Source organism: Anomaloglossus baeobatrachus, chromosome 7 (genome assembly GCF_048569485.1).
Source record: "Anomaloglossus baeobatrachus isolate aAnoBae1 chromosome 7, aAnoBae1.hap1, whole genome shotgun sequence".
NCBI classification, from domain to species: domain Eukaryota; kingdom Metazoa; phylum Chordata; class Amphibia; order Anura; family Aromobatidae; genus Anomaloglossus; species Anomaloglossus baeobatrachus.
The window spans coordinates 206,384,232-206,528,410 of record NC_134359.1 but is presented as its reverse complement, the minus strand read 5'-3'; the positions used below and the strand labels follow the sequence as shown (position 1 = coordinate 206,528,410).

At 45.7% G+C, this 144,179-nt stretch overlaps 1 protein-coding gene across 1 annotated transcript; it reads left to right on the top strand.

Moving 5' to 3' along the window:
• Positions 1–48,924: 48,924 nt before the first annotated feature.
• On the top strand, positions 48,925–143,249 carry LOC142245285 (ectonucleotide pyrophosphatase/phosphodiesterase family member 7-like). Its single transcript, XM_075317883.1, has 6 exons — positions 48,925–49,207; positions 78,140–78,285; positions 91,560–92,186; positions 112,582–112,846; positions 127,717–127,822; positions 139,889–143,249. The coding sequence occupies exons 1-6, from the start codon at positions 48,958–48,960 to the stop codon at positions 139,962–139,964; spliced, it is 1,470 nt and encodes a 489-aa protein (XP_075173998.1). The 5' UTR covers positions 48,925–48,957; the 3' UTR covers positions 139,965–143,249.
• The last annotated feature ends 930 nt before the right edge of the window (positions 143,250–144,179 follow it).

Here is a 144,179-nt window from a genome sequence, read left to right as displayed (position 1 = left end):
TGGGGTGGGTGTCTGTGTGGCCCAATTTTTGGAAAAAAGGGAGACTCCGCTTGGAGTAACCCTTGCTTGCTGTGTTTTTAAAAGAAGCCAAGATGAACAGAGCTGGGATCAGGAAAGACTTTGCTACCTACCCCGGTGTCATCCTGTGGACGGCTAAGAATAGCGTATTTTTGAATGTGCTTGATGCAAATCAAAACATCCTGTTTGCAACTAGGGCCCAAGTGCTGCCACTGATGGGGTGGGTGTCTGTGTGGCCCAATTTTTGGAAAAAAGGGAGACTCCGCTTGGAGTAACCCTTGCTTACATTGTTTTTAAAAGAAGCCAAGATGAACAAGTCATGGGTCAGCAAAGACTTTGCTACCTACCCCGGTGTCATCCTGGGGACGGCTAAGAATAGCGTATTTTTGAATGTGCTTGATGCAAATCAAAACATCCTGTTTGCAACTAGGGCCCAAGTGCTGCCACTGATGGGGTGGGTGTCTGTGTGGCCCAATTTTTGGAAAAAAGGGAGACTCCGCTTGGAGTAACCCTTGCTTACATTGTTTTTAAAAGAAGCCAAGATGAACAAGTCATGGGTCAGCAAAGACTTTGCTACCTACCCCAGTGTCATCCTGGGGACGGCTAAGAATAGCGTATTTTTGAATGTGCTTGATGCAAATCAAAACATCCTGTTTGCAACTAGGGCCCAAGTGCTGCCACTGATGGGGTGGGTGTCTGTGTGGCCCAATTTTTGGAAAAAAGGGAGACTCCGCTTGGAGTAACCCTTGCTTGCTGTGTTTTTAAAAGAAGCCAAGATGAACAGAGCTGGGATCAGGAAAGACTTTGCTACCTACCCCGGTGTCATCCTGTGGACGGCTAAGAATAGCGTATTTTTGAATGTGCTTGATGCAAATCAAAACATCCTGTTTGCAACTAGGGCCCAAGTGCTGCCACTGATGGGGTGGGTGTCTGTGTGGCCCAATTTTTGGAAAAAAGGGAGACTCCGCTTGGAGTAACCCTTGCTTGCTGTGTTTTTAAAAGAAGCCAAGATGAACAGAGCTGGGATCAGGAAAGACTTTGCTACCTACCCCGGTGTCATCCTGTGGACGGCTAAGAATAGCGTATTTTTGAATGTGCTTGATGCAAATCAAAACATCCTGTTTGCAACTAGGGCCCAAGTGCTGCCACTGATGGGGTGGGTGTCTGTGTGGCCCAATTTTTGGAAAAAAGGGAGACTCCGCTTGGAGTAACCCTTGCTTACATTGTTTTTAAAAGAAGCCAAGATGAACAAGTCATGGGTCAGCAAAGACTTTGCTACCTACCCCGGTGTCATCCTGGGGACGGCTAAGAATAGCGTATTTTTGAATGTGCTTGATGCAAATCAAAACATCCTGTTTGCAACTAGGGCCCAAGTGCTGCCACTGATGGGGTGGGTGTCTGTGTGGCCCAATTTTTGGAAAAAAGGGAGACTCCGCTTGGAGTAACCCTTGCTTGCTGTGTTTTTAAAAGAAGCCAAGATGAACAGAGCTGGGATCAGGAAAGACTTTGCTACCTACCCCGGTGTCATCCTGTGGACGGCTAAGAATAGCGTATTTTTGAATGTGCTTGATGCAAATCAAAACATCCTGTTTGCAACTAGGGCCCAAGTGCTGCCACTGATGGGGTGGGTGTCTGTGTGGCCCAATTTTTGGAAAAAAGGGAGACTCCGCTTGGAGTAACCCTTGCTTGCTGTGTTTTTAAAAGAAGCCAAGATGAACAGAGCTGGGATCAGGAAAGACTTTGCTACCTACCCCGGTGTCATCCTGGGGACGGTTAAGAATAGCGTATTTTTGAATGTGCTTGATGCAAATCTAGCTGTGAAGTGTACAACTGGGGCCCAAGTGCTGCCACTGAAGGGGTGGGTGTGTGTGGGGCCCAATTTTTGGAAAAAAGGGAGACTCCGCTTGGAGTAACCCTTGCTTGCTGTGTTTTTAAAAGAAGCCAAGATGAACAGAGCTGGGATCAGGAAAGACTTTGCTACCTACCCCGGTGTCATCCTGGGGACGGATAAGAATGGCGTATTTTTGAATGTGCTTGATGCAAATCTAGCTGTGAAGTGTACAACTGGGGCACAACTGCTGCCACTGAAGGGGTGGGTGTGTGGGGCCCAATTTTTGGAAAAAAGGGAGACTCCGCTTGGAGTCACCTTGCGGTGTTTTACATGACTTTAGAAGGGCGTGCCATGCCTATATCTGTGTGTCCTCCTCTTTTTCCTTGTCCAGCTGTTTTGTTTTCGCATGAGTACATGTCCTTGTCACTTTCCCATGTGTTTGTGTTGTGTTGTGAGTTGTTTGTCACCTTTTGGACACCTTTGAGGGTGTTTTCTAGGTGTTTTACTGTGTTTGTGATTGCCTGCCATTGTTTCCTATGGGCTCGAGTTCGGTTCGTCGAACGTTCGACGAGCCGAACTCGAGCCAGACCCCCCGTTCGGCGAACCGCCTCGAGCCGAACCGGGACCGGTTCGCTCATCTCTAATTCTGACAAAGTATCTTCCCTGCTCCTTTCATTAGATGTGGAAAAGGCCTTTGAAAGAATCCACTGGGGAATTTTACAAAAAAACTTTAACAAAACTTGACTTTAATGGCTCAATATTGAAAGGAATCTTGGCTTTATATACCATATTTTTTGGATTATAAGATGAACTTTTCCTTATAAAAATTTGAAAAGAAAATGAAGGGTGTGTCTTATAATCCGAGTGGAGAGGGGTCGCCGGAGCAATGCCACTAGCGCTGTGCTGGAACTGTGCTGTGCTTGGGCTACGGGCCAAGGGCGCTTTGTTGTGCTGGGGCTGTGAACGCTCTGCTGGGGCTGCAGGCCGAGAGCGCTGCGCTGGGCTGAAGCTGCGGGAGCCATCCTTAAAATTTTGGTGGTGCAGACTTCAAAGCAATGGCACCTGGAGTCGGCACATGTGCAGATGGGACTCTTGGCTCAAGATTTCATCTGCGCATGAAACACTTCCGGGCACAATTTTCCTTGAATCCATTTCCGGGAGAGCAATGGGCCTGAGGCGGCACATACACATATGAGATTTTAAGCCAAGAGCCTGCAGCCCCAGGACAGCACAGCGCCCTTGGCCTGCAGCCCCAGCACAGCGCAGCTCCAACATATCGCCCGCAACCCCACCACAAGCCCAGCAGCATTGCCCTATGCTACTGCCTCTGCCTTCTACGGCCCCACTCCACCATCGCTGCCGCCCACTCCTGGTGAGACACCACTGGATTGTAAGACTGACCCCCCTTTTTTATACCTTTTTTTTCTTCTAAATTTGGGGTGCATCTTATAATCTAGTGCGTCTTATAAACCAAAAAATACAGTAAAGCCTGCTTTACACGCTGCCATAAATCGTGCGATCGCATTTGTGATCGAACCCACCCCCATCGTTTGTGCGGCACGGGCAATTTGTTGCCCGTGTTGCACAATGTTGTAGCCCCCTATCACACGTACATACCTTCCAAATGACCTCGCTGTGGGCGGCGAACATCCACTTCCTGAAGGGGGAGGGACGTTCGGCGTCACAGCGACGTCACACAGTGGCCGGCCAATAGAAGCGGAGGGGCGGAGATGAGCGGGACGTAAACATCCCGCCCACCTCCTTCCTTCCACAATGCCGGCGGCCGCAGGTAAGCTGCAGTTCATCGTTCCCGGGGTGTCACACGGAGCGACGTGTGCTGCCTTGGGAACGATGAACAACTGGAGCACAGAAGGATGTTCGATATTTTGAAAATGAGCGATGTGTCAACGAGCAACAATTAGGTGAGTATTTTTGCTCATTCACACTCGCTCGTAGCTGTCACACGCTATGATACAGTTAGGTCCAGAAATATTTGGACAGTGACACAAGTTTTGTTATTTTAGCTGTTTACAAAAACATGTTCAGAAATACAATTATATATATAATATGGGCTGAAAGTGCACACTCCCAACTGCAATATGATAGTTTTCACATCCAAATCGGAGAAAGGGTTTAGGAATCATAGCTCTGTAATGCATAGCCTCCTCTTTTTCAAGGGACCAAAAGTAATTGGACAAGGGACTCTAAGGGCTGCAATTAACTCTGAAGGCATCTCCCTCGTTAACCTGTAATCAATGAAGTAATTAAAAGGTCTGGGGTTGATGACAGGTGTGTGGTTTTGCATTTGGAAGCTGTTGCTGTGACCAGACAACATGCGGTCTAAGGAACTCTCAATTGAGGTGAAGCAGAACATCCTGAGGCTGAAAAAAAAGAAAAAATCCATCAGAGAGATAGCAGACATGCTTGGAGTAGCAAAATCAACAGTCGGGTACATTCTGAGAAAAAAGGAATTGACTGGTGAGCTTGGGAACTCAAAAAGGCCTGGGCATCCACGGATGACAACAGTGGTGGATGATCGCCGCATACTTTCTTTGGTGAAGAAGAACCCATTCACAACATCAACTGAAGTCCAGAACACTCTCAGTGAAGTAAGTGTATCTGTCTCTAAGTCAACAGTAAAGAGAAGACTCCATGAAAGTAAATACAAAGGGTTCACATCTAGATGCAAACCATTCATCAATTCCACAAATAGACCGGCCAGAGTTAAATTTGCTGAAAAACACCTCATGAAGCCAGCTCAGTTCTGGAAAAGTATTCTATGGACAGATGAGACAAAGATCAACCTGTACCAGAATGATGGAGAGAAAAAAGTTTGGAGAAGAAAGGGAACGGCACATGATCCAAGGCACACCACATCCTCTGTAAAACATGGTGGAGGCAACGTGATCTCATGGGCATGCATGGCTTTCAATGGCACTGGGCCACTTGTGTTTATTGATGACATAACAGCAGACAAGAGTAGCCGGATGAATTCTGAAGTGTGCCGGGATATACTTTCAGCCCAGATTCAGCCAAATGCTGCAAAGTTGATCGGACGGCGCTTCATAGTACAGATGGACAATGACCCCAAGCATACAGCCAAAGCTACCCAGGAGTTCATGAGTGCAAAAAAGTGGAACATTCTGCAATGGCCAAGTCAATCACCAGATCTTAACCCAATTGAGCATGCATTTCACTTGCTCAAATCCAGACTTAAGATGGAAAGAGCCACAAACAAGCAAGACCTGAAGGCTGTGGCTGTAAAGGCCTGGCAAAGCATTAAGAAGGAGGAAACCCAGCGTTTGGTGATGTCCATGGGTTCCAGACTTAAGGCAGTGATTGCCTCCAAAGGATTCGCAACAAAATATTGAAAATAAAAATATTTTGTTTGGGTTTGGTTTATTTGTCCAATTACTTTTGACCTCCTAAAATGTGGAGTGTTTGTAAAGAAATGTGTACAATTCCTACAATTTCTATCAGATATTTTTGTTCAAACCTTCACATTAAACGTTACAATCTGCACTTGAATTCTGTTGTAGAGGTTTCATTTCAAATCCAATGTGGTGGCATCCAGAGCCCAACTCGCGAAAATTGTGTCACTGTCCAAATATTTCTGGACCTAACTGTATGTCAAATGATGCCGGATGTGCGTCACTTACGACGTGACCCCGATGACATATCATATTATATATCGTAGCGTGTAAAGCCCGCTTTATAATCTATCTGCTAGAGTGGTTTCTAACAATGACATATTGGATACTTTTTAAATTTCATAATGCAACCAGACAAGACTGCCCATTATCCCCTATTCTTTTTGCTTTAGTTATGGAGCCACTTGCTGAAGGAATAAGAAATAATACCATTATTAATGGGGTACCTATTAAAATTCGAAGTTACAAAATCAATTTATTTGCAGAAGATTTTACTCTTTTGGTGACGAATTCACTATCATTCCTGGGAGACATTTCTAAAGGAATCGAAGAATTCACAAAGGTCTTGGATTATAAGATAAATTTCTTTAAATCCAAAATATTAGACTTAAATATAGACAATGAGCTAAACAAATGATACATGATGAGTTTGAATACAAATGGGTATCTGGGCATCAAAGTTTCAAGAGATCTAAATAAATAGATAGAGGTTATCCTAGAAATTACTCTGAAAACTATATTTGAAGAATTATTGAAAATATCTAAACACAAATTTTCATGGCAGGGAACAATCATAACTCACAAAATGTTTGTACTACCCAGATTACTGTATGTCTTGTGATTCCTTTTTTAATTAGTAAGGATTGGATGTTTAAGTTTCAAGTTGTTACCCAAAATTGTTTCTTCATGGAGGAAGTAGATGAACTCTAGTATCACCTATGAGGAATAGCAATCCTAAAAGTTAAAAGAGATTCTTTAATGAGCCATGTCATATGACTTAGGGGCACTTTGCATGCTGCGACATCGCAGGCCGATGCTGCGATGCCGAGCGCGATAATCCCCGCCCCCGTCACAGCGGCGATATGCTTGTGATAACTGCCGTAGCGAACATTATCGCAACGGCAGCTTCACATGGACTCACCTGTCCTGCGACCGTTGCTCTGGCCGGCGACCCGCCTCCTTATTAAGGGGGCGGGTCGTATGGCGTCACTGCGACGTCACACGGCAGGCGGCCAATAGGAGCGGAGGGGCGGAGATGAGCGGGATGTAAACATCCCGCCCACCTCCTTCCTTCCGCATATCCTACGGAAGCCGCGGTGACGCCGGTAGGAGATGTTCCTCGCTCCTGCGGGTTCACACACAGCGATGTGTGCTGCCGCAGGAACGAGGAACAACATCGGACCGTCGCGTCAGCGTAATCATGGATTATGCCAACGCTGCACCGATGATACGATTACGACGCTTTTGCGCTCGTTAATCGTATCATCGAGCCTTTACACACTACGATGTCGCATGCGATGCCGGAAGTACGTCATTTTCAATTTGACCCCACCGACATCGCACCTGCGATGTCGTAGTGTGCAAAGCCCGCCTAAGGATTTATGACAGATCAGAACCTCAATTTATAGACACGGTGTTTTGAGGTAATTGCCCCTTGTCCGCAAGGAGAAGTTTTTCCCTTAAGCTCAGTTATGAGATTTGTGTGGAAAAATAAAAATCCACATATCGCTAACAAGAAACTTCACAAAAGGAAAATAAATGGAAGTGCCAAATATTATTTCCAACTGTTTAACATCCCTGATTAAACAGAGCTTTCAATGGATAATGCCTATTTGTTGAGATGGTCATTATTACATAAATCTTTTAATAAGAATATCTTGTTAAAAACCCTGATCTTCATTCACTTGTTTGACAATAATTTACCCACCCTTAGATCTCCGAGGTAAGAAGGCTGAAAAATGACCACCTTTGAACAAGAAACAAAAGATAAAACATCAAGACTGGGCCAAGAAATATCTTAAGACTGCTTTTTAAGGCTGGATCAGTAAAGGGGAGAGAGCTCCACTCCGACTCAGACGCCAGCAAGGTGGAGGTGAAGTACTGGTATGGGCTGGTATCATCAAAGATGAACTTGTGGGACCTTTTCGAGTTAAGGATGGAGTGAAGCTCAGCAGCTTGTCCTGTGTCATTTCGGAAAAGAAAACAGCAAACCTCCAAAACCGCTGTGGTGTGTGTCTGGAACCCACCCCTATGCGACCCAGGTGTTTTTTTAAGTTTGCCGCCATTGCACAGGAAGCCACGCCCCTAAACGTTCAATCTGGGGTGTCTTCGACAAACCTTTTTTCCCCTAAAGGAAGCGAAACGGGGTCTTCACTCCCAGACCTACTGCCAGTTTCTGGAAGACAACTTCTTAAAGCAGTAGTACAGGAAGAAGTCGGTATTGTTGAAGAACAACATGATTTTCATGCAGGACAATGCTCCGTCACATGCATCCAACTACTCCACAGTGTGGCTGGCCAGTAAAGGTCTAAAAGATAAAAAAAGAATGACATGGCCCCCTTGTTCACCTGATCTGAACCCCATAGAGAACCTGTGGTCCCTCATAAAATGTGATATCTACAGGGAGGGAAAATAGTACACCTCTCAGAACAGTGTCTGGGAGGCTGTGGTGGCTGCTGCACGCAATGTTGATCGTAAACAGATCAAGCAACTGACAAAATCTATGGTAGGCTGCTGAGTATCATCATGAAGAAAGGTGGCTATATTGGTCACTATTTTTTGGGTTTTGTTTTTGCATGTCAGAAATGTTTATTTCTAAATTTTGTGCAGTTATATTGGTTTACCTGGTGAAAATAAACAAGTGACATCTATATATATAATTGCCTTATTCTGTCTGTCTGTCTGTCTGTCTGTCTTGCTCCAAAATTGTGTCCTTACAGTGACAACCGTCGGATTGGCCTGGCCCTGCCCCTCCACACAGATTGGCCGCTCGGCTCGGCCCCGCCCCCCGCATGGATTAACCGTTTGGCCAGGCCCGCCCCCCGCACGCGATGCCCGCTAGGCCACGCCCCCCACACGCGATGCCTGCTGGCCCTGCCCCCCGCATGGATTAACTGTTTGGCCAGGCCCGCCCCCCGCACGCGATGCACGCTAGGCCACGCCCCCCGCACGTGATGCCCGCTAGGCCACGCCCCCCACACGCGATGCCCATTAGGCCACGCCCCCGCACGCGATGCCCGCTGGGCCACACCCCCACACGCGATGCCCGCTAGGCCACGCCCCCCGCACACGTTGGGCACCTGTACACCACCCCCCAGGACTACTCCTCCCATTATACTCCTCTTTCCCCAGACTACTCCTCCCATTATACTCCTATTATACTCCTCCTATTATACTCCTCTCTGAGGGGTTCGCAGCATGGGGGATGGAGCACGATGGGGAGTGCAGCATGGGGGGTGGACCACGATGGGGGGTGCCCAGAATGGGGGGATGAAACACGATGGGGGGTGCGCAGCATGGGGGATGGAGCACGATGGGGGGTGCAGCATGGGGGATAGAGCACGATAGGGGGTGCGCAGAATGGGGGATGGAGCACGATGGGGGGTGCGTAGCATGGGGGATGGAGCACGATGGGGGGTGCGTAGCATGGGGGATGGAGCACGATGGGGGGTGCATAGCATGGGGGATGGAGCACAATGGGGAGTGCAGCATGGGGGATGGAGTACGATGGGGGGGTGCAGCATGGGGGATGGAGCACGATGGGGAGTGCAGCGTGGAGGATGGAGCAAGATGGAGGGTGCCCAGAATGGGGGAATGAAACACGATGGGGGTGCGCAGCATGGGGGATGGAGCATGATGGGGGGGTGCGCAGCATGGGGGATGGAGCACGATGGGGGGTGCGCAGCATGGGGGATGGAGCACGATCGGGGGTGCGCAGCATGGGGGATGGAGCACAATGGGGAGTGCGCAGCATGGGGGATGGAGCACAATGGGGGGTGCGCAGCATGGGGGATGGAGCACGATGGGGGGTGTGCAGCATGGGGGATGGAGCACAATGGGGGGTGCACACCTCCCCCCAAAACACACACACACCGCCACGCACGCACCGCACAACACACCACACACACACTAGGAACCACAAACACCGCCCTACACAGACACCCACACACACAGACAATGCCACACACACACAACACCCGACACACAAACACCGCGGCACACACAAATATACGCACATACCGCACAACACACACACTGCACAAAACATACCTCCCCCAAAACACACACACGCATTCCACACCCACACAAACTGCGCAACACACACAGCACCACACACACAATGCTACAGACACACAGCGCTCCACAAACAACGCAACACACAAACAACACCGCTCTCATCCCCCGCCACACCCAGACAACACCCAGAACATTTACAGCGCACTACACAAACACTTGGAAACTACACACAACAACATCTATATATATAACAAAAATCATACATTAACTACACAATACGTAAATTCTAGAATACCCGATGCGTAGAATCGGACCACCTTCTAGTGGGAATATATTTGGTTTCTATTAAGTTGCCTAATAATTCTGCACAGTAATAGTTACTTGCAAAAACAGATATCCTCCTAAGATAGCCAAATCTAAAAAAAAACTCCACTCCAACTTCCAAAAATATTAAGCTTTGATATTTGAGTCTTTTGGGTTGATTGAGAATATAGTTGTTGATCAATAATAAAAAAAATCCTCTAAAATACAACTTGCCTAATTATTCTGCACACAGTGTACATATGCTTGACTAGTTACTAGGCCACACTGAATTTTATAGAGCTTATAACAAAATAGCAGGATAATGAAGAGCAATACAATTATTTACTGATCCTGAAAGGTTTCCTTAAGCCCTATTTAACAATAACATTAGTATTGTACTAGAAAATCACCTGACAGATTCCCTTTAAAAGCATTTTGATGTTATATAAGATTTCTTCCCTAATTCTTTCCCTTGCATTCATCTTCCCTCTTTTCCCTCTTAAGCAACTAATTGAAATGTTATTACTTGCTTTCTCCTGTTATAATTTAAATTCAATAAAAATGACTATAAAAAAAAAAAAAAAAGTGAGCTTATTTATTTTCAAAAGTGAAAAGGTGTCATAATCGATCAATTTGTTCTTTAAAATAATTAGCTAGATCATCAGCGCTAAAGTTGATCAGAACCAGCACTTTAGGACGTTAAAGGGAGTGAAAAGGAATGAAGTGTCGAATAGTAGTTTAGTATTTATAGTAGGTTGACAACCCTGTTCTGAATCCTGGGCAGAGTTGTCCTCAGATGTGACTTTGTGAAGGGGGTGGCATCTAATTAGCTCTAGGGTCACTAGAGGCTACAATTACACAGGGAGAGTATTTTTTTCTCTTGGAGTGAAATTGGAGGTGTAGAGTTGAGATGTTACATGTTGACATGCTGTTAGGTTGGCCTGTGTTTGAAGAATCACTACGAAGCTGTGTTGTGTGACTGCAGGAAGGTTGCTAATAGTAATGATTGAAGTTAAGGTCATCCAGTCTGCACAAATGTATGCCATTCCTGTGACAGGACTGGAAAAAGTACCTTAGGTTTGTTGTTCAGAGCGTTACGTGTTGCATATACTACTGTTTAAATATCGGAAGATATGGTTATATCTGTAAAAACCTGTTGCTGAGCCTATACTATTCAAGTGACTGTGCATCATACATAAGACCTGTTATGTCATTCTCTCTTGTCTACATAAAAGTAATGTTGTTCCTAAATTGTGCTGTAATCCTTAAAGAGGACCACATTTTTCATGTTGTCCTTGACAACAAAAAATTATGCTGCAGAGTGGAGTAAAATCTCCATAATAGAGATATTAGCAATCATTTGACATCTAATGAGTTAAATTCTGCTAATTTCAGTTGAAGCTGACCAATTATAGCCAGGCAGCAAAACCTGGAGAACGATGAACCTACCCCAATAATAGCATAGAGCAAATTTCTATGTATGAGATGTAATGATACAGATCTCATCACCTGATTTAATTTCCAGGATGATTAGAAAGTCCTGTGAGTAGAGCACAGATGACTAAGGGGTGCTTCACACACAGCGAGATCGCTGCTGAGATCGCTGCTGAGTCACGTTTTTTGTGACGCAGCAGTGACCTCATTAGTGATCTCGCTGTGTGTGACACTGAGCAGCGATCTGGCCCCTGCTGTGAGATCGCTGCTCGTTACACACAGCCCTGGTTCGTTTTTTTTATTGTTGCTCTCCCGCTGTGACGCACAGATCGCTGTGTGTGACAGCGAGAGAGCGACGAAATGAAGCGAGCAGAGAGCAGGAGCCAGCGTCTGGCAGTTGCAGTAAGCTGTAACCAGGGTAAACATCAGGTAACCAAGGTGGTTACCCAATATTTACCTTTGTTACCAGCCTCCGCCGCTCTCACGCTGCCAGTGCTGGCTCCCTGCTCTCTGCACATGTAGCTGCAGTACACATCGGGTTAATTAACCCGATGTGTACTGTAGCTAGGAGAGCAGGGAGCCAGTGCTAAGCAGTGTGCAAGGCTCCCTGCTCTCTGCACATGTAGAGACGTTATGATCGCTGCTGCGTCGCTGTGTTTGACAGCTAAGCAGCGATCATAACAACGACATACAAGGTCGCTGTTACGTCACAGAAAATGGTGACGTAACAGCGACGTCGTTGTCGCTGTCGCTATGTGTGAACCCAGCATAACACCTTTTGGTTAAAGGGAACCTTTCATGTGGAAAAATACTGTTAATCTTCAGATATGCAGGTTAATAGCATTCTAAACCTGTCATGCACTTGCACATCACCCAGCTACCGGGAGGAAAAAAACGTTATTACTCCTGGTAGCATTTGGGTTTTAATCAAGGAGGTAGCGACACTGCGGGTTCAGTCATTGCTCACCCCCCTCACTGGCTGATAGCTCCCCTGCATTATAGGTCTCCAATGAGGCCCTGTCTGCTGTCCAAGTCCTGATACAACTTCCCCCCCACCAAGGTTGCGGGCAGGAAGCCCAGTAACCAACACCACACATATAATATAGGCACAGACAAGGGTAAACAAACTCATGTACACAGCACTCAAACACAAAGGAGGGACAGTATGTTCACTAGTGAGTATCACAAAAGAGGTAGGAATTAAATACAGAACTGGAAAACTCACACACCACGCAGAACCGCAACTTGTAGATCACCATGCAACTGGATAACCACAGGAACCGAGGAAGCCAAAAGCTATATCTGGCAAACAGCCCCAGAATCCAGAACCTTATAAAGGCTGGGGATGGTGATCAACAGCCTGAGCTCCCAGCAGCTGATCACAGGCCAGCAGAAATTAATTCCCGCTGTACTGGAGAGCAGTGAAGCCAGAACTAGCTGACACCATGACAGGCCGTGCAACTAAAGAATCCCAAGCAATTTGTCGGACTCTGCAGTGTGAAGCCGCCATGACACCCAGCGAGTGCAACGCAAAACCCTGCTCGGCAGGGGCTCTTCAGATCCATGGTTGTCTTGACTGGTGGGGGGCCACAGCGGTCAGACTCAGAGTTATTCCCTATCCCATGGATAGGGATAACTTTTATACTTGAGAACACTCCTCCAACTCATTAAGTGCCAAATAGTTTGATTGCTATGTTAATATCCCTGCAATGGAAATGCGAAATGAAAAAAAAAAAATAAAAATTAATCCCGCTCTACAGCCATTTTTATATTAAGTATCCAGTTCAACATGAAACATTTGAAGAAAGATCCACTTTAAAGGTGCATGACACCAGAGAGAGAGTACACATGTCTGTCAACACATTCAAGTTTTTAAAGCACCAATCAACACTACAGATGAACTAATATTTTACAATTCCAATTCACCAGCCGAATTCTTAGCTGAATTTGCTCCAAAAAAATGTCACGTGCAGCCAAAATATTCAGGCAAATATCAATACGGAAAAGCTTATAATTGCTTGTAAAATACATCAGACTAGAAAAAAAGATCTTAGCTGAACTTCAAAAGCTTTTAATTCACAAGCGAGAGGGAGGACGTCGCTGATCATATAAGTCTACACTCTACAAGATAAAGAGGAACCCCCAATCATAAAAGTTTATACTGTACAGGGAAGAGAAAGTGGACCTTGATGGCCACAAGAGCTTAGCTCTACAGGAGACTTACAGAGTGACACTGGAGATTGAAAATGATTCTGTTATACAAACTGTACTCCCTGGGTAACTGCTGATCTGTGACGGCCCAAGTACTGACCACCACTGTACAAGGTATGATAATCCATTGGATGTCTCATCTGCAGAAAGTTATGGAAAGCCATGCGGCACTGCAGAATGACTTTAGTCTGCTCTCTGATGCTTCAGCAGTGTGAAAAATTGTATCGGTAAATTTGTTTTGGTGAACTGAGAATCAAATTGCAAGATGATCAAATTCACGTAAAACCGTGAACTTCAGGAAATTCAACTCAAACTCAATCCATTGCAAACCAATCCACTCATCTCTAATTAAGGCCTGTTTCAGATGTCAGTGATTCTGGTACGTATGTGGTTTTTTATTATACGTACCAGAATCTCTGACATACTCAGACCCATTATAAGCAATGGGTCTGCGCATACATCAGTGATTTTTCACTGAACGTGTCTCTGTGCAGCGTACACACATGTCCGTGATTGTCGTACGGAGAAAAGTCCGTTTTTTTCTGGCATCACTGATGTCCCACGGACCACACTATGGTGTGATCCGTGAATCACATACCAGAAAAAAATGTGCATTGAAAATAAAAAATATTTTCAACTCACCTTCTCCAGCGACGCTCTGTGCAGCCTCTGCTCTCTGCAGCTTCCTGGCCAGCTCATTATTGCATGCATATTCATGAATGCAGCCAGAGCTGACCTGGAAGTAGCTGCAGAGGTGAGAGACAGCGGGGGCCAGATGCTGCAGAGCCAGAGACTTCAGCACCACAGACACCAGGAGCGAGGACAGGTGAGTTACCTCCATGTGCATTCACAGAGTACGGATCACGTATCACGGATTGCACATGGAAAACCCCCGTGTGCCATGAATCACGGCACACGGAGGGACATATGCGTTTTTAACACGTCAGTGAAAAACGTCTGTGTTTTTCACTGACGTCTGAAACTGGCCTAACACAGCTAATTTTTATTACTACCGGGTCTGACAATAAGCTCATTTTTTAACAGCGCATTGCTATTACACACCAAAAAGGCAGTCCTAAAATCGTTACCCTTGATTATTTATCGAAGAGCAGGTAAAACGGCATTAACAATTGTAGTTAGGTACAGTGGAACCTTGGTTTAAGAGTAACTTGGTTTGAGAGTGTTTTGCAAAACAAGCAAAGTTTTTTAAAAATGTGTAACTTGGTTTAAGAGCAATGCAATAGGAGCAAATTCCCACCATGCACATGTCTGGTTCTGCCCTTTGACCACACTCTGACCCGCTCTGGCGGTAACTCTGTCCATATGTACTGTTTACTGTATACAGTATATCATTGCACAGTACAGTATATACTATATAGCATTTCTATCAATTTTTCATTTGTGGATATAGTATTGTACTTTCTTTTGGCTAAGTAGTGCAACACATTGCTTTTACTGTATCTCTCAAACACCAACAATTTTATTGAAAGCTAAAGTGCAGTTTAATTTGTTTTACATGTTTTTTACTGTACTGTACAGTAAAAATTATTACAGTATTAGTGTACTGTAATAATTTTATATGAATACAGTACATTATATTGTATTACTGTAATAGGTTTGTATAAATACTGTAAATATTTTTGGGTTGTGGAACAAATTGTCTGTGTTTCAAATATTTCCTATGGGAAACTTCTCTTTGATATAAGAGTAACTTGGTTTAAGAGCACACTGCTGGAACCAATTATGCTCGTAATCCAAGGTTCCACTGTATTTGGTAGATTAACTATTTTTGCTGAATGTAATGACTGCATGTCAGCAGGCTGGCCCAGAGATTACTATTGCATTTGGTGCCAGGGCGTCCAAGTTATGCATCTGCTTAAAAGATTAGAAGTTTAGTTATCTATTGCCAGATAATAAACTGATTTCAGCTGGATTTTCTCAGGAAAATAATTCAAAGGACTGATAGATAACGACTGATAAATCAGTATAAACAAATATAGTTATCATATCTATAACTCACCAACAAGCCAGAATTACAACATGCAAAGCCTAAAAGATATGTTACAATGCCAAAAGTAAACCTGTACTTCCTTAGGCCTCTTTTACACGTCCGTGAAAATCACGCACGTTTTTCACGGACGTGTCAAAGGTGCGTATTACTCTCGCTGTGCCATATGTATGGCACACGTGTGTTCTCCGTGTGTTATCCGTGATAACACACGGAGAACGGGAACTTTCTACTCACCTGTCCCTGGCGTCGCTGTCTGTGGTGCTGATCTCCGGTCCTGCCGATTCCCCGCTGCTGCAGCTTCCGGCCGCAGTGAAGTGAATATTCAATGAGCATAATGAGCGGCGGTCAGCAGCAAGTGACAGCAACGGCAGTGACTGCAGGGCAGGAGAAGGTGAGTAAAGGTTTGGTTTTTTTTCTCACAGACACATGTCTTCTCTCCGGTGCGTGTCACACAGAACACATCCGTGTGGTCCGTTTGCATTACATGTGACCCGTTTGTGTTCCGTGTGACACCCGTGATGCGATAGAGAAAATGGACATGTCGGCGAGAGAAACACATGGACACACGTAAGTACGGAATGGACACACGTAAGTACGGAACGGACACACGTTCCATGCACTAATACAAACCCATAGGAATACCTAGGTCTACATGTGTACGTGTTTCCAGTACGTGAGAAAACTGCCAAACATATACCAGAGGCACGTACATGTGAAAGAGGCCTTAGGAAAATTTGAAACATTTCAGTTGACATATTAAGCAGTTCAAGACCAGGCCTCTTAATACCGTTTCTGGCAAGAAACATTTTAAGATTTTATTCTTAAAAAAAAAAAAAAAAAAAGCTGTAAAAAAATGTTCTCATTCAGATACTCAAATGATGTTTGCATCTTCTTTTCTTTTCTATGTGATACATTTAGTTTTTATAACTACAAAGGAGCACTGAAGTGTATTTTAAATTCTGTCCCACCTTCATCATTGTTATGGAATGATATTTATATATCAGTCATGTTGTAAAGCCTGCTTTACACGTTTCAATTTATTTGTCGGATCACACCCGCCCCTATCGTTTGTGCGGCATGGGCAATTTCTTGCCCGTGTCGCACAATGCTGTAACCCCCCGTCACACGTACTTACCTTCCAAACGACCTCGCTGTGGGCAGCGAACATCCACTTCCTGAAGGGGAGGGACGTTCGGCGTCACAGCGACGTCACACAGTGGCTGGCCAATAGATGCGGAGGGGAGGAGATGAGCGGGATGTAAACATCCCGCCCACCTCCTTCCTTCAGCATTGCCGGCGGCCGCAGGTAAGCTGTGTTCATCGTTCCCGGGGTGTCACATGGAGCAATGTGTGCTGCCCCGGGTACGATGAACAAGAGGACGTGCAATTTTTAGAAAATGAGCGACGTGTCTGCGATGAACGAGAAGGTGAGTATTTCTGCTCGTTCATAGCTGTCACATGCTACGATATCACTAAGAATGCTGGATGTGCGTCACTTACAACATGACCCCGCCAACATCTCGTTAGATATATCGTAACGTGTAAAGCCCACTTTACAGTTTTTGGGGGGCTAGTAAAAGTGATCCAGATTTGCAACATCTATTTTTTTTTCTTGCCTTTTATTTATTTATTTATTTATTATTTACGGTATTTATTTTTCATACAAGACTTTTGAGGAGTAGTTCAACATTTAAATACTTTTTAACTAATATCCCTTGTACCTGGATTTTTGTTTTTCTTTTTTTGGTGACTGTTCACATTGTCATCAGGCCTTGTCCACAGGCTATTTACTTCATGCAGCATTTGCTTGGACCTGTCCCGCCCACAGCCATGACTCAGTCATGGGTACGGGATTGAAATAGACCAGGTGAGTGCTGCTAAGAGCAGTTCTACTATTCATATGTGAGGCCGTATGGCACATTTTATAAAAATATTTTAGTGTAGGACTGCCTCAGATGAGATTTGCCGTGACGTGGCGAGGCAGCTCAACAAATTTCAATTTTTTTGCCAAAAATCTCAAAATTTTTATAATAAGTACAGTTTGGAATTTTAGTGCTGAAGTGCACATTTAGTGCTGGCTTTTTGTTTTTCTTCATTGAATTGGTCGGTGGCTGACCCACACCATGCTATGCACCCCAATTTGGGATGTATTCCATCTGTCTAGATTTTGGCGGTTATGGACTGTTCACATTGTCATCAGGCCTTGTCCACAGGCTATTTACTTCATGCAGCATTTGCTTGGACCTGTTCCGCCCACAGCCATGACTCAGTCATGGGTACGGGATTGAAATAGACCAGGTGAGTGCTGCTAAGAGCAGTTCTACTATTCATATGTGAGGCCGTATGGCACATTTTATAAAAATATTTTAGTGTAGGACTGCCTCAGATGAGATTTGCCGTGACGTGGCGAGGCAGCTCAACAAATTTCAATTTTTTTGCCAAAAATCTCAAAATTTTTATAATAAGTACAGTTTGGAATTTTAGTGCTGAAGTGCATATTTAGTGCTGGCTTTTTGTTTTTCTTCATTGAATTGGTCGGTGGCTGACCCACACCATGCTATGCACCCCAATTTGGGATGTATTCCATCTGTCTAGATTTTGGCGGTTATGGACTGTTCACATTGTCATCAGGCCTTGTCCACAGGCTATTTACTTCATGCAGCATTTGCTTGGACCTGTTCCGCCCACAGCCATGACTCAGTCATGTGTACGGGATTGAAATAGACCAGGTGAGTGCTGCTAAGAGCAGTTCTACTATTCATATGTGAGGCCGTATGGCACATTTTATAAAAATATTTTAGTGTAGGACTGCCTCAGATGAGATTTGCCGTGACGTGGCGAGGCAGCTCAAGAAATTGCAATTTTTTTGCCAAAAATCTAAAAATTTTTATAATAAGTACAGTTTGGAATTTTAGTGCTGAAGTGCACATTTAGTGCTGGCTTTTTGTTTTTCTTCATTGAATTGGTCGGTGGCTGACCCCCACCATGCTATGCACCCCAATTTGGGATGTATTCCATCTGTCTAGATTTTGGCGGTTGGTGACTGTTCACATTGTCATCAGGCCTTGTCCACAGGCTATTTACTTCATGCAGCATTTGCTTGGACCTGTCCCGCCTACAGCCATGACTCAGTCATGGGTACGGGATTGAAATAGACCAGGTGAGTGCTGCTAAGAGCAGTTCTACTATTCATATGTGAGGCCGTATGGCACATTTTATAAAAATATTTTAGTGTAGGACTGCCTCAGATGAGATTTGCCGTGACGTGGCGAGGCAGCTCAAGAAATTGCAATTTTTTGCCAAAAATCTCAAAATTTTTATAATAAGAACAGTTTGGAACTTTAGTGCTGAAGTGCACATTTAGTGCTGGCTTTTTGTTTTTCTTCTGTACCTGGATTTGATGTAGCGTACCATGGAGCCTTAGGGTACTCGTCACCGGGCCAGTGATTCCTTGGGGTAGCTGTGACTGGCCTGACCCGGCTCTGTGACCCCGTTGGCTACATGTTAAACAAAAACAGCAAACGGACAAGTTTCCAATACAGATGAGGATGGAATGAGGGTGATGGGACCCTGGGAAGCGTGTCAGCGATTGCAGTGGTGACAGGGGTATCGGCCTCCTCCAGCGCCGACCCTTCCTGCGACTAGTCCTCTCCCAACGGCAGTACTGGATGGGGAATGGGAATGCTTCGCAGCGCCACCTGCGGTATGCAGCCAGGAATTAGCCGCCGCTGCACAGTCTCTCTCCGGGGCAGGTGTTATGTGCAGCCGGGATGGTGTCGGTCCCCACGGACGGAGCGAGGAACCCCGGGAGGTTGGTAAGAACGGGGGCGGCAGTCCACGGAAGCATCGGAGTGCAGGGAGGCGGCAGTTACTCACAGAGTTACCAGGTGCGGGTTCCAGTCACTTTATTTACTGGCTCAGGTGGTATCGCATCCCGGGTGCTGGTCCTTGCCATCAGAGACTCCGGTCGCTTCCCGGGCAGGTCAGTGGCTCGATCTGGTTTGGTAATCTGTGGCCTTTCTCTTCCATGCACAACTCTGTACTCTCCCCCGGTCCTGGCCCGTACAGGCCGGCAGCAGCCTGGGCGTCTCGTGGATCGGACCTCTGTCCCATCTCCCCAGGCTCCCTCTCTGCTGCCGCGCCGCGGCCTCCCGCACTAGGGCTCTGTACCTCTCCTGTGCTGAGTCCCGTGCTCTGGCGACTGCTCCCCTTTTAGTCCATGATTACAAATTCTATTTTTTAGAGATTTATTCAGTTTTGAAGTGACTTTAGGGGCTTATATATTGGAAAACCCCTGAAAATGACACCATTTTAAATATTGCACCCCTCAAATGATTCTAAGCTACTGTCAGGAAATTTGTTAACCCTTCAGGTGTTACAGAGTAATTAAGGCAAAAGGAAATGAAAAGTTACATTTTTAGACTGAAAAATTGCTTTACCTACATTTTTTTATTTTTGCAAGGGGGAAACAGAGAAAACTGAGCCCAAAATTGAATTAGATATATCTCTTAAACATTGCAATATTCTAATATATAGTTAAAGTTCACTGGGCACATGGCAGGGCTTGGAAACGATAACGCTCTATTTGTTTTTTTGGAACATAATTTTGGCTACAATAGATTGTGGACAGAATGTCACATTTACAGAGCCCCTGAGGTACCAAAACAGAAGAAACCTACAAAAGTGACACCATATTGGAAATGTAACCCCATAAACAATTAATCTAGGTGTGTTATTTTGCCAAGAAATGCATATTTTGTGCTAAAATTTTTACACCATATTCCTGCACCCAATCTATACCTCCTGGCAAAAAAAACCGCATCACTACCGCGTGAGGTATGATGCGGTAGTGATGTGATTTTTTTTTTTTGCCAGGAGATGGAGATTGTGTGCCGGAATATGGTGTAAAAATTTCAGCACCAAATCTAGAGCTTGGAAAGGAAGAAGCTCCATTTGTTTTTTGGAACATGAATTTGGCTGGAATAGATTGTGGACACAATGTCACATTTGCAGAGCCTCTGAGGTACCAAAACAGAAGAAACCTCCACAAATGACACCATATTAGAAAACTTAATCTAGGTGTGTGCTGACAGTAATATCATTCTGGCTGCCTATAGCAATTAGAGTGCAGGTTTCAGCATTAAAACTGCTGAGGTAAAGTGAAAGCTGAGCTCTGATTGGTTGCTTTGGACTGCTAGAACTGTCTGACTGTGAGGCAGTTTTCATAACTGAGATTTGAGATCCTTCAAGACACATATTTTCTGATATATATTCCTATAAGATCTCTGTAATCGCCTGGTATTTGCTGCTCAAATGACAAAGTCAGTATTTCACCTTTAAGTCTATCTCCCGAACCACTTCTTTCATACATGTCAACAACTCTTGAGTCCAAGAATTTTCTTCAACATGTTAGGAGATACAATTCATCTTTCCAGATGACATCCTTTGGTATGACGGCAGTAGTTAATAGCGCAGATATTATGTCAACTTTTAAAGTCCACGGCCAAATATATCACAAAATAGGTTCGATGCTTCCTGTAGCAAATGAAGACAGCCAAATTTTTCAAATTTACTTTTTGGGAGACACACAGATGCAAGCTGATTGACGTTGTGAAGGTGTACCTGAGACAAAAAAAACATTGTTTTGAATTTGGAAAGATTTTTCTATTAACACAATCAGTTTTTAACACTGCCTTAAGCGGGCTTTACACGCTACGACATCGCTACAGCGATCTCGTTGGGGTCACGGATTTTGTGACGCACATCCGGCCACTATAGTGATCTCGTTGTGTGTGACTCCAAGGAGTGATTTTGGATCTTTACAAAAACGTCCAAAATCGCTCCTCGTTGACATGGGGGTCACTTCTCAAATATCGCTGCTGCAGCGTGTACGATGTAGTTCGTCGCTCCTGCGGCAACACACATCGCGCCGTGTGATGCCGCAGGAGCGAGGAACCTCACCTTACCTGCCGCTGCCCGCAATGAGGAAGGAATGAGGTGGGCGGGATGTTACGTCCCGCTCATCTCCGCCCCTCCACTTTGATTGGGCGGCCGCTTAGTGACGTCTCTGTGACGCCGCACGGACCGCCCCCTTAGAAAGGAGGCAGTTCACCGGTCACAGCGACATCGAAGAGCAGGTATGTAGTGTGACGGGTACCGGGCAATGTTGTGCGCCACGGGCAGCGATTTGCCCGTGTCGCACAACCGATGGGGTCGGGTACCCATGCTAGCGATATCGGTACCGATATCGCAGCATGTAAAGTGGCCTTTAGAAAGAATGCCAAGTGACGAATATCAGGTTGTTACAAGAGTGACAAGACACTGGTTGTTGAGCACAAAAAAAAATCTAATTCTCCCAGTGTTAACGAAGGAGCTATTATCATGGTTGTACAAAACTTTCTAAGCTGAGATATATTTATTCAACGACGAAGCAAAAATCTACAACAAATTGAAGAAACACATAGATCATATGATGCCCCGCAATATCCTGTAATATTTTGGAATGGCTAAGATGGCTATCACTTTAGTCTAACACAGACTGATCCCAACATTCCTAGGCCAACCCATAAAAAAAATATCAGCTATAGACTTCTACCAAATAATGATCAGACATGGTTCATCAAACCTTATATTACAATGTTGGCAAGTTTTTCATCAATTTATAGTTGATATGCATGCCAAGGTGGACAGCGAGTGTGTTATGTACATATGTACATACGACTGAACCAACAAAACCTTTGAGTGGATGCATATTCTCATTTTAGAGATGCTGTTAATAATGATGGCAACATGGTGGACACTGGGCATATCGTTATTTTACCAACTACAGTTACAGAAAGTCCCAGACTTATGCACAAGTATGCTCAGGACACCATGATATATGTCTCATGGAAGTAATTACAAAGTGTCACATTGTCGGTGAAACTCGATGTTGGATTTATTCAAATGAGCGGCAAAAAGAGGTCTTCTGCATGCACACATACTGTTATGGCAGGACAAGTTACGCCCTGATTAAATTGACCGTGTTATTTTGGTTGAGTTTCCAAACCCAGAAGAGGACACAGTAGTTTTTTAATCTATTTATAAGATTATGATCCACAGGGTATGTGGGTCAGTTAATCAAAGATCGTCATGCATTAAGGAAGGAAAATGCACTAAAAACTATTCTCACAACTTGATTGAAGAAACACATTCAGGAGTTGATGGTTATTAGGGATTAGGGTTATTAGGGTTATTATTAGGGATGAGAGAACCTGAGATGTAAAGTTCAGGGTCTGTACAAGACACCTTATGTCCGGTGCTGAACCCTGAACACAGACTTTTTACTGTACATCCGCTTCCTGTTCTGGTTCGGCCTCTCTAATAATTTTTTTTAAAAAAGCTAAAAGGAAGCAAAATAGAGATTAAAGCAGGAGAACTATACTAACTTAGTCTCCTGCACAGCTGTCACACTGCTTCCGGGTCTGCTCATTAACTGTCATGCATAGTCACTGCTTCCCCCGCCCACCCTCTGTGACAGTGTCTGGGAATGGTTGCAGTCAGACTGCTCTCATGCCGACATCTGTGAATGGTTGTGCACTGTAAAAATAAATACATAATTGAAAAAAATGATGTAGGGTCCCCCGTATAGTGATACCCAGTGCAGATAAAGCATACGGCTACAGGATGCAGCTCCAGCTGTGCACGTTATCTTGGCGGTGGATCAAAATACAAGGGATTCCATGCAGCTTTTTTTGAATTATTTAAATAAATAATTTTAAAAAACGGCATGCGGCTCCCCTCCCTCAATTTTGATACCCAGCCAAGATAAAGCGGACAGCTGAAGGCTGGTATACTCAGGCTGGATAGGGCCATGGTTATTGACTCCTCCAACCTAAAAATAGCAGCCTGCAGCCACTCTGAAATTGTTGCATCCATTAGATGAGACAATTCCGGCACTTTACCCTGCCCATTTAACAGGCCCATCCTGACAGTCCTGCTGCGGTGGCAATAAGGATAATGTAAGGGGTTAATGACAGCTATGAATTGTCAAAAAACAACCTCTTTCTCCAATTCATTAACCCCCAAAATATCTTGCAGGACCAACGTAGTCCACACAAGGTGCCACAACAATCCCAACTGTGCTATATCCTGAGATCGCAGCACGGGGTCATGTGTCACCCAAGGGATACCGATCCAGCTTCAGGGACGCCACAGGGTTTCTTCAATGTGGTAAACAGGTATGTCAGTTTTGAATATATGTCGTGACTCCACTCACGGCTTACGGTCAGGGACGTGGATGACTGCCACTGCAGATTTTATCAGCGTCTGGGACTGATGGAGTCTGCAGTCAGATGTTGTAGTCTCCCGTGAATGAGGCAGGCCCCAAGGCTCGGGTGAGCAGAGTAGCAGGTCCCGGAATAACGTAACTGCTGATTATTCTGCAGCCATTTCACAGCACATGTGCGCTTCAAATCCCTGCAGAATGAATGCAGTATTTTTATGAAAAAAAAGCTGATTTCATGCTCTATGGTTGCTGCCCCCACCATAGGCAGAGTTGGAGCTGCTTCCAGAACGCAGAAATAATTGACATGCATATTTTATGAACGCACGGATTTGGGTCAAAATTTTAGCACCCAAATCGCTGCGTTCATAAAAGCATCGTGCGCACGTGTCATGCACAATCTACATAGATTGTGCAGGGGACGCAGGACACATGCATTTACACTGCAACGTGCGCATGAGCCCTAAAATGCATGTTGGTTTGATGCGTTTTTTTGCCAGGAGATGCAGATTTGGTGCAGAAATGCCTGCACTCAAATACTGAATGTGCACACATTGCCTAATCCGGTGATCCGGCATTGAGTTCAATGACTTCACCTGAGGTAACAGCTAGGGTTCCCCCGGTATCCTAGGTGTGACCTAAAGTGAACTGACCTGAGGTGAATTCATTGCACTCAGTAACGTCACCTCTGGTGAACTCATTGAACTCAATGCTGGATTACCGATTAGGCAATCTGTGCACATTGAGTATTTGGGTTCAGACATTTCTGAACCAAATCTGCACCTCCTGGCAAAAAAGCGCACCAAAACTGAATGTGTTTTAATTCAGTTTTGGTGCGTTATTTTGCCAGGAGAAGGTTGAACTAGATGGACCTAGGTCTTTTTTCAACCTATGTAACTATGAGATGCAGTATATGATATCTGCATCTTAGTACATAAACTACAAAATGTATTACATACTGCAATAACTAGTCATGTACAGACATTTATGCTATTATAAAATAACAGGAAACATTCTGTTATACCCTGCTTTGCACTACCACATTGTTCTATGCACAGCACTTAGCACCTAAATTGCATATGAATTAAAAGTTAAGAAAAAAGATATAAAGGTGCCAACGTATTCAACTTTCAAAGGCTTACATGCCTATATATACGGATTGGAAGGGTATGATCTCACTGACAGATTCCCATTAGTGCAGGTTCACATGACCGTACAGAAAATCATCCCGAAAAATGAAACAACTTTTTTCTCACTTGTCATCCGTGCGCAATCCGCATGCAGACCATATAACAACCATTTTTTTCCAGCAGCAGCTTTTAATCATTTGGAGGACTATTTAGTTTCCTATGTTATAGAATAGCAATGTATCCATAAAAATCGGATGCTATACTGTGGTAGCCGATATTTTTTTTCTGACACCTGTAGACTTGAATGGGATATTCAGAAGAAAATTGAGCATGCTGTGATTTTATTCACACACAGAAAATAAATCAGTCACCAGCACTGCACCATTAAATAACATTGGTCCCAGTGCTGTTTATTTTTTTCATGGACAACACTCAGACTGAAAATATGGTTGTGTGAATAAGCCCCTATACTGATATATCAGTAAGATCCAGAAAAATTATGTCCCCAACACACAAGTAAAAAAAATGATAAAGTGGATAAACCCTACAGGTATAATATCAGTTAACACCATTCACTTATGCTTAGTTTACGGAACAGCCAGGATCGTAATCAAATCGTGTCAGTTATTATAAGTCAATAATTATACTGTATGATAGCATTATCAAGCTGGAACAAGGAAAACATCCAATAATTGTAAAACTTTTTGTAGTTTGTTACGTAACATCAGCAGGTTTATAGAAAAAAAACATTATGGAGTAATAGTAATTATAGTACCAAAGAGGAGTAAATGACTATTGCGTATCTAGAAATGTGAACCAAACCTATTAGTTCTTTAGTTCTTCTTAAGGCCCCGTTACACAAGTTGATTTATCGTGCCATTGCATGTGCGATCGCACCCGCCCCATCATTTGTGCGTTACGGGCAATTTGTTGCCCGGGTCACACAAACTCGGTAACCCCCATCACACGTACTTACCTCCCGGAATGACGTCGCTGTGGGCGGCGAACATCCTCTTCCTGAAAGGGGAGGGACATTCGGCGTCACACAGTGGCCGGCCAATAGAAGCGGAGGGGTGGAGATGAGCGGGACATAACATCCCGCCCACCTCCTTCCTTCTGCATAGCCGGCGCGATGTAGGTAAGCTGTGTTCATCGTTCCCGGGGTGTCACACGGAGTGATGTGTGCTGCCACGGGAATGATGAACAACCGGCACAGAGAAGGTGGGACGATATTATTATGCCGCCCTCGTGCCAGCAGCCTGCCGCTGCTCGGGTCCAGGCCTTCTGGTGGATGGCTCGAGGGTCTCCGGACCCGGGGGATCCTGTAGACACTCCGAATGAAAAGGGGTTGAGGGGATGGTGGATGTAGGACGTAAATGTACGGGCTGGGCCGTACTAGGTTCGTGACGCCACCCACGGTATGTGGTGAGTTTGGACACCACCGCTGCAGTTACGGGGCACCCAGGGGAGATGTTGTGCAGCAAGTTGTTAACCCCTCCGTGGGCGGCGATGGTGGCCCCGGGACCCGTTGGGTGATTTGTTGGTGCAGGGAGATGGGCGACTGCAGGGTGCTGGTTTACTCACTATTGAAGGAAACACACGAGTCTCTGGTAAACCAAGGTGATGGTGGTTGGTGCCCGCAGCCGACTGCGTTCTGGTTCCCCCACCCGGCTTGTGGTCTCTGTCTTTCTCCTGCACCTTTGTGTCATTACACAAACCTTGGTTTACCAGAGACTCGTTGTGGACTCATTGTGGACTGCCTGTGCTTGAAACTTCAGGAGTCCGCTCCCGGCTGGATGTGGCCTAAGGAGCTCTTGCCGCAGACACTGACCCGTGGGATCTCTGAGCCCTGGCAGGGGCCTGTTATCCCCCTTGTTGGGCTGTTGTCTTCTATCGGGACTTTGGGTGGGACAGGACCTCTAGTCCTGGCCTCAATCAGTTAATTAACCAGTTCCAGTCGCTTCTGGACGTAGCTTCAGGGTCTAAGTACCACCTTTTGTGCTCTGGTTTCCGAGTCGGTTCTGCGGGTCGGTACCGGTGGGCCACTACCCTGTCCCGGTCCACCTCAGTTCCACCGAGCCGTCTTCCCGGCTCCTGCAGACAGAGACCGCCGTCTGACTCCTAGCCAGTGACACCAGGGCTCCTGCCCAGTTTGCTTCAGGCCTGACACAAAGGCCTGACCTTCACTCTCACTGAACTCTAAACTGAACTGTTTACTTTCCCGCCCCAGGCTGTCTAGACTCCTTGGTGGGCGTCTTCCAACCGCCTGGTTCCTCCCCCTGGTGTGTCCATCTAGCCCTGAGGGGGGTGACTAGGGTTTTGAGGTTGGCTGATGTCACCTTGTGAGGAAAGGTGTAGTACAGGGGCCTATCTGTGACTACCTGGCCTGGCCAGGGCGTCACACTCCCCCTTGGTTAAACACAGACCATCCGCGGGCTGTCCGACCACCACCGGTTTATTTTGTTTAACTGAAAAAGATAAAAGGAGGTAAAACATTTACAAGCATAATAACATATTTACATTCATGAAGATTTTGGTTTCTTCCCTTAACGGGAGGCATGTTACTTTAACGTTGCATAACATTTTTATTAACCGGGACGAGACCATGTCCTCTGTGTTGGGGCTCTATTGCATTGATCAATTCAGTAGCTAAATTTCTCTTGATTCATATGTTCATGGCAGTAATGCAGATTCCATTTTTCACATATTCACACTTGCATATAGCTATTGGATTTTTCAAGTCAGTATTCACACAGCAGTTTCTGCTATTTCATGTATTCCCCTTACATAGTCACTGGTGTGCATACCTTATCTCCCCATAGTGATGTTTTTTTAGGTTTTTGCACCCAGTTCGGACTTAGAATGGTGTTCCAAACGTTATTCCTATTTGTTAGTATTTTTTCGTTTGTGAACCCTCCCCAAACACACCTATTGCCAATCCATATCATACGCATAAATAGCCTGGGTCTCAGCTTCCCATACACGGTAAGTTTTTTAACTGCATGAGAGGACACACACAAGCTAGGGACCCCAACGTAGAGAAATACTTTGGCGTAGTGTTGGGGCTCTATTGCATTGATCAATTCAGTAGCTAAATTTCTCTTTATTCATATGTTCATGGCAGTAATGCAGATTCCATTTTTCACATATTCACACTTGCATATAGCTATTGGATTTTTCAAGTCAGTATTCACACAGCAGTTTCTGCTATTTCATGTATTCATAGAGATACAGCCAAGCACTAGTGTAAAATTGTGGTAACAATTAAAATATAACCTTTATTAGTTAATGGTTAAAAATATCAAACCCCACAACAAATACGGTTGTAAAAAACAACCAAGCAAAGTGGAGCAGATGTAAAGCTCATAATATCACCATGGAAGGACAAACCTCACACGGGGGGGGGGGGGGGGGGATGGAAAAACCTCCCACCGCGGTGATAAAGACACAGACAACCCTAACCAGGTTGTCAAATACACAAACTAAGTTATATACGCAAGACAGTATAGTCGTATAGACAAAAACTCGAAGGATATATAAAGAAAACTTTTGTTGTCCAATGTATGGAGGGGGGGCCAAAATATAACAGCCTCACAGTACCCCTCAATTGGCAACCATCTGACCTGATATGCTCTTAGACCTCCCGACGCGTTTCATAATATGCTTATTCCTCAGGGGACTATGGTCAAAAGAGAGCTGCAATAATAAACAAAAGGGTCAGGTTGCTATTCAAGTACAATTGTAGCAAAAGAGAACGTATATTGCAAAAATATCCACATGTTTTTACCTTCAGTAAAGCAGACCTCCAGCATGTTGTGTCTGGGCCTTGGCATACAGCACCAGACTTTCAAAAATCCCACCCTTAAATATCCTGTGGGTGTGTAGAGGAACGCCCTCCTAATCGCAATAGGGCTAATGATAATTATCCACCACATGTAGGGAGGCGTTCCTATGCTCAGGAAATAAACACCCCTGGAGTGTGTGGGCGGAGATATACTCCTATCGTGATTCCCATTCACAGCTCCCTCATACAAAGAATAGGGCTTTCCCCGCGATTACGTCACGGGAGCACCACCCACCTCGGACACACGCCGAAGTGGGCGTGGCCAAGGTTACATCCCACTTATTATTGCCCCAGCCAGCCACTTGTCACTAAGCGGCGTGAATATAAAGCGACCCATATCCGGTCGCACAGTGATTGCCTCATCATGACGCCGTGCAGTCACGTGTACGGTCCGCGTCATATCCGGTCACGCGGCCGCGCACGTGACCACATATGGTCGTACAGTAATTGCCTCATCATGACGCGGTGCAGTCACATGCACGGTCCGCGCCATATCCGGTCACGCGGCCGCGCACGTGACACGGTAACCATGGAGTCGCTAGGCGCACATCCGCTGGAGGTCACGTGCGCAAGCCGCGCAACATCCGGTCACGCGGTTATGCAGATGAGTGCACAACGAGCAGAGTGCAACCAGCGTGACAACCGGTCACATGGTCGCAAAACGCGATCCGGTAACCATGGGAACTCTGGATACACCACCAACGGCCAGGCAGCACGGTGTCCGATCACGTGACAGCGCACTTAGTTAGGTGACCATAAACAAAAATTGCGGTCACCTTAAGCCGTACAAGTACAATCAAGCCACATATCACATGTCGCCTTCAGTCATACAAGTACAGACTAATGACTGATGCCACATAATAGATCATACAGGGTATAGGCAAAGGCATAGGGGCCGAGGTGGAACCAAGGGGGGGGGGGGGGTTGTGAATGCTTTGTGACGTGGGGGGACATTAGCTGGCAAGCCTCAATATTATAAGGGCTGAAAAAGGTGCAGCCCCAAGCAAAAGGAAGGAAAACTATATACGTAAATTAAGGTAGTCCTACCAACAAAACCATTAAAGGTAGACATATGGACTGGATTAGGGCAGGCATCCACACAAGTACCGTGACCAAGGGCACGGGGAAAAAAACTAAGGAATGGAAAAAAGCAAAAACCAAAAAAAACGACACAATTAATAAAAGGAGCCCTGATTCCTAAAGTGATCCCTAAATTAACCCTAAGAAGCTCCTGCCTACCGACGGAGTGTAACAACACCTTAAGGTACCGGGTGCCCCCGTTCCACGGTGGCTGTCCCTAAAGGTCCCTCGCTGACCCTACCAAACTATAAAAAGCATCCAAAAGTAAGGATCTAATTAAGGCCTAATGGGGTCTGTGTCCTGAGAGTATGGATCCATCTGCATTCCCGTTGGAGAATCCTACGGTCCCAATCCCCACCCCGGGCCGGGTAATTAATGAGATCAATGCCCATAAATGTTAGGCCAGCGATGTTCCCATTGTGTACCATTTCAACATGTTTGGCCAACGGGGTGTCTCTTTTGTTGGCTATATCCCGAAGGTGTTCTCCAACACGCCTCCTGAACTCTCTACTTGTTTTGCCCACATATTCAAGACTGCAGCTACATCTTGCCTTGTATATTACGCCTCTCGAGCGACAGTTTATAAACGCTCTGATCTGAAAAGTCTCTCCCGTTACGGAGCTCGAGAAGCTTTTACCGGTCTGGATATGTGGGCAAGCGACACAGCCACTACATTTGTAACATCCTTTCAGGTCCGAATGTAACCAACTGATTTCTTTAGGACGCACAAAGTGGCTGTGTACGACCCTATCACCAATGGAGCGACCCCGCCGATAGGTGCATTTAGGAAGGGTTCCCACTATATCACCAATATCTACATCCATCTTCAGGATGGCCCAGTGTCGCTCGAGGATCCTGCGTACTTCTGTGGAGCAGTTATTAAAAGTGGTGATAAAGCGGAACTTGCCATCCATTGTCTCCTCCTTCTTTGATGAAGGAACTAATAGACTTGTCCTATCTCTTGATAGTGCCGTCTGAAAAGCCTGGGAAAGGACCTGATTGGGATAACCTCTTTCCCTAAAACGGCTACGTAAATCCTCCGCTTGGTGAGAGAAATTTGAGGGGGTCGAACAGTTCCTATGTGCCCGCAGGTATTGGCCCTTCGGGATGCCTGCCCTAAGGGGTCTAGGGTGGTTACTTTCCCAGCGCAGGAGCGAATTTGATGAAGTGGGCTTGCGAAAAGTACTTGTGGCAAGGGTGCCATCCGCCTGTTTTGTAACCAGGATATCAAGAAAAGAGAGCTCCCTTTCATTGCTCTCTGCCGTAAAATGAAGACCAAGGGGGTTCTGATTGATGTCTGAGACAAACTGCGCAAAAGTCTCCTTCGTCCCCCGCCACAGCACGAAAACATCGTCTATGTAGCGGGTCCATAGGACGATATTATTCAAATCATAACTGGAACCCTCCCCAAAAATCAGGTTTTCTTCCCACCAACCCAGGAGCAGATTGGCGTAAGATGGTGCACATGGACAACCCATGGCGGTGCCCCTGAGTTGGTGGAAGAAAAACCCGTCAAATAAAAAGAAATTCCTGGTGAGACAAAACTCAAGCAATCTGAGAAGCCAATCATTATGTTTGAAAAATTGACAACCCCGACCCTTCAAGAAATATTCCACTGCTCTCAGTCCATCCTTATGTACAATAGAGGAGTATAATGCCTCTACATCTATTGAACATAGGATGGTATACTCATCCAATTCCACATCTTCGATTTTCCTCAGAAAATCCGTGGAGTCCAAAGTGAATGAGTTAAGGGCCCCCACAAAAGGTTTAAGAATCTGATCAAGGTACGTGCCAATGTTCTGACAAAGGCCTCCCACCCCAGACACAATTGGTCTGCCTTTAAGGGGGGAGAGGCCTTTGTGAACCTTAGGAAGGCAATAGAAAGTGGCCAAGGTGGGATGTGCAGGAAGCAGAAATTCATACTCATTTTTATCTATGAGTTTGTCCCTCAAGCCCTCAGATAAAATTATCTTGAGTTCAGATTTAAAATCCTTGAGGGGATTACTCGGAAGTTTCTTATAATTATTTGCATCCTGAAGAATAGAAAGACACATCTCCTTATAATGTGCCACGTCCTGTACCACAATATTGCCCCCCTTATCTGAACTTTTTATGATGATTGAGCGATCATGTTCAAGGGTCTGGAGGGCCAACATTTCAGATTTGGTCAGATTAAACCTCTTATGTCTCTTTTCTCGAGCCAGAGATTCAAAGTCCCTTGAGACCTGCTCAACGAAGACATCAATGGTCGACTGGTCGAATAAGTTAGGAGGCATACGGCTGCTCTTGTTTTTCAAAGTGGTGAAAGGACCTTCCCCACCAAGGTTCGGATCAGGGTCCGATAGATGATACAGCAGTCGTATGTCCCCCAATAAGGTTTCAGGAACCCCCAGCTCCTTGCTGGCACGTTTCTCTTCTTTTACAAAATGTTTATGCCATTTAAGCTTCCTGGCAAAAAGATGTAAATCTTTTATGCCATCAAAGAGCTGGAAGTCTGAGGTGGGGACAAAAGAAAGACCCTTACTCAGCACACACATTTCTTCAATGGTTAGGGTGCGTGAAGAGAGATTCAAAACCTGTGGCTGTCTGTTTGATTGGGTGCTCGAGATTGACTTCTCAGATAGTACCTCTGATCTAAAAAACGAACTCCTGAGTTCTCATTATGAAAACCTCTACCCCTTCCTCTTCCCCCTCGGCCACGCTGTCTCCCTCTGGAGTTCTTGTTACGTTTTTCGTTGTCCGAGGCCTCGGTGTCTGTGGATGAGAAATCTGTCTCAGGACCTGCAGGGGTATTCCTAGATGTAGAAAATAGGTAGGCCCTCCTATCCTTAAACTCCTGCAGGTCTCGTACAAAGTATCTGTGTTTGCGCTCTTTTAGGTGGTACTGGAACCTTTCTAATTGTCCCTGTAAAGACGTCTCTTTTGAGGCAAAATCTGGTTCGCTTGAGAACTTCTTAGTAATCTCAATTTGTTCCCTCAGATGTACTGAAAGAGCAGACAGAGTTATCTTCTCCTCCTCTAGAAGAAGTTTCATAAACTGTATGGAACTATTGGTCGCTTCCCTTTCCCATTTATCGAGGAGGGTGGAATTCTTGTATCTCAGGCCTGGGAGAAGAGAAATTCGAAGATGGCGGGGAACTATGTCGGCTTTGATGTAGCTTTCAAAACTTTGAACCTCCCACCAGGAGGTGATCTGGTTTTTATAGACTCTAGTGAGTTCCTTAAATGCAGCCGTATATGTGGGAGTGTATTTAGGTTGTGAAAAGCTTTTTTCAGAAAATATTTCCTTAGCTTCCTGAGCCCAACTGCCAGTGTCAAGGCCAGTCGTGAGGAAACCTGCCATTCCAATAATAATGGATAGTTTCAAGAAATGTCATATGCTTCACAATAGATATAGATACAGCCAAGCACTAGTGTAAAATTGTGGTAACAATTAAAATATAACCTTTATTAGTTAATGGTTAAAAATATCAAACCACACAACAAATACGGTTGTAAAAAACAACCAAGCAAAGTGGAGCAGATGTAAAGCTCATAATATCACCATGGAAGGACAAACCTCACACGGAAGGGGGGGGGATGGAAAAACTTTTGTTGTCCAATGTATGGAGGGGGGGGCAAAATATAACAGCCTCACAGTACCCCTCAATTGGCAACCATCTGACCTGATATGCTCTTAGACCTCCCGACGCGTTTCATAATATGCTTATTCCTCAGAGGGCTATGGTCAAAAGAGAGCTGCAATAATAAACAAAAGGGTCAGGTTGCTATTCAAGTACAATTGTAGCAAAAGAGAACGTATATTGCAAAAATATCCACATGTTTTTACCTTCAGTAAAGCAGACCTCCAGCATTTTGTGTCTGGGCCTTGGCATACAACACCAGACTTTCAAAAATCCCACCCTTAAATATCCTGTGGGTGTGTAGAGGAACGCCCTCCTAATCGCAATAGGGCTAATGATAATTATCCACCACATGTAGGGAGGCGTTCCTATGCTCAGGAAATAAACACCCCTGGAGTGTGTGGGCGGAGATATACTCCTATCGTGATTCCCATTCATAGCTCCCTCATACAAAGAATAGGGCTTTCCCCGCGATTACGTCACGGGAGCACCACCCACCTCGGACACACGCCGAAGTGGGCGTGGCCAAGGTTACATCCCACTTATTATTGCCCCAGCCAGCCACTTGTCACTAAGCGGCGTGAATATAAAGCGACCCATATCCGGTCGCACAGTGATTGCCTCATCATGACGCCGTGCAGTCACGTGTACGGTCCGCGTCATATCCGGTCACGCGGCCGCGCACGTGACACGGTAACCATGGAGGCGCTAGGCGCACATCCGCCGGAGGTCACGTGCGCAAGCCGCGCAACATCCGGTCACGCGGTTATGCAGATGAGTGCACAACGAGCAGAGTGCAACCAGCGTGACATCCGGTCACATGGTCGCAAAACGCGATCCGGTAACCATGGGAACGCTGGATACACCACCAACGGCCAGGCAGCACGGTGTCCGATCACGTGACAGCGCACTTAGTTAGGTGACCATAAACAAAAATTGCGGTCACCTTAAGCCGTACAAGTACAATCAAGCCACATATCACATGTCGCCTTCATGTCGGGGGGGGGGTGTTTGTGAATGTTCTTTTCCCCGTGCCCTTGGTCACGGTTCTTGTGTGGATGCCTGCCCTAATCCAGTCTATATGTCTACCTTTAATGGTTTTGTTGGTAGGACTACCTTAATTTACGTATATAGTTTTCCTTCCTTTTGCTTGGGGCTGCACCTTTTTCAGCCCTTATAATATTGAGGCTTGCCAGCTAATGTCCCCCCACGTCACAAAACATTCACAAACCCCCCCTTGGTTCCACCTCGGCCCCTATGCCTTTGCCTATACCCTGTATGATCTATTATGTGGCATCAGTCATTAGTCTGTACTTGTATGACTGAAGGCGACATGTGATATGTGGCTTGATTGTACTTGTACGGCTTAAGGTGACCGCAATTTTTGTTTATGGTTACCTAACTAAGTGCGCTGTCACGTGATCGGACATCGTGCTGCCTGGCCGTTGGTGGTGTATCCAGCATTCCCATGGTTACCGGATCGCGTTTTGCGACCATGTGACCGGATGTCACGCTGGTTGCACTCTGCTCGTGCACTCATCTGCATAACCGCGTGACCGGATGTTGCGCGGCTTGCGCACGTGACCTCCAGCGGATGTGCGCCTAGCGCCTCCATGGTTACCGTGTCACGTGCGCGGCCGCGTGACCGGATATGGCGCGGACCGTGCATGTGACTGCACCGCGTCATGATGAGGCAATTACTGTACGACCATATGTGGTCACGTGCGCGGCCGCGTGACCGGATATGACGCGGACCGTACACGTGACTGCACGGCGTCATGATGAGGCAATCACTGTGCGACCGGATATGGGTCGCTTTATATTCACGCCGCTTAGTGACAAGTGGCTGGCTGGGGCAATAATAAGTGGGATGTAACCTTGGCCACGCCCACTTCGGCGTGTGTCCGAGGTGGGTGGTGCTCCCGTGACGTAATCGCGGGGAAGCCCTATTCTTTGTATGAGGGAGCTGTGAATGGGAATCACGATAGGAGTATATCTCCGCCCACACACTCCAGGGGTGTTTATTTCCTGAGCATAGGAACGCCTCCCTACATGTGGTGGATAATTATCATTAGCCCTATTGCGATTAGGAGGGCGTTCCTCTACCCACCCACAGGATATTTAAGGGTGGGATTTTTGAAAGTCTGGTGCTGTATGCCAAGGCCCAGACACAACATGCTGGAGGTCTGTTTTACTGAAGGTAAAAACATGTGGATATTTTTGCAATATACGTTCTCTTTTGCTACAATTGTACTTGAATAGCAACCTGACCCTTTTGTTTATTATTGCAGCTCTCTTTTGACCATAGTCCACTGAGGAATAAGCATATTATGAAACGCGTCGGGAGGTCTAAGAGCATATCAGGTCAGATGGTTGCCAATTGAGGGGTACTGTGAGGCTGTTATATTTTGCCCCCCCCCTCCATACATTGGACAACAAAAGTTTTCTTTATATATCCTTCGAGTTTTTGTCTATACGACTATACTGTCTTGCGTATATAACTTAGTTTGTGTATTTGACAACCTGGTTAGGGTTGTCTGTGTCTTTATCACCGCGGTGGGAGGTTTTTCCATCCCCCCCCCCTTCCGTGTGAGGTTTGTCCTTCCATGGTGATATTATGAGCTTTACATCTGCTCCACTTTGCTTGGTTGTTTTTTACAACCGTATTTGTTGTGTGGTTTGATATTTTTAACCATTAACTAATAAAGGTTATATTTTAATTGTTACCACAATTTTACACTAGTGCTTGGCTGTATCTATATCTATTGTGAAGCATATGACATTTCTTGAAACTATTTCATGTATTCCCCTTACATAGTCACTGGTGTGCATACCTTATCTCCCCATAGTGATGTTTTTTTAGGTTTTTGCACCCAGTTCGGACTTAGAATGGTGTTCCAAACGTTATTCCTATTTCTCCGGAGACTGTGGCACGATGAAAAGGGTGGTCTAGGTATAAAACATTTAACTTTACTGCTGGTACAGCTTCCTCTGGCAAAAGTCCCACAGGCCACCACAGGGCAGCACGGGTTCCCAATGCCACCACCATTCACGGGTGACACTGTCCATAAAGATCCCGTCTTCCACTGCCTGCAGTGCGGGTACAATTGCTCCTCCAAACCGGACTCTGTAAACGGGAACTGTCCTCACTCCAACTCAACTTCTTGTCGTCCTTCACCAGGGGCTCCGACCTCTGATGGCGCCCTCTGGGGCTCCAACCGCAGTGGCATTCAACAAGTCGGACAAGATCCTCCTTTCCTTCCACCCCATGTGCTGGATGGCGTCTCCTGGGGAACTTGGAGACGTTCAACAAAGGTCGGGAGTCAGTATGACAGGAGCTGGTTCTTAACTTAAAATGTTTCAACTTTAAACTTTAAAACTTGCGGGGGTGCTCATTTAAAACGGACCATTCTCAGGGCACGCACCGGCAAAGTGCCCTAGCTGTCTGCAGTATCCACAGATTGGTATTAATATACCCCCAGCGGCAGTCGGGGCTTCATCCTCCGAGATGGACTCCGTATCACCCTCGGAGCCGCTGTCATCCGTCTCCCAGCTAGGTGCCATTTCCGTTGCAGCTGGGCGGACTGCCAGAGCCGACATCCTTCCTGTGGCAGGCGGGTCACCGCCAGCTGCTACACGGGGAGTCACTAAAAGAGTCTCGGGGTCCTACACTCCTGCAACCGGAGCGAGAGCCGCTACATTCCCGTTGTCAGGCGCATCTGCAGGCGCCACCGCTCCAGCGGCCGGCGTCACTCTGCCGTCGGGGTTAGGCGCAGACATCTTCCTGCTTCTCTTCCTTGGTCTTTTCTTGGCACTCCTCTTTCAGGCCGGTAAGTTTTGTTTTCCGACTTCCGTCCTCACTTTCCAGCTGTGTTCCCAGGGGGCGGGGCTTTGGCTTTCGCGCCCTTTCGGGGAAGAAGAGTCTGGGCGGGAATTTTCGCGCCAAAAGATGGCGGCAAGATGGCAGTTTCTGGAATTTTTGCAACTGATCACCGCTGACTTCAACACAAGGCGCACTTCCACAAGGTAAGTGGATGGGTAAGTATCCTGTTCGTGACGCCAAGTTTCGGGGTGTGCCTGCCGCTGCTCGGGTCCGGGCCTTCCGGTGGATGGCTCGAGGGTCTCCGGACCCGGGGGATCCCGCGGACACTCCGAATGAAAAGGGGTTGAGGGGATGGTGGATGTAGGATGTATATGTACGGGCTGGGCTGTACTAGGTTCGTGACGCCACCCACGGTATGTGGTGAGTTTGGACACCACTGCTGCAGTTACGGGGCACCCGGGGGAGATGTTGTGCAGCAAGTTGTTAACCCCTCCGTGGGCAGGGATTGTGGCCTCGGGAGATGGGCAACCGCAGGGTGCTGGTGTACTCACTATTGAAGGAAACACATGAGTCTCTGGTAAACCAAGGTGATGGTGGTCGGTGCCTGCAGCTGGCTGCGTTCTGGTTCCCGCACCCAGCTGGTGGTCTCTGTCATTCTCCTGCACCTTTGTGTAATGGTGGATTGCCTGTGCTTGCAACTTCAGGAGTCCGCTCCCAGGCTGGATGTGGCCTAAGGAGCTTTTGCCCGCAGATGCTGACCCGTGGGATCTCTGAGCCCTGGTGGTGGCCTGTTATCCCACTCGTTGGGCTGTTGTCTTCTATCGGGACTTTGGTTGGGACAGGACCTCTAGTCCTGGCCTCAATCAGTTAATTAACCAGTTCCAGTCACTTCTGGACCTAGTTTCAGGGTCTGAGTACCCCCTGTGTGCTCCAGTTTCCGAGTCGGTTCCCCGGGTCGGTACCAGCGGGCCACTACCCTGTCCAGGTCCACCTCGGTTCCACCGAGCCATCTTCCCGGCTCCTGCAGACAGAGACCGCCGTCTGCCTCCTAGCCAGTGGCACCAGGGCTCCTACCCTGACACCTGTCAGTTTGCTTCAGGCCTGACACACAGGCCTGACCTCCACTCTCACTGAACTCTAAACTGAACTGTTTACTTTCCCGCCCCAGGCTGTCTAGACTCCTTGGTGGGTGTCTTCCAACTGCGTGGTTCCGCCCCCTAGTGTGTCCATCTAGCCCTGAGGGAGGTGACTAGGGTTTTGAGGTTGGCTGATGTCACCTTGTGAGGGAAAGGGGTAGTGCAGGGGTCTATCTGTGACTATCTGGCCCGGGCAGGGCGTCACATTATGAAAATGAATGACGTGTCAACGAGCAACGATAAGGTGAGTATTTTTGCTCGTTCACAGTCGCTCAGTGGTGTCACACGGTACGATATCTCTAACGATGCCGGATATGAGTCACAAACTCCGTGACCCCGACGACATATCGTTAGATATATCGTCCCATGTAACGGGGCCTTTAGATCTGTTATTCTGTCATATTCTTACACTCATTTCATTACATTGTGTTTACTTAAGATTTTATAACTAAATTGTTTTAGTGGTTTGCAGGTGTAGATAATTAAAGTCTTGGCTGACAATCATCTTAATCCCTAGTTTTCATTTTCAATGCAAAGATTTTACTCCCGTTTTGAAATCCTACCAAAAATAAATTGAAAGAGGGTTTCAGATCGTATAAAGTGATGACATATTTATGGAATGTGCTATTACTACAGATGAGTCAAAAGATTTGGTAAAAACTGAATAAAGGTCAAGTGGTTTAAAATTTGCTGGACTCTGTGAAATTGAAAAATGTGTAATTTAATTTGCCTGAATGTCTAAAAAACAAAAGTATTTCTGACTGGACAGAACCAACACTGCCCAGAGCTTCTGGTCATGAGTGACTACGGCATGCCGACGGGTGTCAGAGGTAGATGTCGCAGGAACAGGTCGAAACGGAAATGTCGCAAAAACACAGGCACAGTTAGATTGAAGAGGAAGAAGCAGACAAATCCTTGCTTCAGCATTTCATCTAGGTAGACCTGATGATCCTGCAAGATTCTTCAGGTGAATGTGTCACGTGATCTGGATGTCTTGTCTGATCCTTCTGATACTACCTAGACTGGCAGCACACACCAGTTCGGTATCACAGGAGCAGCAGGCAAGGATGTGACAGGCAAGTGTAATGATTTGTGTGAGGATATCATACTGTGTACAAGAAAAAACATCAACTTTCCAATATAGGAAATATGCCATATTGGATGCGGTGTAGGGAGTCTCCAGTCCAGGTCCTGGGAACTGGAAAGTATGGATAATGATAGAATTCCAGCATTTACAAATAGGATGAGATTAAAACATTACTTTTAATTGAAACATTAAAACCAGGGAAAAATGTATAAAACCACAATGAATGGAAAAAGAAAAAAGAGAAAGACACCAGGTCTATGCATGTCGAGCAGCAGTCCTGACTAAGGGGTACTTTGCACATTGCGACATCGCTAGCATCGGCTAGCGATGCCAAGCGCGATAGTATCCGCCCCGTCGCACATGCGATATCTTTTGATAGCTGCTGTAGCGAACATTATCGCTGCGGCAGCTTCACACGCACTTACTTGCCCTGCGATGTTGCTCTGGCCAGCAACCCGCCTCTTTCCTAAGGGGGCAGGTCATGCGGCGTCACAGTGACGTCACATGGCAGGCGGCCAATAGAAGCGGAGGGGCGGAGATGAACGGGACGTAAACATCCCGCCCACCTCCTTCCTTTCGCATAGCCGGTGGAGGCAGGTAAGGAGATGTTCCTCGCTCCTGCAGCTTCACACACAGCGATGTGTGCTGCCACAGGAACGAGGAACAACATCGTATCTCCTATTGGTGCGACATTATGAAAATGACCGACGCTACACAGATCACCGATTTTCGATGCTTTTGCGATCGTTTATCGGCACATCTAGGCTTTACACGTTGCGACGTCGTTACTGGCGCCGGATGTGCGTCACTTTCGATTTGACCCCGACGATATCGCAGTAGCGATGTCGCAGCGTGCAAAGTACCCCTAAGAGCTATGGGCATCATACTTTGTGTAGAGAAATGTACTGTTGATGCATCATAATGTGTGTGGAAATGTATTGTGGGAGCATCATATTGTGTGATGGAGTCTGTGGGAGCATCATACTTTGTTAGGAAATTTACTATGGGGGCAGCATGTTGCGTGACGGGGGCTGTGGAGGCATCATACTATGTGTGTGAATGTACGGGGGCATAATACTCTGTGGGTAAGTATATTATGGGAACATCATACTGTGTAGGGGGAGCTGTAAGGCATTATACTGTGTGTGTAGAAGAATGTATTGCAGCATATTGTGTGAGGGAGACTTGGTGCTACCAATTATGTGGGGGAACATACTATGGGGTTATCATACTGTGTGGGAGGAAGCTGTGGGGGTGTCATATGTGGGTGACTCTGTAGCACCCAGGGGGCAGGGGTCATCAGGCACACAGTATCTCGTACTTGAATTATCATCACTGGGCTGGTGTGATGACTTGGAATGTCGTGGTGGCCTGCCTGGCTTCATGCCCCGAGGTGTACACCAATAAGGAAAGTTGATGATGGGGTAGCAGTAGGTTGAATGTTGTGACGCCACCTGTGGTATGGGGCCAGGGATTTAGCCGCCGCTGCTGTCGCTCTCCTCCAGTGCGGTTGGTAGTAGCAGCCAGAGATGGTATCGCTCCCTGCAGGTGGAGTGGGACCCAAGAAGTATGATGAGAGGAATAGTGATGGCGTTTGGCCCCAAGGCGCTGGGTGGCAGTGCCGGTAATAAAGAGTCCAAACCAGTTGCTGCGGTTTCAGGTGGTTTACTCAGTCTTTGGTGTCGCTCGCCGGGTAATACCGGTGACTTGGTGTGATGGGCTCTGTCGAACCCGAATCCTTTCAGAGGTCAGTCCGGTGAAGTGCTCGGTGAGTCCCTTCCTCTTTGCGCCTTGTGTGTTTGATCCCCGTGGCTATTTGTGGACCCCAGTTCATCTCGAGTAGTACTCTTGTCCCTATTAGCAGGTACCATGGCTCCACACTGGGGCCTGGTGCTGTCCAAGGCCTCGGATCCTATCTTGGTACTGTGCTTTCGGGGTTTTGTGGCCAGGGAAGCTTGAAATCTCCCTGTTCTGGCAGATTCTGGAAAACCAACTTGGAGAATGATCTTCCCTAGGGTCTTGCACCCCGTGTGGGCCGGTTCCTAGGGATCAGTGACACTCTCCCTTTGGCAACCGCGTGAACTCCTCTGCTTCACCGGAGCACCTGTGAGGCACGTCTGCTCCTTTTCTCTCCTGCTGGAGAACTCCCCCTAACTGTCTTGTTGGCTCCTAACTCCCCCTAAGTGGCTGCCCCTTCCCGGGTTCCTGTCACAAGTGGGTGGTGCCCCCCATGTTTGTAAGTGCGGCACCATACTGTGTAAGGCCCCCTTCACACGTCTGTGAAAAACACGCACGTGTGTTACGGGCCGTTTTTCGGGTCCGTGTCCCGTTTTTGTGTCCGTTTTTATGGTCCGTGTGGCACCTGTGTGAATTGCGTATGCTAGCCGTGTTTGTGTGCAGAACGTCCGTGTGTGCGTGTGGAATTAACGTGTATGTGTACGTGGAATGTCCGTGTGGAATGTCCGTGTGTGTGATGCACAATGTCGTTTATAAATGTCGGCTGACAGCAGACAGAGTTGCGCGATGAGAATGAACTCGGGTGAACTTCACCCGACTTCATCCTCATACTGCGGCTCTGTCTGTGTTGAGTACTGATTAGCGGTCACCTGTGAAGGATTCACCGGTGACCGCTAATCCCCCGAGTGACTGAAGTTTCCCCCCCTCTCTCATACTCACCGTTCCTCGATCCCCGGCGCGGCCCTGCACGGCATTCACACTGCTGCGGCGGCTTTTACTATTTTGAAAAAGCCGGCCGCTCATTAAACAATCTCCTATTCCCTGCTTTCCCCGCCCACCGGCGCCTATGATTGGTTGCAGTGAGACACGCCCCCATGCTGAGTGACAGGTGTCACACTGCACCCAATCACAGCAGCCGGTGGGCGTGTCTATACTGTGCAGTAAAATAAATAAATAAATAATTAAAAAAAACGGCGTGCGGTCCCCCCCAATTTTAATGCCAGCCAGATAAAGCCATACGGCTGAAGGCTGGTATTCTCAGGATGGGGAGCTCCACGTTATGGGGAGCCCCCCACCCTAACAATATCAGTCAGCAGCCGCCCAGAATTGCCGCATACATTATATGCGACAGTTCTGGGGCTGTACCCGGCTCTTCCCGATTTGCCCTGGTGCTTTGGCAAATCGGGGTAATAAGGAGTTATTGGCAGCCCATAGCTGCCAATAAGTCCTAGATTAATCATGTCAGGCGTCTATGAGACACCCTCCATGATTAATCTGTAAATTACAGTAAATAAACACACACACCCCTGAAAAATCCTTTATTAGAAATAAAAAACACACACATATACCCTGGTTCACCACTTTAATCAGCCCCAAAAAGCCCTCCATGTCCGGCGTACTCCAGGATGGTCCAGCGTCGCATCCAGCGCTGCTGCATGGAGGTGACAGGAGCTGCAGAAGACACCGCCGCTCCGGTCACCTCCACGCAGCTAATGAAGACAGCCGTGCGATCAGCTGAGCTGTCACTGAGGTTACCCGCTGTCACTGGATCCAGCGGTGGATGCAGCGGTGGCCGCGGGTAACCTCAGTGACAGCTCAGCTGATCGCGCTACTCACCTCCGCTCCGGTCAGCTCCAGTCAGCAACTGAGGTGAGTAGCGCGATCAGCTGAGCTGTCACTGAGGTTACCCGCGGCCACCGCTGCATCCACCGCTGGATCCAGTGACAGCGGGTAACCTCAGTGACAGCTCAGCTGATCGCGCGGCTGTCTTCATTAGCTGCGTGGAGGTGACCGGAGCGGCGGTGTATTCTGCAGCTCCGGTCACCTCCATGCAGCAGCGCTGGATGCGACGCTGGACCATCCTGGAGTACGCCGGACATGGAAGGCTTTTTGGGGCTGATTAAAGTGGTGAACCAGGGTATATGTGTGTGTTTTTTATTTCTAATAAAGGATTTTTCTGGTGTGTGTGTGTTTATTTACTGTAATTTACAGATTAATCATGGAGGGTGTCTCATAGACGCCTGACATGATTAATCTAGGACTTATTGGCAGCTATGGGCTGCCAATAACTCCTTATTACCCCGATTTGCCAAAGCACCAGGGCAAATCGGGAAGAGCCGGGTACAGCCCCAGAACTGTCGCATATAATGTATGCGGCAATTCTGGGCGGCTGCTGACTGATATTGTTAGGGTGGGGGGCTCCCCATAACGTGGAGCTCCCCATCCTGAGAATACCAGCCTTCAGCCGTATGGCTTTATCTGGCTGGCATTAAAATTGGGGGGGACCGCACGCCGTTTTTTTTTATTATTTATTTATTTATTTTACTGCACAGTATAGACACGCCCACCGGCTGCTGTGATTGGGTGCAGTGTGACACCTGTCACTCAGCGTGGGGGCGTGTCTCACTGCAACCAATCATAGGCGCCGGTGGGCGGGGAAAGCAGGGAATAGGAGATTGTTTAATGAGCGGCCGGCTTTTTCAAAATAGTAAAAGCCGCCGCAGCAGTGTGAATGCCGTGCAGCGCTGCGCCGGAGATCGGGGAACGGTAAGTATGAGAGAGGGGGGGAAACTGACCGACAGACTGTGAGAGAGGGACAGACAGACAGAGAGACCGACAGAGAGACAGAGAGACCGACCGACGGACTCAGGGAGATTGACCGACATACACAGAAATAGAAAGAATAGCCGACATCACTAGAAATAAAAACACCAAACGGACACGGACTATAGGTAGATGCATACGTGTTTACTAACGTGTGTGCACATACCCATAGACTTTCATTGTGTCCACGTGTGCGTGCTCCGTGCAGATAACAGACATGCATCCGTGCAAAACGCAAACACATACGGATCACGGACACGCACACACGGACATAATGAAATAACGGACGTGTGACCACAATCATAGATTAACATTGGTGCGCGTTTGGCCGTGTCTCCGGTATATACGGAAACGGACCAAACACGCACGTGTATCACGGACGTGTGAAGGGGGCCTAAGAGGAATTGTGCTGTATTGGGGACATTATAGCATGTGTGAAGGAAAGTGGTGTGTGGTGGAGACATAAATCTGTGGAGAGGGTCTGCGGAGACATCATATTGTGTCTGGAGAAATGTACTGTGGAGGGTATTATACTGTGTATGCAGGAATGTACTGAATGTACAATGGAGACATCATACTGTGGGGGAGATTATCTACTGCCAGGAGAAATCATACTGTATGCTGGGGGAATTTACTTTGGCAGGCAACAATTTGTGTTTGGGGGACATGTTAGGTATCATACTATGTGTGGGGGGATGCACTTGGAGGCTTCATACTTGGTCAGTTCTTTTTGGAAAGGATAAATAATTGGGATTGGAATGGGGAAAAAAATTAAGTATCTTGTAGTAAAAGATTTATTGTAAAAGAAAAAGTGGCAATGATAATGAATGGAGTAATCTAAATGACCCACAAAAAAAACATACCACAGCTAAGAATGTGGAAGCTGCAAGCAGAAGTACCACCACTGGTACCAGCCATTAGGGCAGTAGTAGTACTAACAGCGGATCACAATCGTCCTCTGACAAAAATATTAGTGGAGAGGAAGTGGAGGATGTTATGGAATATATGACCCATAATTCATCTCAGTAACATCATCAGGAGGATGATGTTACCGCTAACCCTAAAGCAGGGTTTACACGCAGCGACATCGCTAACAAGATGTCATTGGGGTCACGGAATTCGTGACGCACATCCGGCCTCGTTAGCGACGTGGTTGCGTGTGAAACGTACGAACAACTGCTAATGATCAAAAATACTCACCTTATCGTTGATCGTTGTCCAGTCGTTGTAATCCCGATTATCGTTGCTGTTGCAGGACGCAGGTTGTTCATCGTTCCTGCGGCAGCACACATCGCTATGTGTGACACCGCAGGAACGAGGAACATCACCGTACCTGCGGCCGCCCGCAATGAGGAAGGAAGGAGGTGGGCGGGATGTTCCGCCCGCTCATCTCCGCCCCTCCGCTTCTATTGGGCGGCCACTTAGTGACAAAACTGTGATGCCGCACGAACCGCCCCCTTAAAAAGTAGGCGGTTCGCCGGCCACAGCGACGTCGCTAGGCAGGTAAGTATGTGTGACGGGGACTAACGATGTTGTGCACCACGGGCAGCGATTTGCCCATGATGCACAACCGGGGTCGCTGCATGTAAGGGGGCCTGAACACCGTCAGTTTGAGTCAGTGTTCTTCCAGTTCTATGTACATGTATCTAAGGTGCGGTAATTCTTTTCCACATTGCCGGCCAACAAATCTTTTGTAGTGTGCAAGCTATGTAGGAGTAAAGTAAGCTTTGGATGTTCTGACTCAAATAGACTAGGTATTATGGTTCTAATAAAATATTAAATTATTTAACCAACAAGATAAACACCATAACTGCACTTTTCAGTCACTGCACTTCCCTCCAAAATGCAATAGAAAGTAATCAAAATGTCATATGTACGACCTCAAATGGTATAATGAAAAAGCACAGCTCAACACAAAAAAGAAGACCTCATATATCCATTAAGGGTCTAAGAAACTGGCAACAGAAAGAAATTTGTAGAATCATATGTGCAAGTTATTTGTACTATACAACAAATGCTGTAAAAATAAAATCCAATCCATTTTATCACTATTTTACCCCACTTGAAAATTGTATCTATTTTTTTAACACATGATACAATTAGGTCCAGAAATATTTGGACAGTGACACAATTTTCGCGAGTTGGGCTCTGCATGCCACCACATTGGATTTGAAATGAAATCTCTACAACAGAATTCAAGTGCAGATTGTAATGTTTAATTTGAAGGTTTGAAAAAAAATATCTGATAGAAATTGTAGGAATTGTACACATTTCTTTACAAACACTCCACATTTTAGGAGGTCATAAGTAATTGGACAAATAAACCAAACCCAAACAAAATATTTTTATTTTCAATATTTTGTTGCGAATCCTTTGGAGGCAATCACTGCCTTAAGTCTGGAACCCATGGACATCACCAAACGCTGGGTTTCCTCCTTCTTAATGCTTTGCCAGGCCTTTACAGCCGCAGCCTTCAGGTCTTGCTTGTTTGTGGGTCTTTCCGTCTTAAGTCTGGATTTGAGCAAGTGAAATGCATGCTCAATTGGGTTAAGATCTGGTGATTGACTTGGCCATTGCAGAATGTTCCACTTTTTTGCACTCATGAACTCCTGGGTAGCTTTGGCTGTATGCTTGAGGTCATTGTCCATCTGTACTATGAAGCACCGTCCGATCAACTTTGCGGCATTTGGCTGAATCTGGGCTGAAAGTATATCCCGGTACACTTCAGAATTCATCCGGCTACTCTTGTCTGCTGTTATGTCATCAATAAACACAAGTGACCCAGTGCCATTGAAAGCCATGCATGCCCATGCCATCACGTTGCCTCCACCATGTTTTACAGAGGATGTGGTGTGCCTTGGATCATGTGCCATTCCCTTTCTTCTCCAAACTTTTTTCTTCCCATCATTCTGGTACAGGTTGATCTTTGTCTCATCTGTCCATAGAATACTTTTCCAGAACTGAGCTGGCTTCATGAGGTGTTTTTCAGCAAATTTAACTCTGGCCTGTCTATTTTTGGAATTGATGAATGGTTTGCATCTAGATGTGAACCCTTTGTATTTACTTTCATGGAGTCTTCTCTTTACAGTTGACTTAGAGACAGATACACCTACTTCACTGAGCATGTTCTGGACTTCAGTTGATGTTGTGAACGGGTTCTTCTTCACCAAAGAAAGTATGTGGCGATCATCCACCACTGTTGTCATCCGTGGACGCCCAGGCCTTTTTGAGTTCCCAAGCTCACCAGTCAATTCCTTTTTTCTCAGAATGTACCCAACTGTTGATTTTGCTACTCCAAGCATGTCTGCTATCTCTCTGATGGATTTTTTCTTTTTTTTCAGCCTCAGGATGTTCACCTCAATTGAGAGTTCCTTAGACCGCATGCTGTCTGGTCACAGCAACAGCTTCCAAATGCAAAACCACACACCTGTAATCAACCCCAGACCTTTTAACTACTTCATTGATTACAGGTTAACGAGGGAGACGCCTTCAGAGTTAATTGCAGCCCTTAGAGTCCCTTGTCCAATTACTTTTGGTCCCTTAAAAAAGAGGAGGCTATGCATTACAGAGCTATGATTCCTAAACCCTTTCTCCGATTTGGATGTGAAAACTCTCATATTGCAGCTGGGAGTGTGCACTTTCAGCCCATATTATATATATAATTGTATTTCTGAACATGTTTTTGTAAACAGCCAAAATAACAAAACTTGTGTCACTGTCCAAATATTTCTGGACCTAACTGTATGATAAAATAATTGATATTATTTAAATATAGCCCTCATATGGCTAGGTTTATTGAAAAATAAAAAAGTTATGACTCTTAAAAGAAGAGGTTGAAAAAAATGAAAGCACAAAAAAACAAAAATTGCCAAATTGCCAGTCAATTTGTTGAACGTGCCACACAAATGATTAATCCCCGTCACACATACTTACCCCTCCATACAACTTCGATGTGGGCGGCGAACATCCACTTCCTGGAGTGGGAGGGACGTTCAGCGTCACATCGACGTCACGTGGCAGCCAGCCAATAGAAGCGGAGGGGCGGAGATGAGTGGGACGTAAACATCCCGCCCACCTCTTTCCTTCCACATTGCCGGCTGGAGCCGCGGGAGGCAGATAAGATCTGTTCAATGTTCCCAGGGTGTCACACACTGCGATGTGTGCTGCCTCGGGAACATTGAACAACCCGACGTGCAATTCGTCAGGATTCAACGACGTGTATGCGATGAACGTTTTAACATTCAATCACAATCGCACATACCTGTCACACACTACAATGTACCTTACAATGCCGGATGTGCGTCACTTACGACGTGACCCCGCCGACACATTGTAAGATACATTGTAGCGTGTAAAGCGGGCTTTAACTAATCAATCATTGGTATTCATTGGTGCTCCAGAGTCCCGGCTAATTCGGCCACCTGAACGGTCAAGTGCTCTACACGACTATGTGACTACCAAGGCCAGTGACTTAGCACAGAAGCCACATGACGTTTTTGCATCACTGGTGAGTAGAGGGCTGGAGTGGTGGGGAACTGAATATGTAACGCCATTTGATTTTTAGTATTATCACTATTATTATAGCTGTTACTTTGTTATGTTTAAATCCCGGACAACATTTTAAACTAATTTTGTAATATTTTGAGCCTGATTGACAAGCATGGTCATTAGTAGAATTATTACTACTTCAGGAAATTTAGTTTGCAGGAACTATTGTTGGTGTGACTTTTTACTGGTGCTTTACAGTGTGCTATCATGTAGATAAGCAATACAAGAAAAATAATAACTTGAAGGTAACATTCTTGAGCAGGTTTTCCCATAATTCCTAGTTATGTGAGCTTTGTCCTGATAAGTGATTGATAAGAAATGGACATACAGATCCCTGAGTGACAGTCAGCAGATCCCAACATTAGCTTACCGTCAATCTATCACCATGCAAACCCATAAGACTGTAATATTATTTTTTGTTTTATTCACTGTCATTTTCTGTAAGCCACTCCTGAGGAATGGAAAAGCAAAGCATAAACTACTGGTGATCTCCTTTGATGGCTTTCGATGGAATTATGATCAAGATGTTGATACACCACTCTTGGACTACTTGGCAGAAATAGGAGTAAAAGCAAAATACGTCAGCCCACCTTTTGTAACAATGACATCCCCCTCTCACTTCACCACCATCACTGGTAAGTTCCACAATTTAATACACAGATTTTTAATTTTCTTGAGCTTCATAAAATGTTCATCAATTGGTGTTTTAGTATAATAAACAGTACATCCATAGGCCTTTACATCTGTCAATCCAAATAGTTAATAATATTTATAGCGAAAGATTAATAACAGCTACATTTTGCAGATTTCATCATTTTACCAAATTAGTATGAAAATACTGTATTAAATAACACACACCTTATTCGTAAGTAGTGATGAGCGGCCGAGTGGAAATTCAGGTTCTCCGAATCAGCACAAACTAAATGAAAAGTCGGATTCAGGAAGTGGACTTGTCACCAAACATGACCCCGAACAACGAACCCCATACAAGTCCATGGGCTATAAAATGGCGGTAGTAAGCACTAGGGGGCTGCAAATGGAAGATAATTAGTAGTAAGCGCAGGATAAGTTATACATACCATGTTTCCCGCTGTTTCCAGGAGAATCAGGCTGCAGTCAGACTCTTTTCTGGGCCCGCTTATTAATGTTCATCAATATTCAATGCGTCTCCTGCCCACCTTTTTTTCCAGTGTCTGTGATTGGTTGCAGACTGCTATATACGACCCCAACCTGTGTCCAATTCTGTGATTGGTTGCAGTCAGTTTGCTGTATAGTAGTGTAAAAAGATGGAAATAAATAATTTAAAAAAATTATGTAAGCTCCTTCCCTATTTTAATAGCCAGCACGAATAAAACAACAGCTGCAGGCTTCAGCCCCCACCTGTGAGCTTTACTGTGGCTGGATATCAAAATAGAGTGGGGAAAAAGTGTAGGTTCTCCCTCATTTTTGTTATCCAGCCACGGTAAAGCACACAGGTGGAAATTGGTATCAGGATGAGAGGAGCCATGGATATTGGCCCCCAGTCTAAAAATGCCAGCCCACAGATGCCCAGATTTGTCACATCCATTAAATGCAACAATTCTGGTGCTTTATTTTGGTAATATAAAGGGTTAATGACAGCTGTGATTTGTCAGCTGTCATCAAGCCCTAGATTAGTAATGAGGAGGGGTCTTTGGGACCTTCCCCATTACTAATCCTTTAAATGAAAAGTAATACAACTCAAATACCGAAAAAATCTTTTATATGACATAAAATAGAAACACCCTCTTAAGCACCCTCTTATACCTCTTTATTAACCTGAAAAACACCCTTGCAGACCTGACTTTTTGATGCGATTTTGATGCGTTTTTCTTACCAGGATATGCAGATTTGGTGCAGCAATGTTTGCAACCAAATACTCATGGAGTTCAATTACTTTACTTGAGGTGAGGTCACTGAGTTCAATGAGTTTACCTCAGGTCAGTTCTGTGGTCACAGCTGTGGTACCGTTGGAACTTCCAGCTGTGACCTTAGATGAACTCAGTGATGTCACCACTCACAGCTGTGGGTTTTAGTCAGTGTGTCCCTAATAGTAGCAATAAGCGGTCACGTTTTCTAATGTGACAACATACTGCAACCTCATATGTAGCAGAGCTGGGATCATCCTGGGACCTCGTGTGGATTACGTCAGACATTCATGGGTGTTTTGGGGTTAATAAATGGGTAAAAGTGGACTTTTTTTAAAAAAAACAAAGGATTTTTCTCTGTGTTTGTGTTTATTTTTTTTTACTTATAGGATTAGTAATAGGGGGTATCATAGACCCCTACCCATTATTACTCCAGGGCTTTATGACAGCTGACAAATCACAGCTGTTTATAAACCCCTATATTACTTCAGTTGTCCCAGCACCAAGGCAATCAGGATGAGCAGGGTAAAACGTCGGAATTGTCGCAACTATTGGATGCGACAAATCTGGGCTGCTGCTGGCTACTATTTTTAGGCTGGAGAGGGCTCAATAAAAATAAGCCTCTTCAAGCTGAGAATACCAGCTCACAACTGTTGTCTTTATCTTGGCTGGGTATCAAAATTCAGTGGGACTGCATGCCAGATTTTCAAATTATTTATTTAAATAATTAAACAAAAATTGCATGGTGTTCCTCTTATTTTGATATACAGTCAAGATATCGCACATGGATGGGAGCTGCAGCCTGTAACCATATGCTTTATCTGCGCTCGCTATCAGTATACTGGGCACCCTATGTCATTTATTAATATACTTATTTTTACTCCGGCAGACACCCTCTGTGAGGGCCACCAATCTGAGATGCTGGCATGCCAGCATTCTTACTGCAGCCAATCACAGGCGCTCTCACTGATGGTGGGTGGGGGAAGCAGGAATATGCATGAGGTTTAATGAGTGGACCTGGAGGCAGTGTTACAACAGCACCGCAGAGACTGGTAAGTATGCCCTGCTTTAATCATTTTGTTTCCTTTTTTTTACAGTGATTTCCCTGGTCAATCACAACCATGCCAATACTTGGTATCGCTGCGATGGCTCTGCAAGTGCCTATAGCCTAAAAGCTTTCTGTTTAGTTGCTCTGTAACATTTCAACAAGCTTTATTCGGGTAACAAATCCAAACAGGAATCGGACATACAGTCAAAAGTCTTTGTTTAGGGCTTAGCACCGAAGCGAAGGTAATCAGTACGGACCCCGAACTTTACAGTTCGGGTTCGCTCATCATTATTAGAAAGTGGTGATCGCCTACTTGCTTCCCAGTCTGTAGAGAGTCAAAGAGAGTTCAGAGATTGCTTTAATCAATGATACCAGTATATAACAAAGACAGCTATACTGCATGATGTAACAATATATAAAGACAATGTATTCTGAGTGCAGGTGCTATCCGTGTTATAATTGCACACTAAAGCGGGCTTTACTCGCTACGATATATCAAACGATATGTTGTCGGGGTCACGTCGTAAGTGACGCACATCCGGCGCCGTTTGACATATCGTAGCGTGTGACAGCTATGAGCGTCTGTTAACGAGCAAAAATACTCACCTTATACTCCCCTAACGTCGCTCATTTTCTAAATCGCATGTCCTTCTCTGCGCCGGTTGTTCATCGTTCCCGGGGCAGCACACATCGCTACGTGTGACACTCCGGGAACGATGAACTGCAGCTTATCTGTGTCCCGCTGGCAATGCGAAAGGAAGGAGGTGGGCGGGATGTTTACGTCCTGCTCATCTCCGCCCCTCCGCTACTATTGGCTGGCAGCTGTGTGACGTCGTGGTGACGCTGAACGTCCCTTCCCCTTCAGGAAGAGGATGTTCGCTGCCCACAGCGAGGTCGTTTGGAAGGTAAGTACGTGTAACGGGGGTTTACGACTTTGTGCAATACGGGCAACAAATTGCACATATCGCACAAACGATGGGGGCGGGTGCGATCGCAAATACGATCGCACGAGAAATTGACGCATGTAAAGCAGCCTTAACAGTAAACTGACCAATATTATTCAATAGGGTTGTTCAGATAACAGTTTTTCCCAAGGATTGAGTGTGCTTGTGAATGAAATAAATGCATGCTCTAGTTTCTTTCTTATTTGGTCTAATATATGCAAATTTCCTCTTGTAAACTTTTTTAAACTTATGTATAAAAACAGATGTAATAAACTAGCATAGGGATGACACACGAGTGGCATATGGAGGGAAATCATCTAATGTTTCTAGATAAAAATCATACCCTTATTTGGAATTAGCCTAAGATACAGAGAACTGCAAAGCCAGATTTTGTGTTTATAATTGCATTACTCGTGCAATCCCTTCTCAATTACAATATTCCCCTACATAGAATAAAGACACCATATACTCACCTATGGTGCTGGCACCGTTCCAGTGATGTTTGTGACAGGACTCCCGGCACTCGTGTGAAATTATCGTCATATCAGCATTGCAGCCAATCAGAGTCCGTTTCACTCTCACTTCCTGTGAACAAAACTGACAACCTAAAGAAATGAAAGCTCCTGCTGCTCTCTGACTTTCTTAAGATGACAGTTTTGTCTACAGGAAGTGAGAGTGAAGCATCTGCTAATTGTCTACAGGGTTCAGAGGACATACAGTATTAACATCACAGGAGACCCATCAATGACGTTGCTGGTACAGGGCTGATACCGGAGGTGAGTATAAGGCATCTTTATTCATCATCGTGGAATATTGTAATTCGTAACAGGTTGACCAAGTAGTGGGCAACCCCTTCAATTAACTGGGTTATTCCCAGGATAGTAAGTTTTTTCTATTCACAGCAATCCCAAGAACAGGGCTCTAGAACCTAGGAAATTGCCTCCACAAACTCTGTCTTGTATGGTGAAGAGATACACATAATTGATATGTAGTGCACCTGAACCCATCAGGGCACTACAAGGTACTGCATCCTGTCAAACATGCAGGACCTACCCCCAGGGACCTGGAAGACCAGTGCCGGTAACAGGAAAACACATTATAATCCCAGTTTTTCCCCCATCCACAGACCAGTGACAGACTAGAGTTAGACGCAATGGATGGCCACCCAGGGGTGGAGCTGATCCAGTCCACTAGACGACAACCAGGTGGGAGGGGACAGACAGACTGACAGACAGTTAGTAAGTGGAGGTGAAAGGAGACGGACGTAACTGCACTGACATGGGAGTGTAACGGTGACCTGAGGGCCCAGGCGTGTGGTTGCCGGTGGAATACGGTGGAGTACTCCCGGAACCAGAGCACCGATGGGGTACAGAGCCCTGGGTCAGGCAACCGCTCCAGGCAGACTTGATAAAATCTGCACAGTGAGGGGACCATCCAGGACCTCACTGACCTTAGAAGTCCGGGGGTACCAGTAGTAATGTGAAAACCAGGGACCGGAACCAAACACCGACCCTATTGAGAGACTAACAGGAGGGGACCCCAAGATGCTCCAAGCCACGAGGACCCACCAACTTGAGAAAGGTGCAGGGGAAAGATGTCACAAGGTCACCAAACGGTATTGGGACCAAGGGAACCAGTGGTGAAGACCAGCCGTCCTCCAGGTCCCAGCTATCCACCTGCTGTGAGTAAAGACAACCAGTTACACTGCAATCCCTTGTGTGGCCTACCTTCTTTCCATGCCTAACTCCATCATCTATCCCCTGGGGCCCTGGCCCTACTTGCAGAGGGCCCAACATCTAGGCTGCCACCAACACCAGCCCCAGTAGGGAGAATGTGCAGAGATGGTTCCATCACCATAACCATAACCTGCAAGTGGCGTCACGACATAGACTTTATTAACTACTCCCCTGTACATAACCCCCTTTTTAAAGCGACCACCAGGGTCACGGAACCGGGCAGCAGCCACCCAGTGACACATCCCAGTAACACAGCGCCCGGGACTGAGTACCCCATAGCACTGGGGCGAGTCAGACATCTGCTTCATTAATTGCACTGTAGTCATGATGTCACTGATGTAGCCTGTGAAATAAAAGTGTAGCAACAGCAGAGTCAGCTCTGGAATAGAGAGAAGTAACAGCTCAGCTCTTATTTTTATTTTAACCTACCACTGTAAGAAACGTATTCCCAGAAAATCCCATATGCAGCACATAAGTTGTAAAATTTCTGCTACTTAAAGGTCATTCATTCATTCATCTGAATTGGGTGTATGTGCAGCACATGCATGGAAAGGGCTGAACAAGTTGCTGTGTATGAATATACCTAAATATGTTTTTTCTTGTATCAATAAAATGTCATTTACTAGTGAAAATCATAGTGAACTACTTGGTTAATCCTTCTGATTACTAGCAGTTCGGTAAGTTGGGGCGGTTCTCCTGACTCGAGCATGACAGCTTCATATATTTTTGTTATTATAGGAGGATAAGGCTGCACATCAAACTTAGATAATAGTATAATGCCTCAAGCATATGGAGAAATATTGGAATATACAATGAAAAATGCTACTTGCTAATTTAAACATGTGAATAATGAAATGCATACCTGCCATGAATATTAGGAAAAAGGAGATATTTAGCAATCACATTGATCAATGTAACTGAGCCCCAAGACCTCGTCAAGGTATATCTCTATATTGGGGTCCATAGCTCTGTGACCCTAACTGTGTGTCATCTCATTGCAATTAAAAACCGCTATGGGTGGAGAGGGGTAACTAAGGACTTTCTTATATAGGAGATGGAAAAAACATGGCCGAAAGGGGCGGAGCTGTGTTCACATTCAGAAAAAAAACTACATATAACTGAATAGGATAACTGAAGTGAGCACTAATATATATATATATATATATATATATATGAGTGCAAGCCAAAACTTACATACTATAGGAGGATAAGGCTGCACATCAAACTTAGATAATAGTATAATGCTTCAAGCATATGGAAAAATATTGGAATATACAATGAAAAATGCTACTTGCTAATTTGAACATGTGAATAATGAAATGCATACCTGCCATGAATATTAGGAAAAAGGATATATTTAGCAATCGCATTGATCAATGTAACTGAGCCCCAAGACCTCGTCAAGGTATATCTCTATATTGGGGTCCCTAGCGGTTTTTAATTGCAATGAGATGACACACAGTTAGGGTCACAGAGCTAGGGACCCCAATATAGAGATATACCTTGACGAGGTCTTGGGGCTCAGTTACATTGATCAATGCGATTGCTAAATATCTCCTTTTTCCTAATATTCATGGCAGGTATGCATTTCATTATTCACATGTTCAAATTAGCAAGTAGCATTTTTCATTGTATATTCCAATATTTTTCCATATGCTTGAGGCATTATACTATTATCTAAGTTTTATGTGCAGCCTTATCCTCCTATAGTATGTAAGTTTTGGCTTGCACTCATATATATATATATATATATTAGTGCTCACTTCAGTTATCCTATTCAGTTATATGTAGTTTTTTTTCTGAATGTGAACACAGCTCCGCCCCTTTCGGCCATGTTTTTTCCATCTCCTATATAAGAAAGTCCTTAGTTACCCCTCTCCACCCACAGCGGTTTTTAATTGCAATGAGATGACACACAGTTAGGGTCACAGAGCTAGGGACCCCAATATAGAGATATACCTTGACGAGGTCTTGGGGCTCAGTTACATTGATCAATGCGATTGCTAAATATCTCCTTTTTCCTAATATTCATGGCAGGTATGCATTTCATTATTCACATGTTCAAATTAGCAAGTAGCATTTTTCATTGTATATTCCAATATTTTTCCATATGCTTGAGGCATTATACTATTATCTAAGTTTTATGTGCAGCCTTATCCTCCTATAGTATGTAAGTTTTGGCTTGCACTCATATATATATATATATATATATTAGTGCTCACTTCAGTTATCCTATTCAGTTATATGTAGTTTTTTTTCTGAATGTGAACACAGCTCCGCCCCTTTCGGCCATGTTTTTTCCATCTCCTATATAAGAAAGTCCTTAGTTACCCCTCTCCACCCACAGCGGTTTTTAATTGCAATGAGATGACACACAGTTAGGGTCACAGAGCTAGGGACCCCAATATAGAGATATACCTTGACGAGGTCTTGGGGCTCAGTTACATTGATCAATGCGATTGCTAAATATCTCCTTTTTCCTAATATTCATGGCAGGTATGCATTTCATTATTCACATGTTCAAATTAGCAAGTAGCATTTTTCATTGTATATTCCAATATTTTTCCATATGCTTGAGGCATTATACTATTATCTAAGTTTGATGTGCAGCCTTATTCTCCTATAGTATGTAAGTTTTGGCTTGCACTCATATATATATATATATTAGTGCTCACTTCAGTTATCCTATTCAGTCATATATTTTTGTTAACTTGTTTTTCTCGGGAGGGAGACGCACAACCAGTCCGTGCATTGAGATCCATCATCGCACCGAATTACATGTGAAAGAGCTCTTACTCTCATTCTATTGGTCGGTGACACAGCTCTTGCTCTCACCCTAATGGTCAGCACATAGCTGATATGAATATGCTTAGTTGGTAATTGTAGTGAACTATAATAAACCTGCCTATGTCACAAATCAAAAAAATATCACGTGTAAATGGTGTACCAAATCCACACTGAATCATACTTTGCAACCTCAAGTGAAAATGACCGATCGTGATGCCAAAGATTTCCCTCATAGCCATATCCCTCCCCACGCTGTGCCTCTTACACTCTCGATATGCCTCTAACATGCTCCCTTGATGCACATTTACCTAATAACTAGAGATGAGCGAACCGGTCTCGGTTCGGCTCGAGGTCGGTTCGCCGAACGGAGGTCCCGTTCGAGTTCGGCTCGTCGAACGTTCGACGAACCGAACTCGAACTGCATAGGAAACTATGGCAGGCAATCACAAACACAGAAAAACACCTAGAAAACACCCTCAAAGGTGTCCAAAAGGTGACAAACAACTCACAACACATGGGAAAGTGACAAGGACATATACTCATGCGAAAACAAAACAGCTGGACAAGGAAAAAGAGGAGGACACACAGATATATGAGTATATGCAAGGAAACATCGATTCCATTAATGTGCAACTTGAGCCCTGCTCATTTTAGGCTTCCAATCTGGATAAATTGCCTGAGCTCGCCACGTACGCCTTGGGGATCTTGTCGTGTCCTGCAGCCAGCGTTCTCTCGGAACCTGTCTTCAGTGCTGCTGGGGGTCTGCTGGCAGATAAGCACACGTGTCTGTCCACTGACAATGTGGACATGGCTCTCAAAGGACTTTTCTTCCCCTGGGTCAGCCAGGGGAGGCAAAAGGCACGGGTATTTTTGAGAGTGCTTCATGCAAAGCATCTTTTTCATCTTGAAAATTGGGTCAACTGATGCCAGTCAAGTGGGGTGTGTGTGGCCCATTTAGTGGAAACGAGGGAGACTGTGGTTGGAGTCCCCTCGCTGTGTCTCTAAAAGAACCAAGATGAACAAGTCATGGCTCTCAGAGGACTTTTCTTCCCCTGGGTCAGCCAGGGGACGGGAAAGGCACGCGTATTTTTGAGAGTGCTTCATGCAAAGCATCTTTTTCTTTTTCAAAAGGGGACTCAACCGATGCCAGTCAAGTGGGGTGTGTGTGGCCCAGTTAGTGGAAACGAGGGAGACTGTGGTTGGAGTCCCCTCGCTGTGTTTCTAAAAGAACCAAGATGAACAAGTCATGGCTCTCAGAGTACTTTTCTTCCCCTGGGTCAGCCAGGGGACGGGAAAGGTACGCGTATTTTTGAGAGTGCTTCATGCAAAGCATCTTTTTCATCTTGAAGATTGGGTCAACTGATGCCAGTCAAGTGGGGTGTGTGTGGCCCATTTAGTGGAAACGAGGGAGACTGTGGTTGGAGTCCCCTCGCTGTGTCTCTAAAAGAACCAAGATGAACAAGTCATGGCTCTCAGAGGACTTTTCTTCCCCTGGGTCAGCCAGGGGACGGGAAAGGCACGCGTATTTTTGAGAGTGCTTCATGCAAAGCATCTTTTTCATCTTGAAAATTGGGTCAACTGATGCCAGTCAAGTGGGGTGTGTGTGGCCCATTTAGTGGAAACGAGGGAGACTGTGGTTGGAGTCCCCTCGCTGTGTCTCTAAAAGAACCAAGATGAACAAGTCATGGCTCTCAGCGGACTTTTCTTCCCCTGGGTCAGCCAGGGGACGGGAAAGGCACGCGTATTTTTAAGAGTGCTTCATGCAAAGCATCTTTTTCTTTTTCAAAAGGGGGCTCAACCGATGCCAGTCAAGTGGGGTGTGTGTGGCCCAGTTAGTGGAAACGAGGGAGACTGTGGTTGGAGTCCCCTCGCTGTGTTTCTAAAAGAACCAAGATGAACAAGTCATGGCTCTCAGAGTACTTTTCTTCCCCTGGGTCAGCCAGGGGACGGGAAAGGCACGCGTATTTTTGAGAGTGCTTCATGCAAAGCATCTTTTTCATCTTGAAAATTGGGTCAACTGATGCCAGTCAAGTGGGGTGTGTGTGGCCCATTTAGTGGAAACGAGGGAGACTGTGGTTGGAGTCCCCTCGCTGTGTCTCTAAAAGAACCAAGATGAACAAGTCATGGCTCTCAGCGGAATTTTCTTCCCCTGGGTCAGCCAGGGGACGGGAAAGGCACGCGTATTTTTGAGAGTGCTTCATGCAAAGCATCTTTTTCTTTTTCAAAAGGGGGCTCAACCGATGCCAGTCAAGTGGGGTGTGTGTGGCCCAGTTAGTGGAAACGAGGGAGACTGTGGTTGGAGTCCCCTCGCTGTGTTTCTAAAAGAACCAAGATGAACAAGTCATGGCTCTCAGAGTACTTTTCTTCCCCTGGGTCAGCCAGGGGACGGGAAAGGCACGCGTATTTTTGAGAGTGCTTCATGCAAAGCATCTTTTTCTTTTTCAAAAGGGGGCTCCACCGATGCCAGGCAAGTGGGGTGTGTGTGGCCCAGTTAGTGGAAACGAGGGAGACTGTGGTTGGAGTCCCCTCGCTGTGTTTCTAAAAGAACCAAGATGAACAAGTCATGGCTCTCAGAGGACTTTTCTTCCCCTGGGTCAGCCAGGGGACGGGAAAGGCACGCGTATTTTTGAGAGTGCTTCATGCAAAGCATCTTTTTCATCTTTAAAATTGGGTCAACTGATGCCAGTCAAGTGGGGTGTGTGTGGCCCATTTAGTGGAAACGAGGGAGACTGTGGTTGGAGTCCCCTCGCTGTGTTTCTAAAAGAACCAAGATGAACAAGTCATGGCTCTCAGAGTACTTTTCTTCCCCTGGGTCAGCCAGGGGACGGGAAAGGCACGCGTATTTTTGAAAGTGCTTCATGCAAAGCATCTTTTTCTTTTTCAAAAGGGGGCTCCACCGATGCCAGGCAAGTGGGGTGTGTGTGGCCCAGTTAGTGGAAACGAGGGAGACTGTGGTTGGAGTCCCCTCGCTGTGTTTCTAAAAGAACCAAGATGAACAAGTCATGGCTCTCAGAGGACTTTTCTTCCCCTGGGTCAGCCACGGGACGGGAAAGGCACGCGTATTTTTGAGAGTGCTTCATGCAAAGCATCTTTTTCATCTTGAAAATTGGGTCAACTGATGCCAGTCAAGTGGGGTGTGTGTGGCCGATTTAGTGGAAACGAGGGAGACTGTGGTTGGAGTCCCCTCGCTGTGTTTCTAAAAGAACCAAGATGAACAAGTCATGGCTCTCAGAGGACTTTTCTTCCCCTGGGTCAGCCAGGGGACGGGAAAGGCACGCGTATTTTTGAGAGTGCTTCATGCAAAGCATCTTTTTCTTTTTCAAAAGGGGACTCAACCGATGCCAGTCAAGTGGGGTGTGTGTGGCCCAGTTAGAGGAAACGAGGGAGACTGTGGTTGGAGTCCCCTCGCTGTGTTTCTAAAAGAACCAAGATGAACAAGTCATAACTCTCAGAGTACTTTTCTTCCCCTGGGTCAGCCAGGGGACGGGAAAGGCACGCGTATTTTTGAGAGTGCTTCATGCAAAGCATCTTTTTCATCTTGAAAATTGGGTCAACTGATGCCAGTCAAGTGGGGTGTGTGTGGCCCATTTAGTGGAAACGAGGGAGACTGTGGTTGGAGTCCCCTCGCTGTGTCTCTAAAAGAACCAAGATGAACAAGTCATGGCTCTCAGAGGACTTTTCTTCCCCTGGGTCAGCCAGGGGACGGGAAAGGCACGCGTATTTTTGAGAGTGCTTCATGCAAAGCATCTTTTTCTTTTTCAAAAGGGGACTCAACCGATGCCAGTCAAGTGGGGTGTGTGTGGCCCAGTTAGTGGAAACGAGGGAGACTGTGGTTGGAGTCCCCTCGCTGTGTTTCTAAAAGAACCAAGATGAACAAGTCATGGCTCTCAGAGTACTTTTCTTCCCCTGGGTCAGCCAGGGGACGGGAAAGGCACGCGTATTTTTGAGAGTGCTTCATGCAAAGCATCTTTTTCTTTTTCAAAAGGGGGCTCCACCGATGCCAGGCAAGTGGGGTGTGTGTGGCCCAGTTAGTGGAAACGAGGGAGACTGTGGTTGGAGTCCCCTCGCTGTGTTTCTAAAAGAACCAAGATGAACAAGTCATGGCTCTCAGAGGACTTTTCTTCCCCTGGGTCAGCCAGGGGACGGGAAAGGCACGCGTATTTTTGAGAGTGCTTCATGCAAAGCATCTTTTTCATCTTTAAAATTGGGTCAACTGATGCCAGTCAAGTGGGGTGTGTGTGGCCCATTTAGTGGAAACGAGGGAGACTGTGGTTGGAGTCCCCTCGCTGTGTTTCTAAAAGAACCAAGATGAACAAGTCATGGCTCTCAGAGTACTTTTCTTCCCCTGGGTCAGCCAGGGGACGGGAAAGGCACGCGTATTTTTGAAAGTGCTTCATGCAAAGCATCTTTTTCTTTTTCAAAAGGGGGCTCCACCGATGCCAGGCAAGTGGGGTGTGTGTGGCCCAGTTAGTGGAAACGAGGGAGACTGTGGTTGGAGTCCCCTCGCTGTGTTTCTAAAAGAACCAAGATGAACAAGTCATGGCTCTCAGAGGACTTTTCTTCCCCTGGGTCAGCCACGGGACGGGAAAGGCACGCGTATTTTTGAGAGTGCTTCATGCAAAGCATCTTTTTCATCTTGAAAATTGGGTCAACTGATGCCAGTCAAGTGGGGTGTGTGTGGCCGATTTAGTGGAAACGAGGGAGACTGTGGTTGGAGTCCCCTCGCTGTGTTTCTAAAAGAACCAAGATGAACAAGTCATGGCTCTCAGAGGACTTTTCTTCCCCTGGGTCAGCCAGGGGACGGGAAAGGCACGCGTATTTTTGAGAGTGCTTCATGCAAAGCATCTTTTTCTTTTTCAAAAGGGGACTCAACCGATGCCAGTCAAGTGGGGTGTGTGTGGCCCAGTTAGAGGAAACGAGGGAGACTGTGGTTGGAGTCCCCTCGCTGTGTTTCTAAAAGAACCAAGATGAACAAGTCATAACTCTCAGAGTACTTTTCTTCCCCTGGGTCAGCCAGGGGACGGGAAAGGCACGCGTATTTTTGAGAGTGCTTCATGCAAAGCATCTTTTTCATCTTGAAAATTGGGTCAACTGATGCCAGTCAAGTGGGGTGTGTGTGGCCCATTTAGTGGAAACGAGGGAGACTGTGGTTGGAGTCCCCTCGCTGTGTCTCTAAAAGAACCAAGATGAACAAGTCATGGCTCTCAGAGGACTTTTCTTCCCCTGGGTCAGCCAGGGGACGGGAAAGGCACGCGTATTTTTGAGAGTGCTTCATGCAAAGCATCTTTTTCATCTTGAAAATTGGGTCAACTGATGCCAGTCAAGTGGGGTGTGTGTGGCCCATTTAGTGGAAACGAGGGAGACTGTGGTTGGAGTCCCCTCGCTGTGTTTCTAAAAGAACCAAGATGAACAAGTCATGGCTCTCAGAGTACTTTTCTTCCCCTGGGTCAGCCAGGGGACGGGAAAGGCACGCGTATTTTTGAGAGTGCTTCATGCAAAGCATCTTTTTCTTTTTCAAAAGGGGGCTCCACCGATGCCAGGCAAGTGGGGTGTGTGTGGCCCAGTTAGTGGAAACGAGGGAGACTGTGGTTGGAGTCCCCTCGCTGTGTTTCTAAAAGAACAAAGATGAACAAGTCATGGCTCTCAGAGTACTTTTGTTCCCCTGGGTCAGCCAGGGGACGGGAAAGGCACGCGTATTTTTGAGAGTGGTTCATGCAAAGCATCTTTTTCTTTTTCAAAAGGGGGCTCAACCGATGCCAGTCAAGTGGGGTGTGTGTGGCCCAGTTAGTGGAAACGAGGGAGACTGTGGTTGGAGTCCCCTCGCTGTGTTTCTAAAAGAACCAAGATGAACAAGTCATGGCTCTCAGAGTACTTTTCTTCCCCTGGGTCAGCCAGGGGACGGGAAAGGTACGCGTATTTTTGAGAGTGCTTCATGCAAAGCATCTTTTTCATCTTGAAAATTGGGTCAACTGATGCCAGTCAAGTGGGGTGTGTGTGGCCCATTTAGTGGAAACGAGGGAGACTGTGGTTGGAGTCCCCTCGCTGTGTCTCTAAAAGAACCAAGATGAACAAGTCATGGCTCTCAGAGGACTTTTCTTCCCCTGGGTCAGCCAGGGGACGGGAAAGGCACGCGTATTTTTGAGAGTGCTTCATGCAAAGCATCTTTTTCATCTTGAAAATTGGGTCAACTGATGCCAGTCAAGTGGGGTGTGTGTGGCCCATTTAGTGGAAACGAGGGAGACTGTGGTTGGAGTCCCCTCGCTGTGTCTCTAAAAGAACCAAGATGAACAAGTCATGGCTCTCAGCGGACTTTTCTTCCCCTGGGTCAGCCAGGGGACGGGAAAGGCACGCGTATTTTTAAGAGTGCTTCATGCAAAGCATCTTTTTCTTTTTCAAAAGGGGGCTCAACCGATGCCAGTCAAGTGGGGTGTGTGTGGCCCAGTTAGTGGAAACGAGGGAGACTGTGGTTGGAGTCCCCTCGCTGTGTTTCTAAAAGAACCAAGATGAACAAGTCATGGCTCTCAGAGTACTTTTCTTCCCCTGGGTCAGCCAGGGGACGGGAAAGGCACGCGTATTTTTGAGAGTGCTTCATGCAAAGCATCTTTTTCATCTTGAAAATTGGGTCAACTGATGCCAGTCAAGTGGGGTGTGTGTGGCCCATTTAGTGGAAACGAGGGAGACTGTGGTTGGAGTCCCCTCGCTGTGTCTCTAAAAGAACCAAGATGAACAAGTCATGGCTCTCAGCGGAATTTTCTTCCCCTGGGTCAGCCAGGGGACGGGAAAGGCACGCGTATTTTTGAGAGTGCTTCATGCAAAGCATCTTTTTCTTTTTCAAAAGGGGGCTCAACCGATGCCAGTCAAGTGGGGTGTGTGTGGCCCAGTTAGTGGAAACGAGGGAGACTGTGGTTGGAGTCCCCTCGCTGTGTTTCTAAAAGAACCAAGATGAACAAGTCATGGCTCTCAGAGTACTTTTCTTCCCCTGGGTCAGCCAGGGGACGGGAAAGGCACGCGTATTTTTGAGAGTGGTTCATGCAAAGCATCTTTTTCTTTTTCAAAAGGGGGCTCCACCGATGCCAGGCAAGTGGGGTGTGTGTGGCCCAGTTAGTGGAAACGAGGGAGACTGTGGTTGGAGTCCCCTCGCTGTGTTTCTAAAAGAACCAAGATGAACAAGTCATGGCTCTCAGAGGACATTTCTTCCCCTGGGTCAGCCAGGGGACGGGAAAGGCACGCGTATTTTTGAGAGTGCTTCATGCAAAGCATCTTTTTCATCTTTAAAATTGGGTCAACTGATGCCAGTCAAGTGGGGTGTGTGTGGCCCATTTAGTGGAAACGAGGGAGACTGTGGTTGGAGTCCCCTCGCTGTGTTTCTAAAAGAACCAAGATGAACAAGTCATGGCTCTCAGAGGACTTTTCTTCCCCTGGGTCAGCCAGGGGACGGGAAAGGCACGCGTATTTTTGAGAGTGCTTCATGCAAAGCATCTTTTTCTTTTTCAAAAGGGGACTCAACCGATGCCAGTCAAGTGGGGTGTGTGTGGCCCAGTTAGAGGAAACGAGGGAGACTGTGGTTGGAGTCCCCTCGCTGTGTTTCTAAAAGAACCAAGATGAACAAGTCATGGCTCTCAGAGTACTTTTCTTCCCCTGGGTCAGCCAGGGGACGGGAAAGGCACGCGTATTTTTGAGAGTGCTTCATGCAAAGCATCTTTTTCTTTTTCAAAAGGGGGCTCCACCGATGCCAGGCAAGTGGGGTGTGTGTGGCCAAGTTAGTGGAAACGAGGGAGACTGTGGTTGGAGTCCCCTCGCTGTGTTTCTAAAAGAACCAAGATGAACAAGTCATGGCTCTCAGAGGACTTTTCTTCCCCTGGGTCAGCCACGGGACGGGAAAGGCACGCGTATTTTTGAGAGTGCTTCATGCAAAGCATCTTTTTCATCTTGAAAATTGGGTCAACTGATGCCAGTCAAGTGGGGTGTGTGTGGCCCATTTAGTGGAAACGAGGGAGACTGTGGTTGGAGTCCCCTCGCTGTGATTCTAAAAGAACCAAGATGAACAAGTCATGGCTCTCAGAGGACTTTTCTTCCCCTGGGTCAGCCAGGGGACGGGAAAGGCACGCGTATTTTTGAGAGTGCTTCATGCAAAGCATCTTTTTCTTTTTCAAAAGGGGACTCAACCGATGCCAGTCAAGTTGGGTGTGTGTGGCCCAGTTAGAGGAAACGAGGGAGACTGTGGTTGGAGTCCCCTCGCTGTGTTTCTAAAAGAACCAAGATGAACAAGTCATAACTCTCAGAGTACTTTTCTTCCCCTGGGTCAGCCAGGGGACGGGAAAGGCACGCGTATTTTTGAGAGTGCTTCATGCAAAGCATCTTTTTCATCTTGAAAATTGGGTCAACTGATGCCAGTCAAGTGGGGTGTGTGTGGCCCATTTAGTGGAAACGAGGGAGACTGTGGTTGGAGTCCCCTCGCTGTGTTTCTAAAAGAACCAAGATGAACAAGTCATGGCTCTCAGAGTACTTTTCTTCCCCTGGGTCAGCCAGGGGACGGGAAAGGCACGCGTATTTTTGAGAGTGGTTCATGCAAAGCATCTTTTTCTTTTTCAAAAGGGGGCTCAACCGATGCCAGTCAAGTGGGGTGTGTGTGGCCCAGTTAGTGGAAACGAGGGAGACTGTGGTTGGAGTCCCCTCGCTGTGTTTCTAAAAGAACCAAGATGAACAAGTCATGGCTCTCAGAGTACTTTTCTTCCCCTGGGTCAGCCAGGGGACGGGAAAGGCACGCGTATTTTTGAGAGTGCTTCATGCAAAGCATCTTTTTCATCTTGAAAATTGGGTCAACTGATGCCAGTCAAGTGGGGTGTGTGTGGCCCATTTAGTGGAAACGAGGGAGACTGTGGTTGGAGTCCCCTCGCTGTGTTTCTAAAAGAACCAAGATGAACAAGTCATGGCTCTCAGAGGACTTTTCTTCCCCTGGGTCAGCCAGGGGACGGGAAAGGCACGCGTATTTTTGAGAGTGCTTCATGCAAAGCATCTTTTTCTTTTTCAAAAGGGGACTCAACCGATGCCAGTCAAGTTGGGTGTGTGTGGCCCAGTTAGAGGAAACGAGGGAGACTGTGGTTGGAGTCCCCTCGCTGTGTTTCTAAAAGAACCAAGATGAACAAGTCATAACTCTCAGAGTACTTTTCTTCCCCTGGGTCAGCCAGGGGACGGGAAAGGCACGCGTATTTTTGAGAGTGCTTCATGCAAAGCATCTTTTTCATCTTGAAAATTGGGTCAACTGATGCCAGTCAAGTGGGGTGTGTGTGGCCCATTTAGTGGAAACGAGGGAGACTGTGGTTGGAGTCCCCTCGCTGTGTCTCTAAAAGAACCAAGATGAACAAGTCATGGCTCTCAGCGGACTTTTCTTCCCCTGGGTCAGCCAGGGGACGGGAAAGGCACGCGTATTTTTGAGAGTGCTTCATGCAAAGCATCTTTTTCTTTTTCAAAAGGGGGCTCAACCGATGCCAGTCAAGTGGGGTGTGTGTGGCCCAGTTAGTGGAAACGAGGGAGACTGTGGTTGGAGTTCCCTCGCTGTGTTTCTAAAAGAACCAAGATGAACAAGTCATGGCTCTCAGAGTACTTTTCTTCCCCTGGGTCAGCCAGGGGACGGGAAAGGCACGCGTATTTTTGAGAGTGCTTCATGCAAAGCATCTTTTTCATCTTGAAAATTGGGTCAACTGATGCCAGTCAAGTGGGGTGTGTGTGGCCCATTTAGTGGAAACGAGGGAGACTGTGGTTGGAGTCCCCTCGCTGTGTTTCTAAAAGAACCAAGATGAACAAGTCATGGCTCTCAGAGTACTTTTCTTCCCCTGGGTCAGCCAGGGGACGGGAAAGGCACGCGTATTTTTGAGAGTGCTTCATGCAAAGCATCTTTTTCTTTTTCAAAAGGGGGCTCCACCGATGCCAGGCAAGTGGGGTGTGTGTGGCCCAGTTAGTGGAAACGAGGGAGACTGTGGTTGGAGTCCCCTCGCTGTGTTTCTAAAAGAACAAAGATGAACAAGTCATGGCTCTCAGAGTACTTTTCTTCCCCTGGGTCAGCCAGGGGACGGGAAAGGCACGCGTATTTTTGAGAGTGGTTCATGCAAAGCATCTTTTTCTTTTTCAAAAGGGGGCTCAACCGATGCCAGTCAAGTGGGGTGTGTGTGGCCCAGTTAGTGGAAACGAGGGAGACTGTGGTTGGAGTCCCCTCGCTGTGTTTCTAAAAGAACCAAGATGAACAAGTCATGGCTCTCAGAGTACTTTTCTTCCCCTTGGTCAGCCAGGGGACGGGAAAGGCACGCGTATTTTTGAGAGTGCTTCATGCAAAGCATCTTTTTCATCTTGAAAATTGGGTCAACTGATGCCAGTCAAGTGGGGTGTGTGTGGCCCATTTAGTGGAAACGAGGGAGACTGTGGTTGGAGTCCCCTCGCTGTGTTTTACATGCTTTTAGAAGGGCATGACATGGCTTGGAGGTTGACTTTCAGCATCTGCAAACTGTTGGCTACCAAAATGCTGCCTTTCCAACACCTGTGGTTATAGACAATGAGGAACATACTGATGAAGATGAGACGCAGATACCCGATTGGGATGACAACTTAAATATTCGGTCAGGGCAAGAAGAGGCTCGGTCTGAGGGGGAGGGGAGTGCAAACACAACAATTGATGATGAAGTTCTAGATCCCACCTACTGTCAACCCACAGTCAGACACTCGAGGAGGTCAACAGAGGCGGTGGAGGAGGATGCAACCGACGACGAAGTTACCTTGCGCCTTCCTGAACACAGTCGGAGCACTGGTAGCACGTCTACAACTGCATCCTCAGCCACCACTCTGCCTCTGAGCATTATTCGGGATGGATCAACAGGTCGCATGGCCTCTAAGCCTTGCCTAGCCTGGTCCTTTTTTGACATAGAAAAAGATCGCCCAAATTATGTGATCTGTAAAATTTGTCATGGTTCTCTTAGTAGAGGTCAAAACCTCAGCAGTTTGACAACTTCTTCCATGAATCGTCACATGAATAAATATCATATGGCCTGGTGGGAAGCTCACCGTGCTGCAATGCGGCCTAGCGGAGCGAACCATCCACCGCCTGCCCCTTCCAGTGCATCCGCGCGCTCGTCATCTTCTAGGACTGTGGGGACAGCTGTCACACCTGTTTTTCCACCCACAACTTCCACCACTGTAACCGCAACAGGCAGTTTGCTTGATAGGTCATCAGTTGGTTTGGAAGGGGAAACAAGTGATTGTGTACAGCTCTCTCAAACATCGATAGCACCAACGTTGGATGAAGGCAACATCATGTCTCCGCCTGAACTTTCCTCACAAACCTGCATTTTTCCAGGGACACCCTACTCAACACCGTCTACACACAGCAGCCAGATCTCTGTCCCTCAGATGTGGTCAAATAAAGGGCCACTTCCTGCGACCCATGACAAAGCTAAGAGGTTGAATCTATCCCTCTGTAAGCTGTTGGCTACCGAAATGCTGCTTTTCCGCCTAGTGGACACACAGGATTTTAGAGACCTTATGTCTGTCGCTGTGCCCCAGTACCAGATGCCCAATCACCACTGCTTCTCCAAGAAAAGCATGCCCGCGCTACACCAGCATGTCGCACACAACATCACCACTTCCTTGAGAAACTCTGTGTGCGACAGGGTGCATTTCAACACAGATACTTGGACCAGTAAGCATAGACAGGGTCATTACATGTCACTGACTGGGCACTGGCAAACTAGGGTGAGAGATGGAGAAGGGTCTGCTGTACAAGTCTTGCGGTCCCCACGAGTTGTTTCAATCCTTTTTCTGTATGTAGAAGTTAATACACTGCTTCTGCCTCTTCAACCTCGTGTGGGTCCTCCACCTTGGCGCAAACCCTGTGTGGTCAGGCCACCCTTCCTTGTAACTGCGCACAAGGACTACCACACACCTCCTTACTATGCTGGCAGCAGAGCTCAATGCCATCAGGCGGTCAAAGTTTTACTTTGAAATGTATGGGAAATGTGAGTCACACCGCTGAGAAGTTGTGGACGGTTAGCTCTGGATACCGAGTTTCATCAATGGTTGTCTCCACTCAACCAGCAGCCAGGGAAGGCCGGGTGCGACAATGATGCAAACATGGGTGCGGCCCTTCGCTGTGACAATGTGACACACATGCCTTGTGTGGTTCACGTGTTGAAACTGGTTGTCCAGCAATTTTTAAAGCACTATCCTGGCCCACATGGCCTTCTGCAGAGAGCACGGTGTAACGCCTTCCTTGATCCACACACTCAGATAGGCTGTTAATGATAGGCTAGAGGGAAGCCACTCACCAAGCAGGACCCCTAGAACCCTGAAACCCTTTAACCCCTATACAGGGATTAGGAATTGCACATGGCCCAAGGTGATTAATACCTGTGGAAGGCTGCAGTTCCAGAGAATAGTAGTCAGGCAGGGTCAAAACATTAATTGAGGAACAGGAACAGAATGGGACGGCCAGGACTTAATCAGAAAACAAGCAGAGGTGAAATGCAAATCGGCCAACAAGGTACATAAACAGCAAGCAGGAAAAGTAGTCAGGTAACAAGCACACAAAATCATAAAACTGAACTGGGGGTAAAATTAACCAGAGGTTCATAGCTATGTCTGGCAGTGGTCTGCAGACAGGATGTGCATAAAAAAGGGTGTGGTGTCTTCCCATTGGTTGTAGCTGAATGATGGTATTTCATCTGTGAGATACCCACCAGCTACATTCAGCCAGAGATTCTGCATCTGTCAAGGTAATGCAGCCCAGTGGGTGAGCATAACCTGCGTCCACCTGCGCCGCTGGCATCGACTCCTCTCCCATCATCAGCACTATGCATGAAAGGAACACGTTGTCACCTGGCGACCGGAGTACAAATTGACGGAGCAGACTCCGTTGGTGACTTAACAGCCGTGTGCGGCAATGATGCAAACCTGGCTGCGGGCCATCATCAGGGCAATGTGACACACGTGCCTTGTATGGCTCACGTGTTGAACCTAATTCTCCAGCAATTTTTAAAACACCATCCCGGCCTACATTGTCTTGTGCAGCGGGCACGCTCGCTATGTGCTCACTTCCATCGTGCGCACACAGCAGCTCAACAACTTTCGTCGCTACAGAAGTCTTTAGGTCTGGTGGTTAAACGCCTGAAATGCGATGTGCCCACACGCAGGAATTTGAATCTGCACATGTTGCAGCGTTTGTGGCAGCACCGCCGAACCCTGCTGCAATACGTTATGACATATAGCCTGGGATAACTTGATCCAGAGGTGGTGCAGATTACGCTGCTGGAGTGGTGTCAGATCAAGGACCTATGCACCCTGCTACACAGTTTTGAAATGTCGACGAAGATGTTTAGCACTGGCAATGTCATTCTCAGCGTAACAATTCTGGTCATCTACATGATGGAGCACACTGTAATTATTATTCGGAGTCAGGTGTTGGGACAAGAGGAAGGGGAGGAAGTACAGGAGGAGTCATATGCGGAAGGGATAACAAGATCTACGAGGTCCAGATGGTCAGCGGCACCTATGCGGCAGTCATGGTGAGGGAGAGGGATTAACAAGGGCGCATAGTATCAGCAAAAAGTGTTGAGGAAGGTGCAGGAGCCCATGAAGAAATGGAGGACGAACTGGCGATGGGCATGGAAGACTCAGCAGATGAGTGAGAGCTTGCTCACATTTCTGTTGTGCGAGGTTGTGGGGAGAGGGCAGAGGAAGGAGGCACGATTCTCACCTCTCTGCCACCAACACACCAAGGACTTGGTCCTCCTGGATGCACAAGACACATGAGCGGCTTCTTGCTGCACTACCTACAACATGACCCTCGGATTGTACGAATTCAAAGTAATCCAGAATACTGGGTTGCCACACTGTTACATCCCCGGTACAAGACAAAATTTGGCAAAATAATTCTTGCCATAGAAATGGACGCACGTATACAGGAGTATCTGCAGAATGTGGTACGCAATCTTAGATCTACTTTTCCACTAAACACCAGTGCTGCACAGAGTGAATCTCAACGCTTTGTCATGGATAGGAGGAAATGGTCTTTTACTTGTCCACACCTGAGGGACCGAGGGCTGTCTGCTGTGCTGAGATGGCATCGAGTACGGTGTCCCTGCAGAGTTGCACTTTTGGTCATATACCAAATGAGTTGAAAAAGGACAGATGCTGGTGGAAAGGGGAACAGGTGTGTTGGAAAGGGGAAAAAAGTTTTGGTCCGTGGATTTGGTGGTTAAGCAACAGTAACATTTGCTGAAGAAACACCATCTGTTACAGTGGGACTGGCAGATTTGGATAAAGTGGTATATACTATGTTACCGCTATATAACGAAAATTAATAAGAAAAGAAAGAGAAAGGTATATATCCCCATCAGCAGTCAGTGTCCACCGTGCTCCCAGTTGGAAAAGGAGAGGTTTGCAACTGGAAGGTTTGGTGGAGGATACAGAGCTGTGTGGCTATGAAACTAATAGTAGCCTGAACCGAGTTAGACGCCATTCGGATCTGGAGACTGTGAGCCCTGTTAGCGTCACAGGGTCCACATGCCCACCCAGCCCAGGAACTCCCTGTTAACAACACAGGGGCCATTGAGTACGCTGACCGTGTGCGTAGGGGCACACCTGTGGACAGCAGGCGCATCAGCAGCAGCAGGCCTGTTAATGCCACTGGGCTGCACAAGCAGGACTGGTAGGACAGGAGCTGGTCTTAACCGTTCTGCGTTACCAACTGTGGTGGTGACCTGCATCGACACCCTATCCTTGCCTACCTCTGGCCTAAAGCCGCAATGGGTTCAACACATGGAGGTGTGCTCTTTTGGAGCATAATAGAAGACTGCGCACCTCCTTGTTGGCTCCAGCCCCTTTTATAACCTGGGTCCGCCCCAAACCAGGGTGAACCACAATGCACCTCCTGGAGACAAAAGCAGAGTGACACGTCATGAGTGGCATAACTAGCGTCCTATTTGGAACCGCAACTTCAATGATGACCTCATGGCTGCCATGACCCAAACACCTCACCAGTCATCGTCTGACCATCAATAATGCGGTGACAAGTCATAGGGGTGGCCCTCTGCAAGCCATTTGGGAGGACACCTGATGCCCTGTGGTCTATATGTGCCCCCCCACATCAGGGGCAGGGCCAAAGAGTTCATTACCGGACCTAGTCTCTGATGCAGTAAGTGCCTGAGCATGCTCAGTAGCATGAAATACAGTATCTGAAAAAAGACTATCAGCTTTAGCATGGTGTCTAGGCACAAAACAGGACTTAGACCCGGCACGTAATGCAAGCACCTGTGCAAAGAGGGTTTTCACACTAAGTGTGGGAGCATGCGCTGTATCCCGAAATGAAGACTTAGCGTCAGGAATAACACAGTCAGGCTGAGCATACTCACTAGGCGAAACACTGTAATTATGCTGCAGCTGGGGTAAATCGGCACACGCATGCGCACTAGCTGCCTCTCCACACTTAGACGTGGAGGGGAAATTGCTCTTGGAGATGCTGTCTATGAACAGAAGGAAAAGCTAAAGGAAGCATGACTTTCTATCCCTCCGAATTATCAAATGCAGCAATGAATTCCATGAGTTTGCTATAACATTAGCGTAGCAAAATGTGCATGAGGGTGTCATGTAGAGGTGCTATAAATAGCTTGTCACCAGTGGGGCACTAATGGAATACAACAGCCAGTTCTATGATGCCACTAAATGGCAGTATTTTTTGTTATCATTATAGCTTATTAAAAACAGAGCAGGAGGGTGTCATGCAGAGGTGCTAGAAATAGCTTGGCACCAGTGGGGCACTAATGGAATACAACAGCCAGTTCTATGATGCCACTAAATGGCAGTATTTTTTGCTATCATTATAGCTTATTAAAAACAGAGCAGGAGGGTGTCATGCAGAGGTGCTGCACATAGATTTGCACTAGTTTGACTACACAAAAGTACAATAGCCACGTTTAGGATGCCACTAGGTACACTGACTGTTTGCTAGTATAATGGCTTAGTTAAAAAAAGTTGGAGTGTGCAATGCAGGCAGACGTGCTGCAAATATCTTTACAATACTGTGAATAGACAAAAGTACAATAGCCACGTTTAGGATGCCACTAGGTACACTGACTGTTTGCTAGTATAATGGCTTAGTTAAAAAAAGTTGGAGTGTGCAATGCAGGCAGACGTGCTGCAAATATCTTTACAATACTGTGAATAGACAAAAGTACAATAGCCACGTTTAGGATGCCACTAGGTACACTGACTGTTTGCTAGTATAATGGCTTAGTTAAAAAAAGTTTGAGTGTGCAATGCAGGCAGACGTGCTGCAAATATCTTTACAATAGTGTGAATAGACAAAAGTACAATAGCCACGTTTAGGATGCCACTAGGTACACTGACTGTTTGCTAGTATAATGGCTTAGTTAAAAAAAGTTTGAGTGTGCAATGCAGGCAGACGTGCTGCAAATATCTTTGCACTAGTTTGACTACACAAAAGTACAATAGCCACGTTTAGGATGCCACTAGGTACACTGACTGTTTGCTAGTATAATGGCTTAGTTAAAAAAAGTTGGAGTGTGCAATGCAGGCAGAGGTGCTGCAAATATCTTTACAATACTGTGAATAGACAAAAGTACAATAGCCACGTTTAGGATGCCACTAGGTACACTGACTGTTTGCTAGTATAATGGCTTAGTTAAAAAAAGTTGGAGTGTGCAATGCAGGCAGACGTGCTGCAAATATCTTTACAATACTGTGAGTAGACAAAAGTACAATAGCCACGTTTAGGATGCCACTAGTTACACTGACTGTTTGCTAGTATAATGGCTTAGTTAAAAAAGTTGGAGTGTGCAATGCAGGCAGACGTGCTGCAAATATCTTTACAATACTGTGAATAGACAAAAGTACAATAGCCACGTTTAGGATGCCACTAGGTACACTGACTGTTTGCTAGTATAATGGCTTAGTTAAAAAAAGTTTGACTGTGCAATGCAGGCAGACGTGCTGCAAATATCTTTACAATACTGTGAATAGACAAAAGTACAATAGCCACGTTTAGGATGCCACTAGGTACACTGACTGTTTGCTAGTATAATGGCTTAGTTAAAAAAAGTTTGAGTGTGCAATGCAGGCAGACGTGCTGCAAATATCTTTACAATACTGTGAATAGACAAAAGTACAATAGCCACGTTTAGGATGCCACTAGGTACACTGACTGTTTGCTAGCATAATGGCTTAGTTAAAAAAAGTTTGAGTGTGCAATGCAGGCAGACGTGCTGCAAATATCTTTACAATAGTGTGAATAGACAAAAGTACAAGAGCCACGTTTAGGATACAACTAGGTACACTGACTGTTTGCTAGTATAATGGCTTAGTTAAAAAAAGTTTGAGTGTGCAATGCAGGCAGACGTGCTGCAAATATCTTTCCACTAGTTTGACTACACAAAAGTACAATAGCCACGTTTAGGATGCCACTAGGTACACTGACTGTTTGCTAGTATAATGGCTTAGTTAAAAAAAGTTGGAGTGTGCAATGCAGGCAGACGTGCTGCAAATATCTTTACAATACTGTGAATAGACAAAAGTACAATAGCCACGTTTAGGATGCCACTAGGTACACTGTGTGTTTGCTAGTATAATGGCTTAGTTATAATGAGTTGGAGTGTGCAATGCAGGCAGACGTGCTCTGCAAATGTCTTTGCACTAGTGGGACTATAGCAAAGTCCAATAGCCACGTTTAGGATGCCACTAGGTACACTGAGTGTTTGCTAGTATAATGGCTTAGTTATAATGAGTTGGAGTGTGCAGAGGACAGGAGGGTACAGTGGCAGGATTGTGGGGCTCTGGGTAGAGGAATGGAAGCCTGCCTTTCTATTCCCTCCTAATGGGGAAATGCAGCGACGAAATCCCTGACCTTGGCTACACAGACGCTGTCTCTGTTTTCAGGACCTGTCACCTATGGCTCTGACCCTGCCGGTTTCAGCCCTTAAAAGGACTGATAGAAAGTGCCATCCCTATGCTGTCTAACGCTGTGTATGGAGCGCATACAGCTGTATCGGCGATAGGACTCAGGAGGACGGAGCTGCGACAGTGATGTCTGACACCAAAGACGCAGAAGAGATAATGGCGTCCTGGAGGAAAATGTCCGATTTTATAATGCAGGGACATGTGACATGGACATCCTATCACACATGCCGTTGCTTCTCTGGATAAAAGTCCACTTAGCTGTGTGTGTGTCTGGGATTGGCTGACATGCTGGCCCGCCCCACTACACGCGCGCGCTTAGGGAAGGAAGACAAGGAAAAAAAAAAAAAAATGGCAATCGCCATTATAGAAACAGCAGTGATCTGAAGGCGCTGTTCACGCACACTATACACTGAAATGTCATAATAGTGTGATTCACAGAGTGACTTACACTATTACAGCGGAAGCCAAGCTAGGAATTAGCTGTTTTTTTGCTGCTAGAACCGTTCTCGAAAGTTTCTAGAACTATCGAGCTTTTGCAAAAAGCTCGAGTTCTAGTTCGATCTAGAACAGGCCCCAAAATCACTCGAGCCTATAACTGGAGAACCTCGAACCACGAACCGCGCTCAACTCTACTAATAACAGTGACTCCCTACAAGAAATTTTCCAATAACACTGTTTCTAGTTAAGGATTTCTATGGCATGTTGAGAATTTTGCTTATTTTTGTTGAAGTCCAAGAGGTCCATTTTTTCTTTCTGTAAGACCCTTCTAAGACATTCCTGGTAAGTTGGGAAGTATAGATATTTGAGCACTACATAGAGCATAGGCGCTGCAACTCTCATTAGTCTGCAATGTAAACATGGAAAGTGAGCTGAATTGTTTTATGGATATTTTAGGGGATTGTTTTAGACTACTTTAAAACATTAAAATAAAGTCTGCATACCCCCCTTGATTTACCACAGCTCTTATTCTGGCACTCACCTACTAGTCTTTGGTGCCTTATTTTATACAGACGGGAGGGGAAAGTGAGGATGCGGGACCAGGCGGATGACTGCTGCCATTTCGCGCGGAAGGTCGTGCACCTGTTTCCCACATCCTTCCCTTTTCCTCCCATCTGGATGAAATATAGGACTGTTTTTACTAAAATGGGGAGTGCCTACCATTTTTTCTTTGTTTTTGACTATACAACTTTGGGTTGAGCACCCCCACATGTCCTCAGTTTCCATTCCAGCATCTCTTTGTATCTGATATAATGGCCACAAGTTTGGGTCTCTAGTACTGAACATCCACTTCATGTTGTATATGTCGCGGGCGGAGGGGTCGGGAACGCCGCTCGCCTTGGGGATCGCTGGCGCTCGGGTCTGGTGCTTCTGCTCCTCGGTGGCTCGAGCACGAGGCCAGAGCCAGGGCTCGAGCAGTGCCTCCTCGCCCACGAGTGAAAAGGGGGGAAGGTTTGGTGGTGGGATGTCGGTTTTGACGCCACCCACGGGTTGTGGTGAAGATGGGCACCACCGCTGCTGGTGACGGGGATCCCGGGAGCGATGGTAGGGAGCAGCTGGGATGTTGTTTTCCCCCTCCGTGGGTAGGGGTTGGTGGTCTTGGGGCTCGGTGGTATGATGGGGAGGCAGGGTTGGTGAGGTGCAGGGTAGCAGGGACAGCACAGAGATGCACAAAGTCTCCGGTAAATCAAACGGTTGGATGGACGGGTCCCGCAGCCGGCTGCTGTGTCTCTCCCCGGACAGGTGAGGCGGCTGTCTTTCCCTGCACCTTTGTGTACTGTCTTGACTACGATGGGTCCCCAACGGTAGTCCGCTCCCCGGTGTATGGATGCCGGAGGAGCCCGTTTTGCCCGCAGGCGCTGGCCCTTGTGTCTCTAGCCTGTGGCGGTGGCTGTATACCCTAACGGTGCGGACGGTTGCCTTCTAACGGGTCTTTGGTTGTTAGGAAACCCCTGGGGTTCCTGTCACACTCGGATTTGACTGTTGACGGTGGCTCCAAGCCTAGTCGTGGTCCGATGGCCCTGCCTGTGTGTGCTAGCTTCACTTCGCTCCCCGGTCGGTACCGGCGGGCCACCAACCGACCCCGGTCCTACGGTTCCGCGTTGATCCACCATCCCTGTAGACGGCCACCACCGTCTGCCAACCTTGTTGTCAGTGCCTGGGCCACAAACCCAGACACTCCACTTCACTCCTCTCACTTCAACCTCCTGGACTAAACTGCTCCTTTTCCCGCCTCCAGGCCTGTGAACTCCTCGGTGGGTGGGGCCAACCGCCTGGCTCCTCCCCACCTGGTATGGACATCAGACCCTGGAGGGAGGCAACAAGGATTTTGTTTCTGACTAATGTTACTGTCCGGGGGTGGGGGTGTGTGTGTGTTTTGTCTGTGGCTACCTGGCTAGTCCAGGGCGCCACATATAGTGTTTGGTTCCTGGTTCTCCCTATATTATGGTGGCCAGTATGTATCACAGAAGTGGTGTAATCCTGGATGTCCATTCTGGGAATTGTAATGCCACGAGACTCATTAGGGTGTTTATATGGATAGCTGGAGAGACAAGGTGGGTCTGCCTATCCACATATCTCTGCTCATGGGTGTGTCTCATGTGTCAAAATGGAGACTGATTGTTTGACACATGGTCAGTGGGTGGAGGCCTCTATGCCTTCAGGAAGGAACCTCATGTAGAGGGGTGTGTATGATGACCAAGGTCAGTGAGTGGAAAGGAAATAGGATTTTAGGATTTTTAAGGATTAAAAAAATCTATATAACATGGAACACCCCTTTAATATGAGCTGCATTAAAAAATGCTTTCATAAACAAAACCAATCAGACCATATTTCCTAGTAAACACCGGCCCCATATCTGTCTCCTAGTTTTTCATTCAGTTTCCTGCTGCTACCAAATAACCTCGGGCAGATGTATTCAGCGTTCTCCACATTAAATCTGCTGATCACACTGCAGATAATTTCTTTTGTTGAATTTGTTATTCGTGAAATTCATAATTGGTAATTCCCCCAAAGCAAATTACACATTTCCATTACAGTAAATTATATCCCAATGCAATTTCCAAGCTTTAAAAATATAATACTATTTAATTATGTTCTATGTAGAACTGTGCAACCACCTACTTGTTTTGCCTATTTTTTTTTTCTCTCTTTTTCTGTTTCCGAAACTTTCCTTTTGGATCATCATCTAACCTGGATTTTACGACTTTTTCAGGCCGCTGGATTGAAGATCATGGTGTTATCCACAATATGATGTTTAATACTGAAACCCTTCAGAAGTTTACTTTCAAAGTAACCCAAAATATGTCAGAATGGTGGGACAATGGAGTGCTTCCACTGTGGATCACGGCACAGAATCAGGTGACATAAAACACTTTATATACTGTATATTCTAAATGTGAATGGGAATCTGTCACTTATAAATTGCATTTCAAACTAAGTATACAAGTATGTAAGGAGCTTGACATTCATACTATAGATTTTAATTCTTTAGTTGGACAGAAAAACGATTTTGTTTTCTATTTACATAAGATCTATTTGGTGCACCGATGGTGTGGCTACGGGCCAAGTGAACCGTTTTGCCTCCAGAATCAACACATGCCTTCCCATAGCTTGACAGTACTTGCCCTACATGGCTGCACTGACTCTGTAGGAATTGAGCTCTTATTGTCATGATTCATGTCTGGTTCAGCCACTGCTAAGCCTTTGCAGGTATTCTATCCTAGAGTTACAGGTCATGGGAGGGGTTAATTCCATTCTGCCTCGTTCTGGAGGACAGGCTGCTATCCTGGCGCTGCTGTTCTGGAACATCGCCAGTAATAGTTCCTGCTTTGCAGCGCGCATGCCTGGCTCCCGTGAGTTAACCTTGATCTGTCCTGCCTCCCTGCTACAGAGAACAAAGCAAGTAATTTCTCGACTCTGCTCTCTCCTTCAAGCCACACATTCAAGCACTCTTCACCTCCTGCTGACTTAAACTCAAAAATATTTCCCAGATTCGTGCATTCCTTAACCGAAAATCTGCAAAAACACTAGTGCAAGCCCTCATTATCTCTCACCTGGACTACTGCAACCTCCAGCTCTGTGGCCTCCTTTCTAATACTCTTGCACCCCTACAATCTATCCTAAGCTATGCTGCCTGACTAATCCATCTGTCTCCATGCTACTCCCTGACTTTTCCTGTCTGTCAATCCCTTCACTGGCTCCCAATTTCCCAACGACTCTAGTCCTAACCATGACATACAAAGCGATCCATAACCTGTCTCCTCCTTACATCTGTGACCAAGTTTAATGATACCTCCACGTAACCTCCAATCCTCACAAAATCACCTTCTCTCCTGCCCCCTTACCTCCTCTTCCCACAATCACATCCAAGATTTCTCCCGTGCATCTCCCATACTCTGGAACTCTCTGCCCCAAGACATCAGACTCTCACCTACCTTTGAAAGCTTCAAAAGAAACCTGAAAATTCACCCTTTCTGAAAAGCTTACAACCTGCATTAACCCACAGTCCATTATAGCAGCACATGACCATCTCTACCCTAATCTACTGTACCCTTACCTATCCCGTGTAGTCTGTGAGCCCTCTCACCTCCTGTACCTGTCTGTGCCCTGTATTGTTCAAGACTATTGTACTTTGTCTCTATTATGTATACCCCTTTCACATGTAAAGCGCCATGGAATAAATGGCGCAATAATAATAATAATAATAACAATAATAATAATAATAATAAAAAATACTAATGATCGATTCTATTTTTGTCTGGTGGAGAACTGAAACCAGCCAATTGTCTTACAGTCACAAAAAGGATAGTGAGAATATTTGGGAATTCATACATTAATATTTATACTCATACTCTCTAAAACATAGCTATAAAACAGCAAATTTTATCAGTATCATGTCATATATGCTCTGATGACCTACATTTCTATTTATTACCTTATTGATGCTGATTGTACATGTCAGCATATACGAGGCACACATACAGTATATCTGAAATATGAATACACTGGAATCTGTCTCAGAGCTCTGTGCTTACATACTGTGTAGAATAGTCTTGCTATAAATAAGGTTCTTAAAGACATAAAATTCTCTATTCATCAGAAGTAACAAATGATCTGGGTTAATATTGAAACATTGAAACATAGAGTCTATACATTTACACAAGTTTATGACTTAAAGGCAATAACATTTCTGAAACCAGCCTAAAATGTTATCAAATGAAAAGTGTCAAACTTGTTGCAAACAATCAACTTAAACAGTTTTTCGTGGCCAGGCCCTCCGACTAAAATGTCACAGTAACACACTGGTTTGCACTTTCATCCCATATACAATGATCTGGATTCACAGAAGAAGCCCCTGGGTTGTATCCACTGAGTAGCTGCTGGCCAGTGGAGCAAATGGATAATAGAATGATTCTCGATCAGTACCAGAGAGATTCAAAGTCGAAGTCTAGGTCAAAGGAATAGCCAGGGTCAAATCGAGAAAGTCAGTCAGAAATATGAGGCAAAAGAGCTGTGAAACAGTCCACTCAGCAGAAAGGAAAACTCTCCTCCCACACCTCCTACACAGGTAATGAGGTTTGGCAGTGAGGCATACATGTCACCATGAAAAGGATGCGAGACTATTCTCTCAAGAGAGGAGACAGATAAAGTACAGGCTGTGCAGTGAGTCCACCATGCAGCAATAATGTCACTGCAGCCTCCTCCACTTTCAACGGTGCCTGTGGAGTCAGAGGGGCAGCACCAGGACTAGTGTAAAAATACTGGTAAATAAATAATATCTCCCTTACTGATATCCTGCTTGATATTATTGAACCTTACCAAATAAGATGATCAAAGTACTCTGACAATCTCTGGGTTGATACGGTGGGCACATGGCTAGATGGCACATAGAGTTTTTGTACTTGCCTGTGTTGGTGTTAGTGGGTGAGGTGTTATTTCCTGATGCCCCAACATGCTACATGAAATAATTGGTCCTAATTGGTCCTAGGCTTGGGTGTGTGGACCTGTGTAGTGTGGACCATAGGTCCGTGCAGGTCACATGTTGCAGATTGCTTCTGCTGACCATGACCGGATGACGACTCATTCAAAAAGACCACCAGTTCAGTTCAAACGATAAAACTTTACTCAACAATTTTTCCTTAACATTACATAGCTAGATAGCATAGATAGCTGACACATTATTTCCAGGACGTTTCCGTTGTACAGAGCATATTCAGTCACACTTTCAGTTCCATCTGGGTTGTTCCTATTTTTACTGGTGGTGGGAGTCCCAGCACAAACCAGCCTTGCAACACACTCCAATTTGTTACAGTCACTTTACCTTTCCACAGTTCTACATGTATTCTCCAGTAGAAGAAGGGGTCTGGGGGTTTGATGATATGGTCAGAGTTGAACTTATAGTTCTCATATAGTTAAAGAAGCTTCACTTGGAAAAGTCAACTCAGTTCTTGCAGTTGTCGGTCTTGACCTTTGAGCTGTAAGCTACTTGAGGCTTTTCTGCTAGAAAACCATTCTCCGGACCCCTCTGGTGGAAGTTCGGCCTCTAGTCTCAACGTAATCCTGAACTCTGTGTCTTGGTCAACACTTCAAGGCCATGCTATCTTGATTTGGATCTCCTTTCTCCTTCTCTTGCCTCAGGTCCCCCATTGTATGCAGCCTTAACAACATCTTCACTAACTTCTAAGAGGAAACTGTCTCTTTCCCTATGAATTAAGATACAATTTATATTTCAACATATAGTCTTGCTGTATATTACATCACAATTCCCATATCACATAATTTATAAAGACGCAGGACACAATTCAATTGGCATCACATTAATGCCATTGGTGTCTTCAGGTAAAGGAATGCACTACAAATATATCAAAAAGACTGAGTCGCACATCCACCAGGTGTGAACAGGTGCTAGCTGAAAAAACAATATACAGTGGTACCTCGCTTAACGAGTAACCCACTTAACGAGAATTTCGCTTAACAAGCAAAGCTTTCTGTAAATTTGTAACCCGCTTTACGAGAAAGATTTGCTGTACAAGCGAAGTCCTCACCTCAGACACTTCCGGTTCCATACATCCACCACACTCTGACCCGCACTTGCAGTCCACATAAACACACACATGTACACACAAACACACACGCATCATGCACACACATACAGTATTATGCTCAGCTTACCTTCCGTTCCACCGCCGGCCTCATGGTTCTTGTAGTTCCCGGGTACATCACGACATCCTCGCGGTGAACTACAAGACCCGGAGGCCCGTGATGGAACAGAAGGTAAGGTGAGCATATAATATAACATAATATGTGTACCTTCCGTTTCATCGCCGGCCTCCTGGGTCCTGTAGTTCGCCGCTGCGCTCCAGTACACACTGTGTATCGGCATCCATAGCAACGAGGGAGGAACTTCCTGTCAGCGCTACTGAAAGGCAGCGCACTGGCCTATCAGAGGCAATCGGCTCTGCCTCTGACGTCAGCGCTCTGGCCGGGAAGTTCCTCCCTCGTCGTTATGGTAACACGATACACAGCCCGGCCCCGTACCAGAGAACAGCAAGTCCCAGGAGACCGGCGATGGAACGGAAGGTAAATTGAGCATATAATATGTGCGTGTATGTGCATGCTTGTGTGTTTGTGTGTGTTTTCACGTGTGTGGAATGACAGAATAGGGGACCAGAATGGGAAATTTAACACGTTGTGGAACAAATCGTTTACATTGCCATTATTTCCTATGGAAAATTTTGCTTTGCCTAACGAGTAACTTGGTTAACAAGCACAGTCCCAGAACGGATTGTTCTCGTTAAGCAAGGTTCCACTGTAACTACAAAAATACATACAGCTGCACTCTAGAATGCTAACATTGAATAAGGGAACTCTAGTATTGCATTACTGCTATAGGGATATTTGAAAAAAAGAGATACTTAGCTTGTAGTGATGAGCGAGTACTAAAAAGCTTGGGTGCTCGAGGCTCGGACCGAGCATCCCAAGATACTCGTGTACTCGGCCCGAGCACCGAGCCCAATGTTATCCTATGGGAGACCCGAGTATTTTTGTGAAATGACCCCCGGCAGCATGTAGAAACCCTAAAAATGGCACAAAAGTCTCAGAAGAGTGCTCAAATGACATGGCAACAGCATGGGGAAGACCCCTTGAAGCATTTATCACTCAAAAGTCACAGCTGTGAACAATTTTGTCCACGTTTTACGCCATTTTTACGGACTCACCAGAAAACCTTCCAAAATGACACCAAAATGAATTTTCATGGCGGAAATGTTAAGGGCACATACCCAATAGTGAGATAGAGCTAATGTATGTTACTTTTTGCGATTAATACATGAAAGATTTTACGTAAAACATTGTGTGGCACTCCGATGTCCCTGAGAAGAGACGTACATAAAGGCCTCTGAGTCTAATGTGCCCATTTTGAGGAAGTGAGTCTTTGTAGTATTTTCCTTTGCCAGGGCAGTCCAAAATTGGGAGGTTCACCAATGCCCCTGCATACAGACGTGCATGAGGGCCTGTAAACCTGAAGTGCCCATTGTAAGGAAGTGGGTCTATTGTAGTATAGCCCTTAGGCAGGGCAGCCAAAAATTGGGAGGCTCCACGTTGTCCCTGCATACAGACGTGCATGAGGGCCTGTAAACCTGAAGTGCCCATTGTAAGGAAGTGGGTCTATTGTAGTATAGCCCTTAGGCAGGGCAGCCAAAAATTGGGAGGCTCCACGTTGTCCCTGGATAGAGACCTGTTAGGTTCTTAGTGCCTCCGTGCTTGCATTTAAAAACCGCACGTGTGTGCCTGTTGGTGGCAGCTTTCCGCTGCACTTGTGTGCGTTTTGCAAAAACTTGGATATAACGCACAAGTCTAGTGAATACACATCAGCACAGCATTGCAAAATGCGCAAGGGCGTTGTCAACGAACAAGGAAGTGGACGTGATGGTGGTGCAGGCAGAGACCGAGGTCGTGTGCAAGCTCTAATTTCGCCACAACAAAGGGCCACATCTAGTCGCTCGCACGTCCTGTCCCAAATTCTTGGGGACCGCAGCAGTACACCGCTCTTGAACCAAGACCAGTGTCAACAGGTTGTTAGTTAGATAGCGGATAATGCTTCCAGTCAGATTGGCACCACCACAAACACTTTGTCTTCCACACGGTCAAGTGTCAGTAGCCGTGATACTGCACCGCACATTTCAGAATCTGATCCTCCTTTCTACCACCAGGTCGAGTACACGTCCACGGACATTACTGATCCCACACTTGGACACTCGGAAGAGCTGTTCGTTCACGTTTCCATTCACACATTCTGGCCTCTCGCCAGCTCATGTTGAAGTGGGTCATGAGGAGATCGTATGTACAGATGCCCAAATATTTGAGCAGCCACGTTCTCACGAAGTTGGCAACGTGTCTCAACAAGGCGTGGACGATGATCAGACACAATTGTCAGGAAGTCAGGAGGAGGAGCAGGGTGCGGAAGAGGAAGACGACGTGGTGGATGATCCAGTAACTGACCCAACCTGGCAGGAGGATATGCAGAGCGAGGACAGCAGTGCACAGGGGGAGGGAGGCGTAGCATCCCAACAGGCAGTAAGAAGCAGGGTTGTGGCCCCAGGCAGACGTCAGGCAACTGTTCCCCGGAACAACACGACACAAGGTGCCTGTACAAATGTTAGGTCTTCCCGAGTCTGGCAGTTTTTTAAGTTGGCTCCAGATGATTCTAAAAAGGCCATTTGCAACACCTGCCGTGCCAGCATCAGCAGGGGTACCAAAACTAGCAGCCTGACCACCACCAGCATGATCAGGCACATGTCAGCCAAGCACCCGACTTTGTGGGATGTACAACAGAGTCGAGGAGCAGTGCTTGCTGATGTCACTGCTACGTCTTCGCTTGGTGTGCATGCGAGCCAATCCCCTGTCCATGCTGCCCGCGAACAAGCCTCCTCCGGCCCTGCACCTGCAGTTGCCGACGCAGAAATAACACCATCATCAAGCACGTCCTTGGCCCAGCGCAGCGTTCAGTTATCCATTCAGCAAACCTTTGAACGCAGGCGCAAATACACTGCCAACGCCCCACATGCCACACTTCTAAATGCTAACATTTCGCGACTGCTTGCGCTGGAAATGTTGCCTTTTAGGCTGGTTGAGACAGAAGCATTCCGCGACCTGATGGTGGCAGCTGTCCCACGTTACTCGGTCCCCAGCCGCCACTATTTCTCCCGGTGTGCCGTCCCCGCATTGCATAACCACGTGTCACAAAACATCACATGTGCCCTGAACAACGCTGTTTCAGCCAAAGTCCACCTAACCACAGACACGTGGACAAGTGCATGTGGACAAGGCCGCTACATCTCGTTGACGTCACACTGGGTTAATATTGTGGAAGCTGGGACCCAGTCTGAGCGAGGGATGGAACACGTCCTTCACACACCAAGTTTTGCAGGCCCTACCTCAGTCAGGGTTTCACCCACACTCTACAGCTCCGGAATGTCATGCTCCTCAGCCTCCTCCTCCTCCTGCGCATCCTCATCCACTTTACCCTCCACACCAGTCCCAAGCTGGAAGTGTCGCGGGCGGAGGAGGGGACGCTGCGCTCTCCCACTGCTCGGGTCCGGCTGCCGCTGCTCTACGGCTGCTGCTGCTCGTTGGCTCGAGCGATGGCCGGATCCCGGGGACTCGAGCGGCGCTCATCGCCCGTGAGTGAAAAGGGGTCGTTTGGGTTTTGGGGATATTGTCCGTGACGCCACCCACGGTTGTGGTGATTGTGTGGACACCACCGCTGCTCTGGACGGGGATCCCGGGAGCCTGTGACAGGGAGCAGCTTTGTTGTTATTTCTCCCCTCCGTGGGTAGGGGGGTTGGTTGTCCCGGGGCCCGGTGATGGGGTAGAGATGGATGACAGGCGGGTTGCGGGGCCTGATGAGGTGCAGGGTGGCAGGGGCAGCGCTGTGCCGCACGGCACGGAGGTACTCACTCAGCCCAATGATGATGACACAGTTCACGGTAAAACAAGTGGCTGGATGGACGGGTCCCTCGGACGGCTGCGGTTGTTCCTCCCTGCAGGTTAGTGATGACTGTCTCTCCCTGCACCTAAGTTCAGTGTTGGTAGTGATGGTTTCCCACCGGTAACCCGCTCCCCGACCTGGATATGGGCCGGAGGAGCCCCTTTTGCCCACAGGCGCTGGCCCTGGGAGACGGTTGCCCTTGGCGGTGGCGGTGTCTCCCCTTCACGGTTGGACGGTTGCCTTCTATCGGGACTTGGCTGTTTGGAAACCCTGAGGTCCCCTTCACTAACGGATTTGGCAAATTCACAGCGACACCAAGCCTTGCCGGGATCCGAAAGGCCCCTGCCAATGGTGCTGGCTTCTCTTTGTATACCGGTCCGGTACGGCCGGGTCACCACCCGTCCACGGTCCTTACGGCAGACTCCAATCGGCCTCCACTGCAGATGGTCACCACATCCTGCCAACCTTGCTGTCCTGTCCGGGCCACACACCCGGACCAACTTCAGGCTCTTTGCTGTCACTTTTCTCCTCTCTACTACTTTCCTCCTTCCATTTCCTTAGCTTAACTCTCACTGCCTGTGTTTTCCCTCCTCCTTGGTGGGTGGAGACCAACCGCCTGGCTCCACCCCCTGGTGTGGACAACAGCCCCTGGGGAAGGCAACAAGGATTTTGTGTTTTGACTATGATATGCCTGCAGGGAGTGTGGGGTGTGTAAGTGTTGTGCTCTGTGGCCCCTGGCTTGTCCAGGGCGACACAGAAGCACTGCAGCACTGCCTCGGCTAAGCGGCAACAGGCTGTGCTGAAGCTAATCTGCATAGGTGACAAACCCCACAATGCAGAAGAGGTGTGGACAGCTCTGAAATAGCAGGCAGATCACTGGCTCACACCTCTGAACCTAAAGCCAGGAAAGGTTGTGTGTGACAATGGCCGGAACCTGGTGGCGGCTTTGAGGCGAGGCCAGCTGACACATGTTCCATGCGTGGCCCATGTGCTCAACCTCGTGGTTCAGCGGTTTCTAAAGTCATACCCAGAGCTGTCTGATCTGCTGGTAAACGTTCGCCGCCTGTCTGCACATTTTCGAAAGTCACCTACTGCTTCAGCCGGCCTTGCCGGCTTTCAGCGCCATTTGCATCTTCCGGCTCACAGACTGGTGTGTGATGTCCCCACGCGTTGGAATTCAACTCTGCACATGTTGGTCAGGATATGTGAGCAGAAGAGGGCAGTTGTTGAGTACCTGCATCACCTAAGCTGTCGGGAAATGGGTCAAACTCCACACATAACACCTGAGGAGTGGAGATGGATGTCCGACCTATGTACCATCCGCCAAAACTTTGAGGACTCCACCAAGATGGTGAGCGGCGATGACGACATTATTAGTGTCACCATACCGCTTCTCTGCCTTCTAAAATGGTATCTGCTCAAAAAACAACCATGATGCATTGCAGGCGGAGCGCGATGAGTTTGAGCAAGAAACAGTAGTGGGTGTGGGTGATAACACACAGCCCAGCCTCGTCTCATCACAACGTGCAGTGGAGGACTATGACGAGGAGGAGGATGAAGACATGGAGCAACTCTCTGGCCAAATTGAGGATATGACATGCAGTCATATCCTCGGTTCAGTGTGGCTGGCCAGAGGACAGGGTAGATGATGAGGAGGAGGAGGAGGAGGAGGACAGCATGTTCAGTCATCGTGTTGGTCAGGATACTGAAGTGATGGCTGTTAAGAGTCTGACACACATGGCTGACTTTATGGTAAGCTGCCTGTCTCGTGACCCTCGCGTTAAGAACATCTTGGCCGACAATCATTACTGGTTGGTAACACTGTTAGACCCACGCTAAAAGGAGAACTTTATGTCTCTTATTCCCGAGGCGGAGAGGTCAGGAAAAATGCAGCAGTTCCAGAAGGCCATAGTCACGGAAGTAGGCAAAGCATTCCCCTCACAAAACGCTAGCGGCATAGGTCAGGAATCAGTGGACAACCAATGCGTACAGCCGAGAGGGGCACAAGTCCAATCCGCCAGAGGTAGGGGAACAGTCTTTAAGATGTGGGACAGTTTTCTCAGCCCCTCACATACCACAGCCCCTGAGGTGCGGGGTAGTGCCACAAGAAATCCTAAGTTTGCCCAGATGCTCAAGGAGTACCTTGCAGATCGAACAACTGTACTCCGACATTCCTCTGTGCCTTACAATTATTGGGTATCCAAGGTGGACACGTGGCATGAATTGGCTCTCTACGCCTTGGAAGTCCTGGCCTGCCCTGCCGCTAGCGTTTTGTCAGAGCGTGTTTTTAGTGCCGCAGGTGGAATCATTACAGATAAACGCACCTTCCTGTCAACTGTAAATGCTGACAGGCTGACTCTGATCAAGATGAACAAGAGTTGGATTGGGCCAGACTTCACCACACCACCAGCAAATGAGAGCGGAATTTAAAGTTTGTAACGGGAATTTGCCATGTACCTCCACTCACCCATGGTAACACACTTCTGGACTTTGGCTAATTGCTGGACTGCTCCTCCTTCTCCTCATGCGCCATCATGATGACCGTTACAATAGTTAGGCCGTTGTTTCAGGTATACCCCCAGTGGTAAATTTTTTCGCCCATTCTTTCAGAATGGGCATTACAACGACAGGTGACCCGCTCCTTTGCAATGGGAACAATGTTTTGAGGCCCTCATGCACATCTCTATCCAGGGACAATATGGAGCCGTACGCTGCCACCGACAGGCACACACGTGCGGTTTTTAAATGCAAGCACGGACGCAATAAGAACCTAACAGGTTTTTAGGAGCGACAATAACTGAGAAGTCTGACACTATCAGCCACTGCTGACTGACGTGTATTATACACTACACTTGTGCGTTATATAATAGTTTGGTAAAAACGAACACAAGTGCACCTGTACGCTGCCACCGACAGGCACACACGTGCGGTTTTTAAATGCAAGCACGGACGCAATAAGAACCTAACAGGTTTTTAGGAGCGACAATTACTGAGAAGTCTGACACTATCAGCCACTGCTGACTGACGTGTATTATACACTACACTTGTGCATTATATAATAGTTTGTGAAAAATGCACACAAGTGCACCTGTACGCTGCCACCGACAGGCACACACGTGCAGTTTTTAAATGCAAGCACGGACGCAATAAGAACCTAACAGGTTTTTAGGAGCGACAATTACTGAGAAGTTTGACACTATCAGACACTGCTGACTGACGTGTATTATACACTACACTTGTGCGTTATATAATAGTTTGTGAAAAATGCACACAAGTGCACCTGTACGCTGCCACCGACAGGCACACACGTGCGGTTTTTAAATGCAAGCACGGACGCAATAAGAACCTAACAGGTTTTTAGGAGCGACAATTACTGAGAAGTCTGACACTATCAGCCACTGCTGACTGACGTGTATTATACACTACACTTGTGCGTTATATAATAGTTTGGTAAAAACGCACACAAGTGCACCTGTACGCTGCCACCGACAGGCACACACGTGCGGTTTTTAAATGCAAGCACGGACGCAATAAGAACCTAACAGGTTTTTAGGAGCGACAATTACTGAGAAGTCTGACACTAGCAGACACTGCCGACTGACGTGTATTATACACTACACTTGTGCGTTATATAATAGTTTGTGAAAAATTCACACAAGTGCACCTGTACGCTGCCACCGACAGGCACACACGTGCGGTTTTTAAATGCAAGCACGGACGCAATAAGAACCTAACAGGTTTTTAGGAGCGACAATTACTGAGAAGTCTGACACTATCAGCCACTGCTGTCTGGCGTGTATTATACACTACACTTGTGCGTTATATAATAGTTTGGTAAAAACGCACACAAGTGCACCTGTACGCTGCCACCGACAGGCACACACGTGCGGTTTTTAAATGCAAGCACGGACGCACTAAGAACCTAACAGGTTTTTAGGAGCGACAATTACTGAGAAGTCTGACACTATCTGGACTGTTTTAGACTGTGTACACCAGCCCCAGATATGATGAAGGCTGGTATACGGTCACCACTAGGAATGGCTATATACCCTGCCTGCCTGCCTGTATACTGCTACAATAGTCCTGACAAGGACTCTTCTGGTCACTAGCCTGTATTCCGACCTGGCTATACCCTGCCTGTATACAGCAACAATAGTCCTGAGAAGGACTCTGCTACTGTACTCCGACCTGGCTATACCCTGCCTGCCTGTATACAACTAGAATAGTCCTGAGAAGGACTTTTGGTCACACTGTTTGCAGCCCTGCTACGGAAATAGCTATAAAGGGCCGCAAACCTTTCCCTGAAGCAGCGACACTCTCCCTGCACTGACTGTCTGGATGGCTGTGAGCAGAGCACAGCGCGCCCGCCGGTATAAAGGCTCGGTCACACTGTGCGGGCCGGCCAATCACTGCAATTCCACAACTAACAGGGCTGTGGCATTGCAGTGGTCTGCCAGCCAATCCCTGCATGAGGGCTGGCTCTCAAAAGAGCGCCAACATGCAGGGATGAAGACCACGAGTACAGCACGAGTATCGCGAGATTACTCGGTCCCCGCCGAGTAGCCCAAGTACAGTGATACTCGTGCGAGTACCGAGTAGTAACAAGCATGCTCGCTCATCACTATTAGCTTGTATTGACCAATGCATGTGAGCCCAATGACCAACAACAAGGTGATCTCTTGTATACTGGGACCCTAACTTGAAATGCCTCTATCTGGGCTAAAATTCAATGTTAGCATTCTAGAGGGCTGCTTTATGTATTTTTGTAGTTGTATTGTGTTTTTCAGCTAGCACCTGTTCACTCTTGTTGGATGTGTGGGTCAGTCTTTTTGATATATTTGTATGTTGTAATATTTTGTAATATTTATTATTATTATTATTATTATTATTATTATTGGTGTGTTTCTTTCTGACTGAGCACTTCGCCCTATAACCAGGCTGTGTACAGCTTACTTTATAGCTGGATCCTTTCTGCCCAGACATGTAGCTATCATGCTTTTTCTTTTTCTTGCCATAGGTGCTGGCACACTCATCCTCCCAGCCACCCAGCAGTAGCTTCTGTGCCTCCGGTCCTTGCCGCCGACTCCCAGGGCCTGGGCACACCATTCAGGTCTCATGGCAGCACTCTTACTGAGCATTACACTTACCCTACAGTCTAATAACCACATATAGTACTGCTCTGCAATTTACATTACACAACAAAATCTTTACATTACATCAAAATTCACATATCACATTATTTATAATGACACAGGATACGGTCCGGATTCTGGTACCCATATAAGTCTATGGAAACCAATAAGGGGATTACGAATGGTTATGGAAGAGATAGGGGGATAGGAGCAAGCGTGGTGTACTCACCCATGCTCCATGTCATAGCGGGAGCTGCTTCCATGATATCATGCATATGAAATGAGCGGCACAGGGAGGCAGCAGGAGCAGCGTACAGCCGGGCCGTAGCCTGGGTAACTATGAAGCTCTTGCTTCATTCTTATTTTCTTTATTCTTCCTTTATTTTTTTATTTTCTCAAGTGCCAGATCCGGATCAAACACCCGGAATCCCAGGCCCGGCATCGGGCAACTTTGAAATACTTAAGGCTGAAGGAAGAGTTCTTGACTTTATCCAATTTTTTTGTCATTTTAGGGCTTCAAAGCTGGCTCTTTTCACTACCCAGGAGGAAATGCTAACTACAGTGGTAAAACAGTTAATATAGCACTGGCAGAAACACCTGACCACCCAGACGGTGACGAGAATGAGTGGAGAGAGAACATAGATATTGTCATGAAATGGTTCAATGATGATGGTTTGGACTTTGTTACCCTCTACTATGGAGAACCTGATAAAAGCGGACACATATTTGGCCCAGAAACTGAACAGAGAAAAACAATTATTAAACAAATAGATAGAACTATTGGATATCTGTTAGAAGCAATTGAAAAAAACAAGCTTAAAGATAAATTGAACGTGATTATTACATCCGACCATGGCATGACCACCGTGAAAAAAGAGCCTGCTGTAAAGGAAATTCAGCTGTCAAATTACATTTCCTTCCAAGACTTGGTTAAGTTTGATATTCTAGACTATGGTGGCTTTGGAATGATTGTTCCAAAAGAAGGAAAGGAAGAAGAACTTTATCAGAAACTTATAACTGCACACAATAATTTGAAGGTATATAAGAAGAAGGAATTTCCTGACCGTCTTCATTATTCAAAACATGAGAGGATTTTGCCCATTTTGCTTTATGGAGATCTGGGCTACAGTGTAAACGGAGTAAGTATGTTCAACTAAATACATTTTTGCCTATGGTGTTTTGATGGTTGTATACTTGATTTTAAACACGTTAAAATACAAGTAGATCAAATACAGTATAGTAGACAGATGCAATTTATGGTCATGTAATGGATGTAAGGAAAAGTGACCATACATACAAGAGGGAAGTCGACTAGACTTGATATTGTGGGGAATAAGATGGGACTGTTTAATTTCAACATTTTGGTCTAAAAGAAAGCTAAGTGCTAGGGAAAATAATAAAATTGCATTTACTCAACTTCCACAAGTCCAGCGATGCCTCTTCTCTGCTGCCAATGGCCTTTGTTCACAAGCTTCATTTCTTATGTTACAACTACAGCGCACATGACTGATGTAGCTAATCACTGGGCTCAGCAGCTTGTGCCATTACATCACCACTGAGCCCCTTTATGAGAGCCATAAATATTCAACTATTTAGACAGCACAAGCCACTGAGTCAATTGATTGGCTGCAGAAAGCATTTGAACTATACAAGTGTACCTGTGTACCTGTCAGCAAAAGGGAGGCATTGCGGACCTGCAGAGAGTACCTGATTTTCTTGTTTTCCTCTAGAATGTCAATACACATTAAAAAATACCTTTAAGTTAACTGAATGTGATATGCCTAGAAAAACAGTTTTACTGGTTTACCTCGGCAAAATTTTCCAATATCAAATACTATTTTAATAATTGCAATGTATATGCTATAATTGGATATCTCGGATCCAATTTTTTTTCTTGCACATCCATAGATGAATCTCATCCAAAACATGGAAGAGACTAATGCATATTTCAAATAATTTACGAAGACATTCATTCTATGTGAAGGAACTGTCACCAGAATTGCCCGATTGAATAACATTGGTGTGCGTGCTGTCCGTGTGAGGGCAGTTTTTTCACAAACAGCTGAATATACAGACAATATTAGGGGCCAGTGAAGAGGTAATTGGCCACTGGGATTGTGTGACATAACAATATCCTGAGAGCCCCAGGGCTTTTGCACATAACATTTTTTACAGGATGCAGCCAGGCCCCTTAATGTAGGCCTTGTATACTGGAGTCTCCGTCCCTGTATGGTGCACTTAGATAGTACTGGGCAGCACACCTAGTCGAATATTATGGGCGTGACTAATAGGCTGCTAAACATTTACTGTGCAACTACATAGGTGAACGGCACCCTATACAAACATTTGTGTGCAATTTTATCATCCAGCAATCGCCCCCTCCATTGATTGGAAGTGTGTGAGTGATTTGGTTCTTTTGCACCTGTGATGCCTCCGCCTCTTTGGGGGTCTTGCTGCATCTTGCTAGTGCATTAGTTCCTTGGCCTGGGCAGGTTATAACTGCAACCCTCTATTTGCTTTAAGTAATGCTTAGTTTTTGGAGGAGATTTTTATCCCTCTTTTTTTTGCTTTTTTATTTATATATCAGTGTAGGGACCCACAAGCATGAGGATCCGTGACGTGGGTTGTGGGCAACCATATTCTGGACAAAATACCATCTAATACGTCATATATATTTTATATATATTTTTTAGCACATACCATTTTATACAGGATGCAGCCAGACCCCTTAATGTAGGCCTTGTATACTGCAGTCCCCATCCCTGTATGGTGCACTTAGATAGTACTGGGCAGCCAGCCTAGTCGAATAGTATGGCCGTAACTAATAGGCTGCTAGCCAGATACTGTGCACCTACATGTGTGAATGGCCCCCTATAAAAGCCATTTGTGTGCAATTTTATCATCCAGCAATCGCCTCCTCAATGATTGGAAGTGTGTGACTGATTTGCTTCTTTTGCACTTGTGATGCCTCCACCTTATTGGGGGTCTTGCTGCATCCTGCTAGTGCATTAGTTCCTTGGCCTGGGCAGGTTAAAACTGCTACACTCTATTTGCTGTAAGTAATGACATAACAATGTATATGGTAGGTATTCAAATTGCCTCTTCAGGGAGGAAGGGGACAACTCTAGTGCCACCTATTAGAAGTAGTAATCCTAAAAGTCAAAAGTGACCCTATAATGAGTCTTTTTATATGACCTAGGATTTATGCCAGATCAGAACCTCAATTTGAAGACACAGTGTTTCGGGATGATTGTCCCTCATCAGTGCAAAGTATGAGTTCTGATCTGACTGTATGAGAAGCTATAGTGGGGTCTAAGGGGAAAATGTTTCTCCTTGTGGAGACTGTGTCTAACGTAGCAATATGTCTGCTGCGTTACAAACGATGAACAATATTTTGAAACTAAACGACGTGCCAATGATCAACGATTTTCACCCTATTTGCGATCGTTCGGAGTTGCACGTAGGTGTCACACTCAACGACGTCGCTAATGATGACGGAAGTGCGTCATGAAAACCGTGACCCCGACGACATATAGTCAGATAAATCGTAGCGTGTAAAGCGGCCTTTATAGCTGCAATGCTCCTCTAGGAAATATTCAAATTGTAGGTAGTATTCTTTTACAAGGGGGAAACATATTGATTGAGAAGGGGTTGTCTGAGTAGTGGACAACCCCTTTTTTTGGTCTGTGTGGGACAGACCATACATTTAACCAAATTAGAGTAATAAATCTAGAAAATAAAGTAAAAATAACCCCCCCAACAACCATTGCAATAAATCATAGCCTAAAATAAACTTGTATTACATTAAATTTTGACAGTGATAAACGCTAATAAAATTATTTTTTTCAACTTTTTTCAAACATAAAGCTGAAAAATTTTAACCATAGAAAAAATGTAAAAAAATTATAAAACAGATAGAAATATTAATAATAATAATAATAATAATAATAACAATAACAAAATAATCCTGCATTAGTAATTAAAAAAAGGTGTTAAAATCACAAGGATAGCCCAACATATAGAAAAAGGTACAGTTGTTATACAAACACTGAAGAGTCAATATATTCGGCACAATGGGGATAATTTTTCCCTTATTATCATAGTCACTTTAATGGCTCCACATAGCAAGATCACTTTGATTAAAAAAGGATGATAAAATTGTATCTTAGCCTTAGTTGCATAATTTTGCAATTAGTCTAAAGGAAGTACAAATGTGTCTATTATACATTAACAATTCATGAACTTGCAAAAAAAAAACTCAGTCTACAGCAAACAGATGGGGGAATTAATAAAATGCCACAGAACAGACAAAGACTGCTTATTGTCAGCGGAAGACAAGTTATTCAGGAACATAAACTTATTCTATTAGACGTGAGATGTACAGTTCTACTTCAGCAGTCAGCACAACTCTTCTGATATTGTAGAAAGCAAATTAACTCACTAAAGACTTCCATTACAATCCACTGCTATTTGGTAAATGGGACAATTATTTTTCTACATCATATAATAACATTTTATTATCTCTTCTATCCTAATTTGAAACCAATCGCATTCAGAAAAAGAGGAATCATAGCTTAATTGTAAGTAACTTAAAACTACATGAATATACAGTATATGTTAATCCCAAAAAGTGAAAGCGTAGAATTAACCCGGTTTATAAGAAAGTAAACTTATATACCAAGATTCTTTACAAACTTATAAATCAGACTTCGATTTTGGAAATTGTACATTATCTCTTGGCACCAAGTTTCTGGTTTTGGAGAAATTTGGATGAAAATTGGTTTTCTTTTCTATACAGCATATCAACTTTTCAGCGAGCGTGTCACCATTTTTTCATTCCAATAAGGAAACAAGCCAGGGCTTCAGGTTGCTTTACCCCTTTACGCTCTGACAGTTTTTGTGCTTTCACTTTTTCCTCCCCTTCTTCCAAGAGCGATAACCTTTTTATTTTTCCATTAATATAGCCATATGAGGGCTTATTGTTTGTAGGAGTTGTACTTTTGAATGACACCATTAATCTTGCCATATAATGTAATTGAAAACCAAAAAAAAAATCCAAGTGCAGTGAAATTGCAAAAAAGTGCAATGTTTTGGGGGCTTTTTACTTACCATGTTCTTACCATTACCAAAATAGAAGCATAAATGGACGTCATAGCAGGGCAACAACTACAATATATATGAAACCAGAGAAAAAAAAAGTCTTAAAATTTGCCCATATATCTTCACATCTCCAGGTCAACAATGACACAAACAGCACCAACATTTATAACAATAAATTTTATTGAGTATCAAAAAAGAGGGTGCAGGGAAATGGAAAAGGTGCAGAATACAAAAGTACACAGGACATACGAATTAGGCTGGTGAAAAAATTCCACACACCTACCCAGCCATTAAAACCTTTCAAAGCTCAAGTATATTGCTGCCAAAAATATAATTATATGTAAAAATATTATATTTAATTATATATAAAAATATTATATTTAATTATATATAAAAATTTATATTAATAAAAATATAAATAATAGCACCACAGACAGAGGAAAATTCTCCCATACGGTCTCACTATAGGATTCCAAAAAGGCATATTATTTAATTAACTTCCTAGGGACTTGACTAGAGGAAAGTCCAATGTTGTGGTATATAAAAAATAAAAAGTGCAGCATATACATGAAAAGAGCTTACCTAGTGGTTACCAGGATGCAGGGGTAGGTGTGGGAAGGAGTCCCAACACGTGTTTCGCGTGTTACCGCTTCCTCGGGGTACCCAGATACCAAAGATGTATAGTTTTTTTTATTTAAGTTTTGAAAAAAATTCAGAAGTTTGCAAAAAAGAAAAAATTTGCTTTTGGCATCACTTTCCGAGACCCGTAACAGTTAATTTTTTTGAATCTGAGACTAAGTGATAGGTTATTTTTGCGCCCTGAGCTGACATTTTTGCTGATACCATTTTTGGGTAGATCCGATGTTTTAATTGTCTTTTACGGTATTTTATTGCATTGTTGCAGTGACCAAAAATCTATAATTCTGGCTTTTTTTTTACATTTTTTTTTACGCTATTTATTAATTTATTTTATATTTTAATATATTAGACATTTCTGAATGCAGCAATACCAAATATAGGGTTTTTTTGTTTTATTTTCAATAGGGCATAAGGAGGGTGAGTTGTAAAAAAAAAAAAAAAAAAAATAATAAATAAAAAAAAAAAAAAATAAAAAATATTTGAAATATTTTATTGTATTTGCTAGTCCCCTAAGGGGAATGAATCTGCACTATTGCTTGTGCTCTACAGAGCAGGGCATCAGCATCAGCACTGCTCTGTATACAGTGAGGGAAATAGGTATTTGATACCTTGACAATTTTGCATGTATTCCTGTAATTTTTGTCGTAGAAATGACCAAAATTGTCAAAACAACAGGGGTTAAAAAGTTAATAGATGTAGAATATAGTAAAACCAAGCATGATAATCACAATTGCGGAAAATAAATCCAGCCAGGCTAAATGCAGTACATGCAACACCAAAAAAGAAAAGCTAAAGCAAATAGCTGGAATAAAATGTAAATTAAATTAAAAGGCTAAGGTACAGGAATAGTGAATAAAGGTCAACAGAACACAGCATGAGAAGAGATTAAGATTGCAACTGTACATAGGCTTAAAGTAGCCCCATGCCTCTAACACCAAAGGGTAGGCTAAGTTAATTACACATGTCAATCATATACCCCTGATGCTATAGAGACATAGGATAGAGCTAAAGTGCAGTAATAAAGTAATTTAATGCTAACAATAAGGTGTCAATGATTGAAACAATAAAGAGTTCAACATACTAAGTGGCATCTCTTCCTGCCGTGCTGGCGGCAAGTTCTCTACGCACGTTTCGGTTACAGTGCCTTAGTCAGGGCTATTATCGTAGGTACACTTCAACTGTGACAGACAGGATAAAAAAATCCAGAAAATCACATTGTATAATTTTTAAATAATGAATTTGTATTTTATTGCATGAAATAAGTATTTGCTATAATAGAAAAACAGAACTTGTTATTTGGTACAGAAACCTTTGTTTGCAATTTCAGAAGTCCGATGTTTCCTGTAGTTCTTAACCAAGTTTGCACACACTGCAGCAGGGATTTTGGCCAACCCCTCCCTACAGATCTCCTTCAGATCTTTCAGACTTCAGGGCTGTTGCTGGCCAATATTGAGTTTCAACTCCATCCAAAGATTTTCTATTGGGTTCAGGACTGGAGACTGGCAAGGCCACTCCAGGACCTTGAAATGCTTCTTACAGAGCCACTCCTTAGCTGCCCTGACTAATTGTTTTGGGTCATTGTCATGTTAGAAGACCCAGCCTTGACCCATCTTCAATACTCTTACTGAGGGAAGGAGTTTGTTGGCCAAAATCTTGCCTTACATGACCTCATTCATCCTACTTTCAATATGGTGCAGTTGTCCTGTCTCCTTTGCAGAAAAGCACCCCAAAGTATGAAGTTTCCACACCTATGCTTCATGGTTGGGACGGTGCTCTTGGGATTGTACTCATCCTTCTTCTTCCTAGAAACATGGCGAGGAGAGTTGATACTAAAAAGTTCTATTTTTCTCTCATCTGACCACAAGACATTCTCCCATTCCTGCTCTAGATCATCCAGATCATCACTGGCAAACTTCAGACAGGCCTGGATATGTGCTGGCATGAGCAGCTGGACCTTGCATGCCCTGCAGAATTTTAATCCATGATGGCATAGAATGTTACTAATGGTAAGCTTTGAGACTGTGGTCCCTTTGGCTCTTTTCAGGTCATTGACAAGGTCATTCTATGTAGTTCTGGGCTGATTCCTGAACTTTCTCAGAATCATCCTTGTGACGTGAGGCGAGATATTGCATTGAGCCCCAGACAAAGTAAGATTGACAGTCATCTTGTATTTCTTCCATTTTCTAATAATTGCACCAACACTTGTAGCCTTCTCACCAACCTGCTTGCCTATTGTCCTATAGCCCATCCCAGACTTGTGCAGGTCTACAATTTTGACCCTTGTGTCCTTAGACAGCTATTTGGTCTTGGTAATAGTGGAGAGGTTGGAGTGTGATTGATTAGGTGTGTTGACAAATGTCTTTTATACAGGTAACGAGTTCAAACAGGTGAAATTATTATAGGTAATGAGGGCAGAGTAGGAGCTTCTTAAAGAAAAAATAACAGGTCTGTGAGAGCCAGAATTCTTGCTGGTTGGTTGATAGATGATCAAATACTTATTTCATGCAATAAAATACAAATTAATTATTTAAAAATCATGAAATGGATTTTGGTGGGATTCTGTCTGTCACAGCTGAAGTGTACCTACAATAAAAATCATAGACTGTTCCATTCTTTGTAGATGAGAAAACTTGCAAAACTGTCAAGGTATTAAATACTTTTTTCTCTCACTGTATACAGAGCAGTGCTGATAGTGATGCACTGCTCTGTACAACACAAGTGATAGGAAAATTGAAGGTTCATTCTCCTAAGGGGACTAGCAAATACAATAAAAAGTTAAAAAAAATGTAAATATGAAAGCCCCCCTACAAAAATTCAAATCACCCCCCTTTTGCCTTGTTGTATCAAATACTAATTTTCCCCACAGTAGCTGAAATCATGAGCTCCTATGATCCCCAGCTTGCAGTCGGTGTTCACAGGAGGTCATAATGACAGACAAAGAGGTCATCAGTTGACCCTTGGCTGTCATGACAATTCATCATTCCCCCGTGATGATGTCATGGGTGCTCCGATGGGAACGGGGCATAACGCGCTTCCCACTTGCGTGTGTTAAATCCCGCTGTCGGAAATTGATAGACTGATTTATCTGGTTAACAGCCACGGTGGATCTCAGACCTTAGAGGCAAATGTTGGCTGATTAGATCATCTTTTATGTTCAGTGAAAGATGCAGGGACACAATACATGACATAAATATATGTCATATGTCATGAAGTGTTTAAAAAAAAATCAATATTCATCCTCACATTCCTTTGTAAAGTCCTATTTAAGTGCTCACCCAGTCCCTGCAAGTATCCGCTTCCTACTCCCATTCTCGATACAAAGGAAATAGGCTGACATGCCAATCATTGGCTACAACTGTGGCACTCTTCAGCCAGTTAATGAGTTATTGGAATGGCAGCTGTGTCGATTTCCATTGTGTTGAAAATAAGACTGAAACCAGAAATTAGTCACGTCTTGGTGAGCACTATAGTTCATATTTTTAAAAACTCTTTCCCCTTTTTATTGTATTTACTAGTCCCTTTAGGCGACTTGAAGCTGTGGGCATCTGATCAATTGTGCTATACAGAGCATCGCACTGCTCTGTATAGCAGAAATCATGATCTCCTATGAATGCCGGCATTCATAGGAAGTTCGTCATGATAGTCCCAGGGGTCATTAGCTGACTCATGACTGTCATGACAACCCAACAGCACCCCACAATCATGTCATGGGGCCACCAAAGGGCGTGGGGAATGATTCGCTCCCTGCCAGTGCGTGTTAAATCCAGCTGTCAGAGAGTGACTGGGATTTAACTGGTTAACAGCCACGGTCTGATCTCCGATCCAACCGTGGCTATTAGAGGCACATGTCGGCTGACATGTGTGAGCCCACATCAAAGCAAGGGACACGAACATTGACGTAAATATACATCAAGAATTGTGAAGGGGTTAATGTTATATAATAACTTAATTATTTGTTGCAGACCACGTTCTTGGCGAGTATAGGTTTTTAAGTTTTTGTTGCACAATATCAGGCAGTTCAGCAACAATTTACATTCCATGTATAGCCCATTTAAAGGTTTCAAATCTGAAAATGTACATTATCAGTTGTAAGGCATATTATTTTTCTATGACTCCCTCAGATGTTTTATTAAGGTATCTGAATATATCCAGAAATTTGAAGACTATTTAGGTATAAAAACATATTTTAAAAATCAACAGTTCTCTTATCAAATTTACAATTAATACGAATCTTATCACTAAAGAGAACCTGTCTTCAGGGTTATGAATATTAAACTAAAGGTATACCCATAATGGTGCTGTTATACTAATTTAGTACACAGATTCAGTGAAGAATCCTGCAGCATGGTTTCTTTAACATCATCTTTAGAAGTTTTAGTCTCCATGCATTAGGGTGCAACTGTGGGTAGGGTCTTCAGCTCTGCCAAAGCCCTTACACCTGCGTCTGGTGTCTTTATCTTCTTCCTGATTTAAATTTTAGGATGCCACCATTTTAGTCATGTGCAGCACCCACTAATCTCTGGCAGCCTTCAGGAAAATGGCAACAGTGCAAGCGCATATACAGATTTAGATATTGGCTCAGTGTGAAGCTGAGATCTCAATCTGTGTCATTTTAATGAAACCACTTAGAGGTCATTCTGCACCTGCCTTGCTACCGCCGCCATTTTACTTAAGCCCACCACGACTTCACTCTGCGCAAGCACCGTCAATATTATTTTTATGAATGCATTTTCCTGAGAGTGGAAAACCCCTTTAAGTAAGCCATTTATTTTACTAAGCAGAATGGTGAGTTAGTGGTTAGCGCTCTTGACTTGCAACATTGGGGTTCTGAGGTCACATTTGACCACGGAGAACATCTGCATGGTTTGTATGGATTATCCTTGGGAACTTCCCAACTTCACACTCCCAAAGCCATTCTGAGAAATTAGAAGATAAGGACATTAGGGGAGGAATACTCCAAAAAACCATCACAAAAATGAGGGTGGATCCAGACTTTTCTGGAATCCAACCCAAATAGCACAAACTCATAAGCTTATTTAGAAAAAGAGAAAACGAGTTTTTAAAGTGCAAAAAGATAACAAGTTTTTATTAAACACAGGTGGGGAGAATCCAAACAGTCATTAAAAACATGTAAAAACATAAATGGCGGTTGTCCCCTACATTAGGGCATGGTACATAAATTTGATTGTTGATACATACAACATATAGACGGCACGTGCTTGATGGTGCAAAAAGGACACCTAGGTGTTAGTACATACAGGCCACAAAGAAAAACAGTAACAGCACATCATTGGACAAAATTATTGAAAAATTCCATGATTGTCGCAAGACCACAGAGTGTATCTAAATAGGTATAACAAGCTTATGTGTGCAAAGGCACTGAAAAAATATACTGCCCAGAGCACTCTCAGGTCATGCTGCCGATAAAGTACATAGCACTGTGAAGTTTGTAGCCATGATAAGGTTTCAAAGACCCCAGTCAGAGCCCGCACACATCAGGCACAATGCAACAAGAGCCCATTACCAGTCCAACCACGTAAGGGGGAAAGGTCCGCCAGTCACTGCAGCCTCAGGAAGACCTACGTACGTTTCGATATTGCTTGTATTAAATCTTCATCAGGGAGGAGGCAAGAGGTGCACACACTCCCCTGTCGCTGGCTTTTAAATATGCCACAGTGATTGCCGCGGACCCGGAAGTCTCGTTCGCGGCAATCACACCTGGCGCCGGACGAAAGAACGCGAGATGACGGCCGTCACGTCATCTTCGCGCATGCGCGGGAGCGGGGACGCGTCACCAAGGCTCCCGCGCATGCGCGCGACGTATAGACGGCCCCAGCTATGCGTCCACGAGCGGCACCAGATGCGATCGCGGCTATGCGTCCACGAGCGGCACCAGATGCGATCGCAGCTATGCGTCCACGAGCGGCACCAGAAAAGTCTGGATCCACCCTCATTTTTGTGATGGTTTTTTGGAGTATTCCTCCCCTAATCATATTTATTCTGTTTACTACAGATATATCTCCAGCCGCCATGACCTTTCGGGCCAGGGATAGCACCTGGCAGTTACAGTTGGACGACGTTCTAAAGACCGGTGGGGTCACAGGTGACGTGAGCAATGGCATTCAGTCTGATGAGGTGATCATGACCAAATATAAAGAGTTACTTAAGAAGCGCACCAGACTTTGGTGGAACAAAGCGTTTTTGGGGAAGTATCTAGAGAAAGATTTAGTGCCCAGGGGTCTCCGGGTGCAGGTTTTCCCCTCCTTCCCATTGGAGGATGAAGCCTTTAAAACTAAATGGGAAGAACTTGCTCAAACATGCTCTCGGGGTTTCCTGGGCTTGCTGTGGGACCATAACTCCACCTCATTGGTCTCAATTGAAGCGGAATTAGAGGCACTGGAGAAAAGCCTGACGGAAACCTGCACACCAACTGTCGTCACCCGCTTTTACGCCGAGATCGATAAAGAGTTAGAGAAATGGGAGCAGGAAATTAGGACCTTCAAACTAAAGAAATTGAATAGGGATATTCAGGACTATACCCTACGGAGGGCATATAGATGGAGAAATAATACAATCAGAGGACGCACGGGGGACATTGCTAACAAGAACCCCCGCTTAAGATCTTCATCATTAGCGTCCACGACCTCAGCAGGTGGTTCCTCCTCCGGGGCCTCAGTGAGCTCCATGGACCTTGGAGATTCTGTTGGGGCACGAGTTAAAAATCGAAACCGGCCACCAGTGACATATAATAAGAACAAACGTCAAGGGAACAAACTCCAGGTACTTAATCTATCTCAACGGGTGCTCACTGGGGCTCAGGTGGAGGTCCTCTCACGTGGTCTGTCCTTTTCTCCCTCTAATGCTTTCCACTTATTCTCAACTTTGAAGGACCTAAACCTGTTCTCACGAAAACTAATTCTCAAAAAACTCTTTTATAAGCGGAATGACGGGTCCGACAGTGTGGCGGAACGTGAGGCTATACGTAACCTTGAGGATCTACTCCAGGAACAGGAGATCCCGACAACAGGTATGTTCCCAGATGCTCTTCTACCCAAGTCAACTAAGTTTCCCCCATTGTCTATCAGCCCTGCAATTGATATTTTTACTAAAATGGTGAGTGAGGACCTGAAAAATATCCCGACTTATCGGAAAAAGGATAATTTGACTCACTCCCAAAGGAAGGCTCTGATCGAGCTGCAGGGTTTTCATGATATTGTGATAAAACCTGCTGACAAAGGGGGTAACATTGTGGTGCTGTCTTGTGCTAAGTATGAACAGGAGGTTCTTAGACAGCTTCGGGATAAGAGCACCTATAGAAAATTATCCTCCAATCCTTTGACTGTTTTTTCCACTGAGCTTACCGCGATACTTCGTAGGGCTCTGGATACCGGCCTGATCAACAAGAAAATGTTTGACGGGCTGTGTAAAAAATATCCTAAAGTCCCTACATTTTACATACTGCCTAAAGTCCATAAGGATGCCGTCAACCCGCCTGGTCGTCCGATTGTGTCGGGCATAGAGGGTTTATGTGATCCTATTTGTCGATTTATAGACTACCATTTAAAAACCTTGGTTGAAACGTTACCCTCTTATGTCCGGGACACTACGGACGTCCTCAGGCGCATTGACGGCATTTCTTTGGAAGAGGATATGATCCTTGTCACAGCCGACGTCGAGAGCCTATACACGTGTATTTCTCATATGGATGGAATACGAGCTGTCCGCTTCTTCCTCGAGATGTCCGGTCGGAATGGTGAATTGAGTGAGTTGATTATCGAGTTGCTTGAGTTTGTGCTGTCACACAACTTCTTCATCTTTAAAGACATCTATTATTTACAGCAACGCGGCACTGCGATGGGTGCGGCTTGTGCGCCTTCGTACGCAGGCCTCTTTCTGGGTTACTGGGAGAGGCAGGTTTTTGCGGACGAGGGCCCCGGGCTTAGCACCCATGTGCAGTGTTGGCTTAGATACATAGACGATGTGTTGTTTGTGTGGCAGGGCACAGCGGAGCAGCTAGATCTATTTATGAAACAGCTAAATATCAATGATCTCAATATTAAACTCACTTATAAAAGTAGCAGACATAGGATAGACTTCCTTGACATCTTGATTGAGGTGGATCAGAGGGGAGTGATCCAGACGGACGTCTTTCGCAAGACGACTTCCGTCAATGCTCTGCTACATGCTACATCTGATCATAATCCATCTACAATTCGTGCCATTCCCACCGGACAATATCTGAGGATGAGGCGAATTTGCTCCTCTAATGACAGCTTTGAGGCCCAGTCGGCTGATCTCAGGGAACGTTTCCGTGAGAGGGGATACAGTGGTAGGAGCATTAGGGCGGGTTACAACCGGGCCAAAACCACCCCCCGACTGCAACTACTCACTGGTGCCCCGAAGAAACCAGCGGAACGTGATACCGCGGTGCGGTTCATTGGAACACACAGTCAGGAATGGGAGACTATACGCCGGATTTTGAAAAAACATTGGCCGGTTTTAATGACCGACCCTATTCTGGCTAGTGTACTTACTCAGAATCCCCTTATGACATCTAGGAGAGCAAGGAATTTGAGGGACATACTGGTCCAGAGCCACTATGTTCCACCTCGAGTTAACCATTTTGGTTCTCATGGTCCTTTACAGGGCTGTTTTCCCTGTGGCCATTGTGTTGCATGCTGCAATGTCCTTCGTAGTCAAACATTTTGTTCATCTGATGGACAGAAAACATATAATATCAAACACTACATCACGTGTGCAACCACACATGTGGTGTACTTTGCAACATGTACATGCCCCCTGACCTATGTGGGACTCACTTCCAGAGAACTCCGCATTAGGGTCAGGGAGCATGTGAGGGACATTGCTGCGGCCAAAACGGAGGTGGACCTCACAATACTCAAAACACTGCCCAGACATTTCAGATCACATCACTCCTGTGACCCCTCAAAATTGAAGATAAGGGGGATTGATGTGGTAACTGGAGGGATCAGGGGCGGTGATCTTAAAAAACGTTTGGCGCAGTGTGAGACCAAGTGGATAGTGACCCTGGACACACTGGCCCCTAAGGGCTTAAACGAATCAGTGAGTTATGCCCCTTTTTTGTAGTGTTGATATCTCCTTGACTCTGCATAGTCTTCCTCCTTGCAAAACACTTAATTTGGTATTTCTGTGTCATTATGGTCTTTGTGATCACCTTTCTATATATATAATGGACCACATATATATATATGTACATTTTGTGCTCCATTTCGGGTCTATGCCCGTTGCTCATTCTGAATTGCCATTTGCTCCTTCACCTGTATCCTTTGTCCCTTTTATTTATGTTTTTAACTGTTTTTAATCTGCCTCAACTTTTGTGCATCCCACCCTACTGTTCTGGCTTATTTATTGATTTATGCATGTTCCTTTATAGGATCTAGAAAATGACTATATGCCCGCTGTCTGAGATCCACCATCTCTCCCAAACCACATGAACAACTAAAGATGGACTTTCCTATGCGATTCATTGTCATCTTATTGTTAAAAGCTATTATGTTATCTTATATTATGGAGAGATTTGTATACATTTGCCGTGGTATCCGGTTGTCTCGGTGCGATCGCATCTGGTGCCGCTCGTGGACGCATAGCTGGGGCCGTCTATACGTCGCGCGCATGCGCGGGAGCCTTGGTGACGCGTCCCCGCTCCCGCGCATGCGCGAAGATGACGTGACGGCCGTCATCTCGCGTTCTTTCGTCCGGCGCCAGGTGTGATTGCCGCGAACGAGACTTCCGGGTCCGCGGCAATCACTGTGGCATATTTAAAAGCCAGCGACAGGGGAGTGTGTGCACCTCTTGCCTCCTCCCTGATGAAGATTTAATACAAGCAATATCGAAACGTACGTAGGTCTTCCTGAGGCTGCAGTGACTGGCGGACCTTTCCCCCTTACGTGGTTGGACTGGTAATGGGCTCTTGTTGCATTGTGCCTGATGTGTGCGGGCTCTGACTGGGGTCTTTGAAACCTTATCATGGCTACAAACTTCACAGTGCTATGTACTTTATCGGCAGCATGACCTGAGAGTGCTCTGGGCAGTATATTTTTTCAGTGCCTTTGCACACATAAGCTTGTTATACCTATTTAGATACACTCTGTGGTCTTGCGACAATCATGGAATTTTTCAATAATTTTGTCCAATGATGTGCTGTTACTGTTTTTCTTTGTGGCCTGTATGTACTAACACCTAGGTGTCCTTTTTGCACCATCAAGCACGTGCCGTCTATATGTTGTATGTATCAACAATCAAATTTATGTACCATGCCCTAATGTAGGGGACAACCGCCATTTATGTTTTTACATGTTTTTAATGACTGTTTGGATTCTCCCCACCTGTGTTTAATAAAAACTTGTTATCTTTTTGCACTTTAAAAACTCGTTTTCTCTTTTTCTAAATAAGATAAGGACATTGTATGGAAGGTACTGTATAAGCAAGCATAGTAACATATAAACGGGAAATGGGTATGAAGGCACCTCTGTACAATGCTTGTCTCCCACTGAAACAACTTAGACGGCATATTAAAAGCCATCCATATCAGAGCTTTAGGTGATCCTGTCAGTATCAGTGAACTGTTAGGCTAAGGACACATGGCGAGTGGAATGCGATAAAAAATCGCATTCCACCCGGATCCATGTTACTCTATGGGACCACCCCCATGAGCGAGACCGAGAAAACAATCGCAGCATGCTGTGGGTGGAATCTGATTTGTTTTCTCTCGCACCCATACAAGTCTATGGGTGCGAGAGCAACATCGCACTGCACTTGCATTACACTGGTGTAATGCGAGTGCAGTGTGAGAATCGCATCCAGCTGACAATGAAGGAGTGGGGGACATTACTCCCTCCCTCTCCTCTGCAGCGACCACCCCCCTCCTCCAAGGCTGTGCTGGGATCACAGGATCGCATCACAGTGGCATGACACTCGGCTAACACTCCAGCAGAGCGGGAACCGAGTGTCATGCGATTCACTCGCATTAATGCCCATGTGTCCTCAGCCTCATCTTGCGCATGGCCACCATAAAACAACAATATTTTAAGAGTGTTTAAACAAAGTCCACAAACATTATTTTTAAGACTGTCTAACTACCTTTGAAAAACCAAAGAAAAGAGTCAGTAACACTACCTTCATGCAAAGAACAATATTTTATTAAGCAATTATATAACAAACACGATTAAAAAAGTTCAAGGTGTGCTGGTAAGGATACAAACAGTAGTGGAACATGCACACCATTGCTGGCTATAAATACATTAGGCAAGACAGCCTATAGCTGGGACTATGTGTCATGAATAATAATTTATAATAAAGAAGCACTCAATGGTTAACCAGAAAGATACATACAGTGCAACGTAGTGCAGAGATGTAGTTACTATTAGGCAGACAGTCAGTAAATGATCCCTATTAAGTGGAGCAAATCGCTCACAGGATGAATGAAAGGAGTGAAAAAACACCACTTTCACTCCTGCCCAGACTGGTAACCAAAAGAGGCTTGAATTTACACAAAGTTAGGATGACACATACCCATAGTCGCCAGGTCAGAAAAGGAGGTGCAGTTCCACAGACCCCAGATTTGGGAGCGGGAGGTATTCCGGGGTAGCGCCCACGCCTCCTCCATGGTGGCGGGATGGTTCCGGTACATAGACGATGTACTTATGGTGTGGCACGGGACCATCCCAGAGCTGCAGGACTTTATGTCTGAATTGAACTGCAATAGCTTCAATATCAAATTGACGTATAGGTATGATACATCGTCTATTGACTTCCTGGACATCCGTCTGTCGGTTCAGGACAACGGCAGAATTGAGACGGATGTCTTTCGGAAGGAGACCTCCGTCAACTCTCTCCTCCATGCATCCTCAGCGCACCTGTCTTCCACCATCAGGGCAGTCCCAAGAGGACAATTTCTGAGGATGCGACGCATATGCTCCTCGGACCCTTCTTTTGAACATCAGGCAATGGATCTGAGAAGGAGATTTCTAGAAAGGGGATATAGTAAGCGTTCAATTAACGATGGCTATAAGCGTGCTAAGAAATGCCAACGTAGTGACCTCCTGAACCCTAACTTTAAAGGGAGGATGGGTGAGGAATCAAATCCACCAGTCCGTTTTATATCCACATTTAATCATCAGTGGAATCAGATGAGGACGATTATGTCACGTCACTGGTCTATCCTCACAACTGAACCCTCATTGGCTATGTCTTTGCCATCTGAACCCTTAATGACAGCCCGCAGGGGTAAGAACTTAAGGGATTTACTCGTGAGGAGTCACTACGTGGTAAAGCAGCCCTGCATTCCTGGTGTGGGGAAACCTCGGTGGGGCTGTTTTCCATGTGGCGATTGTATGGGGTGTAGGAACATCATCCGGGCCACCACCTTCACGTCATCAGATGGAAAACGTGAGTTTAAGATCAATAAGTTCATTTCGTGCAAATCAACTTATGTAATATATTATGCCACATGTGATTGTGGCCTGATATATATTGGTCTGACCTCACGTGAGCTGCGGGTCCGTACACACGAGCACGTGAGGGACATTATTGCAGCACGCGATGTTGAAGATGTAACAACGTTGAAAACCCTGCCCCGGCATTTCTACAGTTTCCACGACTGCAATCCTAAATTTTTGAAAATCAGAGGTATTGATTGCCTACACGGAGGCATCCGTGGAGGCGATTTACAACGGCGGTTAGCCCAGATGGAGTGCCGCTGGATTGTGCTCGTGGGATCTGTTGCTCCAAATGGCCTCAATGAAAAGCTCACTTTTGCCCCCTTCTTATGAATTTTTATAAAGATTTTTACTAAGTTTTTATGGATTTTCATAAATTGTTCCCTTTAGTTTAGTCTTGACTTTTTGTCTTGTCTCGTCCTTTCTTTAATATATATATGTAAGATCTCACTGTCCCAAACTTAGGGTGTTCTTTCAGTATTTATTTCACTAGGGATATGCTGAGTCTCTCCTTTCCACAATTTTAATTTTGTGTCATTTTCTGTTTTTTAACGATTTTAGTGCTGTGATTATCCATCAATGGATTCTTTTCCCCTGCATATGACTCCGCCTATGATTCTTTGGATGATGGAATAACAACATTTTTCCTGTGGGACCATCTAGAAATGTCAGCCGTTTGCCTGGACGCATACTATCAGTGCAATATTATGTATCTTGTATTTTGTCTTTTGTAGTTATATGCACTTTCAGGCATGATGACGTACTGCACTTCGTTTTGTATATATGTGCACCGATTCATGTAATTTGTGTCCAGGACTTGGACTTTGGCTGACACTATATGCTCCCCAGTTTTGACCTTCCCATCATGGCGTCGGTCTGTATCTGTGATGGGTACGACCTTCCCATGATGGCTGCTGTGGGATTCATCTCCTATCGCTGGTGACGCTGTGCGCATGCGCGCTTGGCCAGCGTCGCCTTGTTGCTGCAGATGCCTCCTCTTGGTAACGGGCCGGATGTGACGTCTGAAGGGGTTTTCCCTCCCGGACCCAGATACTGGAGTGCTGACGCAGCTTCCGGGCGACTCGCTGCGGCTGACCGCGCATGCGCCGCTATATGCGTCGCCATTGCGCGCAACCTGTAACAGCTGATATGTGGGTATTTATACCCTGGGAATGACACTATTCTTTGCGACCCCCATTGTGAAGAAGCCCTCGCGAAACGCGTCAGGGGTCTGTGGAACTGCACCTCCTTTGCTGACCTGGCGACTATGGGTATGTGTCATCCTAACTTTGTGTAAATTCAAGCCTCTTTTGGTTACCAGTCTGGGCAGGAGTGAAAGTGGTGTTTTTTCACTCCTTTCATTCATCCTGTGAGCAATTTGCTCCACTTAATAGGGATCATTTACTGACTGTCTGCCTAATAGTAACTACATCTCTGCACTACGTTGCACTGTATGTATCTTTCTGGTTAACCATTGAGTGCTTCTTTATTATAAATTATTATTCATGACACATAGTCCCAGCTATAGGCTGTCTTGCCTAATGTATTTATAGCCAGCAATGGTGTGCATGTTCCACTACTGTTTGTATCCTTACCAGCACACCTTGAACTTTTTTAATCGTGTTTGTTATATAATTGTTTAATAAAATATTGTTCTTTGCATGAAGGTAGTGTTACTGACTCTTTTCTTTGGTTTTTCAATTGTATATATGGAGTCACTACCAGGGATTTTGTATCCTTTATGTCCTTTATAGGGGTTATGGTGATCATTGGTGACCACCAAAAATCTCCCCCACTTGGTTATGTTCAGATGTTGTTTATGTCTAACTACCTTGTATATTACAAGACAATCCTCTAACTATAAGAAAAAAATCCCTCATACATGCTATATCAAATGCAGTTTATCAGGTGTGCCAACTATTAAGATATGATCCACCATGCATGTCCACCGGGAAACATGCCATGGCTTTAAGGGTTTAATAGACCTCTGGCCAAAAACGATCTATGGTTATTATTTATTAATTCAACTTAGTCCTAGTTCTCAAAAATGTAAATGGGCTTTCTCACAAACATAACCCTTTTCTGAGATGGCCCATTTTCTGCAGATCTTCTTGAGTCCTCTCACTCACTGTATGGATAATCAGCAATTATAGCCCAAATGCAGCATCTTCTAGATATAGATATGCATTTCTTACTAATTACTTACCAGATGACAAAGCATAACTGAAGGGGAAACTAGGAAATTTACCCCACTGCAATGTGTTATACAGTTGTCACGGCCATCTCTCTGTTACTAGAGACTTGTTACAGGATCTGGGCCAGAGTCTCTCTTTGCTAACTGAGACTCCTCACATTAAGCATATTCCCTTTCATTCAGTGCATAAATGGTTAATGTCAATATTGCTTTCCAGCAGCTTCTGACTCCTGGCCTCAGGTGTTTCCAGTTGGGGACCACTCCCTTCCCCTTTATATGTGGTCACATCTCCCAGTAGAGGGGGATGGTTATTCTGTATCCAGTCTGAAGCTTGGCCTGAAGGTGGAAGGAGCTGCTGAGCCCGTGTTGCAGTGTGGCGGTGTAGGCTGCAGTCTTTGTGTCAGACTGCAGCTGTGAACCTCGGCTTATCCTTTTGTTGTTTCCTCTGTCACACCTTCTCCTTCATGTTGTTATAGTGCAATGGTGGAGCTAGTTTCCCATACCTACTAACTCACTAGCCAGGGTTTATTGCAGGGTCTCTCAGGGCTTCCAGTTCCTGCTCAGTGACAGGTGAAGAACCTGTATAGGGACTGGCTAGGAGTGCAGGATACAGTTCCAGGTAAGTGGAGGAGGCGTCAATCTTCCATCTCACTAGCGCTAGGGCCTACTGTTGTTAAAGTGTCCCTGGTGTATCCCTTGTTTGTCGGGGTGAATCCCATGTTTGTTGTGTGTCATGCCTGCATGCCAGACCTTCCCCAAGTCATTGTTGGACAACACTGCTTACAAATCCTTTTGATTAAGCTCAAATATTTAGATACAAGGGAGGGCAGAACACTGAACCCTTTGCCCCAGGTGATTGATAGCCTGGCTACAGCTCTGCACATAGTATATTCTTATATAGCAGCAATCCATTTGAGTTGGGGGGGAGGGGTACCAAGAGAGCATGGTACAAATGGACAGAGATTTAAGGGACCAGCTGGTTATTTTAATACAGTTTGACAATATCCATTGGACTTACATTATATCTGCATTTCCATAGATAATGTTTGTATTGTATCTACTCCCCAATTGTCATGTCTATCTGCCCCATTTTTTATAACACTCTTACTATTTTCTTTTCAGCGATATATATTTTATGTTAATAAGGGAGATCATGGATTTGACAACAATGAAATGGACATGAAGATGATATTTCGCGCCTTTGGGCCCGATTTTAAAAAGAATTACGTTTCAGAACCGTTTGACAGCATTCACATATACCCCCTTATGTGCAAACTATTGGGAGTCACTCCGGAGCCACACAACGGCTCTATTGCAGTTACTCAAGATATGATTTCAAGTGCGGATCAAACAGAAGAGTCGGGGGAGACCGATGACAATAAATATAGTAAGTAACATCAAGCATGGCTTACTCAATAGTCATCTTAGGTATAATCAAGAATAAGGGGCACTGTTCCCTCCTCCATTAGCATTGCAGTATCTGATTGATTTATTCTATTTCAGAGTAAAGGGGGCTTTACACGCAGCGACATCACTAGCGATATCGCTTGTGAAAGCACCCGCCCCCGTCCTTTGTGTGTCATGGGCAAATCACTGCCCGTGGCGAACAATATCGCTAACACCCGTCACACGTACTTATCTTCCAAGCGACATCCTGTGGATGGCGAACAACTTCCTCGTTAAGGGGGAGGTTCGTTTGCCGTCACAGCGATGTCACACAGCGGCCGACCTATAGAAGCGGAGGGGCGAAGAGCAGCCACATTAACGACATGCTCACCTCGTTGCCAGAGGATGCAGGTAAGCTGTTGTTCGTCGTTCCCGGTGTATACACGTAGTGATGTGTGCTGCCTCAGGAATGATGAACAACCTACGTCCACAACGACCAACAAGATTTTGAAAATGAACGACGTGTCAACGATCAATGATTAGGTGAGTATTTTTGATCGTTAACACTCGCTCGTAGCTGTTACACGCACTGACGTCGCTAACAACACGCTGGATGTGCGTCACGAAATCCGTGACCCTGACAACATATCGTTAGATATGTCGTTGCGTGCAACAGGGCCTTTAGTCTCGGGAGTATAAACACATTATACAGCCTCATAGGGCTTTGCCATATGTAGCGAGGTCTTTACCACAATGACTTAAAGTAGATATAATAATACAATAATGGGAATACCCGAAAAAGCAGCAACAAAGCATAACATATTAAAATTATAAAATATTCATTGATATTAAATTAAAAAGGAAAAAAAGTTATTAACTGTACGTCAGTATACAGTTTAGGTTTAAATATGTAGGATAGAAACCCTTATTGAGGAGGAACCATCATGACCCATGGGTTCAAATCACCCAACGGGATAGTCCCATTTGTGGACAGGGTAACAAACAATGATAGATCAGTTATAAAGCCTTTGTGCAACATCAAACAATTCCAGGATCCATAAAATTATATAGCACAATTAGGCAACATAAGCATATAAGAAATGATCATGTGATCTGCAGCTTACCCATGTCCTCCTCGCAGCCTCAACGCATGTTTCGCAAAAGTGTGTCCTCAAGACAAGGTGTCCTGAAACGAGTTGTCTACTTCCCAGACACCCCCTTTTTAAAAGAAGTAGTCCTTGTAAAATAACAGCTACTCACCTTCTGCACTAGCTCCATTCTAGCATTGTTAGTCCAGGTCTAACTCTGTAACAATTTTATGCCACATGAGGCCTGCAACCAATCTGCAGCTGCTATAGGGCTGAGCTCAAAGTAAGAGCGCAACAGACCAAGAATAGATGCCAAATTGCTGCAGGGCTAAAGTGGCATAACAATGTCAGGCAACCCCCGGTGCCAGCATTGTCAGTATGGTGTTAGTGCGGGAGATGGGAGTATTATTTTTATTTTATAAGGAGCAGTACTTCATTTAAAAACGGTACTTGACAATTGTTTAAGAAACCTAACATCTGGTACATACTGCCAGATTCACAAGAAGCAGGTATCAGACTGTATGACTTCAGCCAGATATGTTTGACTCTGAGACATTCTGGCTTTTGAGACAAAAACATACTTAGATACATACAGTTAGGTCCAGAAATATTTGGACAGTGACACAATTTTCGCGAGTTGGGCTCTGCATGCCACCACATTGGATTTGAAATGAAACCTCTACAACAGAATTCAAGTGCAGATTGTAACGTTTAATTTGAAGGTTTGAACAAAAATATCTGATAGAAATTGTAGGAATTGTACACATTTCTTTACAAACACTCCACATTTTAGGAGGTCAAAAGTAATTGGACAAATAAACCAAACCCAAACAAAATATTTTTATTTTCAATATTTTGTTGCGAATCCTTTGGAGGCAATCACTGCCTTAAGTCTGGAACCCATGGACATCACCAAACGCTGGGTTTCCTCCTTCTTAATGCTTTGCCAGGCCTTTACAGCCGCAGCCTTCAGGTCTTGCTTGTTTGTGGGTCTTTCCGTCTTATGTCTGGATTTGAGCAAGTGAAATGCATGCTCAATTGGGTTAAGATCTGGTGATTGACTTGGCCATTGCAGAATGTTCTACTTTTTTGCACTCATGAACTCCTGGGTAGCTTTGGCTGTATGCTTGGGGTCATTGTCCATCTGTACTATGAAGCGCCGTCCGATCAACTTTGCGGCATTTGGCTGAATCTGGGCTGAAAGTATATCCCGGTACACCTCAGAATTCATCCGGCTACTCTTGTCTGCTGTTACGTCATCAATAAACACAAGTGACCCAGTGCCATTGAAAGCCATGCATGCCCATGCCATCACGTTGCCTCCACCATGTTTTACAGAGGATGTGGTGTGCCTTGGATCATGTGCCGTTCCCTTTCTTCTCCAAACTTTTTTCTTCCCATCATTCTGGTACAGGTTGATCTTGGTCTCATCTGTCCATAGAATACTTTTCCAGAACTGAGCTGGCTTCATGAGGTGTTTTTCAGCAAATTTAACTCTGGCCTGTCTATTTTTGGAATTGATGAATGGTTTGCATCTAGATGTGAACCCTTTGTATTTACTTTCATGGAGTCTTCTCTTTACTGTTGACTTAGAGACAGATACACCTACTTCACTGAGAGTGTTCTGGACTTCAGTTGATGTTGTGAACGGGTTCTTCTTCACCAAAGAAAGTATGCGGCGATCATCCACCACTGTTATCATCTGTGGACGCCCAGGCCTTTTTGAGTTCCCAAGCTCACCAGTCAATTCCTTTTTTCTCAGAATGTACCCGACTGTTGATTTTGCTACTCCAAGCATGTCTGCTATCTCTCTGATGGATTTTTTCTTTTTTTTCAGCCTCAGGATGTTCTGCTTCACCTCAATTGAGAGTTCCTTAGACCGCATGTTGTCTGGTAACAGCAACAGCTTCCAAATGCAAAACCACACACCTGTAATCAACCCCAGACCTTTTAACTACTTCATTGATTACAGGTTAACGAGGGAGACGCCTTCAGATTTAATTGCAGCCCTTAGAGTCCCTTGTCCAATTACTTTTGGTCCCTTGAAAAAGAGGAGGCTATGCATTACAGAGCTATGATTCCTAAACCCTTTCTCCAATTTGGATGTGAAAACTCTCATATTGCAGCTGGGAGTGTGCACTTTCAGCCCATATTATATATATAATTGTATTTCTGAACATGTTTTTGTAAACAGCTAAAATAACAAAACTTGTGTCACTGTCCAAATATTTCTGGACCTAACTGTACATACTAGATGCCACCGGTGACCACCATACAGTAGCCTAGGCAGACAGATGGGTCCTCAGCAGTGTTCCCGCACGGGCTGCTATGGAGTGATAGGTCTCTCCCTATACCTGTCTGTGCAATTAATCTATGGGGCGGCTCAGTCTCTTGATGGCTTTAATAGTATTTGTTTCTCTGAAACACTGTGCCAAACATACTTGGCTGAAGACATACAGTCATAGTTGAGTACATGCTCCCCGTGGATCAGGAAGCAAGTATCAGCTGTCAGATACTTTTTCGGCACAGTAAACTGACCTATTCGTATATTTGTGAATTTACAATAAGCCCCATTACTTTACGTAAATATATAAGTTTTTTTTTACTATTATTGAGTTATACTTTTGGCTATGAAGTGCCTGAGAAACTTTTTATTTTCCTGTTGTTTCCATTTGAAAACTTATTTGTTTCTTTCAGTGTCACTTTGGTTTATCTCTAATATAATCATTGTTAGATCCATGGTTTTAAGGTTGAAGGTAGACACAAGTCCATGGAGTTCAACCCATCGCCTAATGTGTTGATCCAGAGGAAGGCAAAATTCTACAAGACAGACGCTAATTGTCTCATATTAGGGGAAAATTCCTTCCTGGCTCCACAAATGGCTAATTGTATGGATCAATGCCCAATCATATAATCTAGTGCAATAACCTGTAATATTATATTTTTCAAGAAAGGTATCCAGGCCCTACTTAAACTTTTGTAGTAAATCAACCATTACAATATTATGTGGCAGAGACTTCCATAGTCTCATTCCTCTTACAGTAAAGAATCTGTGCCTGTGATTATGATTAAAGAGAATCTGTTAGCAGGCCTTTGCTATGTGATCTGAGAGAACCATGAGGTAGGGACAGAGAGTCTGATTCCAGCACTGTATTGCTTACATGATTGCCTTGTGTAGTTTTGATAGAATTCCTATTTTCTCTGTTGTAAATGTGGCAGTGATCAGAATATTGAGATATGTATAACGTCATCCACACCACTAATTGGCAGCTTCCTGTGTACATTCTGCATTGTCAGCAAGATGCTAATCAGCATTGAGAGTAGGGCTACACAAATTAGCTTGAGTGCTTTACACCAGAAATTTAGTTAGGCATTGATAATCTTCGGCTCATAAAACACTGATTGTATTGAAACTGTGGCGCACATGTAGCACCCATGGGGAGAGGGGTTAACTTTACTCGTTGCCGGGCTCGGTGATGTCACGGGTGGCCCTTGCCCAGTTTCGTGTCCCTAAGGTGTACAATAAAAAAGAGAGGAAGGGTGATGATGGTGGACGATTTGTCTCGTGACGCCACCTGCGGTAAGCGGCCAGGGAATAGCCAACGCTGCTGTCGCTGTACTCCAGGGCAGATGGTTATAGGAGCTAAGATGTTTCTGCTCCCCACAGGTGGAGCGGGAACCGGGGAGGATGATGAGGAGAGTAGTAATGGCGGCGCCAACAAGGACAGGCAGACACAGTCTCTGCGGGTTCAAGGAATTCTTTATTCACAGTCTTGGTTTACCCGGGAGATGCTGGTCACCGCCGTGATGGGCCCCAGTCGATCCCAGATCCGTTGGAGGTCAGAACCGTACAGTGAATGGTGGGCCCTGCTCCTTGCGCCTTTTTAGTTTGATCTCCGTGGCCTGAAGCTTCTTGGGGACCCCGGTTCTTGAGAAGTGTTTTCTCCCGTCCCATATGCAGGTGCCGCGGGTCTAAGGTGGAGCCGGACTTAGTTCATGACCCCGACTTAGTTCACAACCCCGGACCCTATGAAGCACTGTGCTCTGGGAACTGTGGTGGCCAAAGGGAAATACAATCCCCCTGTTCTGCAGATTTTGGTGGATAACCTAAAGTATAATACACCCTTGGTTCTGCACCCTGCTCTCCCCTCGGCGACCGTACTGACTCCTGCGTCCCACCAGAGCCACTCGGAAAACCCGACTTCTCTCTTCCTCTCCTGCTGGAGACCTCCCTAACCTAATTGTGTTGCTCCTCACTTCCCATGGTGGCTACTCCTTTCCCCGGTTCCCTGTCGCTAGTGGGCGTGACCCCCTCATGTTTGGTAACTGCCTTAAGACCCAACCCTAGCTGATCCCCATTGGGGAGAGCAACCTATTGGTGTATATGACTTTTTGTGTTGTTGAACCGGTACCAACCTCCTCTGGATCCAGAATGAGTACCGCACCTAAAATGAGGTGCAGTACCCTGTGGCGACTGAAGCCTCAGGGGCGCCACGCACAGCCTAATAAATAACACATTCCTGGAATCAGAGTATCTCTCTCTATATTATACTGCTCTCAGATGAAATAGCAAAAACCTGACAGACTCCCTTTAAATCTTCTTTCCTCTAGACATATAGGATGCCTACTTGTCACTGTCTCAGGCCTAGGTGTAAAAATAATAGGGAGGAAGATCTCTGTGCTGTTCCCTTAATTTAATTGCACATTGTAATAAGTTTTTCCAAACTGAATAAATCCAAGTTTGATAACCTGTCTTATTATTGCATTGCACCTATCTATATACAGTGCCTTGCGAAAGTATTCGGCTCCCTTGAATTTTTCAACCTTTTCCCACATTTCAGTCAAACAAAAAGATAAAAATTTTAATGTTCTGGTGAAGAATCAACAACAAGTGGGACACAATTATGAAGTTGAACAAAATTTTTTGCTTATTTTAAACTTTTGTAAAAGATAAATAACTGAAAATTGGGGCGTGCAATATTATTCATCCCCTTTACTTTCAGTGCAGCAAACTCACTCCAGACGTTCATTGAGGATCTCTGAATGATCCAATGTTGTCCTAAATGACTGATGATGATAAATATAAGCCACCTGTGTGAAATCAAGTCTCCGTATAAATGCACCTGCTCTGTGATAGTCTCAGTGTTCTGTTTAAAGTGCAGATAGCATCATGAAGACCAAGGAACACAACAGGCAGGTCCGTGATACTGTTGTGGAGAAGTCGGATTTGATTACAAAACGATTTCCAAAACTTTAAACATCACAAGAAGCACTGTGCAAGTGATTATATTGAAATGGAAGGAGTATCATACTACTGAAAATCTACCAAGACCTGGCCGTCCATCCAAACTTTCATCTCAAACAAGGAGAAGACTGATCAGAGATGCAGCCAAGAGGCTCATGATCACTCTGGATGAACTGCAGAGATCTACAGCTGAGGTGGGAGAGTCTGTCCATAGGACAACAACCAGTCGTACACTGCACAAATCTGGCTTTTATGGAAGAGTGGCAAGAAGAAAGCCATTTCTCAAAGATATCCATAAAAAGTGTCATTTAAAGTTTGCCACAAGCAACCTGGGAGACACACCAATCATGTGGAAGAAGGTGCTCTGGTCAGATGAAACCAAAATCAAACTTTTTGGGCACAATGCCAAATGATATGTTTGGCGTAAAAGCAACACAGCTCATCACCCTGAACACATCCCCACTGTCAAACATGGTGGTGGCAGCATTATGGTGTGGACCTGCTTTTCCTCAGCAGGCACAGGAAAGATGGTTAAAATTGATGGGAAGATGGATGGAGCCAAATACAGGACCATTCTTGAAAAAAACCTGTTGGAGTCTACAAAAGACCTGAGATTGGGACGGAGATTTGTCTTCCAACAAGACAATGATCCCAAACATAAAGCAAAATCTACAATGGAATGGTTTACAAATAAACGTATCCAGGTGTTAGAATGGCCAAATCACAGTCCAGACCTGAATCCAATCGAGAATCTGTGGAAAGAGCTGAAAACTGCTGTTCACATACGCTCTTCATGCAACCTCACTCAGCTCGAGCTGTTTGCAAAGGAAGAATGAGCAAGAGTTTCAGTCTCTCAATGTGCAAAAGTGATAGACACATACCCCAAGCGACTTGTGCTGTAATCGCAGCAAAAGGTGGCGCTACAAAATATTAACTTAAAGGGGATGAATAATATTGCACGCCCCAATTTTCAGTTATTTCTTTTTTAAAAATGTTTAAAATAAGCAATAAATATCACTCACCTTCACAATTGTGTCCACTTGTTGTTGATTCTTTACCAGAACATTAAAATTTGTATCTTTATGTTTGAAGCTTGAAATGTGGGAAAAGGTTAAAAAATTCAAGGGGGCCCGAATACTTTCGCAAGGCACTGTATATAATTGTCTAATTCTGTCTGTCTGTAACGGAAATCCTGTGTCGCTGATTGGTTGTGTTCCGCCCCAACGCCTGTAGCAGCCGGGCTGCTCGGATCCGGACCCGCTGTGTGGCTCGATGGATCCTCCGGACCCGGGGGTCATGCGGACACGTCAAATGAAAAGGGGGGCGTAGTTGTACGGGCTTGGCCGTATTCAGTTCATGACGCCACCTACGGTGTGTGGTGAAGTGGGACACCACCGCTGTTGCTGTGGGACACCCGGGGGAGATGTACTGGCAGCTGGATGTTAACTCCTTCGTGGATAGGGATGGTTGCCCCAGTACCCAGTTTCTCTGTGCAGGGTATGGCAATGGCAAAGGCCTGCACGCCTGAACGTACCAGGGGGTGTTTGGTTACTCACGATTAAATGAATCACACGAGTCTTTTGGTAAACCAACATGCTGGTGGCTGGCCGCCGAGGCCGGTTGTACTCTAGTCCCCCACCCGGGCTGGTGGTCGCCATCTTTTCCTCTGCACTAATTCTGTTGTTTCTTTAGACTTCCCGGTATGGAACACGGGAGTCCGCTCCCGACTTTTTTGTGTACCTGAGGAGCCATGCCCGCTGACACTGACCCGTGGGATCTATGGGCCCTGCCGGTTGCCCTATCCCTTTCTGTAGGTGGTTGTCTGCTTTTGGGACTTTGGTTGGGACAGGACCTATAATCCTGCCCTCAATCGGTTGGTTAGCTAGGCCGTTGGTTCCGGTCCTGGCTTCAGAGTCTGAGTGCCCCCTCTGTGCACGGTTTCCGGGTCGGGTCTCTGGTGTCGGTACCGGCGGGCTCCAACCCTGTCCCGGTCCACCTCGGATCTCTGGCTGCCATCTTCCCGTCGCCTACCGACGGAGACCACCGTCTGCCACCTAACCAAGGTACCAGGGCTTCAACCCTGGCACCTTTCAACTCGAGCTTCTCCTCCACTGGAGCTACATCTAGCCCCAGCCTCTCTTGAACTACTCCTCACTTGAACTAGAACTTGACTCGATTACTTGTTTTCCCACCCCGGGCTGTCTACTGTAGACCCCTAGGTGGGCATTCCCTAACCGCCTGGTCCCGCCCACTGGTGTGCCTGTCCTGCCCTGAGGGGGGGTGACTAGGGTTTCAGGTCGGCTGTATGTAATCCTGTGAGGGATGGTGTTATGCGGGGGTCTAATGTGTGACTGGTTTTGCCAGGGCATCACATTCTCCCTTGGTTTAATACAGATCGTCCGCGGGCTGTCCGACCACCAACATTTATTTAACAGGAACTGAAAAGTAGAAAAAGAGGAACAGTTTACAAGTATACTAACATTAAATACATTGTTTTTGTTTCCCTTACGGGAGGCACATTGCTTAAATATTTCACATTTAAACCTGGACGGGATGGACCGGGTCCTTCTCACCGCACCCCCACCCAAAACAACCTGCCCCCTGGTGCCACCGCTAAGCACTGGTGCACACCCCTTGCCCAAGTCCAGGACAGGTCCGCGTGTTGCCCTTAAGGGCCGGGTAAAAAGTTCCTTACCCGGCAGTTTTTTGTCACGGTCCCCAAGTCCGGGACCCCTGGTCTGGAGGGTAGTCACCGGTCTCAATGGTGACTGGGCTTCGGCCTACTCTACCGAAGGCCCTTCCTCCAATCAGCCTCTCCAGAGACTGCAGCAGGGTGAGAAGGGTGGTCAGGGACTATTTACAAGGCCCAATAGTTTTTGGGTTGGCCTGCCAGTTCACGGCCGTGGTCCATTTTCAAAACTTTTTCAAACCATCTGGAACTTTAACAGTGAACAGTCCCAATGAGGACTTGTATAACTGGGGTAGCCGGGGTTCCGCTACCACTGCTCCATAGGGCCGTATGGCTTACTCGGCACCCTGGGTTCAGCATTCCTGGACCAGCTGCAAGACATCCCGGAGCTCTAAACTTCTATCGGGCACAAAGGTGATATAGCAGGTGATGCTGTCGCTCTGGGGAGCTGTGCCGGCCGGCCCTCTCCCACCACGTAGGGAACAAGCTCCGGCTCCGGGCAGGTCAACGAGGTCGAGATGGTCTGTGTACTTCTTTCCCCACGCGGCGTTGTATGAGCGGCTCGGCTCTCATGGGCCCACACCACGGCCACCATTCTCCAGACCTCCGCTTTCCATTCCAGCACCTGCTGCAGCGACTGCGATCGTACCCGGCCACAGAATCTCGCTAGCTCCCGCTCCAGCCAGGCAGCAATTCCCATTGGTAAGTGATCTGATTCGTGTTCTCCCGCGGGAATCACCACTCCGCCTCGGGGCGCCGCCACAGACATCTTCCCACTTCTCCCCCTTGGTCTTTTGCGAGCACTCCCCTGTGCGGCAGGTCAGTTTCGTTTTCGGCCTCAGGGTGTTGTTTCTTTCCGGCCTCGTTCCCAGGGGGCGGGGCTTCAGCTTTGCGCCCTTTCTTGGGGGAGAAGACGCTGTGCTGTTGTTTTTTGCACCCAAAAATGGCAGCAAAATGGCGAAATTTTTCAACGGATCACAGCTGACTGTCCAAATCAAAGCACACTTCCACCAGGTAGGTGTATGGGTTACAATCCTGTTCGTGACACCAGTTTTTGGGGTGTGCCGCCCCCACGCCTGTAGCAGCCGGGCTGCTCGGATCCGGACCTGCTGTGTGGCTCGAGGGATCCTCCGGACCTGGGAGTCACGCGGACACGCCAAATGAAAATTGGGACGTAGTTGTACGGGCTTGGCCGTATTCCATTCGTGACGCCACCCACGGTGTGTGGTAAAGTGGGACACCACCGCTGCTGTTGTGGGACACCCAGGGGAGATGTAGTGGCAGCTGGATAATAACCCCTCCGTGGGTAGGGATGGTTGCCCGGGGACCCAGTGTCTCTGTGCAGGGTATGGCGATGGCAGGGGCTTGCACACCCGGACGTACCAGGGGATGTTTGGTTACTCACAATAAATGAATCACACGAGTCTTTTGGTAAACCAAGGTGCTGGTGGCCAGCCGCCGCGGCCGGTTGTACTCTGGTCCCCCACCCGGGCTGGTGGTCGCCGTCTTTTCCTCTGCACTAATTCTGTTGTTTGTTTAGACTTCGCAGCATGGAATATGGGAGTTCGCTCCCGTTTTTTTTGTGTACCTGAGGAGCCATGCCCGCTGACGCTGACTCATGGGATCTATGGGACCTGGCAGTTGCCCTATCCCTCTCTGTGGGTGGTTGTCTGCTTTTGGGACTTTGGTTGAGACAGGACCTATAATCCTGCCCTCAATCAGTTGATTAGCTAGGCCGTTGGTTCCGGTCCTGGCTTCAGGGTCCAAGTACCCCCTCTGTGCACGGTTTCCGGGTCAGGTCTCTGGTGTCGGTACCGGCGTGCTCCAACCCTGTCCCAGTCTACCTCGGATCTCCGGCTGCCATCTTCCCATCGTTTGCCGACGGAAACCACCATCTGCCACCTAGCCAAGGTACCAGGGCTCCAACCCTGGCACTGTTCTACTCGAGCTTCTCTTCCGCTGGAGCTACACCTAGCCCCAGTCTCTCTTGAACTACTCCTCACTTGAACTAAAACTTGACTCGACTGCTTGTTTTCCCGCCCCGGGCTGTCTAGACCCCTAGGTGGGCATTCCTTAACTGCCTGGTCCCGCCCACTGGTGTGCCTGTCTTGCCCTGAGGGGGGGTGACTAGGGTTTCAGGTCGGCTGTATGTAACCCTGTGAGGGATGGTGTTATGCGTGGGCCTAATGTGTGACTACCTGGTTTTGCCAGGGCGTCACAGTTGCGCCAGCCGCTCGCGACCAATGAGCGACAGGCGCAGTCCGGCCTCAAATTGGCGTGGGATTTGAAACACGCTTCGCTGATTCATCGCATACAGACACCGACACACAGACACCTCCGCACACAGACACCACCGCACACAGATACCGCCACACACAGAAGCCTCTATATACACCCCAGCAGCCTCTATATACACCCCAGCAGCCTTTATATACACCCCAGCATATATACCCCAGCAGCCTTTATATACACCCCACAAGCCAAAACCTCTATATACACCCCGGCAGCAGCCTCCAGCACAAAGTAAAAAAAAAAACAAAACTATTAAACTCACCTTGCACTTCCCTCTCTTTTCATACTCGGTAGTACTTTCTCCCTCCCCTCTCTGGCTCTGCCGGCTGGAAGATGCGGCTGCTTCCTATTTCCTCCTCGGCATGTCCCGCCCACCTCTCTGCTCAACTGCCTCCGGATTGGATGTGGGTGTTGATGAGGGAGTGGTGCGAGCTACATAAACTACATACATATTCTAGAATCCCCGATGCGCTAGAATTGAGCCACTTTCTAGTTCCTTTAATAACCTTGGTTGCTTTCTCAGCACCCTCTTTGGTTCGGTTATGTCCATCTTATACACTGGAACCCAGTATTATACAGAGTATTCTAAGTGTGGTCGCACTAGTGACTTGTATAGGGGTAAAGCTATGTTCCTCTCATAAGAATCTATGCCTCTTTTAATGCATCCCATTATTTTATTTAATTGTCAGCAGCTGCCTGACACTGGTCAGTAAAGGTAAATTTGCCATCCACCCATACACCCAAGTCTTTTTCAGTGACAGTTATACCCAGTGTTTTACAATATAGTACATAGTATACATTTTATTTATTCTGACAAAGTGCATGACCTTAATTAATCTACATTAAACTTCAAGTGTCATTTCTCAGCCAGCCTAAACCTCCAGCATATGTAAATTCCTCTGTAATATTTAACTATACTCTTTTGTTTTTACTATCATCTGCAAATATTGAAATTCTACTATGTATGCTCTCTTCTAGGTAATTAATAAATATGTTAAACAGAAGAGGGCCCAATACTGACCCCTTTAGTACACAACTGTTAGGGTATGTGCGCATGTTGCGCTCTTAACATTGCGGAAAAGAACGCACTCTCTAAAACTGTAAACACTGCATTTGTCAAAAAATGCATCCAAAACGCATGCATTTTGGATGCATTTTGTATGCATTTTGCATGCGTTTTGGATGCATTTTTTGCAGTGCCGTCCACGGCAATTGAGCTCTGTAATGCCCGCTGACAGCAGACAGAGTCGCGCAATGAGAATGAACTCTGATTAACTTCACCCGAATTGATTGTCATACTGTGGCTCTTTCTGTGTGCGACGTCCTAATTAGCGGTCACCAGTGAAGGACTCACCGGTGACCGCTAATCCCCTGAGTGAAGTGAGCAGCGCGATCTACGCTGCCGTCACTCAGGTTACCCGCGGCCAGCTGGAGTCCTCCACCCGAGACCGCAACTCACCTGTGACATTATCGCTGATCGCACAGCTCACTTTAGTCACTCGGGCGACTTGCTGTCACAGTTGGAGGATCCAGCGGTGGCCGCAGGTAACCTGAGTGACGTCATCGCTGATCGTGTGCCTTACTTCAGTTGCTGCATGGAGCTGACAGAGAGTGGTCTGGTCTGTGACCGCTCCTGTCAGCTTCATGTAGAAGAGCAGAGAGCGTCGTGGGACGTTGTGTGGATTACGCCCGACCTGGATGGGTATTTGGGGGTTAATAAAGTGGTGAAAGAGGGTGGGGTTTTTTGGTCTTTTATTCCAAATAAAGGATTTTTTTGAGTGTATGTGTTTATTTTCTTTAACTTACAGGTTAATCATGGAAGGTATCTCGGGGAGACACCTGCCATGATTAACCTAGGACTTAATGGCAGCTATGGGCTGCTTCCATTAACTCCTTATGACCCCGATTGCCTCCACACCAGGGCAATTTGGGATGAGCCGGGTAGAGTCCCGGGACTGTTGCATCCAATGGATGCGGCAATTCCGGGCTGCTGCTGGCTGATATTATTAGGCTGGGGGGCTCATCATTACGTGGAGCTCCCCATCATGAGAATACCAGCCTTCAGCCAAAATTGGGGGGGGACCGTATGTCGGTTTTTTTTAATTACTTATTTATTTATTTTACTGCACGATATAGGCCCGCCCACTGGTGGCTGTCATTGTTTGCAGTGAGAGAGCTGTCACTCAGCATGTCTGACTGCAACCAATCATAGGCGTCGGTGGGCGGGGAAAGCAGGGTATACGAGATTGAATAATGAGTGGCCGGCATTTTCAAAAGAGGAAAAGCCGCCGGAGCTTTGTGACAGCTGTGCAGCGTCACGCTGGTGATCGGGGAACGGTGAGTATGAGAGGGGGGAGATTGATCGATGGACAGAGAGAGGGACAGACAGAGAGAGAGAGACAGACGGACAGAGAGAAAGAGAGAGATAGATAGAGAGACCAACTGACAGAGAAAGAGACCGACCAACAGACAGAGGGAGATTGACCGACGTTCACAGAGATTGACCGAGAGAGACTGAAAATACCTGCGTTTTGCTTGTCAAAAAAGCATGCGGAACGCAACAAAAATGCAGTCCAAGTGCATTTTGGTTGTGTTTTGACTCACATCATTGATTTCAATGGGTGTAGAACGCAGCTACATTGCACAAAAGAAGTGACATGCTGCTTTTTATTCTGCAGCGATTTTTGGCATCCAAAACATCGAATTGCATTGAATTTTCAGACTTCTCATAGACTTTGCTGGGTAAGCAGAACACATGCAATTTGGCACTGAAACGCTGCAGTTCAAAACCCAGCGTTAATGCGGGAAAAAATGCAACGTGCGCACATAGCCTTAACTGTGACCCAATCCAACTGTGTTCAATCAATAACCACCCTTTGTTTTCTATCATTGAGCCAGTTGATAACCCAATTCTACATATTTTCCCCTAGTCTAATTATCCTCATTTTATGCACCTACCATTTGTGTGGCACTGTATCCAATGGCTTACAATTGTCCAAGTAAATATCATCCATGGCATTACGCTGGTCCATTTTGGAACTTAGCTTCTCATAGAAGCTGATCAGATTTATTTAACAGGACCGAGATCCCTCATAAACCCATGTTGATGCTGAGTAATGAATTTACTCTTACTGAAATACTCCAGGATAGCACCAGGATAGCATCTCTGAGGAAACCCTCAAGGATTTAACCCAAAGTAGACCTGAAACTTACCAGCCTATGATTTCCAACCTCAGGTTTTGTTCCCGTTTTGAATATTGCCATCACATTTGCTCTTTACCAGTCCTGTAGTACAGACCTTGTTATTATGGAAACTTTGACTATTAAAAATAATGGCTTGTCCATTACGATACTTAATTCTTGCAATAATTCCTTCATTCTGGTGTAAGTGATCCAGTGATTTGTCTACTTTTGTGTATTTGAGGCTACTTACTTTCTGCTGTGTTAAGAAAGTGACATGTAAATTAGCAGGCCAATCATAGCTGTCAGGATATAAGTATTCTGATATAACACATATGTTGTATTGTAACTGTTTTGTGCTTTGTCATATTTTATAGCTGATGCAATGTCCATAGCAGTGATCGTGCTATCCTCAATATGTGGAGCATTCCTGCTCATCTTCCTAATTTACGTGCCATACGCAGCTGTGAAGAGGAAGAAAGGGTAAGTACGGAAAAACAAAATCAATTCTAAATGCTGTGCTCATGATTTCTGCTCCCATTGTAGCATTGTTTTTTTTTGGTATTTCATTGGTCATGTTGCGGTAATCACCGTCGGCTGCTGTGGTGAGCTGGCGGTAATCACCGCACATGTCTACTGATTTGAACAGAAGACGTGTGGGAACAACAGGCGCGGGTTTATCCGTGATTCATCTGTGACTGCTTACCACTTGATTAGACTGTGAAAATGAGACAACGAGATTTAAATGGCCGCAGCTCCCCGCCGCCATCGGAGGCCCCGAGACATAATCACGGGAAGCTGACGGTTGCCATGATAGCTCTTGGTCATGTGAGGACCCCTGATGTGACCATGATGTATTTCCTGTGAGAGCCAACAGAGCGCCATCACAGGAACATTGCATTTCTGCTGATCAGAGCTGAGCAGCTCTGATCAGCAGAAATGAACAAGCGATCAGACTGTGCAGTGATAAAGTCTACTAAGGGGACTAGGAAAATAAATAAAAAAAATAAGTTTTTAAAAATATGAAAAAATAAAAAACCCTAAAAGTTCAAATCATCCCCCACTTGCCCCCATTGAAAAGAAAAGCAAAAATGCACAATCCAGCGGTTGATAGGTGTACAGTCACAAAATTCTTTCTTTAGTTAAAAAATTAATACTTTATTAATCACTGTTTAAAATCCATCAATGCACTATGTAGGGAAAGTATAACGGCGATAGTCACACCGGTCCTGTGTGATTATCCCCCGTTATATTTGCCCTACATAGTGGAATGATGGATTATAAACAGTGATTAATAAAGTATTTACTTTTCACTAAAAAAATTTTGTGAATATACACCTATCAACCGCTGGATTGTGCATTTTTGCTCTTCTTTTGTTGGATTGAGTGGCTAGCTGTTCCACTAATAATAAAAATAATAATAATAATAATCTTTATTTCTATAGCGCCAACATATTCCGCAGCGCTTTAAAATTCAGGAGGATCATATACAAATGAGTAACAGTTATAGGAAATACAATATTTAAAGGGAAAAAAGACAACCCTGCTCGTGAGAGCTTACAATCTACAATGAGATGGGGGGGAGGACAAGGTACAAGTGCTCATTTCCAATGACAGTCCAGCCATCTCAAGAAAATGGGGGATAGATAATGGCTTCCTGGATCAGTTGGCCAGAGCCTTGAGATGCATTTGGGTGCCATGGAGTTTGACGTGGGGTAAGTTTCTGAGAAGTTGGAGGTATTAGGTGAAATTAGTTTGGCTATGAATTGTGATAGGCCACCCTAAAAAAAGATGCGTTTTTAGGGTGCGTCTGAAGCTGAGTAAGTTGTGATTCATCCTAACTAGAGTTGAGCGCGGTTCGCAGTTCGAGGTTCTCCAGTTCTAGGCTCGAGTGATTTTGGGGCCTGTTCTAGATCGAACTAGAACTCGAGCTTTTTGCAAAAGCTCGATAGTTCTAGAAACGTTCGAGAACGGTTCCAGCAGCAAAAAAACAGCTAATTCCTAGCTGGCTTTCCGCTGTAATAGTGTAAGTCACTCTGTGACTCACACTATTATGACATTTCAGTGTATAGTGTGCGTGAACAGCGCCTTCAGATCACTGCTGTTTGTATAATGGCGATCGCCATTTTTTTTTTTTTTCCTTGTCTTCCTTCCCTAAGCGCGCGCGTCTTGTGGGGCGGGCCAGCATGTCAGCCAATCCCAGACTCACACACAGCTAAGTGGACGTTTAGCCAGAGAAGCAACGGCATGTGTGATAGGATGTCCATGTCACATGTCCCTGCATTATAAAACCGGACATTTTCCTCCAGGACGCCATTATCTCTTCTGCGTCTTTGGTGTCAGACATCACTGGCGCAGCTCCGTCCTGAGTACTATCGCTGATACAGCTGTATGCGCTCCATACACAGCGCTGGACAGCATAGGGATAGCACTTTCCATCAGTCCTTTTAAGGGCTCGTACGGGCAGGGTCAGAGTTAAGGTAACAGGTCCTGAAAACAGCGACAGCGTCTGTGTAGCAAAGGTCAGGGATTTCGTCGCTGCATTTCCCCATTAGGAGGGAATAGAAAGGCAGGCTTCCTTTCCTCTACCCAGAGCCCCACAATCCTGGCACTGTACCCTCCTGTCCTCTGCACACTCCAACTCATTATAACTAAGCCATTATACTAGCAAACACTCAGTGTACCTAGTGGCATCCTAAACGTGGCTATTGGACTTTGCTATAGTCCCACTAGTGCAAAGACATTTGCAGCACCTCTGCCTGCATTGCACACTCCAACTCATTATAACTAAGCCATTATACTAGCAAACACTCAGTGTATCTAGTGGCATCCTAAACGTGGCTATTGGACTGTTGTCTAGTCACACTAGTGCAAACACATTTGCAGCACGTCTGCCTGCATTGCACACTCCAACTCATTATAACTAAGCCATTATACTAGCAAACACTCAGTGTACCTAGTGGCATCCTAAACGTGGCTATTGGACTTTGCTATAGTCCCACTAGTGCAAAGACATTTGCAGCACCTCTGCCTGCATTGCACACTCCAACTCATTATAACTAAGCCATTATACTAGCAAACACTCAGTGTACCTAGTGGCATCCTAAACGTGGCTATTGGACTTTGCTATAGTCCCACTAGTGCAAAGACATTTGCAGCACCTCTGCCTGCATTGCACACTCCAACTCATTATAACTAAGCCATTATACTAGCAAACACTCAGTGTACCTAGTGGCATCCTAAACGTGGCTATTGGACTGTTGTCTAGTCACACTAGTGCAAACACATTTGCAGCACCTCTGCCTGCATTGCACACTCCAACTCATTATAACTAAGCCATTATACTAGCAAACACTCAGTGTACCTAGTGGCATCCTAAACGTGGCTATTGGACTGTTGTCTAGTCACACTAGTGCAAAGACATTTGCAGCACCTCTGCCTGCATTGCACACTCCAACTCATTATAACTAAGCCATTATACTAGCAAACACTCAGTGTACCTAGTGGCATCCTAAACGTGGCTATTGGACTTTGCTATAGTCCCACTAGTGCAAAGACATTTGCAGCACCTCTGCCTGCATTGCACACTCCAACTCATTATAACTAAACCATTATACTAGCAAACACTCAGTGTACCTAGTGGCATCCTAAACATGGCTATTGGACTGTTGTCTAGTCAAACTAGTGCAAAGACATTTGCAGCACCTCTGCCTGCATTGCACACTCCAACTCATTATAACTAAGCCATTATACTAGCAAACACTCAGTGTACCTAGTGGCATCCTAAACGTGGCTATTGGACTGTTGTCTAGTCACACTAGTGCAAACACATTTGCAGCACCTCTGCCTGCATTGCACACTCCAACTCATTATAACTAAGCCATTATACTAGCAAACACTCAGTGTACCTAGTGGCATCCTAAACGTGGCTATTGGACTTTGCTATAGTCCCACTAGTGCAAAGACATTTGCAGCACCTCTGCCTGCATTGCACACTCCAACTCATTATAACTAAGCCATTATACTAGCAAACACTCAGTGTACCTAGTGGCATCCTAAACGTGGCTATTGGACTTTGCTATAGTCCCACTAGTGCAAAGACATTTGCAGCACCTCTGCCTGCATTGCACACTCCAACTCATTATAACTAAGTCATTATACTAGCAAACACTCAGTGTACCTAGTGGCATCCTAAACGTGGCTATTGGACTGTTGTCTAGTCACACTAGTGCAAACACATTTGCAGCACCTCTGCCTGCATTGCACACTCCAACTCATTATAACTAAGCCATTATACTAGCAATTTTTGCTGCCAATTTAAGGGCCGTAGTTGCATTGTCAGGGATATTTATTCTTTATTATAATAAAGCTAGACCACCACTGCAATCTACAACACCTCTCAATTTTTACTACCACATTTTCAGTGCACAATCTTGTCGCAATCAACATGAGTGGCAAAATGACAGATGCTGGTGGAAAGGGGAAGAGGCGTGGTGGAAAAGGCAAAAAAGGTTTTGTCCGTGGGGAAGGTGGCAAAGCTCCATTATCATCTGCTGAAGATAGACCATCTACCAGCAAAAGTAAGATGTCTACTACTTACGGTGGACAATCCGATGTGCTCCCTTTTTTATGGACACGAACAACAGGAACAAAGGTAGATGATGGCCAAAAAATGAAAATGCTTGAATGGATCTCAAGTGGTCCAACAAGTGCCCTCTCAGCCACTTCAAGTACCGCATCCAAAAAACACCAGTCCTCTGAGTTGTCATCCCAATCAAACTTGCTTTCTCCCAGCTCTGAAGTCTCCATCAGCCCTGCACAGTATGGTGGAACTGAGATGGCTGAGTCTGCAGAGCTGTTCAGTCACACTATAGCCTGGGAATCAGAGGTCTGCTCCCAAGCTACAGTGAGTACAGAACAGGAAATGGTCTGCAGTGATTCCCAGAACCTTTGTGACTCTGATTCAGGCCGTGTGGACCAAGTTTCTGAGCATAATGTTGACCCTTTGTCACAAACTGTAACACCTGTGGTTATAGACAATGAGGAACATACTGATGAAGATGAGACGCAGATACCTGATTGGGATGACAACTTAAATATTCGGTCAGGGCAAGAAGAGGCTCGGTCTGAGGGGGAGGGTAGTGCAAACACAACAATTGATGATGAAGTTCTAGATCCCACCTACTGTCAACCCACAGTCAGGCACTCGAGGAGGTCAACAGAGGTGGTGGAGGAGGATGCAACTGATGACGAAGTTACCTTGCGCCTTCCTGGACACAGTCGGAGTACTGGTAGCACGTCTACAACTGCATCCTCAGCCACCACTCTGCCTCTGAGCATTATTCAGGGTGGATCAACAGGTCGCATGGCCTTTAAGCCTTGCCTAGTCTGGTCCTTTTTTGACATAGAAAAAGATCGCCCAAATTATGTGATCTGTAAAATTTGTCATGGTTCTCTTAGTAGAGGTCAAAACCTCAGCAGTTTGGCAACTTCTTCCATGAATCGTCACATGAATAAATATCATATGGCCCGGTGGGAAGCTCACTGTGCTGCAATGCGGCCTAGCGGAGCGAACCATCCACCGCCTGCCCCTTCCAGTGCATCCGCGCGCTCGTCATCTTCTAGGACTGTGGGGACAGCTGTCACACCTGTTTTTCCACCCACAACTTCCACCACTGTAACCGCAACAGGCAGTTTGCTTGGTAGGTCGTCAGTTGGTTTGGAAGGGGAAACAAGTGAGTGTGTACACCTCTCTCAGACATCGATAGCACCAACGTTGGATGAAGGCAGCATCATGTCTCCGCCTGCACTTTCCTCACAAACCTGCATTTTTCCAGGGACACCCTACTCAACACCGTCTACACACAGCAGCCAGATCTCTGTCCCTCAGATGTGGTCAAATAAAAGGCCACTTCCTGCGACCCATGACAAAGCTAAGAGGTTGACTCTATCCCTTTGTAAGCTGTTAGCTACCGAAATGCTGCCTTTCCGCCTAGTGGACACACAGGATTTTAGAGACCTTATGTCTGTCGCTGTGCCCCAGTACCAGATGCCTAGTCGCCACTACTTCTCTAAGAAAGGTGTGCCCGCGCTACACCAGCATGTCGCACACAACATCACCGCTTCATTGAGAAACTCTGTGTGTGAACGGGTGCATTTCACCACCGATACTTGGACCAGTAAGCATGGACAGGAACGTTACATGTCGCTGACTGGGCACTGGGTAACTATGGTGATAGATGGTGAAGGGTCTGCTGCACAAGTCTTGCCGTCCCCACGACTTGTGTGTCAATCCTCTGTCTGTCCAAGTTCCGCCACTGCTTCTGCCTCCTCCACCTCATCTGGGTCCTCCACCTCCGCCCCAAGCCTGCCTGGTCAGGCCACCAGCGTTCTCACTGCGCAGAAGGAATCACGCACCCCTCATTACTATGCTGGCAGCAGAGCGCAACGGCATCAGGCGGTCTTTAGCTTGACATGTCTTGGGAATAAGAGTCACACAGCTAAGGAGTTGTGGTCAGCTCTGCGGTCCGAGTTTAATAAATGGTTGTCTCCACTCAACCTGCAGCCTGGTAAGGCCGTGTGCGACAATGCTGCAAACCTGGGTGCGGCCCTTCGCCTGGGCAAGGTGACACACGTACCTTGTTTGGCTCACGTGTTGAACCTTGTCGTCCAGCAATTTTTAACACACTATCCCGGCCTAGATGGCCTTCTGAACAGGGCACGAAAACTGTCTGCTCACTTCCGCTGTTCAAGCGCCGCAGCTGAGCGACTAGCATCGCTCCAGAAGTCTTTCGGCCTGCCGATTCATCGCCTGAAATGCGATGTGGCGACACGCTGGAAATCAACTCTCCACATGTTACAGCGACTGTGGCAGCACCGCCGAGCCCTGGTGCAATACGTCATGACGTATAGCCTGGGCCAACGAGATGCAGAGGTGGGGCAGATCACCCTGATGGAGTGGTCTCAGATCAAGGACCTATGCACCCTTCTGCACAGTTTCGACATGGCGACGAATATGTTTAGCGCTAACAATGCCATTATCAGCATGACGATGCCAGTCATTTACATGCTGGAGCACATGCTAAACACTATTCGGAGTCAGGGGGTGGGACAACAGGAAGGGGATGAACTACAGGAGGATTCATATGCGCAAGACACAACAACATCACCAAGGTCCAGACGTTCATCATCACCAAGGCGCCAGGCATGGGACCATGTGGGACAGGGATCAACAAGGGCGCATGGTAGCAGGCGAGATGTTGAGGAAGGTGCAGGAGAACATGAAGAAATGGAGGACGAACTGTCCATGGACATGGAAGACTCAGCAGATGAGGGAGACCTTGGTCAAATTTCAGTTGAAAGAGGTTGGGGGGAGATGTCAGAGGAAGAAAGAACGGTTAGCACCTCTATGCCACAAACACAGCGTGGACTTGGTCCACATGGCTGCGCAAGACACATGAGTGCCTTCTTGTTGCACTACCTCCAACATGACCCTCGTATTGTCAAAATTAGAAGTGATGATGACTACTGGCTTGCCACACTATTAGATCCCCGGTACAAGTCCAAATTTTGTGACATAATTCAAGCCATAGAAAGGGACGCACGTATGCAGGAGTATCAGCAGAAGCTGTTACTCGATCTTAGATCGACTTTTCCACCAAACAACCGTGCAGGTGCAGGGAGTGAATCTCCCAGTTGTAACTTGACAAACATGGGACGGTCTCGTCATCTTCAACAGTCTACCCGTACCAGTAGGACCGTATCTGGTGCTGGTAACAGCAATTTTATGGAATCTTTTCATAATTTTTTTAGACCCTCCTTTGCAAGGCCACCAGAGACAACAAGTCTGACACATAGTCAACGGCTGGAGAGGATGATACAGGAGTATCTCCAAATGAACATCGATGCCATGACTTTGCAAATGGAGCCTTGCTCCTCTTGGGCTTCAAATCTAGAAAAATGGCCAGAGCTATCCAGTTACGCCTTGGAGATTTTGTCGTGTCCAGCTGCCAGCGTTGTCTCTGAACATGTCTTCAGTGCTGCTGGGTGTGTGCTGACAGATAAGCGCACGCGTCTGTCCAGTGACAATGTGGACAGACTGACGTTCATCAAAATGAACAAGTCATGGATCCAGAAGGAATTTACTACCCCTGTGTCATCCTGGGGAGAGTAAATGCTTGTGGATTTGGAATGTGCTTGATGCAAATCTAGCTGTGAATTGTACAACTGGGGCACAACTGCTGCCACTGAAGGGGTGGGTGTGTGTTGGGCCCAATTTTTGGAAAAAAGGGAGACTCCGCTTGGAGTAACCCTTGCTTGCTGTGTTTTTAAAAGAAGCCAAGATGAACAGAGCTGGGATCAGGAAAGACTTTGCTACCTACCCCGGTGTCATCCTGGGGACGGATAAGAATAGCGTATTTTTGAATGTGCTTGATGCAAATCTAGCTGTGAATTGTACAACTGGGGCACAACTGCTGCCACTGAAGGGGTGGGTGTGTGTGGGGCCCAATTTTTGGAAAAAAGGGAGACTCCGCTTGGAGTAACCCTTGCTTGCTGTGTTTTTAAAAGAAGCCAAGATGAACAGAGCTGGGATCAGGAAAGACTTTGCTACCTACCCCGGTGTGATCCTGGGGATGGATAAGAATGGCGTATTTTTGAATGTGCTTGATGCAATTCTACCTGTGAATTGTACAACTGGGGCACAACTGCTGCCACTGAAGGGGTGGGTGTGTGTGGGGCCCAATTTTTGGAAAAAAGGGAGACTCCGCTTGGAGTAACCCTTGCTTGCTGTGTTTTTAAAAGAAGCCAAGATGAACAGAGCTGGGATCAGGAAAGACTTTGCTACCTACCCCGGTGTGATCCTGGGGATGGATAAGAATGGCGTATTTTTGAATGTGCTTGATGCAATTCTAGCTGTGAATTGTACAACTGGGGCACAACTGCTGCCACTGAAGGGGTGGGTGTGTGTGGGGCCCAATTTTTGGAAAAAAGGGAGACTCCGCTTGGAGTAACCCTTGCTTGCTGTGTTTTTTAAAAATGATCCAAGATGAACAGAGCTGGTGTCAGGAAAGACTTTGCTACCTACCCCGGTGTGATCCTGGGGACGGATAAGAATGGCGTATTTTTGAATGTGCTTGATGCAAATCTAGCTGTGAATTGTACAACTGGGGCACAACTGCTGCCACTGAAGGGGTGGGTGTGTGTGGGGCCCAATTTTTGGAAAAAAGGGAGACTCCGCTTGGAGTAACCCTTGCTTGCTGTGTTTTTAAAAGAAGCCAAGATGAACAGAGCTGGGATCAGGAAAGACTTTGCTACCTACCCCGGTGTCATCCTGGGGACGGATAAGAATGGCGTATTTTTGAATGTGCTTGATGCAAATCTAGCTGTGAATTGTACAACTGGGGCACAACTGCTGCCACTGAAGGGGTGGGTGTGTGTGGGGCCCAATTTTTGGAAAAAAGGGAGACTCCGCTTGGAGTAACCCTTGCTTGCTGTGTTTTTAAAAGAAGCCAAGATGAACAGAGCTGGGATCAGGAAAGACTTTGCTACCTACCCCGGTGTCATCCTGGGGACGGATAAGAATGGCGTATTTTTGAATGTGCTTGATGCAAATCTAGCTGTGAATTGTACAACTGGGGCACAACTGCTGCCATTAAAGGGGTGGGTGTGTGTGGGGCCCAATTTTTGGAAAAAAGGGAGACTCCGCTTGGAGTAACCCTTGCTTGCTGTGTTTTTAAAAGAAGCCAAGATGAACAGAGCTGGGATCAGGAAAGACTTTGCTACCTACCCCGGTGTCATCCTGGGGACGGATAAGAATGGCATATTTTTGAATGTGCTTGATGCAAATCTAGCTGTGAATTGTACAACTGGGGCACAACTGCTGCCACTGAAGGGGTGGGTGTGTGTGGGGCCCAATTTTTGGAAAAAAGGGAGACTCCGCTTGGAGTAACCCTTGCTTGCTGTGTTTTTAAAAGAAGCCAAGATGAACAGAGCTGGGATCAGGAAAGACTTTGCTACCTACCCCGGTGTCATCCTGGGGACGGATAAGAATGGTGTATTTTTGAATGTGCTTGATGCAAATCTAGCTGTGAATTGTACAACTGGGGCACAACTGCTGCCACTGAATGGGTGGGTGTGTGTGGGGCCCAATTTTTGGAAAAAAGGGAGACTTCGCTTGGAGTAACCCTTGCTTGCTGTGTTTTTAAAAGAAGCCAAGATGAACAGAGCTGGGATCAGGAAAGACTTTGCTACCTACCCCGGTGTCATCCTGGGGACGGATAAGAATGGCGTATTTTTGAATGTGCTTGATGCAAATCTAGCTGTGAATTGTACAACTAGGGCACAACTGCTGCCACTGAAGGGGTGGGTGTGTGTGGGGCCCAATTTTTGGAAAAAAGGGAGACTCCGCTTGGAGTAACCCTTGCTTGCTGTGTTTTTAAAAGAAGCCAAGATGAACAGAGCTGGGATCAAGAAAGACTTTGCTACCTACCCCGGTGTGATCCTGGGGACGGATAACAATGGCGTATTTTTGAATGTGCTTGATGCAAATCTAGCTGTGAATTGTACAACTGGGGCACAACTGCTGCCACTGAAGGGGTGGGTGTGTGTGGGGCCCAATTTTTGGAAAAAAAGGGAGACTACGCTTGGAGTCACCTTGCGGTGTTTTACATGATTTTAGAAGGGAGTGCCATGCCTATATCTGTGTGTCCTCCTCTTTTTCCTTGTCCAGCTGTTTTGTTTTCGCATGAGTATATGTCCTTGTCACTTTCCCATGTGTTTGTGTTGTGTTGTGAGTTGTTTGTCACCTTTTGGACACCTTTGAGGTGGTTTTCTAGGTGTTTTTATGTGTTTGTGATTGCCTGCCATTGTTTCCTATGCAGTTCGAGTTCAGTTCGTCGAACGTTCGACGAGCCGAATTCGAACGGGACCTCCGTTCGGCGAACCGACCTCGAGCCGAACCGGGACCGGTTCGCTCATCTCTAATCCTAACTTCTTGGGTTAGAGCGTTCCAGAGGTTTGGTGCAGCTAAATCTACTATACCGGTAAGCTGGCTATTTTTTCTATTATTGAAAAGAAAACATTTGAAAAAATACATAATATAACATATTGGGTATCACCGTGCTCAGAAATGCCTGATCTATCAAAATATAAAAAATCAATTAATCTGATCATTATATGAAGTGGCGAGAAAAAACAATTGCAAACATGGAAATTATGCTTTTAGATCGCCACTAAATTTTTTAAAAATGCAATAACAGGCGATCAAAATGTAGCATCTGCACAAAAATAGTATGACTAAAAACATCAGCTCAAGACGCAAAAAAATAAGCTATCACTGAGCCCCAGATCCCCACAAAATGAGAATGCTACAGGTCTCAGGAAATGCCACCAAAAGAGCAGTTCTTTTTTTCATTCTCTCGCTAGCATGTCTATAAGGTCTATGACACACGGCGAGAAAAACGGTGCTAGTGGGATGCGATAAAACATTGCATTCCACTCGGACCAATATTACCCTATGGGGCAGCTCCCATGAGCGATTGTTTTCTCAGCCCTAATTGGACCGATAAAACAGTCGCAGCATGCTGTGAGTGGAATGCGATCCTGTTCCACTCGCATCCTATACAAGTCTATGGGGGGAGAGAAACACCGCACTGCTCTCGTTACACTGGTGTAACGTGAGAGCAGTGCAATTCTTGCATCAGCTGGCAATGGAGGCGATAGGGAGATAAATCCCTCCCTCCCCTTCGCAGTACTGGCCCCTCCTGCCGCAACTGTGGTCTGATCGCACGATCGGACCACAGTGGCATGACCCTCGCATGACACTTGGTTCCCACTGTGCATGAGCCGAGTGTCATGCGAGGACTCGCACATAACCCCGTGAGGCCTCAGCCTAAAATACCAATCTGTTGGTCAGTGCCCATGTCTGTCTGCGTTGATAGCACACACCAGATACGTTATCAGGGGAAGTTTCAGAATCTGTAGTCTGAACAGAACCCGACGACGCCATGACAGTCAGCAAAGTTTGTAAAAATCTCCATGTGACAGATATACTCTATGTGTGCCTGTTATTTTAACAGGCAAATATTGTTCTAGAGCAAGTAACCCCTTCATGGTAACAGTATTCTATAATAGCAGTCACCTCTTTCATTAGTATAATCTGTTGTTCCACCATGCAAAAATTGTTCAGGAATTAAGAAAGAATTATGTATAAAATTCTGGTCTCTTTTTTGCTCTTCTGATACAAAGTTTACTTTATTTTAACTGGTTATTTGAGATCACAAAAACATGTTACTTGCTGTCTATATCTATCAGTCTATCTATCAATCTGTCTATGTCTGTCTCTATCTATCATATGTGATTTTCACGGCATTTTTTCAGAGTATATAGACGTGCATATTAATCACAGTGTTCCTTTGTACCTACACTGCACTGACAGACTTTTATTACTTTCCCTGATCTCTTTACTAGCTGGAAAAAAATAATTCAGACAAGCTTGTGTGACAACAGATTAATTCAATTTTTCTTTGCTTATATTTTTTCTCACAACAGAGCGAAAAAAGAAAGAGAGGAGGAAAGACAAAAAGATGACATTAAAGAAGATAAACAACCGCAGACGTCATTCTAGATTATGGCATTCAATTATTCAGTCTTCTGAAAAAAAAATCACAAAAGAAAATCTTTTGCATGAGATACAAATCTTTTCGAACACACTTTGTCCACGTACTCAGTGTACCACAATATCCACTGTCTTATCAGGTCTGATTCTCTATGCGATTGCTGACTTGAGCGCTCTGTGCGCTGTGAGAAATCTCCGGTGTCATTGCCGAGTGCGACGGTCACTTGGCCGCGAATATGCCTCATGCAGATTCCTGACCAGAATCCGACTAGATTGTTTCTGGCACACTAAGGCTACTTTCACACATCCGGTTTGAGCACTGCGGCTCAATCCGGCTGTGAAAACTATGCAACGGATGCGGCGAAAACACCGCATCCTTTGCATACGTTTTTACATGCGGCCCGTCTGGTTTTTTCCGGTTGCGGCATGCTACTGAGCATGCAGAGTGGAAAAAACCGCATGCGGCGAGCGGATGCGTTTTTTTCCGCATCGCGCCGCATCCGGCCTCCATAGGTATGCATTGAAAAATGCGCCGCAGCGGCCGGATGCGGTGTTTTTTGCCGGAGCAAAAAACGTTGCAGGGAACGTTCGATCCGGCCGCGGCATCGGCTAAATCTGCCGCATGCGGCAAAAACCGGACCGAACGCAAGCCCCTGCGGCACAATACGGCACTAATGTAAGTCTATGCAAAAAAACCCGCAACCGGCGTTACAAAAGCCGGTTGCGGTTTTTCTGCAGAACGCCGTATTGTGCCGCAGAGCAAAAATCCGGATGTGTGAAAGTAGCCTTAGTGCAAGTGTATTGTGCTAAGCTGGAAACAGTCTAGTCAGATTCTGACTGAGAGTCTGCATTCTTGCGGTCACATCACCGCTATTCCCAGCAGTGACACCAGAGAATCCTTACAACACACAGTGCATGCGATATGAGGATTCACAATTTTGCAGTCACATAGAGTGATACATAGAGTGGCTGCAGACTTGTCGTTTTAGACTGGACAAGCCCTTTAAGTTCAAATGGGCATTATCAGATAGTTTTCACTGGCGGTGTGTACTTCTTCCACTTTAATGATGTTGACTAATCATTATTAGGCAGAAATACTCAGGGGAAAGAAGAACACACCTCAACCATAACTTGGCCACTCCTCTATGAGGCACTTAATGACAGTCTACCTGATATCACTGCAGAGCCATTACAAGATGCTATGAGCACAGCAGACCGGAGTGTCATTACTGACAACTTTGATCTTTCATCTCCTGGCAGTCCATGTGGCATGAGTAGCCCTGTTCTGAGTTATAGGGGTGTGTGTTCTTTTTCTCCTGTGCTGATGCCTGCTTATGATTGGTCAGCATCATTCAGGCACAAGAAGTACACGCCCCCAGTGAAGACAATCTGATAACGCTAATTTGGATTTAGCAAAGATTAACTCATTAGCTTCTAAATACTTTGATTGCTAATATCTTTGCAGATGAGATACAAAATTTTAAAAAAAAAGGCTAGGAAAACTTGTATTCTGCTTTGTAGCCACTATTACATTGTGTGTCCAGTTCAACATGAATAAGTTGGTGAAAGATCCTCTTTAAAAGCTTTGCATTTCGCTGAGATTCAGTACATAGGCACCATATGGCACAGTTATTACATTTGCCACCATTCAGGCTTATTGCACATGCATATTTGCCATTATTAGTGTTGGCAATACAAGACTGTTTAAGTTCCTCATGGGAACACCCTGACCCTCTTCAAAAGAAGGCAAATCCACATATAGGTGTGTTTTATGCCAGCCCTGACCTTAATGGCATAGCATTGTCCCTAATGTGTCAAGACTATATTAAAAAAATTGGACACATTTGGAACTGGGGCACGCTATGCAACTATGGCATGTGTATTTGTAATGTTAAGGAGGCCTAGGGGCTCCCATACGCATTATATTTCATTTAGCGATACCTCCCAATTTTTAATAAATATTGGGGCCTTTTGACATGATCTGTTGGGGTAGAGCAGAATTCACAGTTTAAAGAGGTTGTCCATCAATTTTACATTGATGGCCTATCCTTAGGATAAGTCATCAATGTCTGATAGTCCGGGGTCTGACACTCCGCACCCCTGCCGATCAGCTGTTTTCAGACCCGGCGGTGGCAGCAGGCAGCTGGAAAGGATCAGTTCCGGTGCTGCTCCTTCTTCTCATAGCAGCTGCGGCTGGGTACTGCACATCTGTCTCCTATTGATTAGAATGGGAGGTGGATGTGCAGTACCCGTCCGTGGCCACTATCAGAAGATGTCGCAGTGCTGGAACTCAGCATTTCTGGCTGCCGCTGCCAGGACTGAGAACAGCTGATCAGCGGGGGTGCAGGGTATCGGACCCTGGCCGATCAGACATTGATGACCTATGATAGGTCATCAATGTAAATGTAGTGGACAACTCCTTTAAATTTCAATGGATGATTCTTTAGTTTCCTCAGGAGGTAAGGCACCACTAGAGGGTACTGTCTCAATGGAAAACATTGAGGCTTGACCAAGACATGCATAACTAGACTTGATACATCAAAAGGATATTAGAGACAAAGTACATATTTCTGGTTTATGCATAAGGATCTTTATCAGATCATCAGCCAAAATATTGAGTACAAACACTATGTGAACAAAGCCTTATACGCCTTGTTATTTAATTCTTTTGTTTTTTAATTTCTCACTATTTTCAAAAATGTTTTTCGCTGTTGATGAATGAGGATCTAGGAAATGCTTTGTTAGATGGACCGCCTGGATTTCAGACTGATGAGCAATATTAACGATCTATGCTGCATATGCTTTTAGTTCAAACTCTGTTCACACCTGAGTTTGAGCCTCCCTCGCAGATTCTGACAAATACTGGACAAAATAGAGCCCCGTGTATGCACGAAAATAATCAAATACACATCATGTGTCCTGTAAAACCTAATAAATGACAATTTAACCCTGCAGTTTTAAAGAAGCCATACGATACACAGACATTTCCATAAGATTACAGGGAAATTCCGGCGCTGTAAATGAACATTTCTTTTCTTTACTTCTGGAATATGCAGATGCCGAAATGTAATTAGTTTCAAGATATGAGAAATAAATTAATGTTTTCCAACAAAAGAATTTCATAAAATAAAAATCACAGAGAAAATAAACTCTGCTTGTTCTGATTACCGAGGCTATATGATTCAGTAGTCAACAATTACCCCAGGCTGCTGCTACTGACATCTGCATAACTTTGTTTGATACCATATTAATTATAGGAAAAACAAACAAACTGAGCCATATATTAAAGGAAATAGCACAAACTTTCTTCTGTTCTCGTCTCATTGTATTGATTAACTCTTTTCAGTGTTTTTTTGAAGGTTTGAAACTGGCCTTTTATGTCCTGATTTCTTCTGCCCATCCCCACTCCCGTCCTTATCTTACTCATGCAGATGTGTAGTCATTATGGAAGGATGTTTGTCATCTGCTGGTGAGAAGTGAACATTACATAGCGGATGGTAGAGGGCAAACCGAAATAATTACAGACAACATTCATATTGGAGGGATCTTCTCCTCTCCAGCATTTCCACATCACTGCTGACTGGAGCGGTATTGTCCTGCTGTTCCCATTTTTTTTCTGTTCCACTATCATGTTCATTCATATCCAGCAGAGCGGTGTACTGTACCTGTATACTGTACTGTCCCTGTGTACTGTACTGTACCTGTGTACTGTACAGTATATGTGTCACAGTCTATGGGTATCTGTATGTCTGAGTATATTTCTTGTGTGTATTTTAATTTTCTGTGCAACTGTGTACAATTATGGTTATGTTCATGGACATGAAATACTGCCAGATTTCCCGAATCCAACCACTACTTCCTATCTCAGTACAGTGAATCTTATTGCGATTTCTCTCATTATAAACTGATTTCTACTAAGTTCTGCTGAATCAAGAGAAAAATTCAATCTCATTTCTGATATCAAACTATTTTATTGCATACATAGTACAGACCAAAAGTTTGGACACACCGTCTCATTCAAAGAGTTTTTCTTATTTTCATGACTCTGAAAATTGTAGATTCACATTGAAGGCATCACAACTATGAATTAACACAAGTGGAATGAAATACTTAACAAAAAAGTGTGAAACAACTGAAAATATGTCTCATATTCTAGGTTCTTTTGCTTTGATTACTGCTTTGCACACTCTTGGCATTCTCTTGATGAGCTTCAAGAGGTTGTCA

Bases quoted from the DNA above. Each gene is read 5' to 3' on its own strand.
- LOC142245285 (XM_075317883.1), top strand. From the start codon at position 48,958: ATGCAAACCCATAAGACTGTAATATTATTTTTTGTTTTATTCACTGTC. The intron at 92,187-112,581 runs GTAAGTATGTTC...TTTTCTTTTCAG, and splicing joins TGGGCTACAGTGTAAACGGA to CGATATATATTTTATGTTAA. The intron at 112,847-127,716 runs GTAAGTAACATC...CATATTTTATAG, and splicing joins GACCGATGACAATAAATATA to CTGATGCAATGTCCATAGCA.